This window comes from Vigna unguiculata, chromosome 5 (assembly GCF_004118075.2).
Source record: "Vigna unguiculata cultivar IT97K-499-35 chromosome 5, ASM411807v1, whole genome shotgun sequence".
NCBI classification, from domain to species: domain Eukaryota; kingdom Viridiplantae; phylum Streptophyta; class Magnoliopsida; order Fabales; family Fabaceae; genus Vigna; species Vigna unguiculata.
Window position 1 is genome coordinate 7814029 of NC_040283.1, and position 132912 is coordinate 7946940.

General features: G+C 33.0%; 9 protein-coding genes and 1 pseudogene across 15 annotated transcripts; 2 read left to right on the forward strand and 8 right to left on the reverse strand.

Moving 5' to 3' along the window:
• The first annotated feature begins 8918 nt into the window (after window positions 1-8918).
• LOC114185405 (KH domain-containing protein At2g38610-like) lies at window positions 8919-14110 on the forward strand. The gene is made up of 7 exons (XM_028073110.1): window positions 8919-9205; window positions 9383-9471; window positions 10286-10437; window positions 12496-12612; window positions 12748-12864; window positions 12983-13126; window positions 13324-14110. The coding sequence occupies exons 1-7, from the start codon at window positions 9126-9128 to the stop codon at window positions 13468-13470; spliced, it is 846 nt and encodes a 281-aa protein (XP_027928911.1). The 5' UTR covers window positions 8919-9125; the 3' UTR covers window positions 13471-14110.
• Window positions 14111-19494: 5384 nt separating this feature from the next.
• On the forward strand, window positions 19495-21363 carry LOC114185548 (protein RETICULATA-RELATED 3, chloroplastic-like). Its single transcript, XM_028073345.1, has 2 exons — window positions 19495-19682; window positions 19866-21363. Exon 2 carries the CDS (start codon window positions 19871-19873, stop codon window positions 20894-20896), a length of 1026 nt encoding a protein of 341 aa, XP_027929146.1. The 5' UTR covers window positions 19495-19682; window positions 19866-19870; the 3' UTR covers window positions 20897-21363.
• A 3422-nt stretch (window positions 21364-24785) lies between these two features.
• On the reverse strand, window positions 24786-29674 carry LOC114185059 (putative zinc transporter At3g08650). Its single transcript, XM_028072555.1, has 6 exons — window positions 29416-29674; window positions 28600-29294; window positions 27841-28125; window positions 26976-27104; window positions 26164-26261; window positions 24786-25966 (listed from the first exon to the last, which is right to left on the reverse strand). Exons 2-6 carry the CDS (start codon window positions 29068-29070, stop codon window positions 25153-25155), a joined length of 1797 nt encoding a protein of 598 aa, XP_027928356.1. The 5' UTR covers window positions 29071-29294; window positions 29416-29674; the 3' UTR covers window positions 24786-25152.
• Window positions 29675-32298: 2624 nt separating this feature from the next.
• LOC114183777 (pentatricopeptide repeat-containing protein At1g56690, mitochondrial-like) lies at window positions 32299-35491 on the reverse strand. The gene is made up of 3 exons (XM_028070907.1): window positions 33027-35491; window positions 32902-32955; window positions 32299-32625 (listed from the first exon to the last, which is right to left on the reverse strand). Exon 1 carries the CDS (start codon window positions 35462-35464, stop codon window positions 33335-33337), a length of 2130 nt encoding a protein of 709 aa, XP_027926708.1. The 5' UTR covers window positions 35465-35491; the 3' UTR covers window positions 32299-32625; window positions 32902-32955; window positions 33027-33334.
• A 16276-nt stretch (window positions 35492-51767) lies between these two features.
• Window positions 51768-54705, reverse strand: LOC114184009 (annotated as a pseudogene).
• A 12400-nt stretch (window positions 54706-67105) lies between these two features.
• LOC114184315 (receptor-like protein EIX2) lies at window positions 67106-70702 on the reverse strand. The gene has a single exon (XM_028071616.1). It carries the CDS (start codon window positions 70508-70510, stop codon window positions 67883-67885), a length of 2628 nt encoding a protein of 875 aa, XP_027927417.1. The 5' UTR covers window positions 70511-70702; the 3' UTR covers window positions 67106-67882.
• Window positions 70703-76976: 6274 nt separating this feature from the next.
• LOC114183998 (receptor-like protein EIX1) lies at window positions 76977-81918 on the reverse strand. The gene is made up of 2 exons (XM_028071226.1): window positions 79985-81918; window positions 76977-77894 (listed from the first exon to the last, which is right to left on the reverse strand). The coding sequence occupies exons 1-2, from the start codon at window positions 81879-81881 to the stop codon at window positions 77167-77169; spliced, it is 2625 nt and encodes an 874-aa protein (XP_027927027.1). The 5' UTR covers window positions 81882-81918; the 3' UTR covers window positions 76977-77166.
• A 1040-nt stretch (window positions 81919-82958) lies between these two features.
• On the reverse strand, window positions 82959-90692 carry LOC114185434 (probable LRR receptor-like serine/threonine-protein kinase At1g06840). 5 transcript variants are annotated; one of them, XM_028073150.1, is made up of 22 exons: window positions 90491-90678; window positions 90278-90395; window positions 89922-90026; window positions 89473-89623; window positions 89246-89317; window positions 89073-89144; window positions 88699-88842; window positions 88535-88606; window positions 88332-88403; window positions 87804-87878; window positions 87617-87685; window positions 87446-87514; window positions 87239-87307; window positions 87005-87091; window positions 86817-86885; window positions 86085-86593; window positions 85450-85602; window positions 85069-85355; window positions 84880-84931; window positions 84103-84362; window positions 83707-83841; window positions 82959-83538 (listed from the first exon to the last, which is right to left on the reverse strand). In XM_028073150.1, exons 3-22 carry the CDS (start codon window positions 90013-90015, stop codon window positions 83170-83172), a joined length of 2880 nt encoding a protein of 959 aa, XP_027928951.1. In that variant the 5' UTR covers window positions 90016-90026; window positions 90278-90395; window positions 90491-90678; the 3' UTR covers window positions 82959-83169. The 5 variants fall into 5 exon arrangements, with proteins under 5 accessions (XP_027928951.1, XP_027928952.1, XP_027928948.1 ...); XM_028073151.1 differs by having other exon boundaries at window positions 89922-90037; XM_028073147.1 differs by lacking the exon at window positions 90278-90395 and having other exon boundaries at window positions 90491-90692.
• Window positions 90693-99141: 8449 nt separating this feature from the next.
• Window positions 99142-102513, reverse strand: LOC114183845 (acetyltransferase NSI). Its single transcript, XM_028070999.1, has 8 exons — window positions 102357-102513; window positions 102166-102260; window positions 102016-102076; window positions 101568-101751; window positions 101139-101238; window positions 100901-101001; window positions 100104-100197; window positions 99142-99454 (listed from the first exon to the last, which is right to left on the reverse strand). The coding sequence occupies exons 1-8, from the start codon at window positions 102389-102391 to the stop codon at window positions 99375-99377; spliced, it is 750 nt and encodes a 249-aa protein (XP_027926800.1). The 5' UTR covers window positions 102392-102513; the 3' UTR covers window positions 99142-99374.
• Window positions 102514-106115: 3602 nt separating this feature from the next.
• Window positions 106116-119852, reverse strand: LOC114185852 (probable LRR receptor-like serine/threonine-protein kinase At1g06840). Of its 3 annotated transcripts, none has more exons than XM_028073792.1 (21): window positions 119737-119852; window positions 115930-116031; window positions 115544-115694; window positions 115330-115401; window positions 115150-115221; window positions 114642-114785; window positions 114477-114548; window positions 114306-114377; window positions 111847-111921; window positions 111593-111661; window positions 111409-111477; window positions 111201-111269; window positions 110913-110999; window positions 110686-110754; window positions 109764-110278; window positions 109173-109325; window positions 108810-109093; window positions 108425-108476; window positions 107599-107846; window positions 107105-107239; window positions 106116-106698 (listed from the first exon to the last, which is right to left on the reverse strand). In XM_028073792.1, the coding sequence occupies exons 2-21, from the start codon at window positions 116018-116020 to the stop codon at window positions 106345-106347; spliced, it is 2853 nt and encodes a 950-aa protein (XP_027929593.1). In that variant the 5' UTR covers window positions 116021-116031; window positions 119737-119852; the 3' UTR covers window positions 106116-106344. The 3 variants fall into 3 exon arrangements, with proteins under 3 accessions (XP_027929593.1, XP_027929591.1, XP_027929594.1); XM_028073790.1 differs by having other exon boundaries at window positions 119720-119852; XM_028073793.1 differs by lacking the exon at window positions 111409-111477 and having other exon boundaries at window positions 119720-119852.
• Between the last annotated feature and the right edge of the window lie 13060 nt (window positions 119853-132912).

The following is a 132912-nucleotide window of genomic DNA, read 5'->3' on the forward strand; positions in this document are numbered from 1 at the left end:
TCATAGTATCCGTACCCGTGGATACCCGTACCCGCTAAACTTTACCTTATATATATATATATATATATATATATATATATATATATATTAGTAAACAACATTATGAGTCTTCATTCAATAATGGTGGTCAGATTCTTACCCCACAAATGAGTAAATTACTTCCATATACTGTGAAGGTATTGATGTGTCTCTAAGACTGGTTATGGACCAACATGGAAGGTAATGAAATTAACACTTTTACTTAGATATTTTAATTAAGTGATTGTTAGAAATTTTTACTGAACTTCTTATGTTTTAAGGCTCTTCTAGATTAAAATTGGACAACATGAAACTTTATACAATGTTGCAAGAGGTGGACATTGATGAAGTTAGTAATTTCTTTAATATTTTATTCAAAAATAAATTACAATATAAATTGGTAGTGATTTTTTATTTGTTTGTTTTTCAAGAATCAATCAGAGAAAGGAGACTTGTTGATCTAAGCACTAATTATGGTTAAATATTTATTTTTTAAAATATTTTTGTAAATACCCGCGGATACCCGTCAATATGAAAAAAATAGACGGTTACCCGCATAACGGATACCCGACGGATATGGGTACAGGTATGGGGCAAATATTTATCCAGCGGGTAGGGTACGGGGGAGCTACTACCCGTACCCTACCCGCCCCGTTGACATCCCTAATCAAAACTTTATAATAATTTTTTATTTTAATTTAAATTCAATTTACATTTTCTAAAATTTATTGTTTACATTAAATTATTTTATAAACTATTTTTAAAGATATTAATATACAACCAAATTTATTTTATCATGTCAACTAAATTTATTCTAAATTTTTCTATCACTTTTCATTCATTATTTTTTCAGTCTAAAAACTTTATTTTCAGTCACTTTTTTTTTTAATTTAAAGAATTCCATAATTATTTTTAATTTACTTTGTATATGAAGATGTATTAGTCAGTTTATCCTTATATTATTTTTTATTCATTTGAGTTTTAATATTTTCTTAAATAGTACTAATTCAATCTTTTCATTGGACAGTTAGAGTTGTCAAGATGGGTTGGAACCCACGAGTCAACCCGGCTCACCACGGGTTCGGACCGACTTGGGTTGAAATTTTTTTACAAATTTCAATATGGTTTGATTTTTGACCCGACTCATTTAGAACCCGACTCATCCGGGTTGAACCCGTGCTGAACCGGGTTGGCTTACCAACCCGTAAATAAAAGGGTCACACAAGTGTTTATATATTTTTTTATTAAGTTGAACTTTACAGTTGGGTCATGTTACGATGTTTTTTTATCCAACACATAAATAATTTGTATTTCTTTTATTTTGGTTTGTATTTGAATTATATTAAAGTTTATTTAGACTTTAATTAGAATTACAATTTAGTTTTGACTGGAAAAAAATAAAAAAATAATTTTTTTTTAATTAAGTGAACCTGTGAGCCAATTCGTTTAACCCGCCAACCCGTGGTGGGTCGGACCGGGTTTGAATTTTTTGGCTCGCTAAAAAGTAAGCCGGGTTGGGTTGGCTCACTAAATCATCAATCCGTGGTGGGTCGAACCGAGTCGAGCCGAGTTACCCGTTTTGAAAGTTCTATGGACATTGATACACCACTTGGAGACGTCAGAGCATGAACTTTAACACAAAAACTAAATTGATTATATTTATTTATCATATAATGAAAATTAATCGAATTAAAAATATAGAAATAAAAATAACCCATAACCTTAGATATACAAATTAAATTATGAATCAATTGTTTTTTCATTAATCTAAACAAAACCTAAAGCAACATGTCTTCTAAGAATTAATTGTGATTATCAAAAATAGTTTTTTACTAATAGAAGAAAACCCAATTTTTGAAATTACAAATAAACAAAAAACAAAACAAATACAATAATGAAAAAATGCTAGATTTTATTGAGCTGTTGTTTTCACTTTGTATTGTGGTTGTTGTGTTGTCTTTAGTTGGTCTGTGAAGAAGGACATGCGCATACTTTATGATGGTGTGTAAAGTTGTGCAAAACTGTGAAAAAATATGAGATTTGGGTGAATGTGTGTGACATATTGTTTTCACTCTGTATTGTGGTGTTGTGTTGTCATTAGTTGGCTTGTGAAGAAGGTCGGTGCGCAGACTCTTTGGTGGAGTGTAAAGTTATGCGAAGGTGTGCCCAGATCTGAGACTGGGTGAAGGTGTGTGACGTGACATGTTATCTTCACTTTGTATTATGGTTGTTGTGTTGTTTGTAGTTGGTTTGTGAAGAAGGTCGGTACGCATGCTCTACAATGGTGTGTAAAATTGTGCGAATGTGTGCAAAGATGTGAGATCTGGGTGAAGATATGTGACGTGTTGTTTTTACTCTGTATTGTGGTTGTTGTGTTGTCTCTAGTTGATTCGTGAAGAAGGTCAGTGCACAGGCTCTGTGATGGTGGGTAAAATTGAGTGAAGGTGTGCAAAGATCTGAGACTGAGTGAAAGTGCATGACTTTGCTGCAGTTGTTGGCAAGATTTCCTAAAGTAATCCTAAGGGATAATCGACTCATAATGGTCATATATGAACGATAAATGATTTTCCTCACTCTCTTCTCACATACAATTGGTTTTTTGTATTGCATGTGAGTGGAGAATTGATTTTTCTCATCCTTGTTTTATAAAGAATGGTTTATTCTCATTGTGGTGGTAGAACTCTTATGATGATTTTTTCTTACGATTTCTATACTTTAAAAAGAAGAAGAGACCGAAAAAGAAGAAGAAATCCCTAAAATAATAATGATAATGATCTTATTTTATTTTAATATAATTTTATCAATTAAAACATTTTATTTCAAACTATTTTTTAGACATGTAAAACTTGTCTTTAAATTTTATTAATTATTTTTTTAACCTATCAAACTAATTACATCACTCACAAATTTCTTATGCCTTCACTTCTCACATATTTTTTCATAATATAGACAATTTTACTTTCATTTATTTTATTTATTTTTTAAATTGGTGTTTATAATCTCTCAAATTCACCTTAAAATCCAAATCCAAATTTAGTAATCACCGATTGTCACATTTTTTCCATAGTTTTTCTTATTTTATTTGGTTTGGTATTAAAACATTTTTTTTTAATTTTGAAAATAAATAACAAAATAAAAGGCAGAGTAATATTTTGCTATTTATTGCAAATTTACGCCGGATAAAGTTTTAAAAGTTGTAATAACCGCAGTCAGTCTTGTTTTATCATTTTCTTATCTGAAGAAATTAATAAAGTTAACTTACAATCAATCCCTTGTGTAAAGAGCAAATGTTAAAAGTAGAGTAAGTTATAAAGATTAAAAATATATGTTTTATTTATTTTATAATTTTCTTGGCGTATGTATTATTTAAAATAATTAAACTACATTAATTGATCATGTAAAAGTTTGGTACATCATCATTCCATTATAAATTGTTACTTAGGGCAAATTTGTTAACTTTTTAATCATGCATGGTATTAAAACTAAAATTAATTGGGTCAATTTTGGTCGAATCACTAAATGGAGTAAAGTTAATTAGATTGAACATTATAGATTTAAGTTTGAGTTGGCTCAGAATAATGTTAGTTCTTCATAATATGGTATGCACTTACAGTTACCAAGAAAAGAAAAGAAAAGAAGAAATATGTTATTTTATTTTATTTTTAGTGACACTAACCAAAAATTTCATTAAAATGAGTTGGAAAGTAAAAAGATGAAGAGTTGTTTTATTTTTTCTCGTTTTTGTTAAGGAAAATCATTGAATTAAATTTTACTGATTCAGGTTACTTATCTAATTGTATTTGAGACTAGCAAGAATTTTTGGTAGGCTGTAAATTAATGTTATGTATTACTTGTTTCCAAGAAACATGATCAGGGAGAAATAGTGAAGATATCAAAGCCTAATAAGAAAATAAGATAATATTTTTAACTTTTATTTTATATATAATCAGAAAAAAATAAAAAAATTACCCTTATCATTAAATCAGAAATCCATTGTAGAAAGAACCTTTTGAAAATCAGCTAAATTGATACTTAATATATGTTTTATGTTAAAAAAATAGTAAACAAAATGAAATTAATTTATTTAAATTTTAACAATTTAGCTAAATATATTTTTATTATAACATATGTTTTTTTTGTTCATCAAAGATTTATAATAATTTTTTATTTTAATTTAAATTCAATTTTAACTTCGATTTACATTTTTTAAAATTTATTGTTTACATTAAATTATTTATAAATTATTTTTAAAGATAATAATATACAACCAAATTTTTTCTATGATGTCAATTAAATTTATTCTAAATTTTTCTATCACTTTTCAGACATTCTTTTTTCAGTCTAAAAACTTTATTTTCCACTCACTTTACTTAATTTAAAGAATTCCATGACTCTTTCTTTATTTGGTTTGTATATGTAGATTTATTAGACAGTTTCTTCTCTATATTATTTTTTATTTATTTGAGTTTTAATATTTTCTTAAATGATACTAATTTGACTCTTCTTTTACAATGACAGTAATACCATTTGGAGATGTCAGACATTTTTTACTTTAACACAAAAGACTAAATTGATTATATTTATCATATAAATAAAATTAATCGAATAAAAAAATAACAAATAAACAATAGCCTTAGATATAAAAGTTCAATTATGAATCAATTCTTTATTCATTAATCTAAACAAAACTTAAAGTAACATGCCTTATGATAATGATCAAAAGTAGTTTTTTATTAATAGAAGAAAAAACTAAAATTTGAAATTATAAATAAAAAAAAATACAAGAATGAAAAAATGTTAGGTTTTACTGAGTTGTTGTTTTCACTCTGTATTGTAGTTGTTGTGTTGTCTTGAGTTGATTTGTGCAGAAGGTCGGTGCGCAGACTTTATGATGGTGTATAAAGTTTTGTAAAAGCTGTGCAAAAATCTAAGATTTGGGTGAATGTGTGTGACTTGTTGTTTTCACTCTGTATTGTGGTGTTGCGTTGTCTCTAGTTGGCTTGTGAAGAAGGTCGGTGCGCAGACTCTGTGATGGTATGTAAAGTTATGCAAAGGTGTGTGAAATGACTTGTTATTTTCACTCTGTGTTGTGATTGTTGTGTTGTCTCTAGTTGGTTTGTGAAGAAGGTCGGTGCATAGTATCTCTGATGGTGTGTAAAATTGTATGAATGTGTGTAAAGATCTGAGATCTAGATGAAGGTGTGTGTGACTTGTTGTTTTCACTCTGTATTGTAGTGTTGCATTGTCTCTAGTTGGCTTGTGAAGAAGGTCGGTGCGCAGACTCTGTGATGGTGTGTAAAGTTATGCGAAGGTGTGCCCAGATTTAAGACTGGGTGAAGGCGTGTAAAATGACGTGTTGTTTTCATTCTGTATTGTGGTTGTTGTGTTGTCTCTAGTTGATTTGTAAAGAAGGTCGGTGCACAGACTCTATGATGGTGTGTAGTGTAAAGGTGTGCAAAGATCTGAGACTGAGTAAAGACGTGTGAGTTTGCTGTAGTTGTTGGTGAGATTTCTTAAAGTAATTTTGTGGGAGATCCACTCTTAATGTTCATATCTGGACAAATAATGATTTTCCTCGCTCTCCTTTCACAGACAATCAATTTTTTGTGGTGCATGTGAATGAAAAATTGATTCTTCTCATTCCTTTTTTTATACAAAATAGTTTCTCCTCATTGTGGTGATGGAACTTTTATGGTGATCTTTCATTGGAAGTTCTATGCTGTAAAAGAAGTAGAAACCGAGAAAGAAGAAGAATCCCTAAAATAATAATAATAATTTAAAATAACCATTTTATTTTAAAATTTTTTTTAGACAGAATGATAAAACTTATTTTACAAATTTTTAATTATATTCTTTTTAACCTATCAAACTAATCACATCACTCACAAGACTCTTATTCCTTCACTTCTCACATATTTTTCCATAATATAAATAAATAATTTTACTTTTATTTATCTTTTCTTTAAAATCAGTGTTTCTACTCCCTCAAATTCATTTTCAAATCCAAATCCAAATTTAATAATCACAAAGTTGTTGTCACATTTTTTTGCATAATTTTTCTTAATTTATCTGTTTGGTCACAAAAGCATTAAAATATTGTTTTTATTAAAACATTATTTTAAATCTTAAAAATAAATAATAAAACAAAAGGCAGAATAATATTTTGCTAATTATTGCAATTATTTTGCCGGATAAAGTTTTAAAAATAGTAATAAACGCAGTCTTATTTTATCATTTTCTTATATTTAACACAAAAGACTAAATTAATTATATTTATCATATAATAAAAATTAATTAAGTAAAAAATATAAAAATGAAAATAAACCATAACCTTAAATATAAAAATCAAATTGTTAATCAATTTTTACTTTTTTATTAATGTAAACAAAACATAAAGCAACATGCCATCCGAGAATAGTTTTATACTAATAGAAGAAAAACCAAAATTTGAAATTATAAATAAACTGAAAAACAAAGACAAGAATGAAAAATGTTAGTTTTTACTAAGCTGTTAATATTTTTTAGTACTGATGTTACTCCTGACCACAACCTATTCAATTGGGAAGACATGACCTGTCCGAATCTTGTCAGACTATTCTGAACCCAAACTTTGTTTAGCCACTTTTTCTTCACTCATCCTATTATTTCTCAAACAAAAAGTCTATTGTTAGTTGGGATCATTGTTTCTCACTCTCACTCTCTTCTATTATCTCCTATCTTTCTAATTCACTTCCAAAATATATTACTTTTCACTTCAATTTCTCAAACCAAAAAACTAATAAATAAATAAATAAATAAATAGACAGTATAAATGCATAAAAAGAAAAAGGAAAATTTATTTAAGTGTGTCAATTTGCCTGATGAAGTTGGGACCAATGGACCATCCCCTCCCTACTACTATTTATTACCAAAAATAACAAAGAAATATTCTTTTCCCCTTTAACTAAAAAGTCCATGAATTTTTTCTTGCCACCCTTACTAAGAAAATACAATATTGTGAATTATTTTTTTTACTTTGGTTTTTTTGAGAAAGACTGAAACACACACATGCCCTGTGGGAGAAAGGAATCAAAGGGCAAAAGAAAATGGTGTATTTTTCTATTTTATTGCATAAAACATCTTAGGATTCTTCTCCTACGGCCAATTGAGTCAGAGGCAGTGAAGCATTCAGTTAAAACAATGGCCCACCTTGTACATTGTCTTCTTCTGCTTGTGGACACTTCTATAGTTTACAACACCAACCTCTTTTCCCTACTCTGCCCCTACCATCTTTTGTTTTATCTTTAATATTAAAATCTTAATACACTTCCCTTCGGTATTTTTATTAATTCATCTGTAAGAAAAAGGAAAATTGAAAAAGATTTCTTTTTTTTTTTGAAGGATTTGATTTGAACTTTTGAAGTCCTTGGATTAGGTACATTGATATCTTTTAAACTTTTTATTGTATGTAGTTAGATAGATCGATTTATCCTTATCATATACGACATCTAGAAAAATAAATGCAAAATTATCAAAAGAAGGAAAAAGGTAGGTAAAAATAGTATATACTCAAGCAAAAAGCATTCATACAGCCTAATAATTTATTGTGAATTATGACATGAAACTCGTCGTAGAAGGGAGTCAAAGGTTTTTTTTTTGACACCTTTTCCAGACCCAGAAAATGTAATAAAAAAAAGGGTAAAACAGAAATTAAGTTTAGAGTGTTTTCCAAAACTCGTACACTAGAAAAAGTTCACCAAATTATTAGAAGGAAGAAGACATAATGCAAAGATTGGAAACTGATACTATGCAATAAAAAAATACAAGAAAATGGAATGGCTTATAGTGAATAGAGACAATGTATTCCACAGCATCTTCATTCCCCAAGGGTCAAATAATGGTATGAATGAGAGCAACAAAAATGGCTCTAACAGCACCAGGTAGGGTTATTTATTACAGGTAGGTGCAGATGCATAACATACTATAAATGCAAAGTCAAATTTAATGAAACCATTGCTATCTTATGAGGATCTTAAAAACAAAAATGATGAGAAAATTAGAAGGGTGTGTGTTTGTTCAATCAAAATAGAGAGGGAACAGAATAGAAGCGTAATTCAATGATAACATTATTCAAGTGAAGAACAAGAATTTTGTAACATTATGTAATGCTAATATTATAATAATAATGTGGAAAAACAAGGATTGACGTTGTTGAGATGGATGGAGCTTCAAAACGACGTAGTTGAGTGTGTATGGTGAGGTAGATTTGTAAGAGAGTGTGCAGTGTTACGGTCCAGCTAAGACCGCGTTGGCAAACATCATTATCGTTGGCCATTGATTCATTCACATTTTGCGTTTTCTCTTCTCCCAAAACACTGTTAAGTCTACAGTTTCTTTGTAGTATTTGCATACAAAACACTAACATTAGATTGATTAGATTACACCTATGATTCTCTGCATGCCTAACACGCGTCTCAACTTGTTGTTTTTGTTGTACCCTATATACCCTTTACCTTTTTCCACTCCTATCAAACCTACGTTACCTTAACCACTTCACTTTCATACCATGAAAACTGTTCCACTTTAAGATTTTTGTATATACAGTTGTATGGTATGTCGTTGAGTGAAAAAAATACACTTCACTGCCTTGGTCGCTGTGAATTTTCTTTTACTGTCACAGACAAAATCTAGTAACCTTTTACTGCATAGACTTTAGCTGGATACTGTTGTTTCCTTATAAAGATCCCTCCTTCCATTTCAGGACTGTCATCAACTTTTTTGTTTTTGTATTTGTTTTTTACAAGGCAGCCTGTGGACAAGGAAAATATATTAGTTTAGAAAAAAAGGCAGAAAAAGAGAAATATTAAGACTAAGACAGAGAGAGAATAGAAAGAAAAAGGAAATAAATAAATAATTATTTGTTGCTTCCTTTTGTGTAAAATTCAGAGAGAACTGTCCACCCTTTTTCGTTTTTCTCCTTATTACAGACCCCCCTTAATTGATGGTGCTCTGTATCCCCTTTTTCTTCTGCAAGAACTACACCAACTAAACCTTCTTTTTCAACTTTTTTTTGGGGGCTGGTGGTTTTTTTCTTCCAATCCTTGAGGAAAACTAAGAAAAAGTGAGCCATGTCAGGCTTGTACAATCCCAACTTCTCTCCTGCTAGAGCTGCTTCTCCTCAGATTAGGAGCAATCCAGACGTGGACAGGTGGGTTGGTTTTTTTTTTTTTTCTTGTGATGTTTTTGAGATCAAAACTGGAAAAAGACACAATCTTGGACTCTCGGTGGAACACCCTTTGGATTTGGCCCTGTCTGTTTGATTTGCCTTGGATGAATTTGTGTGTTCTTGATTCACAAAAGCAAAGGGTGGTTCTTGTTTTTGCAGTCAGTACCTATCAGAGTTGCTGGCAGAACATCAGAAGCTTGGACCCTTCATGCAAGCGCTTCCCATATGCAGCCGCCTCCTAAATCAAGGTCTTTTGTTGTTTGTGGATCTATCCCTTATTGTTTTTGCTCTCTTCTTGTTTATTGAAGCATGCTTGATGTGTGTGTGTCAGATCGTGTCACAAACCTTTTATCTGTGTCAATAGTCTTGGACAATGGAAACCAACGATAGAGTTGATCGTGCATTGATTCCTCTTCCTGTCATCCATCATCATTGTGGTTGCACCATCCCTTCGCACTTCACTTGATACTGATTTTTTTTATCAAAAGACTCATTCAAATTGAATTAAAATTTGGTTATATGTATCCCCTGTTGGATGGTGTCTGAATGTTGGATGAAATGTACCTTCACAGTGTTAAGCTTATGCAGCCGGTGATTAATTTAATGGCGAGATATAATATTTCTCTGATTTTCATAGTCCTGAATATCTTTTCGTGGGATAATTTGAATTTGAACAGATTATGCATTCTTTTTACTTGCGGACTTGGGTAAAAATCCCATCTTTGCAAAGCATGTACTCTTGAAGGTGTTCTCAGTGTAAGGAATTGAAAATGTCTGAATTGAAGTGTTTGGCATGGCTTTTCACTCTTGGAGAAGAGCTTGGTTTGTAAATAGCGTGTAGAATGCTGGTGCCATTAACATTGGGACTGTTGACTTCGCTAGACTTCCTTCCAAATGTTTAAGGCTTGTCGATTTGCTTCCTTTGGTCTTTCTGTGATACGGTTTACTGCAAATGATGTCCACATTTGAATGAAATATTTTCTGAGATAATTCATCACTGACTGTGTCTTGATTTTTGACACTATGCATTGGTTTCTCATTTAAATTATTTTTCATGTGCAGAAATATTAAGAGTCTCTGGAATGTTATCCAACCAAGGTTTTGGTGACTTCGATAGACTTCGGCATAGAAGCCCTAGTCCTATGGCTTCTTCAAACCTTATGTCCAATGTCAGTGGGACTGGTTTGGGTGGATGGAATAGCCTTCAGCAGGAGGTGACTGCATTTAAATTATCAATTGTAGCATCTGAACTTTACATCCTAAACTTTTTTCCTTATATTATTTGAGTATATCATACATATGTGTCGATAAGCATTTGGATACTATGTAGTAACTAGCTAATATAAATGCCTACAATGTTTGTTTAGTCTAATTCCTAACTTTAGGAATTTTTGAAAATATTCATCATCCATTCCTTGAATTCAGCATCAAAAGCAATCAAGTGTGTGTACATGTGTGAGTACCAGAGTGGATGTTACCATGTCCTCCAAAAAGAGATTGGAGAAGATCAAGGAATCATTTCATTTAAGCTCTATTGAAATATCCACCCAAGGTGCACTCCTCTAAATTATCCATCTGCTAAAAAAATTTAAGAAAACCTATTTATCCCATAAAATACGACAATGCAAGTAACTACCAATGAAAATTTTGACATTCATCCTCTTCCATATAGGCACCAAATAGCAGTAAACATTGCATGTTGCCAAAGACCCTTGCCTCCTTAAATCTCTCAAGGATCTACAGTTAGAAAATAGAGAATGTTTCAGACAAGTGTACAAACCTAAATTGACCATAAATACCAAAAAGCTTCCACTTCGGTTGACCCCACAGAAATTGAAGTCTGTTTTTCTCATAGTCAGAGTATATAGAGTTTGGGATATATAGAGTTTTGTGAGGGTTGCAGTTCTGTAACAAATAATTCATATTAATCCTATCCTGTTATGTACCACCATCCAAATAAAAGATTCACCTTCAAAAAATGCCATAGCTTTCAAAGGTGATGCGAAGAAAAAAGCTTTATGTGCTTTAGCTTGTGGAGAAGTTAAATGAAAGAGCTTCTACAAAAGTTAAGTGCATAAATTGCCTTTGGCTTATGCGAAAAACTCAATTCATTTTACCTCCTTGATTTTGTTCTCCTATGACTGATTTTGGAGAATTTTACCCATATAGGACTTAAGTGCTTATACACCACATCTAGGATGGATTTAGGTAAACAATTCTAGTAATCACTTGCATAGAAGTTACTTCTTTATTTGAAGAGGAAATTGGCTTAAAAAAATTCATTTAAGTTGTAAGTAATTTCTACAAGCTATCCTGAAGAGCATATTGAGATAATCGAATGGACATATCATAAACTATTTTATAAATTCTCCTAAACTCTTACCCACTCGCTTATGCCATATCATATGATACCCTAATTCTAAGTACACCCTTACTCTATGATTGAGGTCCTGAAGAAAAGAGGTAATTCCCACCCATGTAGGAACTAAGGCATTCAATTGATGATGTAATCCGATTCAAAGATCTGTGTTAAATATTGGCATTAGCTTATTGTTCAATATTTCATGTGTCAATATTTGACGTTAGTCACATAACTCACTGAATCGCATCAATGCCTGCTTTGTCCCATGATGATGGTGTTTTGTCATTTAATGATGATGATCTTCTTGTATTGTGTGTTGGTACATGTCTATCATACATATAAGCTGTTCTTATATGTTTTTATGTGTTTTGGAATTAGATGTTCATGTTAACACTCTAGACAAGGCATAAACTTGCATAAAAATGGGATGCAAGTTTTTACATGATGTAAGATTGGTATATACCAGTGAATCAATGCTTGATATGTAACCTTAGACTCTGTTTGAATATGATTCAAGCAAACTAAGGGATTGAGTCTTCTCTTCAACCAATAATTTGTAATGCTAACAGTTTGATGATGGTGTCTTCCTTGCTTTATGAAATCCAACAAAAAATCTGAGTGATCCTGTATTTGTGTTATTATTCATGATAGCAAAGTATTATACTATGTGACTAGCAGAAAATTTTGACAGCTGCTTCTTTAGTGCCTTTTCTGCATTTTCATCTCTTTGATTCCCTCATTCATTCAAACTTGTAGAATTTCCTGATTCGTTGGTTCATCATGAGATTGAAAATGCTAGCTGCTTATTGATTTATGTTTTTATAACGAAAAAAATTATCTTTTGATTTTGTTGTTTAACATGGTCATTTGTAACTTCTATAATCAACATTGCTTTCTCTGTAAAAAACAGAGGTTGTGTGGACCCCCTGGAATGACAATGGACTGGCAAAGTGCACCTGCAAGTCCTAGTTCATTCACTGTTAAGAGGATATTGCGCTTGGAAATTCCGGTAGATACATATCCCAATGTAAGCTTTTATACAAAGGCCTATTATACAAACTCATACCTGATAACATAATCAGACAGCTGTTTTTATCTTTTCTGGAACTGAAATATCTACCATGTTTAACTAATACAAGTATATTGGTCATTATTGCATCAGTTCAATTTTGTTGGAAGGCTTCTGGGGCCTAGAGGCAATTCTTTGAAACGTGTGGAAGCTACTACTGGTTGTCGCGTGTATATTAGGGGGAAAGGATCAATAAAGGACCCAGACAAGGTAATGAAGATAACATAGTTTTCTAGATTTTATTTGCAATGCACTCTTGAATGATCTATATACTCAATCATACATGTATTGTATCAACTGATATTGCTTTTTATTTTTCATTTTTAAGGAGGAGAAATTAAGAGGAAGACCAGGCTATGAGCATCTCAATGAACCACTGCACATTTTGATTGAGGCTGACTTACCTGCCAATGTTGTTGAAATAAGGCTGAGACAGGCTCAGGAAATTATCGAAGAACTGCTCAAGCCTGTGGTATGCTCAGTCACTATATCTTTATCTGTTATGCAGAGTGTACCAACTGTTTGTTCAACTTCACTTTTCCAAACAGAGAGCATAAAGATACCTTTTTTCTTCTGTTCTTAACTTGTAATTTGGACTACTAGTTTGGTGTTTCATCTCAGTGGTTAAATTTTGATTTTATGATGGATGTGAACGTTTGAAAAATGCAGGAGGAGTCACAGGACTACATCAAGAGGCAGCAGTTGCGTGAACTTGCTATGCTGAATTCAAATTTCAGAGAAGAGAGTCCAGGGCCAAGTGGCAGTGTGTCTCCATTCAACTCCAGTGGAATGAAACGCGCAAAGACTGGTCGCTGAAAGTTGTCGTCGTCGGCGGTTGATGGTGTAGATGATGAGTATTGTGGTCCTCCAGCTATTGATTGCTGGGAATATGTTCCAGTACATGTCTCATTCCATGCAAGCTATGAAAGAATAGGCTAACAATTCTTGCTGGTTAGCACTGTGGTGGTTTTTCCTCCTCACCCTTTGTCCCTACCTTTTTCTTCCTGAACAGAGACAGGGGACAAGGCTGGAATGAGGAACTTTTAAAAGAGAAAAATTATATAGTTGGGGGTATTGAGAATAGGTTTGTTCAGACCAACCCTTTTTTTTTTTCTTCCTTGCAAACTTAATACATTCATTGAATTTATTCTTGCGTCAGTTACTTTTGAGAAGTGTGGAATATATACATGTGATGGTTGGTGGTGGTGCTGGAGTTTTAGGTCCAATGTGACATTGTCAAAGTCTCATGGTGTTTTAATATTTATCTCTTAAGTTAGCATAGGATGGATTCTTTTTAGTTGTTTGTCACAGGCATCTGTTTTCTCTTCGGAGGGCTATGCACTGTAGTTGGAATTATGCATGTCAGATAAACCTCTTACCTTGTACCATTGAAAGAACAAATGTGGTATTTGTTTATATAGAATGGTACATATAAATCTTCTGCAACGTTTTCTTATTTTAGCATATAAATTTCTTCTGCTGTCAAAACTGTTGCACGATGGATTCTGCATTGGCCTGCTAAGAAATGTGGGTTTTGCAAGTGATGGATATTTTGAAGGGTGTGAAACTTCAGTTGGAGCATTGGTATCTGCCAAGTTGAGATGTTAGAAAAAACCTCTGGCGCTAATCATTTGTTCAGTGAAGTGTATTTGAAGTTGGTCACAGAGCTTAATGCGAGGTAGGTAATGCCTGTGACATCCTTTTCTCTTGTCTTTATTTTCTTGGTCTCTTGCATCGTTTTCATCATATCATAAATAAATAGAATCATTAAATATGTTTTAGTCTCTAAATCCTGATGTAAGATTGAAATTTATTTTTATTTCAAACTTTGATATAATTTGGTCTTAAGTTTTAAAAGTTAATAGATATAGTCTTTATAATCCAACTGCGATAACATGTCAAATGAGGTTTCAAGCTGACGTTTGAATTGTTTATACCATCTGACATGTTCTAGTTTAAATGTCAGTCTGGAACGCCGTTTATATATATGAAAACTTTAACGTCGTTGAGTTAAAATAATTATATCTATCCAATTTTGAAATTTTGAGATTAAAATATATCAAAATTTGAAACAATTATGAATTCCAATTTCATGTCTAATTAGGAACTAAAAACATATTTTAATTATCTATTCAAAAAAAAAAATCTATAACTTTTAACAAAAGTGAATATCATGTTTTGGTTTACAGAATGTTGTCCTTATTCTTCTCTCGAATAAACCAAAAATCACTCGAAACACGTTTGTTTAGAGTTTTAGTTGTGACCTAGATATCTCCAATGAATCAAAGTTTGACTAAACTTCTCCACAAGTTTTTTAAAATGCTGAATTTTGTAGAATTTTTCGATATAATTGTTGATATAACAATAAATTTAAGATTTTGAGTCATAAGAATTAAAAAGAAATATATTTTTGTATGAAAAACAATATTTGTTTCTTAGACATATTTCATAATAACTAATTTTAGGTTAAAGTGCAAATCGTCTATCGTAATGAAGTCTTGTAAGAAACTTACATAAGAAAATATAAATTACGTAATATGATAAGATTCATAAAATATAAATTAAAAACTCTACTTTATGAGTTTTGCAACGAAAATAAAATAGAAATGAAAAATAAAAGGAGAATTAGAGTAAAACGTAATAAAGGAAAAAAAAATAGAACATAGTTTTTGAAAATAATTATGATTGATTTAAAAGAATAAAATATAGATTATAATCATATAATTCTAGTAATTATCAAAGTTTCCTTTAAAAAAATAAATATAAAAAAATACATCATATATTAAACATTATGATTTTAAAAATGACACAATCGACCAGGTAGAAACAATAATGAATCATGTCCTTGAAAAAAAAAATGTTAAGAATTTTGACTTAATCAATTATGAAATGTATAATGGATTATATAGACATGTGCTATAGTAATTTAGTAAATAAAAATATCCACAATCGATTATTATATATATATATATATATATATATATATATATATATATATATATATATAACTATGTAACTATAAAAAATAATAAATATGGTTAGTGTAAATTTTGAGGAAGTACAATAATTTGATATTTAGTGAAGTCCTGAAAAATAATTTACAATAAGATTTTCATTACCAGATCAACCAAATAGAAGAGAAAATTTCACTTTACCATAATCCAATTCACATCCTAAAGAATCCAAAACTTCTTTTTCCATCCTCAAAAGCTCCAAATACTGAATTGCCACCATAAATCACTAAAAGTACTAATTAAAAAAATAATGTCCAAATAGTTCTTTTGATTTATTTTTTTTAAAACAGCACCATTTGAGAACATTTTTCTATTCTACCAACTCCACAAGCAATTTTTTCCCTTTCCTCTCTAAAACAGCAAATTTTTATCTTATAAAAATATGTCCAAACATATATCATTTTAGTCTGTATTTTGAGATTGTTGTAATGTCATGAATTTGTTTTCAGTTAGCAATAGCTATTATCATTATTTGATTCGTTTCATGATTTTTTAATGGAAATAACTCAATTCACTTCATAATTCATTTTAATGGAAACACCTCAAACCTCTTTCTAATTCTTTTATTGGGAATACAATAACATATGAGTTAATAGGAGTTTTTATTTTTTATTTTTTATCTTTATGAATTAATTTGGTGATTGATTGTTGCATCCTTGTATTCTCCCTCTTCATGATTTTACTACCATTACCATTAGAGATGGCAAATAAACCCGTCCCCGTGGGTATTGTCCGAACCCGTCCCCGTTTTGACGGGGAATCCCCGCATTGACTGGGTATGGGTATGGGTATGGGTATGGGGAATCCCCGACTTTTTCAGTTGGATATGGGGATGGGTATGGGGATGTACATATACCCGCCATAATACCCGTTCCCGCCATATCTCCATTCTCGTTTAAATTATTAAAATATTCACAATTAATCAAGTCACTCCTATATATATATATATTTTTTTTCTATTTTTTTTTCTTTTAATTATTTCATTTGTCATGAAAGTCATTCTCATCTCCAATATATTTTTTATCTTATCATAACCTTTATGTAATTATGTTAAAATGATGTATGTTAATAAAAAAAAAAATATTATGCCTCACATTTGAATATTTATATTATTTTTTAATATTTTTATTTATTATAAATTTTCCTTTCACATGAGAATGTTTATACTCTCAATTTAAGGTAATATAAAAAAAATTCTTTACTTATTATTATTATTATTAATTTTTATTTAATTTGAAGAACTCTTTTGTTTCATTAAAATAATTTTTGTTATTTTTCAACCATTAAGTATACATGTTGATATTTGAAAAGTTTTCTTAGTTCTCTAAGATATTTTTCGTCTTATCATACCTTAGTTATACATTTGATTTTCTTTGTGTGATTTTTTTCGATAGTCTCTCAAATTATTTCTAAAACACACATTTGTTAGTTTTTTAATATTTTTATTTATTGTTTTTATTTTTATCATGTAGAATAATATTTCGATATATTCTATCTAATTATTTTTTATTTTATAACTCATTATTAATCATAATGTAATTTTTTCACTTTAAATTCTGTTTGAAGTGGTTAAAATTTTATATATATATATATATATATATATAATGATATTTAGGAATAGTATATGATAATTCACTACAAAAAAAACATGAAATGGTGACTGATTTAGTTAGTAACCCATATCAGTCATTATTTTTCGTCATTGGTGGTAGTAGTTGATTTATTGTCTGAATCAATGACTAAATTAGTGACTGATTCAATGATCGAATCGATACTTGATTTAGTGACCAATTTAATTACTAATTTATTTGTAATTTAATGACAAATTTTTTGGTCACTAATGATATTTCTATTTAATTTTAACCACTTCAAACGTAATTTAATAATTAGTTCTCTAAGGTATTTTTCATTTTATCATACCTTAATTATACATTTGATTTCCTTTGTGCGATTTCTTTCGATAGTCTCTCAAATTATTTCTAAAACACACATTTGTTAGTTTTTTAATATTTTTATTTATTGTTTATTTTCATCATGTAGAATAATATTTCGATATATTCTATCTAATTATTTGTTATTTTATAACTCACTATTAATCATACTGTAATTTTTTTCACTTTAATTGTATAAATAAATTTTATTTACTACAATATAAAAATTTAATGTAATTGCTATGAATATTTTTTCGTCACTATCCAACATATATTGAAGTTCAAAAGATACAAAATCTATGTCAAAATTTTATTATTATGTTTATTATTTGTTCTTTGTGTCATTTTGATCAAGTGATGTATTATAACTTTTATTAATGTATAAAAAAGAGATTTATTATAATTTAAAAAAATTGAAGTAAACAAACATTTAAAATATATTTTAATTTGAATATTTGTTTTTCTTTTATTATTATGTTTATTATTTGTTCTTTGTGTCATTTTGATCAAGTAATATATTATAACTTTTATTAGTGTATAAAAAAGAGATTCATTAGAATTTAAAAAAATTGAAGTAAACAAACATTTAAAATATATTTTAATTTGAATATTTTTTTTTCCTTTTATATTTTTTTTGAAATATTTTTTAATTTTATCAACTAAGTTCATCAATGTTGTAGTTTGCAAATTTAATAAATGTTTTGGTTCACATGAAATTTTATATGGTATTCTAATATAAAATGTAAACAATTATAATTTATTTTAAGGTATTTGGCATCGAAGAAAATCCTCCTAATATTGAATATTTCATAATATTATGTTTTCTTTACCGTAATTTTTTTTCTTTTATAAAAATTAATATTGAAGTAGTTAGAACACGGGTATGCGTATGGGTACGAGATTATACCCATTACCCGGTGGGGATGGGGATGGGAAAAAAGTTTGATACCCATTGGGTTTGGGTATGGAGATGGGGATGAATTTTTTATGCGGGGATGGGTATGGGATAGCGAAACCCGTCCCCGCCCCGCCCCCGTTGTCATCCCTAATTACCATATTCAAATGCAATATAATGGAAATACTTGAAAATTTAACAGTTTTAATAGATACCGTTCTGATAATTAGGTCTTGGATATTCTTTTTGTTTTGCAAATTGAAGAACAAAAAAACAATATTTAGATACTATTTTAGATATTTATAATGAACTGATGGAAATTCTTTCAAAAGAAAATAATTTCTCTCACAGTATCTCCTGTCTATTCGAAATAATTCTAAAAATTTTAAAATCATAAGTTTGATAAAAAAATAAAGTTTAAATAATTCAGTAGAACATAAAATAATATATTAAACGTTTAAGTTTATAGTTACTGAAAAATAAAATATAATTAATTATATTGTTATCACCTCAAATCCCAATATATTTTGTTTAAACAAATTTTACTTTATTCATATTCCTATATTTTAATCCTAATTTAAGTATATTTTTTTAGCCATAGTATTAGTATACATGTATACAAATAATTTAAATACACTATTGTTCAAATATAAAGTATTATGAAGGTTAAAAAATCATTCTTTTATAATTTTATTGCACTTTACTCACGAGTATACTTTTTTCTATTAATAATTACCCAAAAGTAGTCATTAATACAATTTTTAAAACATCTATCATAAAATTAAATAAATTTAAAAGAACAAGTTTACAGCAGAATAAATAACAATGTAAATACTATCCAGTATTTATTTACCCTTTATTTCACTCTTCCAAGTTATATATATATATATATATATATATATATATATATATATTCTATTTCCTTAAAAGATGCACTGTATTACTAATTTTTGTTTCTCCCCAAACCACAGTATAAAAGTGATTTTCCCACTTCACAAACCCTGTTTCACTCCAAATTCCATTAAAAAAAAAATTACCCTAATGTGGTGTGCTGTCTTTTGCTTATAGTTTCTTCGACAATCACGTAATTAAAAAGGGTTTTTTTCTGCTGAAGGTTTAAGCTTTGTTCTTCTCAGTCTCGCCAGCAGCCATCATTTATTCTCTCACCAAACCACCTTCCAGATCCAGGTAAGAGCTACTTGCATGATCCCAACCCGCTCTGAAAAATCCGATCTTTCTTTTAGAACTTCGTTTTCTTTTTTATGTATATTCCCCTGTTGATGCTTATGAATGATCATGAATAAATGACGCCAAATTCGTTCATTTGATCTCCCAAACTTTTTTCTTTCTTTGATTTTTCATCTTTCACAGATCAAATGGCTGCCATGGGTATGTTGTGTTTGTCTCCACTCTCAGGTCAACAACAAGCACTTTCCTTTCCATCATTGCCATCTACATCGCCTAAGCTACAGAATCGTCCTCTGTATCTCACCAATTTACCTCATTTTCCACAAAGGCTGAGACCTTCTTTCGCCGGAGGGGACGGCGGGGATGGGGTCGGGCGTGGTGGAGGTGGTGGTGGTGGAGGTAAAGGTGACGACGGAGATTCCAAAGATTCTTCTTTTGGGATTTTGGGTCTCTTTCTGAACGGGTGGAGATCAAGGGTTGCTGCTGATCCACAGTTTCCCTTCAAGGTTTTGATGGAGGAGCTGGTGGGTGTGAGTGCTTGTGTTTTAGGTGACATGGCTTCAAGGCCAAATTTTGGGTTGAATGAACTTGACTTTGTCTTTTCAACTCTGGTTGTTGGGGCTATTCTGAATTTCACTCTGATGTATCTGTTGGCACCTACCCTGACATCATCAGCATCCAGTGTACCTGCGCTCTTTGCCTCATGCCCCAAGAGTCACATGTTTGAGCCCGGTGCTTTTTCCCTTCTCGAGAGGTTTGGAACCTTGGTGTACAAAGGTACCATTTTTGCTGTTGTTGGTTTCGGTGCTGGACTAGTTGGAACCACACTTTCCAATGGGTTGATCAAGATGAGGAAGAAGATGGATCCAACATTTGAGACTCCTAACAAGCCCCCACCAACAATTTTGAATGCTCTCACTTGGGCAGGCCACATGGGGGTTAGCAGCAACCTGAGGTATCAGACTCTGAATGGTGTTGAGTTCATGCTGGAGAGAGTGCTTAACCCTTTAGCATTCAAGTCCTCAGTGTTGGTTCTGAGGTGTGTGAACAATGTTCTTGGGGGCATGTCCTTTGTGGTGTTGGCAAGGTTAACTGGGGCACAGAGTGTTGGGGAGAAGAAGGAGAGTGAGGTTGGTTTGATTTCTGAGAAAGAGAAGGTGGAGTCGGAGAGGGAAGAGAGGTTGCAGAATCAGTCGACAGAACCATCAAAGTGATGACAGAACTCACTTTGTCTTTTAGCTTAACTCGAGAGATGTTGGAGTTGGAGAAGGTAAGGTTTTTCGTTTGATGAAATTGCATGTAGGGGTGGTAAGGTATGTGATGAGAGTTGTGGCAAGCACCAAATAAGAGTTGCGATTAAGATTTTGAGACCAGTTTATGGGCATTTGCTGCTCTCGCATGTTGTTGAAAGTGTTACCTGAAACAACAAGAATAACATGCCAAAGTAGTCTTGGCCATGTATTGGGAATTTGGGACCCCCCTCTCTTTGAAAAACATAAAACTGTTTAGGCCATGTAGATTTTTATTTCTTTTTCTTAATTTCTCTGATCAATTAGTAGGCTTTTTTCTTGTCGTTTTCTTGAGCATCCATCCTTGTAAAAGCACCATAGATCTAGTTTGGGGCATTTGCTAATAAAACTAAGAGTATTGTGATAACGATGTTGCATTGTTTGGATGATTATTTTGTTAGGATTATTGTCTTATTAAAGCTTCTGGCATTAAGGGTTCATGTTTTTCTAGACAGTTCTTTTCAGAGAATTTGTTTTTAACTTGGTCATCAATTTATTTAACATGAAATTGCCAAATTATGTTGTTTTGGTTTATCTTTTAATAAATAAACAACATTTCCAGAAAACAATATTTTTGGCAAATGGTTTTTGAACATTTTTTCCTGAAAAGAAAAATCGAAGAATGGAAAATCCGACTTTCTTTAATTGAAATATAGTTTTAAAAAGTTAATAACATAAGAAAATTAGTATATTTCTATCTTCTTGGATTCTTACAAATTAAATATTAAGCACTACTAGTACTGGCCATGTGGTTAGAAGAAAATATACACAAGCATATAAAAATAGCGTAGTTATTGTCTTTTCACATCTCAAGGTTTTTCAAAATACTAAACCTTTCAAAATACACATCAAGACCAATTAACTACACCATTTTATATGTTTATGTAGATCACTTCCAAAAGAACTCCACACCTAGACTCTTTACATTAGCGATCATCGAAAAAAAAAAACACAATAAGTTAATGATAACTTAGATATACATATATAAATATTATATAAAGATTATATGACAACCAAACTAACAAATATTTAATTCATTTATCACAAAACAATTCTCATCCATTGATATAAAAATATAATCTTAGACTCGATTATTCAAATTCATACATTAACTTAAATTTTACAACATTTGTTTTGTCATGTAAAATGAGATTCTCAGTTATAATTTTAGTAATAATACTTGATCTTCCTTTCTCATGATAAAGTGAGTTCACTTATAGTCTAAAAGAAACGAAGTCTATGACTCCAAGACCAACTATAGGAATCTCTTTTTCTTTTTGCTACCTAGACTCTTTCCTTTGCATGAGTCTAAAAGTCTAATAAAATATAAGGATAGCTTCTAATGAGTGTTCCTAACAAATGTATAACACTAGACTTGTATGTCATATATTTTCTCCTTAGAAATGATATGAACATACAATTCAATTATCACATTCAATCATTAAATAAAATCTTATTGGTCTTGTAATACCTCTTAATTTCCCTTCTATCATATAATAGACCTCCTTACAATTTCTTCCTCAATTAACACCACCGAGTTATACAGACTTGCTCAACAAAATCATACCCTTGTCGCTTAGTGATCAACCCCCTTGGAGGCTCTCTTGTTCAACACCTGAATGCCTGGCCCAATGAGTGTAACACTTGAACAAATTCAGAATAATTTGCCTAAATCCCTTTCCTTAACTCTACCAAACTTGGGTTTGGCGTTCAGAGTCTGCTCGCTCAACAAGCATACTTCCGCTGACTCTCTGCCAAACTTGATTTTGGTAGTCGTCTAATAAGAATAGGGCTCACCCAACGAGTTTGTATAACACATACAACAAAATTAAGAAATTTGAGTGTGTAATTGATACCAAAAATGCATCTCATGTTTCATACAAGTGACATACGTTCTGATAATGACAATTGACAACCATTCATTCCAATTAACATCATCAATTTCACAGTTCCATCACTCATTCAAATCCAACAATACATATCATGGAACCTTAACTTGTCTAAATTTCACATATAACCTGCATTGGAGTTCATACATCTCATTTCGCACATATTAACCATCAACATGTAAAATTTCTCATACAACTTTGAATTAGTGTAACAAAGATTCACTAAGAGCAAATTTGAATCACATGCATAGCTCTAAGACCCATATGCGACTCAAGTGCTAAAATGCTTAAAAGGGATTAAAACTAAAACTTACTATGGTTCAATTATTTGATCGATTAATTATGTAGAGGTCATCGCGAAGATCAATCCTTTAATCTTTAATGAGACAAAGATTGAAGTCAGAAACAAAAAGAAAATGTATAAAGAACTTAAAGAACATGGCTTCAAGAAATAATGTGTTTTTTTCTTTTTACAAAAATGAACTTCTTTTATTAAAAACCTTTATATAGTTTATCATTTTATTATATACTTTTCTGTTTTATAAAAATCATATCGCTCTTGAATATTTTTTTTTCTCACGTTGAAAAAAAAAATTCTATCACCTAAGTTTAGTATTTGTTGCATTAAATTCTCTAAAGGAGGATTTTATTTTTTCTTCTCAAATTATTTTTTTTTAAAGAAAAATTCTTTAAACAGTTCTATTGGAGCATTATTTTCCTAAATAGATCTATTTAACTTTTTTTTTCTAAAATTGGGAAGAATTTTTTTTTTTTAAATTAAAAGTAAAATTACGGAAAGTTAACTGAAAATAACTAATTAAAAATATTATGTATATATTTTAATTACTTCAAGATAATGAATAAAATAAAAAGTAATTTAAGATTTTTTAATATAATTTGAAATTAAAATTTTTATTTATTTTGAAAAATAAAATTATTATAATTAAAAATATTTATGATCGATAATATGATAATAATAATGTAAATTTTAAAATTATCTTTTGTTTTTCATTCATTTTTTTACTACAATTTATTATATTAATAACAATTTTCATTCCTAATATATTATAAAGTTAATATCATGAAAACATTTTTATAAATAATTATGTTAAAAATATTATTGTAATTATTTTTATTATTGATTATAATTAGTTTTTATTTTATACTTGATCTTAAAATAATTAAAATTTAAACTCAAAATTTTTAGTTAATTATTTTAAATTATTTTTCCATAATTTTAATTTTTTCCTCTCTCATTTTAGAGAAACAAAAAAAAAATCAAATAGATTGATTTGGAGAAATAATTTTCTAATAGATCTATTTAGAGAAATAATGTTTCAATAGGTCTATTTAAGGATTTTTCTATAAAAAAAGGATTATTTTGAAAAATCTATAATGTCGTCTACCAATTTTATATATGCGTTTATCTTTTGTTTTTACATTTAAGTTAATTAAATTATTTATTGATGATATTAGGTGCAAGTTTAAATTGGACTAAAATAAAAGAAATAAAATGCATTAAATTTATAAGTAAAAAAAAAATCATATTTTCTTGTTTTCAGAGGTAAGCAAATTTGAATTATTTTTACTTTATTTAAGATGAAATATCCTGATTTTAATTTATGTTTGACCTTTTTATTACATTATCATAATACGTATTTTCTTAGGAGATTAATAAATGTTGATATAATTAACTATTAAACAAATTAAGAATCAAAGCAATTGAGTTGGTTTGAACCTCAAAATACCTCAAACATTATCACATACCGTTTTCAAAACTCAACAACTAGTTAAGGAAATTTAGATCGAGAAAAATTTTTATGTTATTGTAAGTCTCTTATTTGTGTCCTAAATACATAAAAAAAAAAAGAGTACAGCAGTGGTAAATGTTCCTAATTGTTAAAGAACTAAAAAAGTCAATACCATGGTAAAGTATAGTTTATATTTTGTACATAACCAGTCGAAATTTAAAATAAATAACATCTGTTTCAGTTCTCAATAGTTTTACATTGTTTGGCAAATATGGAAAAACATGTATAAAAATTGCCTATACAAGTAAACACTATAACATGACACGGATATGTTCTATGTGAAAACATTGGTCACTGGTAAATCTGCCTTGCCTTTCCCTCATAGGGAATTTCCAAATTTGAAATCACTCTTTCTAGTTTCTTTATCAAGGGTCTCTTCAAATTAGAGCAACCATGTTTTGGGATATGAATTTCAGAAATGTATATAGCTGTTAGAAGAACAGTACCAATAGATGATGCAGGAAAGGCAGCACAAGACTCTTTATCTGACAGCCTCTGGTGCAGAATTGCAGTAAGGTGTATGTAAGCAAACCAACCTAGTGAATGTTAGACATAAAGTTGCAAATCCAATACCCATAATGAGGCCACAGGTGCTCTTCCTCTTATCCAAACTTAGAGCTCTCTTTACTACTTTTCCAAAGCTAGGGATTAATCCACCACAGGCAATGACCATTATGTGATCAAGGCCACTGTAGTCAATGCCAGTAAGAATAGCTGCTATTGCTGATATTGGACCCATGAATCCAATTATGGCAGCTGTTGCAAGGGAACCATGCCAGCTATCAGTGACTCCAAATATGCAGCTGGCCACAGCTGCACCTCGAGGAAGGCCGTGTAGAGAGACCGGAAGGACCATGTGACGGCCGAGTCCATATGCTTTTGGTGCAGCCACTCCCAATGCAAGTCCTTCAGCTAAGGCATGAAAGGCTACTGCACCGCATGATATGAATGATTGAAGGGTGTGAACACTGAGTGGGAAACCAGTGAGTGTAGGCAAGTCATTGACTGAGGCCTTTTTGGAAGTTGCCATCTTCAATACACCAGATGTAGAAACCTGGATGAAAGCAGCACCCATTGCCAGGAGTAACAAAATGGGAATAAATCCCAATTTTGAAGACAAAATAAGTTGTATTGGCCGCCAAGCACCAAGAACAAAAGCAATACCACATGCTGTGCCCATGAGGAGAGCATGCTGAAGACGCAATGCAAGAGCAAATACAACAAGAATGATTCCTCCAAGTAAAGGGCCAAGTCCAAAAAGTAATGAAACAAAAAAGCCAGAAGCATCCTCAGCGCTGTAACAAAGAAATCAAAATTTAGGGAAAAGAAAACTGTAACAGAATGATAAACAAGGGTAACATTCTGCATATTTCTACATTTTGCAATTTAGCAACAGATCATGGATGTTTATACTATTTCATTTTCACCCTTGCAACAAACCCAACTAATGAAATATACATGATAACTAAAAGGAAATCTAATATAAACTCACTTGTAGTCATGACTGAAATTCTGAAAGAAGGTGCTGAGAGCTTCCATAAATGCTACAGAAAGGGTTGCAGCTGATGCAACCTGTGAAGCTGAGGCTTCCTATAATCGAAAAGGAGGAGAAAAAAATGTTATATATATAAACACAATTTTTCTCATAAGAAAAAACATAATTAAAAAAAATTAAAGACTCTTATTTTAGTATTTATATATGGTGTTCTCTTCCTTTATTTGGACCGAAGCCTTTTGCCCGACCAATTTCTAGTGCTAGCTTTTATAGACTCGAACAAAGTGTTTAATGGTCATTTATTTTGTCTAATCCTTCCCCATGTTGCCTCAACAACTACGTTTAGTGGAGACATTATATCTCTGGTTCTTTTTTTCCTTTTGAAGGGTTTATTGTAACAAGCTTATAGCCTAAAGGTTAATGAAATTCAGCATGTGGAGAATGTAAGAATAATTATTGCATGCAGTTTGGGTATTAAACATGCTTTAAATAATCATAGGAATTAGTGTTTTGGAGCAATCATATATCCTTGGCTAATAAATTATATCATTAAGATTGTGTGTTATGCTGAACAACTTTTCACTCAAGTCCTTCCTCCCCCACAAGCTAAGGTGGCTTGAACATTAGGGATTGTTAGAGATTAAAAACCATTCATCAGCCTTCGCCTAATAGCTTAAGTTTTGGGAGTTGCCATAATAAAAAAAGCCAAAAAATTGAAATAAGTAGCCATTGAAAGCAAAACAATTAGTCTTCAGAATGCTGCAGGAGAAGAAAATGTCATAGTATCTTTGGCATAATTGGGAAATAACCTTGAAAGCATCAGGAAGCACTTCCGCAATAACCATCCAAATCATACATCCAGCAGCAAATCCCGTACAAAAAGGAAGAAACTTACTGAATGCATCAGCGCAAATAAATGAAGGAACCGCTACAATGGGCTGCATTAACATAAAGAATAAGGTGTTACGATGATAAGGTTAAAGACAGCAATTGCAACCTTAAATCTATAGTGGTCTAAAGAATCGTTATTGTTCAATATGCTAACTTTTCTGTAGCTGAGTTCATCAATTAGAACATACTAGGATGCCACAAGTAGAAGTGCCTAGCTAGTATGCAACACAGACTTAATTAGTCTACACTAGCCTAAGGCCCAAAAGAAAACAGTATTTCATCCACTAATAAAGAAATCTATCTATATCAGGTATATTAAACCATTTAATGTTCACAAGGACTAAAAGTAATACGAAGCCTCATTAGATGCCCACCATGGCAAAAGCAATGTCACAAGGGATGTGATTTAATTACGTATAACAATAATTTATTGTTTATGTGATAGTACAAAGATGGTGTAGTCCTCTTAATTTGAATGACATAACCAATCAGTGGTGGAAAGCACCACTAACTGTTCTGGCCTAATCATGCAATGCAACATATTACACATCACTTGAATCAGACTAAATGCGTATCAAAACGGAGTTGAGCGACCAAGACCCATCCAATCACAACTTCAATGAATAATGTGAGCATGGGGTTTACAACAATGAGCAGAAGGGATTGCAAAATTATATAATGTAACAAATATAAAAGTTTTCAAAGTGATATGCTAACTAAAGTCATAATAATTTATTTCTTCTCGGACAATTTAAGATAATTAAAAATCAAATTAAGAACTACCTGGGGTAAAGATGTAATTATGCTCCATAACATAGCATTCTGTGGAGAGACACCCCTTGATGCAAGCACCATGCTCACAGCTAATCCTTCTGGAATGTTGTGTACTGCAATAGCCAAAGTTACCAACAGGCCTTGAGTAAAACCCTTTGAGCCAGCAAATGAGACTCCAACCCCAGATCCCTCCCCAAAAGAATGGAGAGTCATTATTCCAATAACAAGAACAACTTTGGCAGCGTCAGCACCTTTTAAATCCAACATACTTACTTCCCCATATTGCTCAAGAAACTGAAACCAAAACCCAAGAGATTAAGTAAGACACAAGTGAGGAAGTTAAAAACTAAGAAACATTTGTAGACTAAATTTAAGAATCATACAACAAAAATGCATCCCGGGTGGACAGAATAAAGAAGAGAAGCACTACACATAACACTTTTATTAAATGATCAATTCATCATCTCTGCTAACATTTTTGAAGTAAAGGATTAGGAAGAATGTTCACTGAAAAATCAATAAAGCTGACTTGTACAAGTGATGTGAATAAGATAAGAAGTCCCAAAGTCAACTCTTATTTTTATCTTAATTAGTTGTGGATCTGAAGCTTACCCAGTCAACAATGTACGACTCAAGCAAAGCAACATAAAGGAATAAGACATTATAATGCATAGAAACAAGGCTGGAGAAAAACTGTATCATCACGCAACTTCTTTTAAAACATACAGAAAAAAGCAGTGTAACGGATACAGGGAGAACTATCATCACCTTCTTACATAGCCAAATAAAGATTCCACCAGCTAGAATCCCAGTGACAACCCAATTTCCAGCACCATACTCTTGCCCTTCCTGTATTAGATCAAAGCTCGCAGCCAACATGACACCTGCTGCCATTCCATTGCATAATCCAGCCCACTGCGGATCAAGCTCCACAAAGAAGAAGGGCACAGCACCTAAACCAGTGGCAGCAGCCATCGCCAGGGTAAACAACGCAACAGTTGATACTGAAACCTTATTACCTGCACCTTTCCTACTACCCACCGCACTATTGTCATTCTCAAAATTAAAAGCATTCTCCACACCAGTGCCATCAATTACATTAGTTCCTACATCTTTACGAGGAGCAGCTATGACCTTATGTGAAACTTGATGATCCAATTCGCCATTTGAATTCAAGAGAAAACTCAGCAACAAAAACAACAAGGGAAAGCATAATCTTAGCCTCAGATTTGGAGCCATGTGCAAAAATATCCAGTATCTAAAAGAGTACTTTCTTTAAGCCAGAAGCCCCAAATCAAAATCCTTAGAGGCTACAACTACAACCCCATGACCTTCTAGTGTATCAGCTCAATTCAGAAAATACAATTGATATCAAATTCCAAAAAGAATGTAATTTGAAAAGACACCCAAATACAAGAAGTCAGAATTCGGTATGCGTTTAACACCCCTCGTGAACAATCTACCTGTTGATATCAAAACAACAAAACCCAATTAAAACCCAAAATTCACGAGACATAAAAAGGCATTGCTATCTTTGAAGAAAAAAAGAATGAAATTGGAATTGAATAGTTAAAGGGAACATACCTGCTAGGGTGATTGCTCCTAAGGGGAATCAAAGAGGCACATACAAAGAAAAAAGGGAAGACTTTTTGAAAACCCTAATTCGATTATTGATTGAAAATTGACAGAGTATGAAAAGGGGATTTGGGGCACAAAACCAGCGACTTTGGGCACGCAGATATCAATGCTGATGTCACTCAAACTATGAAGTTTGAACTGATTTGGCATCCACAGTATGTTGCTATGGTAAAAGGGGAAATCAGTGGTTTCAAAACTCAAAACAAATCATAATTTGGGGAAATAATATGGTTTATTTCATTGATGATTAACGTGACGGACGGTGATATTTTTTTCTTTTAAATATTTGAATAAAGATTTAACAAGAAATGGTTTTCTGAATCGTTTAACAACATTTTAAATTAATAAAAAGATTTATTTATGTTTCTTATTTTATAATACTTTAATTGAGTATATGAAATTCATAAAATGGTTAAAACACTTTTTAATTTTAAAATGTAATAAATTGATTTTAAAAATAATTATAAAAATGGTAAGAAAATAAAACTGAATTAAACTTTTTGGTTTAAATTTTTTTATCATTATTATTTAATTCTTTTTCTATATAAATTTAAAAATGTTACGTGTGTTATTGATAATAATGTATGTTATTAATAACGAAGTTTAACAACAGATTTTAATTTCTAATACATAATAAATGGTCTTTTAACATTTAAATAATACATTTGTAATAAAAATAATTAAATAATATATATCTATATTTATTTTTTTTCACATTTCATTATTTCAATTTTATCTTTAATTTTTTTATAAATAATTTATTTTTCACTATTATCCTAACAACTTCTTTTATTTTAAATTATTATTTAAATTATTTTTTACATATCTTACTTTTTTAATTTTATATTTAATAATTATTTTAAAATTAATTATACATTTATTATTAATCTTAACTTAAATTTATTAAAAATTAAAAAAACGAACACAGATGCCTAATAAAATAATAAATCAAATTATTTAATTTATTAACTTTTATAAGTACTAAATTAACATGTGTTTTAAGATAATGAGCATTTTTAAATTAATTAGAAATAAAAAGTAAATTTTTAATTTAAAGAGTTAATTAAATAATTTTTAAAAGTTTGAGTAAATTACAAGTAAACGTTCCATTAATTGTAGATAACTGTAAATGACCAAATCTTCTGTTTCGTTAATAACTTCAATGACCGAAATGAAGATATTTGTTGTTTAGTACATAAAGCATGGAAGAGCAGAGAGATCAAACATCAGATCTGGAAAAATAATAACCAAAATATAATTTTTTTTTATTAAAATTTATATTAATTTTTTATTTTCATTTAAAATTTATTTTGTCATGAATTTATATTTTTAGAAATTATATTTATATTGAATTATTTTTAAAACTTTATTTTATAAATTATCTTTTAATACAAGAAATAAATTATTCTATTATATCAATTAAATTAACTACCATATTTTCATTTATTTCTTTTCACTTTTCATTACTTTTTTTTCTTCGATTCCAACAACCATTTCTTTTTTCACTTTTCTTTTTTTTCCCCTTCATTTGATTACACAAATAGAAATATAATTTTGTAAAAAAATAAAGTAAGACTCTAACATGATTGATTCTACAAATAAAAAAAACTATATCTTTTATAGTTTAAATATAAATATGAAAATATTCGTAATTATGATAGAGAAAAGTGAAAAACATGATTTAATTTTAATTGAGTTTTAATCTCAGTAATTTATTGTTGTCAATCATAATCTAACTATTATATATATATATATATATATATATATATATATATATATATATATATATATATATATATATATATATATATATATAAATTTTTAAGAATTATTTTCATTTGAACATCCCCGTATATATCTATATTAAAACATGAAAAGAAAATCCTAAATCAAATAAAAAGGTACATGAATGTAACATAAAAAATTTAATAAAACCTATAAATTCAGAATTATATTTAAAGTGTATTTATTAATAGAATAAAATTTATCAAATTTACAAAAAAAAAAATCATAAGTAATTGGTAAATAAACTGGTTCAGCTTAAGTTGATTTTGTGTAAAATCTATAAATTTAGTAGAATACAGTCAGAGATCACATTTCATCTATTTAAGTTATATTTGTATGCAATCATTTTTAGTTGTAGGTCTAATTCAAAAAAAAAAAGAAAAAGAAAAAGAAAGAGCAAATTTTAAATTTAATCTTTTTTGTTCTAATTTTGAGTTTTGAAATAAACTTATTTTAAAAAAATAAATCTATTTCATTAACATTAGTTTAAGCAAGTGCATATGTGGTGAGCATAATAATAATAATAATAAATATTAATACTATCATTGAAAATGCTTGAAAATGCAAGATGATATAGTGGTGGTCAGTGACAATTTTTGTGGCTGTGCCAACATTGTAATATACAACAGTTTGAAAAAATACATGAAAACTAAAAGTTTGTTAGCACCGTACCTTAATAAATTAGATTCAATTAGTCAAATTTGTGCCACTAATTATAATTAAATAAAAGCTACCTATCTTAGAAGATAACACCTTGACAGAATAGAACAATTGCATTAAAAGAATGTGTTAGTGCGTAAAACTAAAACGTGGGAGTAGACATACACATACACTTGCATCTTTCACTTATATTTGGGCCAATTATTAGATTCCAGTAGCAAAACAAGACAATTTCTTTCTCTATCTTATTATTTCCTGCTACTCAGGAATATAAAAACTAGTTATTTTTATTATGTAATTTGATTTATTTTTGTAAATTAAACTTTTTTTAATTCATTATTATCACCTATTAATATTTCGTATGCAATTGAAGGTAATGTTTAGGATATTTATTTTTCATACGTAAATGAAGGAAATGTTTAGGATATTAATATTTCATACCCAATTAAAGATAATGTTAGCCTCTGTTTCCAAGCATATACTGTACATGAAGAAGGAAGAAGCAGTGATGATGAACGCGTTTGTTTCATTCGATTAGCGGTGATTCGTTAGTATGCAGGAGGAAGTGGATGGAGCTCCCTAGCATCAATGAAGAGAGATGTCAAGAAAGATACGTCAACGGTTACAAAATGATCCAGTTATCCTTCATAGGAGGAGAATTGATTTCCCTCCTTCCATTTGTGTAGTAGATAGAGTTTTCTAATCAGATCTCTGTCAAAAAATAAAATAAAACCAAATCAAATCTAATCTGATAAATCATCAGTTAACTCTTGAAGCACAACTTTGTACCTAAACAAACAGGACATGGTAGTTTTACATAGCTTCAAGAATTGCTTTTTAGAGGGAAGACAGGAGAAAATATTCTATTTCAGTAAGGAAATTAACATTTTTTATCTATAGCGACTAGAATTATTCTTTAAAATCTAATATGGGTAAAGAGGTATAAAATAGAGTATCAAGTGGTTTTCGGTACTACTAAATGATTACCTTGCACTTAATGTTCTTGCATTGTGATATAGGTTGCATCCCCATCAAAAGCTCCTGAAACAAAACTCTAGTTATGGCCTATGGAGTATGAGTCAGATCATATCCATAACAGTTTAAAAGCATACCATAACCTCCTTGGACTGCTTTAGTTGAGACACTAAAATTGACAGCAATTGGTATCGTTGAAGTGCCAATTCTTCTAAAGTGAATGTTTCATTCAATCTATCCTCACATAAGCTTGAGTCGGAAAACAGTATAAAGCTGTCAATAGAAGGTTCCAATAATACTCACTTATGTCACACTAGCAATTTGTACTGAGGAGCTTCCATTTGATTGTAAAATACTGATCACCAAAGCACATGGTATACAAGTCCATCAAACTCGGGCCAAGCCACCCTCTACTCCAATAACTTCAGATATGAGCTTCAAGGAATCACCAATAGTCCTTACAAGAACAGTAACCATCCTTGAAATGATGAAATCTATTAGCATCCCTCAAAATGATCTCCCTTCCAGAAACTTTTGCAATTAATTTAATTGCAGAATGGCAATCACCACAAACCCGCAAATTTTTCATAACTCTAATTGGCATTCCTTTAGGCACTTTTAGGAGTCCATATGCTACAGCTAGCTTTTCACTATGATAACCCAAGCTATGTGTCTTCTCTTCCTCATCCACATCGTGAAGGACAAAGCTACCATCAGGACAGTACCCAGCTTCCCTCAACAATCCACCTAACTTCTCCAACATTTTCATGATAATAGGTTGCTCAGGGTGGCCCTTGCTGTCTCCCCCAGTGAACATATGTACCTTTTTCTCGATCTCAATCCAACTACAACCAGGCAATTTGATAACACTCCTAGATTTTATTTTCTTCCTAAGTACTTCAACATCTTTCCATCTTCCTCTAGACGCATACATATGTGAAAGCAAGACGATAGGTCCAGCATTTTTAGGTTCTAGCTGTGCAAGTTTATCAACGGCAACTTCAGCCAAATCCAGATTCATATGAGTTCTGCATGCTCCCAACAATGCACCCCAAACAATTGCATCAGGTTCCATTGGCATCTTTTCTACTAGTTTCATTGCATCATTAACTTGGCCTGCTCGGCCTAGCAAATCAACCAGGCAAGCATAGTGTTCAACTCCCGGTTCCACTTGATATTTGCATTTCATTGATTCAAACAATTCAAGCCCTTCTTTCACCTTGCCACTGTAGCTACATGCTGAAAGAACCCCGATAAAGGTAACATCATCTGGTGGAACTCCAGAGGAGCCCATGTCATAAAAAACATTCAAAGCTTCTTCCCCCAATCCATGCTGGGAATAACCCGTGACCATAGAGTTCCACATAACAACATCCTTCAAAGGAAACCTGTCAAAAACACGTTTTGCTCTCACAAGATCGCCACACTTAATGTACATTGTAATTAAGACCGAGGCAACGAATAAATCCTGATCAAATTCAGATCTCACCAATTGGCCATGCACCTGCCTCCCATGGTCAAGACTGGCCAGGCTGGCACACACAGAAAGAACACTAATTAATGAAGGGAAATTCAGCGCAACCCCTTCTCTCTGCATCCTCCGAAACAAACCCAACGCTTCCAACTCGTACCCTTTCCTCTCATACACCTTAATCAAGGCACTCCAAGTTCCATCATCCCTATCCTTCATTTCCTCAAACACACGCCTCGCCTTATCCACCTCCCCAGCAAGCCCAAACCCCATGATCATCTCATTGCAAGCAACAACCGGTTTCACCGGCATCATGTCAAAAAGCTTAGAAGCCTCTCCCATCCTCCCACTATGAGTATAACCCATAAGCATAGCCGTCCAAGACACCTCATTCCTCTCCGGCATTACTTCAAAAAGCTTCCTCGCAACATCCACTCTCCCATTCCTTGCATACCCAGAAACCATAGTTGTCCAAGTAACCACATTCCTCTTCGGCATTTGATCAAACAGCGCGCGAGCCTCGTCCAAACGACCCTCCTCACAGTACCCTCCAATCATGTTGGTAACCGCTACCACATCCTTTTCAGGCATCATATCAAACAGCCTGCGCGCATCCTCAATGCGAGCATCTTGCAGCAACCCGCCAAGCATAACGGTCCACGACACCACGTTCTTGTCGGGCATCTGCCAAAAGAGCCGTTCCGCTTCAGCAACATCGCCGTTTCGCACGTAGCCACGGACCATAGAAGTCCACGAAACAACATTGCGATCGGGCATTGCATCAAATACCCCGCGCGCCTCAAGCAACATTCCGTTCTTGATGTGGCCTGAGATGAGACCGTTCCAAGATACGGTATTTCTGTGGGGCATTCTCTCAAACAAGAAGAGAGCCTCGCGCGGTTGGCGGGCTTCGAAGTACGCAGCGACCATTGCGTTCCACGAAGAGATGGTTCTGAGAGCGAGAGGCGTTTCGTCAAACACCCTGCGAGCATGGTCTAGTTGACCGCTACGCGCGTAACGTGCGATGGCATTAGCAGTGGTGCACTGTAATCTCACTTGCATCAACATGCTCCATAGCACAGTGGCGCGACCATGGTAACCCATCTACATACGAATGCAAAAACTATTAGCGTTTGTAGACATGCAAGTCTCAATGTTCTATTTATCTATTTATATATATACTGTAATCTTGTAGTTTTAAAGTGAAAAAATCATTATTTTCTTCTGTACTATATAGATCACGTTTGCAAATATATTAACGATTTATTAGCAAGATACCAACCTTATCATTACACCAAAACATATTCTCAAATGATACTATTATTTTTCTATTAATACTCAAATAAACAACCTTTTAGTAATCTATTACACATTAAGAAAAGAAGATATCACCAAAATTACTACATTATCCATCTTCTTTTATCGACAAGTGTCATAAAGTTTAGTTTTTTCGTCATTTTAAAATTGTATAACAAAAGGACCCCGGTTCAAATCCTACAAAAACCAATTTGTTTTTATCTTTTCATTTATTTATGACTTCAACTATAATATTGATTATAAGTAATATTATTATTTGTAATATTTTTATAAGTATTATTATTTGTAACTATTAACAATAATATTATTTGTAATATTTTATAAGTATTATTATTATTTATAACTATTAATAATATTATTATTATAAATATTATTTGTAGTGATAGTAATAAAATTATAACCAATATTAATATTATAATAATAATTATTATTATTATTATCATTATTATTATTATATGTTATTATTATATATGATTATTATTGGTATAATTAACATTATTATTATTATGAGTAAAGAAGTAATTAGAAAAATGATTAACTTTAATATACAAAAATTAATATTTAAATTAATAGTGAAATTATTAGTATTACTATTAGTATTATTACCATTATTATTATGAAAATTATTAACATTATTAGTGATAGCAAAATTATTATTGTTATTATTAGTATCTGTAATATTAACAATATTAATATATAATATATTAATATTATGATTATATATAATTGTTGTTATTATTAAATTTATTGATAATATTAGTAGTTGTAAAAAATATTACTACAGTATTACTTATAATATCAATATATAATATATTAATCTTTTATATATTATAAAGAAGAAAAAAACTAGAAAATTTTATTATTATTAACAACATTATTATTATTAGTTTTAATGATATTATTAATAAGATTATTATTATTATTATTTACTGTTATTAGTACTATATTTATCATAAATAATATTAGTATTATTACTATTATTTCAATTTTGACATAAGATTATATTTTAATTATCTATATTTATATTATTTGCATTGTGATATTTAGTTTTATTATTTGGATTGTAATATTTAGATACACATTTTACTTTTATATATTACGAGATTATATTTTAATTACTTGCCTTTTTATTTGCTTTGTTGTTAGTTTATCTTTACATTTGAGTAATTAGTTGAATCCAAAAAAGTAGTTACTAAAATTAGTAAAATAATAAAACTAAAATGTAGTTTTTTATTATAAATAATCATTTAAATTTAAAAAATAATAATTAGTATTAGTATTAATATTAATATTAATATAATAATAATAATTATTATTATTATTATTATATTAATATCAATCTTAGTATTATTATTTGAGTTGTAGTATTTAGATACACATTTTACTTTTATTTACTACGGATTATATATTAATTACTTGCATTTTTATTTGTTTTGTTGTTGATTTATCTTTACATCCGAGTAATTAACTGAATTAAAAAAAGTAATTACTAAATTAGTAAAATAATCGAACTAAGAGAAATTTTTTTATTATCAATAATCTTTTAAATTTAAAAAATATTAATTAAGAGAATATAATTGTAAAAACAAGATAGGACACCATGTATCTCTATATATGTAGTTGTGTATTATTATTATTATTATTATTACTAGCATAATACAGGCTCTATCGCGTCTGTGTGTATGCATTTTTTAAATATGCATGATATTATATTAGTATATGATAATATTATAATATTATTAAGTTAATATATATATATATATATATATATATATATTTAAATTATATTTATTAAAAATAAAGTGAAATATATCAGAACAGATAAAAGAATAACCATTGATAAATAAAGAAGAAGAGAAGAAGCAGAGACATCTGATTTTATAAAAAGTTTATGTAGTTGTGTATTATTATTATTATTACTAGCATAACACATGCTCTATCGCGCCTGTGTGTATGCATTTTTTAAATATGCATGATATTATATTAGTAGGTGATAATATTATAATGTTATTAAGTTAATATATATATATATATATATATATATTTAAATTATATTTATTAGAAATAAAGTAAAATATATCAGAACAGATAAAAGAATAACCATTGATAAATGAAGAAGAGGAGAAGAAGCAGAGACATCTGATTTTATAAAAAGTTTATGTAGTTGTGTATTATTATTATTATTACTAGCATAACACAGACTCTATCGCGCCTGTATGTGTGCATTTTGTAAATATGCATGATATTATATTAGTAGGTGATAATATTATAATGTTATTAAGTTAATATATATACTTAAATTATATTCATTAAAAATAAAGTGAAATATATCATAACAGATAAAAAAATAACCAATAATAAATAAAGAATAAGAGAAGAAGCAGAGACATCTGATTTTATAAAAAGTTTGTAAAACTAACGGTCAATTTTTAAAAATTTAATGAATTATTATATTTAAAGGGTAAAATTGGTATTTTGAAAAGTGGACACAAAAAGGGGAATCCCTTTTATATATTGTTATAGATTATATTTATTAAAAATAAAGTGAAATATATCAGAATAGATAAAAGAATAACCATTGATAAATAAAGAAGAAGAGAAGAAGTAGAGACATCTGATTTTATAAAAAGTTTGTAAAAGTAACGGTCAATTTTAAAAATTTAATATATTATTATATTTAAAGGGTAAAATCAGTATTTTGAAAAGTGGACACAAAAAGGGGAATCCACTTTATATATTGTTATAGATTATTATTATTATTATTTTATCAATACGAGATACTATTATTATAGTTAGACACCCATTTTATTTTTATTTACTACATGGTCATGTTCCAAATACTTACACTTTTTTGTTCTATTTGTTGTTGATTTATCATTATATCAGAGTAATTAATTCAAAAAAAATAGTTACTATTATTATTATTATTATATATTATTAACAATATTAATATATAATATATTAATATTATAATTATATATGATTGTTGTTATTATTAAATTTATTGATAATATTAGTAGTAGTAAAAATAGTAGTATAGTATTATTTATAATATCAATACATAATATATTAATTTTTTATATATTATGAAAAAAACTAGAAAAATGTATTATTATTGATAACATTATTATTATTAGTTTTAATGATATTATTATTAATAAAATTATTATTATTATTATTTACTGTTATTAGTACTATACTTATCATAAATAATATTAGTATTATTAATATTGTTTCTATTTTGACACAAGATTATATTTTAATTATTTACATTTTTATTATTTGGATTATAGTATTTAGATACACATTTTATTTTTATATACTACGAGATTATATTTTAATTATTTATATTTTTATTTGCTTTGTTGTTAGTTTATCTTTGCATTTGAGTAATTAGTCGAATTCAAAGAAGTAGTTACTAAAATTAGTAAAATAACAAAAGTAAAATGTAGTATTTTTATTATAAATAATCATTTAAATTTTAAAAATGATAATTGGTATTAGTATTAATATTAATATAATAATAATTATTATTATTATTTTTTGTATTTTTATTTTAAATAATATTAGAGTTATTATTATTATATTAATATAATTCTTAGTGTTATTATTCGAATTGTAGTATTTAGATAAATTACTTGCATTTTTATTTGTTTTGTTGTTAATTTATCTTTACATCTGCATAATTAGTTGAAATAAATAAAGTAGTTGTGTATTATTATTATTATTTTTATCGTTACAGGATATTATTATTATAGTTAGACACCAATTTTATTTTTATTTACTACATGATCATGTTCCAATTACTTGCACATATTTGTTCGTTTTGTTGTTGATTTATCATTATTTCAGAGTAATTAATTCAAAAATATAGTTATTATTATTATTATTATTATGAGTAAAGAAGTAATTAGAAAAATTATTAACTATAATATACGAAAATTAATACTTAAATTTGTAGTAAAAATATTAGTATTACTATTAGTATTATTACTATTATATTTTGTTATTTTGAAAATTATTAACATTATTAATAATAGTAAAATTATTACTGTTATTATTTTTATCATTAGTATTATTAACGATATTAATATATAATATATTAATATTATGATTACATATGATTGTTGATATTATTAAATTTATTGATAATATTAGTAGTAGTATAAATATTAATATAGCATTACTTATAATATCAATATAATATATTAATCTTTTTATAGATTATGAAAAAAAAACTAAAAAAATTTATTATTATTAATAACATTATTATTATTAGTTTTAATAATATTATTATTAATAAAATTATTATTATTATTATTATTATTATTATTTACTGTTATTAGTACTATACTTATCATAAATAATATTAGTATTATTAATATTATTTGAATTTTGACACAAAATTAAATTTTAATTATTTGCATTGTAGAATTTAGATATACATTTTACTTTTATATACTACGAGATAATATTTTCATTACTTGCATTTTTATTTGTTTTGTTGTTGATTTATCTTTACATTTGAATAATTAATTGAATCCAAAAAAGTAGTTATTAAAATTAGTAAAATAGTAAAACTAAAATGTATTTTTTTTATTACAAATAATCATTTAAGTATTAGTATTAATATTAATATAATAATAATTATTATTATTTTTGTATTTTTATTTAAAATAGTATTAATGTTATTATTATTATATTAATATCAATCTTAGTGTTATTATTTGAATTGTAGTATTTATATGCACATTTTACTTTTATTTATTACGAATTATATATTAATTAGTTGCATTTTTATTTGTTTTGTTATTGATTTATCTTTACATCAGAATAATGAGCTGAATTAAAAAAGTAGTTTTAAAATTAGTAAAATAATAGAACTAAAGAGTAATTTTTTTATTATCAATAATCTCTTCAATTTAAAACATAATAATTAAGAGAATATAATTGTAAAAACAAAATAATATACATGTATCTCTATATATGTAGTTGTGTATTATTATTATTATTATTATTATTATTATCAATACGAGATATTATTATAGGTAGACACCCATTTTATTTTTATTTACTATACGATCATGTTCCAATTGCTTGCACTTTTTTGTTCGTTTTGTTGTTGATTTATCATCATATTGGAGTAATTAATTCAAAAAAATAGTTACTAAAATTAGTAAAATAATCGAACTGAAAAAAATTATTTTATTATGAATAATTAGTTAAATTTAAAAAATAATAATTAAAAGGATAAAATTGTAAAAATAAAAGAAGACACCAAAGATGTGTATCTTTTCATATATGTAGTTATTCTATTATTATTATTATTTGTATCATTACGGGGTAATAATCTAGAGTGTTATTATTATTATTATTATTATTATTATTATTATTATAGTTAGACACACAACCTACTTTTATTTATTTTAGGATCATATTTCAATTATTTGAATTTTTATTTCTTTTGTTATTGATTTATTTCTTTATATAGTTATAGATTATTGTTGTTAACATTAACATTAGTATTAATATTCACATTAATATTTTTTTAACATAAATTCATTATTATTATTGAAAACAATAACAAATGACAAACTACAGTAAAAAATGTAATTTAGTTATTATCATATTTTTTCTTGCTGATTTAAACTTCTAGAAAATTTCACATAAAAATTTTATATTTGTTGCAAATGTTTTTACAAATTTAAATTAGTAAAAACATATTATATATATCTTAAAATTCGACAAGAAACTACTAAATTTTCTGCTGATTTTCATTTTATTTTTTTCACATGATTTTCATGCAAAAATTATTAGAAAATTATTTATTATTTTATTTTATTTTATTTAAAGTTTTAATTCACAACAAATTTATATTCTTTTGTTTTTCTATAAATTATATTTGTTAAAAAGTTACCATAATTATAATATCAACAATATTTTAATACATGGCAAAATAAATATTTTTCAATCATAAATAGTTTAAACTGTTAAAAACAGATCAGTCTAATTATCTTAACCACAAAGGTATCTGAATTGATTAATAGGCTTTTATCTTGTTTAAGATGAATCTTGAATGAATCTTTAGGTTTTAAAGCTCAATTAATCAATTTCACAGTTATGGGTTAATGGACTGTTTAAATCAATCAAGAAAGATTATGAGAGAGTAGAAAGAAGCAAGACACACAATTTATACTGGTTCGATTCAGGGCGAATCTACATTCAGTCTTCTCCTAAGCAACACACTTAGGAGGATTTCACTAAACAGAAAGGATCCAAGAATTACAAGCACACCTATGTAATTCTAACCCCCCAAAACCCAAGAACTTGATTCAACAATCAAGAACTCCCTCTAGGAGCAATGCATCCACACAATTGCACCTAGGCCTACACTTCAAGCACTGAAGCAACTATAATCAGAAATACAGAAAACAAAACAAGAAACGAATACACCTAAGCTGTGCAAATTTGACTTGATGCTCCTTGAATCAAGCAAGATCCATCATGGTAGAATCAACCATCAATTCTTCTTGGATTTGTACTTGAGTTATCTTGCAGAATCTTCTGAAGCTTTGTGTCTCTCAGATGGCTCTATCTCAGATGAAAACTGCGTGATCTTTCTGATTTTTTTAGACCCAAAACAGATTCCAAAAACAGCTTTTATACAAAGGTTTTTGCTGTCACTAATTCGATTAGCAATTTACCTAATCGATTATCGTGAGTATATTTTCACTTATTTTGTACCATACTCACAGCTAATCCATTAGTTAAAAAACTAAACATATGCAGAATTACACAGCAAGCCTGAAATACATTTGATAAAGAGAAACTAATTTCCTAATGCATATCCTAACTGGACCAAGCTATGTTTTATCCTAGATCAGTAGACATCATCAAAACTGTTCTTCATTTATGGATGAAAGGCTCCCCTTCCAACATAAATGTCGCAACCGGAATCGCGACGGGACGACAAACCAAAAAAAGAAAAACGGGTTTAAAAAGAGATTTGGAGTCGCCACCATAGTTATTCTGGAAAACTATGGAAAACCATAAAAATAAGACAAGTCTGCGAAAAACCAGATTTTGGATTCGGGAGTCGATTACGCGTAGGGAAGGTGTTAGCATCCTACAGCGCCCGCCCAAGGGCGGTACCTTTAATTAAAAATGCAAAGTTGATGTGGTTTTCAAAATGTTAATTTCCCCCAAAAATAATGAAGCAATAATATTAAAAAGAAACAAAAATATTTTTACGTTTTTGGGCCCGACAAGGATTGACCTTGGTCCTACGTATTCTCATTCAAATGAGAAATCAGGGTTACGTAGTTCTTTAAAAGATAATTTTTTTAAAAAAGAGCTATTTGGAAAATGATTGAGAAAACGATTAGATTTTTTGAAGGTGAACCTGACAAGGACTGACCTTGCTCCTACGTATCTCACATGGGAGAATCAAGGATCACGTAGTTCTAAAAAAAGTTGGAAAATGTTGATATTTTGTATTTTTAAAATTTTATATATTTTTTGGTGTTTTTGAATTATTTGAAAACAAGTGTCATACGATGCGAGCGATCGGACAGACACTAAAAGGGAAAGAAAACTATTTTTGGTATTTTTGAAAATGAGCATCACACGGTGCGAGCGACCGGACAAACACAATAAAGCAAAAAGAACATTTTTCATTTTTTTGGATTTTTTTATTTTTTGTAATTTTTAATAATTTTCAAATATTTGATTTTCTAAAAAAAAATAATAATGATAAATAAATAACGAAAATAAATAAATAGTAATAATAAAAGTAAATAAACAAATAAACAAATAAATAAATAAAAGGAAATAATTTATTTAAGAAGGGTGAAAGTGGAAAACAAAGTATGAGGGTGTATGAGTGATTAGTGGGAGGTACATGAAGTAAATGAGGTTTATTTATTAAAGATGTTGGTGCGGCTAGTAAAAGCTGAAAATAGAGTAAAAAAAAAAAAAAGAAATGCGTAAATTGTGAAAATTGGGGTGCAGACAGCGAATATAATCAGACCCAAAATCAGACCAATAAAAACATGGGGTGCGAGATCAGCAATTATGGAGGTGCACAAAGAAGTTTCCAAAACAAAGGAGGGTGAGAAAGAAAAGTTACAGGCGCGGGAAGTAAAGAAAACAAAACAAGCCCAAAAAAGACAATGAAACATGAGGAGTAAGATCAGTAAAACAGGAGGTTGCACAAAGAAGAAAACACAGCAGGCCACATAGAAAATGGAGGTGCGGAGATTGAAAATAGGGGTACGCGTGGCGGAAATGTTCAACCTAACTCCCACTCAAGCTAAACCCTTCTTGAAAATTAAAGCTTCTCCTTCTCTTACGATGGCAGCAGTCTCTTCTTCCCATCACCGCACACCACAACGTCCAGGCCGCCGCTGCACGTCCCACCGCCGTCGACGCCAGTCACCATCGGCAGTGTCGCCGACGAGAACCCAGCTGCCTGAGTTGCTTCCTCGTTTCTTTCTCCTGCGCGCGAGGCTCCTTCGTCGCACCTCCGTAGCCAACCAAGACTTGCCGCCACCGTACCGGCCACCACGATCGGAACACGCGAGCACCATGGAAGCTCAACCTCCGGCCTTCGCGACCCAGATCGTCACCGCTGCGCCCCAAGTCTTTCATTCTTCTTCTTGCGCGAGACAGATGCTCAAGCTTTGCTCCCTCTCTTCTCAGGCGTGGCTCGAACGGCCTCCGCTTCGTTCTCTCAGACCACCGCGACCGAGGCCGCCGTCGTAGCATCATCGCCGTGATCTGGAACACTAACTGGAGATACGATTTCAGCTCTCTCTTTCCTCACATCAAAGCGACCTAACCCAAGGACTAGTTTGCACACGACTCGCAGCGACGCGGTGAAGCTCCGACTCGCCGGCGGCGCTGCCGCCGGCGATGATTTTATCTCCTTCTCACTTCTCTGTTTTGGTTGAAAGTCTGTGATCAGGGAAGATTAAAACGGGGGTCTTTGGTGCTATTACGGATTTTGGTATGGTGTGATGTTGAGTCGCAGAGATGGGGTTGTAACAAAGGTAATGGGTGGTGTATATTGATGGTGAAGAATGAGTGTTAAAGAGCCCCTGGTGACATGAGAGAGAGTGCGAGAAGCATGAAAGAGAAAGCGTGAGGGAAAAGCTTTTCTTCTCCCTTGAACGAAGCAACCCTAGCAGCAGAATTTGGGGAAAATGGTTGAAAGATAAAGATGGATCAGCGTGGAAGAAAGGAAGAGAGCATAGACTGAAGGTGAGAGAAAACACTCTTTTATTCCAGTAAATCTATTTTTCATATGTATGGAATACAAACGGGATTCTATCTTATATAGATCCCGATACATAAAGCGTATAACAGAAAGGGAAAAGAAAACAACTTAACGTAATAGAATAACGGAAACCCTCAGTTGTAGGGTTTTAATATCCTCCCCTCAAGCCGGATGGTGTATATTCATCATACCGAGCTTGGGAAGAAGAGTTTTGAACGTGCGGTGAAGCGCTTTGGTGAAAATGTCAGCTGGTTGCTCGGAGGAACGAATCGGAAGCAAGTGGAACAGTTTGCTCTGAAGTTTTTCACGAACAATATGACAGTCTAGATCGATGTGTTTCGTGCGCTCGTGGAAGGTTGGATTATGGGCAATCTGTCGTGCTGATTGGCTATCGCAGTAGAGGGTGGATTGATCAGTGGTTTGAACTTGTAAATCACGAAGGAGGTAACTTAGCCATTGTAGTTCACAGGTGGTAGTGGCGAGGGCCCTATATTCGGCTTCTGAGGAAGATCTAGAGACTGTGTTTTGCTTCTTTGGTTTCCAGGAAATCAAAGATGTGCCTAGGAACACACAGCAGCCCAGTCAGAGTCACTAAAAGCCTTGATCTGGAGTTTGTTGGATGCAGCAAAGAAAAGTCCATTAGCAGGACTTGTTTTAATATATCTTAGAATATGTTGAGCTGCTTGATGATGATGGATAGTAGGGGCCTGCAAAAATTGACTAAGTGTACAGAACAACAAATGTCAGGTCTAGAATTGGTTAGGTATAGCAACTTCCCAATTAGTCTTCGGTACGAATTTGGATCCTTGATGGGATCAGCTTTCTCAAAGAGAACTTTTGTGTTGGTCATGAGAGGACTTTGGCTGGGCTTACAGTCCAGCATCCCCGTTTTGGATAAAATGTCTAGAGCATATTTTCGTTGACATAAATGTATTCCTTTGCTAGATCTAGCCACCTCGAATCCCAAGAAGTATTTCAAGGATCCTAAATCTTTAATTCTGAAAGCTTTGTGTAAGGAATTCTTCACTTTCTCAATCTCTGTTATAGAATTTCCTGCTAAAATCACATCATCCACATAGACAAGAAGAATTGTAAAGGAACTTAAGTTATTTTTAGTAAACAGAGAGTGGTCAGATTGGGACTGTATGAAACCAATAGAAGTAAGAAAAGAAGACAGTTTAGCAAACCATTGTCGACTGGCCTGTTTCAGCCCATAGAGAGATTTGGTTAACTTGCATACTTGACCTGATTTAGGGATTTGTAGCCCTGGAGGGGGATCCATGTATACCTCTTCATCAAGGCTTCCATGTAGGAAAGCATTATCGACATCAAGCTGGTGCAAATACCAATTCTTTGTGGCTGCAATGGCCAACAAAAGTCTAACAGTTGTGAGTTTAGCAACAGGGGAAAAAGTATCAATAAAGTCGATCCCTTCTAATTGAGTGTAGCCTTTGGCTACAAGTCTAGCTTTGTGTCTCTCAATGGTGCCATCAGAATTGTATTTTATCTTAAAAATCCATTTACATCCTATAGGCTTCTTTCCTTTAGGGAGATCAGTAAACTGCCAAGTCTCATTACTTTCAAGAGCTTTTATTTCTTTGTTAATAGCATCAATCCATTTGCTGTCTTTGCAAGCTTCAGTATAAGATTGTGGTTCGTGATAAGTAGAAACAGCAAGAGTGTACTTTAACTGCTCTTTAGACAGAGAATTATATGAAAGAACAGAACTAATGGGATAATTGGACTTATAAGCAGATTTGTTATTCATAAAACGTTTAGGGTTTCATGGAATTGTTCACCTGGTGTATATAATCCTTTAGATATAAAGGAGCCTTTCTCTGCCTTTCAGATCTTCGTAGATTAGTATCTCTAGATCCTTGACTATTATCACTAGGCTGGTCATTGTCTTCATTGGTGCTAGAAATATCACTAACAGAATCAGGAATAGATTCTGTTTCAATATTATCCTCAATATTTTTTCTGAGAAAAGTCTGCTGCAGATCCTTACTATTATTAGGGGAATGATCCCCTTCCTTTAATAAGAAGTCTGAGTCATGATGATCACCATTGGTCTGAATGCACTGCTCCACAGCCTTGAAAGGAAAGATATTTTCATAGAATATAACATTCCTAGTGATAAAAATTTCTCTACTTAAGGTATCAAGGAGGACATAACCTTTAATCCCAGTTTTAAAACCTAAAAACACACATTTTCTAGCTCTTGGGTCCAGTTTGGTTCGATTATTATCAAGAGTACTGGCAAAACATAAAGTTCCAAAGACTTTAAGATTGAGAAAAGTAGGAGGCTTCTTATATAAAATCTCATAAGGACATTTGTTATTTAGGACAGCAGTAGGTAATCTATTAATGATGTGAATGGCATGGGTAGCAGCATAACACCAATAAGCTTTAGGCATGTTAGATTGAAAAAGCAAGCTGCGAGTGACATTTAGAATGTGTTGATGTTTCCTCTCCACAACAGAGTTCTGTTGTGGAGTTTCTACACAACTTTTTTGATAAGTTATCCCATAGGTATCATATATATCAACACAATTGAACTCAGGTCCATTATCAGATCTAAAACACTTAATGGTTTTGTCAAACTGATTTTTAATATGGATTATGAAGTTTTGAATAAGTTTTCTGGTTTCGGACTTGGCTTGCATAAGAAAAATCCAAGTGTGCCTAGAATGATCATCTACCACAGTAAGGAAGTATTTATGGCCATGAATGGAAGGGATGCTAATGGGTCCCCATATATCAAGATGAACAAGATCAAAACAAGAATCAGAAACTGTATCACTTTTGCAGAAAGGCAATTTATGTTGTTTAGACAGATGGCAAACATCACAAACATCAGAACATTTAGATTGAACATAAGGAAAGGCTTTACAAATATGTTCTGTAATTCTACGGGCAGGGTGCCCAAGCCTATAATGCCAAGTATCAATGTCACTTTTAGCACAATTCAGCATATTACATGGAGAGAAATCAGAATTCTTAGTAATAGGGAAGCCATTAAGGTAGTATAAACCCTGGTTGAAGTCAACTTGCCCAATCATCTGAGATGTAGTATTGTCCTATATCTGACAGCACTTAGAAGAAAAAATTAGATTACAGTTCAAATCCTTGATCAAGGTTTGAACTGAAATTAGATTAAAGGAAAATTCTGGAACATATAATACGTTGAAAAGAATGAGTTGTTTAGAAAATTGTACAGTCCCTGCAAAGTTAGCAGTGACACTGCTGTTATTAGGCAATTTAATATATACAGGTTTTATTCTGTAATAGGTGGTGAAATTTTCTTTATTTTGGGCAACATGATCAGTTGCACCAGTGTCCAAAATCCAGAGATTTTTACCTTGAGGAATCTTGTCAGTGGGGTTTGTGTGTTTGTGTATTTGGTTGACGCTGTGTCCGGACTCGTCAGAGTCATTTATGAGTTTTAACAATTTCTGCATCTGCTCTGATGTCAGCCCTTTCAGAACATCATCCTTCATGTTCTGTTTGTCAACATGCTCCTCCCTCGTATTTAGATTGCAAACTTCTTGCTCTCTTTTATCTTGATTCTTGTTTTCTTGGAGAGTGTTGCTGTATTCATTTTTCTGCTTGAACCAAGGGGGATAACCATGTTTAGAATAACATTCTTCTACCGTGTGATTCATTTTATGGCAATAAGAGCACTGTTTGCCATAGTTTGGATTTCGACCTCTCCCTCTTCCATGAGACCGAGGACCAGAACTCGAACCTCTACCTTGACCTTTCCAGCCATTCTGTTCTTGAGACTTGAAATGCCTTTCAGAGGTATTAAGGAGGATCTTGCTCTCAGAACTTGTGCCAGCTGCACCATTGTTTTGCCTTTCTTGTTGCATGTTGAGAGAGTAAACTTTATTCATGTTAGGCAGGGGTTCTAACAACAGAATTTGAGTCTTGAGAGTGGTATAACTATCGTTCAAACCTTTTAGGAAACATATCACATATTCCACTTCCCTCTTCCCTTTGTTTGATGAAAATTCTTGAAAGATTGCATTCGCAAGGCCTACCACAAGTACAATTGGGAACAGGCCTTAAAAACTCTAATTCTTCCCAAATGATCTTTAGATCAGTAAAGAACTGAGTAATACTTCTTTCTCCTTGTCTAGCAGAGTGCATTTCTTGAAGAAGGTCTGAAATGCGAAAATAATCCCCTTTTGTGAATCTCTCCTTCAGGTCATCCCAAAGGTCTTTGGCAGAATCAATGTAGATAACACTTTCTGCAATTTGAGGGGAAAGAGTCCTAATGATCCAAGACAAAATCATGACATTGGCCCTTTCCCAAGCTTCATAAATGGGTTCATCTCTGGCAGGAACTCTGATACTGCCATCCACAAACTTTAATTTGTTTTTGGACATGAGAGCTCTTCTCATATTTCTGCTCCATGAACTGTAGTTAGTTTCATTGAGAGAAGGTGATACCAGAACCTGTCCTGGGTTCTCTCCAGGGTGTATGTAGTATGGGCTGGTAGGGATGAGAGATTGATCAAGATCCATTCTTTGGAGATGCTGACTTGCACTGCTAACCTCTGTTTTAATTTCTTTGCTGTTGATGGTGTCTTCCATGGTGCAAGAACCTTTCTTGCAAGTTGTTGACTATTGGGCAGGGGATCAGAGTGGGCAAACGGAAAAAGAGCAGGCTATGAACCTGCTCTGATACCATAAAGAGCCCCTGGTGACATGAGAGAGAGTGCGAGAAGCATGAAAGAGAAAGCGTGAGGGAAAAGCTTTTCTTCTCCCTTGAACGAAGCAACCCTAGCAGCAGAATTTGGGGAAAATGGTTGAAAGATAAAGATGGATCAGCGTGGAAGAAAGGAAGAGAGCATAGACTGAAGGTGAGAGAAAACACTCTTTTATTCCAGTAAATCTATTTTTCATATGTATGGAATACAAACGGGATTCTATCTTATATAGATCCCGATACATAAAGCGTATAACAGAAAGGGAAAAGAAAACAACTTAACGTAATAGAATAACGGAAACCCTCAGTTGTAGGGTTTTAATAAGTGTGGTTCTGATTTTTGCGCAGGTGGGAGACAAAGATGATGGCGAGTGAGTAAGCGGGTGAAGACGCGTTCTACAAAACCGTTTGTGAAGTGTGTTTGGGGTTCTGGTTTGGACCTCCTGCAGGTGGATGAATGAAGCACGAGCTTCTTGGTGTGTTGATGATGGGCGAGGGAGATAGAGTTTGGGTTGCCGTTTTGGTTCGATTGGTTGCGAGAAGAGAAGGATGAATTAGGGGTTAGATGATGGGTTGAGGAGCTTGTTCGTTGGCTATGGCTGGCTATGAGCTGATGAGTGGTGAGGTGGTTCTATCTTTTCAGTTATTTCGTGCAGGTTGGATGAATAGTGATGAGCAAATAGTAACGAAACGAGGACGACAACATCTCAAACCAGTAAAACATAACAAATCCAGCAGAATACAAGATTATATTCATTCAAGCAACCAACATAACACAAGATCATATTCATCCAAAGGTTCACGTTCAATTGGTGCTTACCTCTTGTAGTCTCCTTGTGTTTGTAGGGGTGTGATCAATGGAGGCTTCCCTGTTCTCGTTCTTCCTTTCAGATGATCCAAGGGTGCTCTCTTTTTTTTGTTATCTGTTATGAAATGCGAAACTGTGTATGTATTCCTCCCCGCTGCTCTTTGTGATATTGTGAAATTATATTCTTTCTCCAGGGAGTCTTTTTATTTTCAAATGGCTTTCCTCTCTTGTTATTACCATGCCAGTTTCCCCTTTCATCATACCCTGCACAACATTCTGAGATGACCAAAAGCATAAGCCAGGATGCCTCCCAGCCACCCTATCAGTGTAGCTACGTCTGCTGACCGCTGCCATGACTGTCATTGATGCAGCCGTGACACACATGCCCACAATTTCCTTTTGAGTGTCGAAACCTCAAGAGCAGAGTATCGTGTGAAGATATTTTCTTTGCATGAGAGTGGAAAGGTCAGCAGAGATGAAGCGGAGGTGGAACAACCAAAGTTGACTTCAAATTTTCACCCTTTTTTTTTTAATTTAATGAATTTTTTAATACAATATTTACAAAAACACAAAAACGAAAATGATAAAAAGAAATAAAATAAGAAAAGATAAAATTAAAAAAATAAAATTAAAAATAAAAGAAAAGAAAGAAAAAGAATATAAAGTAAAATAAAAATCAATAAAATAAAAGAAAGTAAAAGGAGATAAAAGAAACGAAAACATGTGTAATAAAAATAAAAAATAAAGAGTAGAAGGAAAATGTGAATGATGTAGAAATTTAAAAAAAAAAAAAAGAAAAAAGAAGTATGACTAAAACAAAATGTAAAAGAGAAACGTTTTACAACCTTATTATTTATTATTATTATTATTTTAAATTTTGCAAATCAATTTTATGTATCCGGACAAAATTAGGTGTTGACAATAAACATGCAAAGGATTTTAAAAATATTAATTTTAAATATTTATTTAATCAAAATTGATAAAATTTATTTTTATTTTATTAAAATAATTTTATTACAATGGCCATAAACTATAAATATTATTATTAAATTTATAAAAATATAATATTATATTTTTATGAGATAATTTTACATCATATTTAAATAAAAAAGAGGTACGTATAGGTTACTAAAAGTGTATATTTTTTATTCTTTTTCTCTTAAAAATTTTTATTTAAAAATTAATTACACATTTTTTATAAATAATAAATATAATATCAGTTATATTATTTAAAAAAAAAAAACAAAAATAAAAAGACCCGTGTGTATGCACGGATTAGAGACTAGTTTTATTAAATAAAATCACTTACACGTATAATTCCAATTGCAACCAAATGTCAAACTACACTTATCATTCTAAAAGAGCATTTAACTAGATGTACATCCAAACACAAAAAATGAGTTACTTAAAAGTTGTTTTAGACATTACACCACTTTTCCAAAGGGTCTTCACTCCTCCACCCTCTGAACTCGCTCTTTAACTCATGGAACTTATTTAACTTGAGAGCTACGAACATAAAGAAAGTCTAGAATATCATCCAGGAACTGAAAATATTTGCGTCTCCATGGTCTATTGAGGAGCAAAGAATACCAAACTCCGCAAAAGCCAGCAACATATCCAACTCCAATCCCAATATAGAGCGAGTCCTTTAGAGAATCGTTTGATCCACCTTGCTGTGCCTCGTCACGATTTACTTCCTCTGAGCAGTTCTTTGGAAGAGGAGGTCCACAAAGTTTGGGATTCCCAACATAGCTCCATGAATAGAACGATTGAAGCTGCTCCCCTGATGGGATTTCTCCAGTGAAATCATTGTATGATAGGTTGAGCAGACCTAAGAAACTCACGTTAGAGATGGCTACTGGAATTTCCCCTGAAAGATGATTGTTCGAGAGATCAAGCGACTCCAAATATCCCATGCCACCAATATTGCTTGATATCTTTCCCACCAAATGATTTCTGGACAAGTTCAAAGCAATCAGGTGAGTGAGGTCAAAAAGTGCAGCTGGGATTTCTCCAGATAGGTTGTTTGCTGAAAGGTCAAGAGATCTCAACAGCCACCAAGAGATCTCAAAACTGATCTGACGATGATGTGATATTGTTCTTGGAACATCCAAGGGAGTATATTTGCATATACAAGAAGGAATAAATCCAGAAAGTGTATTTTGTGAAAGATCTAGTAGTTTTAGGGAAGGGAGAGTACATAGTTCTGCTGGAATATTGCCACTAAATTGATTGCCTCTCAATATCATCATTTGAATGCTCTTTGGAATCTTTGTTGGTATAACCCCAGAAAAATTGTTTTCTTCAAGGTCCAAGAGTTTCAATGACTCAATGTTTGCAATGTCCGGTGAATTACCAGACAAGTTGTTCTTATGTAAATCAATTACAATAAGTTCATTTAACAAACCAATTGATGGAGGAATTTCACCACCTAATTTATTGTTGCTCATCATAAGAAAAGCCAAACCTCTCCAATTCTCCCAACAATCAGGAATTGCTCCACTCAAAAGATTATTTGATACATCCAAGTAATACAATGTATTCATTTCCCTTCCCAATTTAGAGCACAGAAAATGGGAAATGGGTCCAGACAGGAAATTGTAAGATAGATCTAAACAGGAGACATTTGTAGATATAAGTGGTAGCCCTCCTGTGAAATTATTGTTGTTCATGATTATATATTCAGAATTTAGAGTGACATTTGATAAATCAGCACTAATTTTGTTGTTGGACAATGTTATTGATCTGACATTGGCTAAATGGCTCCAAAACCTGTCTGGGTTTATGGTTGAAATTCCCGAGGAAGAAACATCCAGAGTTTCTAGTGTCCTTTGTGTGTATATCCATTCTGGAAAAAATGGACCTAGAATTGTCTTTGCCAAGTCAATTTCTTTGAGCTGAAAAGGAGGAATCCAGTTGGGATCCAAATCAAACGCAAAATGTGAATTCAAGACAAGTAATTCTAAATTGGAGAGATTGCGAAAATGATTTTCAGATAGAACCCCTGAAAAGGATCCTCCGATGTATAAACTCCTCAAGTTGAATAGCTGGCCGATGCTCTTTGGAAGACTACCACTCAATGAATCAGAGCTAACACTGAATTCAGTTAAGGACGAGAGATTTCCCAGACTTGAAGGAAAGGATCCATAAAAATTGTTTCTAGAAAGATCTAGATGTTGCAGATGTTGATGCTTCCCTAACCAATCTGGAATAGGTCCCGTAAGTGCATTGTCATCCAATCTTAAAGATTTAAGCTTTCTAAGATTTAACAAAGTCTTGGGTATTTGGCCCCTCAAACCATTGGAGCTAAGGTCAATATGAGAGATGTCACTACTAACATTAAACAACCAATAAGGCAAATTGGAGTAGAAATTGTTCTGAGACAGGTCAAGAGTGAGCAGTGAAGTAAAATTCACGAACTTGACAGAAGGGTTGATATTGTTGAGATAACACATTGACAATCTCAACTCCAAAAGAGAAGGAAGCATGACCATTGTTTGAAGCCAATTTGTTTGACTTTCAAGATTAATTGCACTGAGATCGAGGCATTGCAATGAAGAAAGATGAGAAAGCCATTGAAGATTATCCAACTGGAAATCTTCATTAAAGGACAAGTCTAGGTACTTAAGACTAGAGATGTTAGCACGTGATTGGTTGAAGTTCTCTGAAAGACTAAAACCTGTAAAGCTATTGGCACTCAAGTTCAAGTAAGTCAAAAATTGAATTTGAAACAGAGATAGGTTGATTCCACCTTGCAAGTGTTGGTTGTTGAGATCAAGTCCTGTAACTCTGCCTGTCACATTATCACACTGGACTCCTTTCCATGCACAGCAATCTTCGTTGAACCAAGAGGAGAGGTAGCCGAAAGGGTCTATCACATGCTGTTTGAAGATTAACAAGGCAGATTCATCGTTTTCATTGCAACTATGCGTGCTGCAATTGCCTTTGGGCAATGCCATTGCAGATAGCATGAGTAGCAGAAGAACTGATATTTTTGATGTGAAGAGAACCATTCTTGATTGACTCTTACGTGGGTTTTTTCTAGCTATGGTGATGACCCTCACACTAGATGTGATAGTGAAGATATGTTTATCTTCATAAATAGACAATACTATACAACGACGTGTGTTGTCTTAACTGTTAATTATTCTACAATTTTTTTTTTATTGTATTTATTCAATTTTTTTTATACCAGGTAGGTAGTGCGGAGGGAAATGTAAAATGAAAGATGGAGGTTTCAAATAAATGATAAAGAAAAATGTAACCTTTTACAGATTTTACATTTTTTATTTTTTATTTAATTATAAAAAAAATGAAAACTGTAAAATATGTAAAGAAGTGTCGTTTATAAAAACTATTTCTCTTATTTCTATCCATAATAAATATACAAGTAATTTGTAATAGCGTAATAACTTAATTTTAATTTATTTCTTTATTTATTATTTAAAGATAACAATTTTTTTTTCTATTTTCATTAAATATGAATAAACACTTTCCATTCTATTTTAATTTATTTTTCTTTCGTCGCCGTTCCATTAATAACTTAACATAGGGGTTAAAGACCTGTCATATTCTTGGTCCGAGTTCTGTCCTTGTTAGCAATTTTCCAAGCGTAATTTACAATTCGATGTACGCGTTTTTCCAAGTCGTGACGTGAACTTTGTAATATCCCGTGAGGAATGCATAAATGGAAACAATTTCCCTCAATCATAAGCTATAAATTATTAAATACATTTTTTTTTTCTTTTTAAGAACAACGACAATCTCATTATTCAATACAATGAAATTATGTGTACGTGTTTTATTTTTTTATTTTAGTGAAAATTTATTAAATTATAAAAATAAATAATTTGTATTCATAAAATACTAAAATTTAGATTGTCGGCCATTTAAAAAGTAAAAATAGAAATGTAAAATGAAAATAAAATTATATAAAAAGAAGAATCATAATATAATATAATATATAAATATATATATATATATATATATATATATATATATATATATATATTTTGGGTGTAAGGACAAAGGGTTTATCTAAATATTTTGACTTGTCTTTCTTTTTTTTCTTTGTCGCGTTCATTTTTTTTTCTTTTTCCCGTTTGGTCGTCCGAATGATCGAGTACCTGTCAATTAGGTTCCGATGCTGAAGTCAATTTGAGTTCGTTCGGAATTAACAATCAATGTTGTAATAAATGCAAAGTAAAAGTTCTTACCAACTTACCTTGAGGTCCTATTTATATTTTTTTATATGGGTCTAAGATGAATGATTAACGTCCAATTGTTTTTTAAACTTCATTATTGACCTGTATTACCTTAATTACAAATATCACTAATTCTTCTATTGCGAGCGCCCGATCGACATGGCCGTGCATGTGCAACTTGACCGGCCGTGACGTTGTGCTCTTAACAGCTGAATGAGAATGGCAAGTCATGGCCAGTGTTGCCATTAGCCACAGTGTGCAATCACGCTTGCAAGCATCCAAGAAGGGTCTCAATGTGATTTTCAGTTAGTTGTTGCCAAAGCAAATGTGACATGAGCTCACCTGGTCAACACTCGCGGCCTACGACCGCTCGGTTCTTGAGCTCTTATTATCACTCCGAAGAAATCGCCACATCAACTAATCACGACTTCATACCTTAATCATTGGATTGCTAGACAACCAACGATGTGGCTGGGGTACATAGTTTGGTGCCTATTAGCACTGTGTGAACTTCTTTGAACGCCGATAAACTATTGTAGAGAATCGAACCTATGATACAATATTTTATATATATATATATATATATATATATACACACGTAAATAAATGATGAATTAAAAAAATAGTTTAATTAAGTTCTAAATCTTTTTATAACTTCATGTTTGTTGACTTGAATTCATAATCAATTTTTATGGTTTTTATTATTCAAAAGTTATAAATTTTTAATTTTTTATTAGAAAATTTTTGAATCTTCTCTCCATATGCCTAAGTTTCTTCTATCTCTCTTTTACAATGTTTTTTTTTTAACATTCTGGTGAACTTCTCAACAAAATCTCAACTTTAGGTTATAAAACTTTCATGCAACAAGTTCAATACAGAAATACAAGGTTCCATCAAAAGATTACAAAATCCAAAGTATTTCTAGTCCAAATTTGATTGGTCCTGCTAAAATTTTATCTAATCAATTTTAATAGAAATTCAATCAAATTTCATTAAGTTGGTCATAATCAAATTTTAGTCAAATCACTTCTAATCAAAATTTGATTGAGTCAAAATTCAGTCAAATCAGTTTAAATCGAATCAATCCCGATTAAATTTTAACTAATTTGATTCTGGTCGAATTTGGTTAAATTAATCTGACCGAAAGTTGAATGACCAATTTAATTGAAAGTCGAGACAAACCGATTCAATACGAAACGAGCGAACCTAAAGTGAAAATTTAATAATATACTTGTTTCTGGTGTAGGGACCAAGAGCCTACTAAAGAACCTCTTCACGCTTACTCCATTCTTCTCTGCTATTGTAACTTCTCCAGGAAAATCCACTCCTTAGCTCGATCGGTTGGGACGACGATCGGGGTACCTGTCTAAAGGGCTCCGATGCTTAAGTCAGTAAAGGACCGATCGGAATATCAGTGTGACTGCCATAATAAATGCGAATTTAAGATCCTCACCAACCTACCTTTGGGCCCTATTTATAGTTTTCGGTGTGGGCCTGTGATTAGGGTTCCTTAATTATGGCCCAATGATCCTTTAATCAAGATTACTGACTCGTTTAACGTTAATTAACCCGATTGACTGATTGTTCGACCGTGCGACCGATGGCCACTTGACTGGATTAGTTGTGCCTTGTTTTTAACGTGAACGATTCGTGTATGGCTGATCGACCGACGGACTCATGTAAAGGACTACTCGAGTCTAAAGAGATTGGTCAACCGATGGTTGATTTACTGATTGTCCTTTGTTATGTTTAGGTGCTGCTCGTGCTTGTCCGATCGACCGATGTGCCCTTAGGGATCAGAGTAACTCGTTTAGGTGTTACCGATGGACCGATGGGCCTGAACGTGGTTGGCTTTTGACTTATTTATTTAACCGTTTAACCGATGGTCCTACAGTTTGTTCACCAGGCCGTTCGACCGATATTCTTTTAACGATGCTATATGGTTTGTTTGTAGAACCGATTGACCGATGGTCCTACGCAATTTATTTACCAGGCCGTTCGATCGATAGTCTTTTATGTACGAGTTTTTCCAACCTTGGCCGATGGGCCTGAGGATTGGCTTTGGCCGATTGACCGATGGGACATACAGTACACAAGCCCCCCCAGCCTCGAGCGATGGAAGTGAAGCGAGAAGGTTTACCAGGACCGTAGTGCCGATTGACCGCCGGCATCTCTCAACGGTTATCTTGCATCGTAGATCGTGCCTGACAGTTATGATTTGAAGCATCGCGAAGTATGGGCCGTTGATCTACGCGTGATCGTATGGTTCTGAGGCTGCCACGTGTCACTGGGTCCTCTTATAAATAGGTCTGTGTGGCTGTCGTTATTTTCACGTTTTCCTCTCTCTTTCTAGCCGAGCCTCTGATCGATTTCTTCTACTCGCAGGTAAAAAATGTCCTCCAGTGCATCGAGTTCAGATGGTTTGTCGGGTGGGACGGTCGGGGTGTCCGGGGGCGACGGGTCGATCTCCGCCTTGTTCAGCTCTTCTGATTCGGGGACTTCTTTCGGGGGAGTATCGAGCTCAACGGATTCTCCCATCCTTCTCAGCGGCAGCTCGGAAGCCGAGCAACCGGTCGCCGAGGCGGCGGATCAGGTCGTTGCTTCGGATGAGAGTGGGGACGTCATAAGCATCGACGTTCGCGATGAGGGGGAACACGCTAATCTGCCAGAGATACAGGGATATGATTGGGCCCCTTATGAGCCGCGTACGCATGCGACGAGGTTCCGATGGGGCAACGACCTTGGGGATCTGGTTGAGCGGACCAAAGTTTTTGGCGACGAGGTGGAGGATGGATTCCTTCGGGTCAAGGTGTGTGCCAGCAACGAGAGAGTCTGCCACGGAAAGGGAGCGGCGAAGCTAGAGTTCTTCTACGTCTACGCCTGTCTCTTCCATGACTTGGGTCTGACAGTGCCGTTTGCCGACTGACAGATGGCGGTCCTCCGTCAGATCCAATGTGCGCCGACCCAGATACACCCGAACGCCTGGGCGTCGATGCAGGCGTTCGACGTTCTATGCCGAGCGTCCGGTCTGACAACGACCATGCCCTTGTTTCTGCACTTCTACAAGACCTAGCCAACTGCTTCGAAAGGCTGGGTCTCTTTTCTTGGGGCGAACAAGAGCTTGTTTACCCTTTACCTCGCTTCCTACAAAGGTTTCAAGACCGGCTTTTTTAAGGTCACGATTCCCGGTCGAGGAAGGAAGTATATTTTCGATGAGGAAGGTCGGCTGAAGTTCCCCTTATACTGGACGGCTTTTCCCCCTCCTATCGATCCTTGGGCCGAAGACCGCTTGACTCCTGCCGAGCGGGCCGACCTGGCCGTCCTCAAGACCCTGCCCGACAAGATCCCCCGCGGTCGCTGATCCAATGCCTCCGCTCCCCGGATTTGCCGAGGGCGGTTTATGGTTAGTTGTTCTGATCTTCTCGGTCGTCTCAATGCTTGCAATTGATTTACTTGTTTTCTCTTGTTTCGCAAATATTATGGCTCGGACAACTGTCTCCAATGCTGAGTTTTTGGCTCGCGCCAAGACTCGTCGAAGAGAAGAGGATGCCGCTGAGGAGGTCGCCCCCCTCTAGAGCGTTCCCGCTGCCCCTTCGACAGCTCCTACTCCTGCTACCACTGCTCCGACCGGCACCTCAAACGTCGCCACCAGGCCCCGCTTCGTCGTGAAGGCCCCCGGTTCCGCCGCTGCTGGCGTTGCGGTGGACAAAGGCAAAAAGTCTAAACGTGATGACTCTCCCACCGGCCGGTCGTCCAAGAAGAGCAAGAAGGCCGAGGCTTCTGGATCACTGGCTACTGCCCTCCTCGACAATGAAGTTCGGCTCGACGAGGAGGTCTCCTTTCACTTGGGGCCTCGCGTCAAGGACATGCTAAAGGACGTGTTTGAGGAGGAGGCTCTCCGAACGGCTGGGAAACTGACCCTTAGGCTTGCTGCGATTTAGACCAAGTTTCCCCTTCCCGACCGGAGCAGGATGGAGAGCCTGGAGAAGGAGCTCGCAGCAGCGAAGGTGGAGCTCCGGGAGATGAAGGCCTCGGCGTCGGACTTAAAGGTTCAGTTCGACCGGCTGAACGACATCAAGGCTGAGCATGCCAAGTGCGCTGGTCTGCTCAAGGTCGCAAGCTTCAACGGCGCTTTGACGACTTGACGTTGGAGCATCTGGCTGCTGCCGGATCGACCACCAATTGGCAAAAGAAGGTCAAGGAGTATCAAGCGGAGCTGCGAGTCGTCGATGAGCAAGTTTTTGCTCAATATGAAGCGGGGTTTCAGAGTGTTGTTGATCAGGCTGCCTTCTACTACAACTGTTCCCCCGACCGGTTCGATGTGCACTTGTGGGTGGTAGATGGGAAGCTCGAGAAAGTCTTCGACCGGCTAGACGAGGTGAATGATACTCCCGCGGATAGTTAAATTTTAATCTTGATTGTATATTTTGACATAACCGATCGCGTTCGATTGGCCGCGTGGTCGATCGCGTTCGATCGGTTATTAGGCCATTTTTTGACAAACAATTATGTGTAAATATTAGGCGCCTTCTCCTTATTTTGTTTGTTCGCTTTTCTTTCGATCAACTGTTTTCTTTTGTTTATCGTTTCGCGCTGGCGATCGGCCATTTTTCTTTTATCGTTCCTCGCTGGCGGTCGACCATCTTTCTTTTATTGTTCCTCGTTGGCGATCGGCTGTTTTATGGTTTAACTTGTAAGTTATTTTCGTCAATTAGCTGCGCCTGATATCGGACCAGTCGGACCTTAGTTCAACTTGTTTCTGACAGTTCTCTTGATTATTTGATCCGAACGGTTGACCTTTGTTTGCGCGTTCAATTTTAATTGTTTAGATCGTAGGTGTCGTACCTCGATCGGTTTGGACAGCTCGTGTCACTTATGTACCCGTGGGGTTAATTAGATCGCTTGGATCGGTGCTAACCGAGCGGGACTTCCTCTTGAAAGTCTGCACCTTGACCGGTCAGGCTTTGTTCGGGTCCCGTAGGGAGCCCCGTCGGTCAGTCTGTTAGACGAAGTTACATGAAGCGCTCATTTTATTCACAATGTCAACTATAGTACATTTTTAGGTGTGACGCGTTCCATGTGTTCGGTATTTCTCTGCCACTCAAGTATTGTAGCCGATAGGCTCCGTTCTACAGGCTTTCGGTCACGCGGAACAGACCCTGCCAATTTGGCGCTAGCTTTCCTTGTGCTGACTTTTTGCGCGCTTCGTTAGTCTTCCTCCACACCAAGTCTCCTCGGATGAAACTTCTTGGCTTAACTTTCGCGTTATACCTCCTTGCCACCATCCTCTTGCACGCTTCAGCTCGCACGACCGCTCTCTCTCTACGCTCGGTCGTCTAGTCCAACTCCTCGCGCAGGCGTCCACAGTTTACCTCGAGATTTTGCATGTCCCGCCGAAGAGTCGGCTCCCCTACTTCAACTGGCAGCATAACATCCGTCCCGTAGGTCAGGTTGAAAGGTGACTCTCCTGTCGTCCTGTGCGGGGTGCACCGATAGGCCCAAAGGACCTGCGGAAGCTCGTCCACCCACACTCCTTTGGCTTCTACCAACCTTTTCTTCAACTCCGCCACTATGACCTTGTTCATGGCCTCAGCCTGGCTATTGGTCTGGGGATGCTCGACCGAGCTGGTCACGGGGCGTATCCCCACTTGCTTATAAAAGTCCTTCAACTTCTTGTCGATAAACTGACGGCCGTTGTCGGTAATGATTGTGTGGGGAAGGCCAAAGCGACAGATGATGTTTCGCCAGACGAAGGAATGGACCTATCGAGCGGTGATGTTGGTTAGGGCCTCTGCTTCGACCCATTTGGTGAAATAGTCCACTGCGACGAGTATGAACTTCTTCTGCGCTCGGCCGACAGGGAAAGGCCCGACAATGTCCATACCCCACTGTGCGAACGGCCAAGGGGCTGTCAGGCTATGTAGCTCGGTCGGAGCCCTCTTGACGTCGTTTCCATGGGCTTGGCAACCCTCACACTTGCGTATCATGACTTCGCAGTCTTGCTCCATGGTCGGCCAATAATAACCCGCCCGGAGTATCCTCGCTTTCATCGTCCTCTGACCTGTGTGCATACCACAAATTCCATTGTGGACTTCATTCATGACATACTCGACTTCTTCTCCCGATAGGCACTTGAGGAGCAGCAGTGCAAAGCCCCTCTTATAGAGGTCTTCTCCGATGACCACAAACCAGAGTGCTCGTCGTCTCTCCATCGGTTTCATTTCTTCTCCCGCGTCGCACCTCCTTAGGAGTTCTCGGACCTCCCCCATCCAATCTGCTGACCGATCTGCCGCCGCACATTCTCCTGCTGAGGGTCTCATCAGGGTTTGCCTGATGATTGTTTTCAGCTGACCCTTCTCTTTTCCTTCCGCCAGCTTAGATAGCCTATTGGCTCTGGTATTTTCCGCTCAGGGAATGTGGTGGATGGTAATTTCTTCGAACTCCTTCATGGCTTCGACCACTTTGTGATAATACTAAAGCAGCAGGTCGTCCTTAACCTGGTATTCCCCTTGTACATGCCCGACAACCAGCTTCGAATCGGTGTTGCACTTTAATCTTGTTGCTCCCAAGTCTTTTGCCAGCCTTAGCCCGACAATCAGCGCTTCGTATTCTTCTTGGTTGTTCGAGGCTTTAAACTTGAACTGTAAGGAATGCTCAACCGTGAAACCGCTCGGTCCTTCAATGACGATTCCTGCTTCAGCATTGCGTTTGTTCGATGATCCGTCGACGAAGAGAACCCACGTTTGCTCCGACAGGGGGATTGGTCCGTGGAGTTCGACCGCAAAGTCTGCTAAATGCTGTCCTTTGACAGATCCTTTAGGTTCGTATTTCAATCTGAACTCGGATAACTCGACTGACCAGGCGATCATCCGTCCGGCCAAGTCGGGTTTCCGGAGTATCTTGGCTATGGGGTGATTGGTTCGGACGATCACCTGATGACTCTGGAAGTATTGGCGCAATCGGCGCGCGACTGTCAATAGCGCCAAGGCTATCTTCTCAATTAACTGATACCTCAATTTTGCGCTCTGCAACACTCGACTGATGAAATATACGGGTCGTTGCTCTGGACTCTCCTATATCAAGGCCGCGCTGATCGTGTCGTCCGATACCGATAAGTACAACTGCAGAGGCAAACCCTCTATCGGTCGGCTCATGATGGGGGGACGGCTGATCATCTCCTTTATCTGCTGAAATACTGCTTCGCACCGATCATCCCACTTATCCGCGGTCTGCTTCTTCATGATCTTCAAAATCGGTTGGACCTTCTCCGTGAGTTTGGGCAAGAACCGCGCGAGAGAGGTCAATCGTCCGACCAATCGCTGGATTTCCTTTAGATTCCTGGGACTCCTCATTTCGGTGATGGCGGCGCACTTGTCAGGGTTGGCCTCGATGCCTCGGGCGGTCAGCATAAATCCCAGAAATTTTCCGGTCGGCACCCCGAAAACACACTTCTCCGGGTTGAGACGCATGTCGTACTTGCGCACTTGGTGAAAGACTTCCTTGAGGTCGCACGCGTGGTCCACGACCGTTTGTGACTTCACAACCATGTCGTCGACGTACACCTCCATGGGCCGACCGATCGGCCTCCTAAAGACCCGGTCCATCAGCCTCTGATAGGTGGCCCCTGCGTTCTTCAGCCCGAACGACATGACCTCGTAGCAGAAATTTGCCCGATCTGTGATGAACGCCGTTTTGGATCTGTCTGGACCATACATAGGGATTTGATTGTACCCTGAGTATGCATCCAGAAAGCTCAGGAAGTTGTGCCCCAAAGCTCCATCCACCAGTCGATCGATGCTGGGTAGGGGGTATGCGTCCTTCGGGAAAGCTTTGTTGAGATCGGTGAAGTTTGTACACATCCACCACTTTTCGCTCGTCTTCTTCACCATGACTACGTTAGCCAGCCACGTAGTATACTTGATTTCTCTGATGAAACCAGCTCCCTCCAGGTTCCTCACCTCCTCCTTGACCGCTCTCCTGAGCTCCTCTCCCATTTTCCTTTTCTTCTGAGCAACCGGGCGGGCTTCCCGGAAGATGGCCAACTTATGAGACATGACGTCTGGATGGACGCTTGGCATGTCGGCGATCGACCATGCGAACAGATCTTTGTTTTCTAAGATCACCGCCCCTAGGAGTTCTTCTTCTTCCGATTTCAAGGCTCCCCCAATCTTGGTGACTTGTTCTGGGTGCTTCCCGATCGGGATCTCCTTCGTTTCTCCTTCTGGCTGAATCCGATCCTCCGTGTTCGTTCGGGGGTCTAAGTCTGTCATGGCTACCTCCGAACGGTGCTGCTTTCGTGGACGGCTATAAGGAGCGATCTTCAAACCTGCAGCGTAGCATTGTCTGGCGATTTGCTGATCTGCATGCACGGTGCATATTGTCCCCTTATCCGACGGGAATTTCATGGCTAAGTGTAGAGTGGAGACGATCGCTCCGAAGGCGTTCAGACAAGGTCTTCCTAACAACACATTGTAGGAGGTGTTAGCTTCAACTAAAAGGAATCTAACCCTTACCTCTTGGCCGTCCTTCCGCGAGCCGATCATGGTACGAAGATCCAGGTAGTCCCTCGTGTCAACTCGCTCGCCCGAGAATCCGACGATCTGCTCGTTATAGGGGACGATCAGGTCCTCGGAGAGGTTCATCTTCTGGAAAGTCTTCTAGTACAAGATGTTGATGGAGCTTCCCTGGTCTACTAGCACCTTCCCGATCCCGTACTCGACCACCTCGATTGAGATGACCATCGGGTCATCATGATCAGGGTCGGGTGCCTTGAAGTCCTCGTCCGTAAACGTGATGGGGGGCATCGACCGGACCTTCTTCTCCACCAGATGAACCGATTTTAGTGCCCGAACATGCCTCTTCCGAGCAGCTGAGCTCGATCCTCCTTCGGCGAAGCCTCCGGAGATAGTATTGATATAACCCCTCAAGGGTTTATCCCGGCTCCGACTGCGGCTCCTCCTTGGGCTTCGATGAGTTCGTGACGGTCCTCTCCTTCGCCTCTCGGGCTTCGGCTCTCTCCGCTTCTCCCACCGGGCCGGGGGGCTCTTCGTGCGGGACTTTTGTTCCGCTCCGGGTTTCGCGGAGGGCGATCCTGCCGAACATACTTCTTCAAATGCCCCTGTCGGATGAGCTCCTTGATCTTGTCACGGAGCGTGTGGCACTCTTCGGTGGTGTGGCCGATCGTCCGATGGTACTGGTAGTGCTTGCTCCCATCGGCATCGAGGGGTGGGGGCTTCTTCCTGGCCGCGGGAAGTGAGTCGGCACTAAAGGCTTCTTGCAGGATCCTAGCCCGAGGGACGGCCAAGGGAGTATACGTCGTGAACCTAGGTGCTTTTCTCTCGCTGGGCCGGGTCGAGGGTTTATTCGGCCGAGGGGCGATCTTCGGGACTACGACATCCTCCTTCTCCCTCTTCTTCACCCGGAATTCCTGCATATCTTCCATCTGTATGAACTTGGCCGCTCGTTCCCTCATCTCCTCCATCGTTTTCGGCTTCTTGCGGCTTATCTTGTCCGCAAAAACACCCGGTTGGAGCCCATACGAGAAATGATGTCGGGCGATCTCGTCGCTAAGATCCTTTATCTTGACCGACATCCGGTTGTACCGATCAAGATAACTCCTCAGCGATTCCCCATCTTCCTGCCTGATGTTCACCAGGTTGTCGACCGTCAAGATGGCTGGCTTTAGGGGTGCGAACTGCGTGCTAAACCTTGCCTTCAGGGTGGCAAAAGAATCAATACTACCGGCCGGCAGTTCGGAAAACCACTCCAACGCCTCCCCAGTGAGAGAAGTCGAGAAAACACGACACCAGATAGGGTCGCTGACTGCGTGGAACATCATCTGGTGCATGAATACCCGCATGTGATTGTCAGGATTCGTCGTGCCGTCGTACTTGTCGAATATCGGCATTTTCCACTTCTCCGACAATGGCGTCTCCAGAATGTTCGGGGTGAAGGGGGAGAGCCCCGACACAGGGATCGGTTGGCGTGAAGGGCGACCTCCCTCGTTTGCTCCCGAACTCTCGGCCATCGTGTGTGACAGATTTCCCCTCGACGCTTGCGTCTTCTCAACCCGAGCAGGCTGTGATTGCTCCTGTCCCGTTGGTGGGGGCCGACTCTCCACCCGTTCGGCATCTCGATGCTGTTGCACCCGACTCAGTCTGAGCGGGTCTAGTACGGTAGGCGTCGACGGGATTCCCTCTTCCTTCCGTCGGAGGGCGGCGTTCTCCTCCCGCAAGATCTGCATCTGCACTTCATAGTTTCTCTGCATCTCATCCATCCTCTGCTGCATTGCCCTTATCATCTCCCTAGTGTTTGCCTGATCATCTGCCATCCTTCCTCCGTCCATGTTGCTATTTCGATTTCTTGTGGTCACCATAAGGGTATACTGTCTTAAAGAAGACTGCTCGGCCCCACGGTGGGCGCCAAAATGTTCGGGTGTAGGGACCAAGAGCCTACTAAAGAACCTCTTCACGCTTACTCCACTCTTCTTTGCTACTGTAACTTCTCCAGGAAAATCCACTCCTTAACTCGATCGGTTGGGACGACGATCGGGGTACCTGTCTAAAGGGCTCCGATGCTTAAGTCAGTAAAGGACCGATCGGAATATCAGTGTGACTGCCATAATAAATGCGAATTTAAGATCCTCACCAACCTACCTTTGGGCCCTATTTATAGTTTTCGGTGTGGGCCTGTGATTAGGGTTCCTTAATTACGGCTCAATGATCCTTTAATCAAGATTACTGACTCCTTTAACGTTAATTAACCCGATTGACTGGTTGTTCGACCGTGCGACCGATGGCCGCTTGACTGGATTAGTTGTGCCTTGTTTTTAACGTGAACGATTCGTGTATGGCTGATCGACCGACGAACGCATGTAAAGGACTACTTGAGTCTAAAGAGATTGGTCAACCGATGGTTGATTTACTGATTGTCCTTTGTTATGTTTAGGTACTGCTCGTGCTTGTCCGATCGACCGATGTGCCCTTAGGGATCAGAGTAACTTGTTTAGGTGTTACCGATGGACCGATGGGCCTGAATGTGGTTGGCTTTTGACTTATTTATTTAACCTTTTGACCGATGGTCCTACAGTTTGTTCACCAGACCGTTCGACCGATATTCTTTAACGATGCTATGTGGTTTGTTTGTAGAACCGATTGACCGATAGTCTTTTATGTACGAATTTTTCCAACCTTGGCCGATGAACCTAAGAATTGGCTTTGACCGATTGACCAATAGAACATACAGTACAATACTCAAATAAATAACTTTTTTATATATGTAAAGAAAACCTGTGTGTATGAAGAAAGCCATGAACCGCCTCTGATCCATAGGGTTTTCTCTGACATTTTGGATCCTGTGAATTTTTTAATGGAAGGTTTTTTGACCCGTGGATTTTTTGAGCCAAACCATCGGCGCAAGCCGTGGACCAAATTCCCAGCAAAGCAGTAAAAGGTTTTTATTTCTCTGCCAAAAAGTATAGCCATGCCATTTTTTATTGGCTAAAATCATCATAATCAAATACCTTTTATTGCTATTTGGGGATGGCTTAATTGGTTCACAACGGCATGAACGAGCAGCAGAATTTGTGATGCTCTTTAATAACTCTTCACTACAAATGAGTCTCAATGTCGGTTACCCACAGAACAATCTTTCCACAACTTCGAGGGGACATAAATAAAGGTAAGCCTTTCACCATTTTCTTTGTTGCAGAATTTTTAAGCCTTTCAAGCTTAAATGCCTAAACCTGCAATGTGGAAAGTCTAAGAGAAGAAGAAATTGCAGGAAATGAGTTCCAGTAATCAATTCATTTGTCCCTTGTTATCATCAATAAGCTCAGTATTTTGCATGTCAACTCAATATCACATAAATGTTTACCTTATGCTATAGTATGTTTAATCATTAAGCAGGTTCATTTAGAACATATCATTTTATCATGGTTCTGGACACTCATAATCTCAAATAAAACTTGTTCCAAGATCATATAGAAAAGATAACTATGTCACAATCTTCGATCAGTGAGACAAGATTTTGATGGTTTAACCTTGGTAAAAGTTCAATCTGAGTCAAAAACCAATTTTTGTTCTTACAAGGGACAACACTCATCATTTTAAAAAAGCACTTAACTAGATGTACATCCAAAAACCAAAATGAGTAATTTAGAAGTAGTTTTTTGACATTACCACTTTTCCAAAAGGTCTTCACTTCACCTTGAACTTGCTCGTAACTCACAGAACTTATTCAACTTAAGAGCTACAAACACATAAAGCCAGTCTATAATATTATCCAGGAACTGAAAATAAATGCGTCTCCATGCTCTACTGAGGAGCAAAGAATGCCAAAATCCGCAAAAGCCAGCAACATATCCAACTCCAATCCCAATATAGAACGACTCGTTTAGGGAATCGTTTGATCCATCTTGCTGTGCCTCTTCATGATTTACTTCCTCAGAGCAATTCTTTGTTAGAAGAGGAGGTCCACAAAGTTCAGGATTTCCAACATAGCTCCATGAATCGAACGATTGAAGCTGTCCCCCTAATGGGATTTCTCCAGTGAAATGGTTGTATGATAGATTGAACGAACTTAAGAAACTCAAGTTGGAGATGGATGAAGGAATTTCCCCTGAAAGATGATTGTTGGAGAGATCAAGCCACTCCAAATTTGTCATGCCACCGATATTGCTTGATATCTTTCCCACCAAATGATTTCTGGACAAGTTCAAAGCGGACAACTGAGTGAGGTTAAAAAGTTGTGGTGGGATTTCTCCAGACAAGTTGTTTGTTGAAAGGTCAAGCATTCCAAGTACCCAACCACCTTGAAACACCACCTCTCTACCTCTCAAAAATAATTCAAAACTAAATTCAAGATGATATTCTATTGTTCCAGCACCATCCAAGAGACTGTTATTGAGTATACAAGAAGGAATAGACCCAGAAAGTTTATTTTGTGAAAGATCTAGTAGTCTTAGGGAAGGTAAACTGCATAATTCTGCTGGAATATTGCCGCTAAATTCATTGCCTCTCAATATCAACCCTTGAATGCTCTTTGGAATCTTTGATGGTACAACCCCAGAAAATTTGTTTTCTGCAAGGTTCAAGTATTCCAAGGACTTAAAGTTTGAAATTTCCAGTGAATTACCAGACAAGTTGTTATTGTTTAAATCCATTCCAATACCTTCATTTAACAAATCCATTGATGAAGGAGTTTCATCACCTAATTTATTGTTGTTAATCTTTAGTAAAGCCAAAGCTCTACAATTTTCCCCACAGTCAGGAATTCCTCCAGTCAAAAGATTATGTGATACATCCAGGTAATATAATGCATTCATTTCCCTTCCCAATTTGGAGCACAATAAATGGGAAATGGGTCCAGACAGGAAATTGTAAGATAGATCTAAGTAGAAGACATTTGTAGATACGAGTGGTAGCCCTCCTGTGAAATTATTGTTGTTCATGATTATGTATTCAGAATTTAGAGTGACATTTGATAAATCAGCACTAATTTTGTTCTTGGACAATCTGATTGATCTGACATTGGCTAAAAGGACCCAAAACCTGTCTGCGTTTATGGATGATATTCCTGAGGATGAAACATCCAGAGTTTCTAGTGTTCTCTGTGTGTATAGCCATTCTGGAAAAGTTGGACCTAGAATTGTGTTTCTCAGGTCAATTTCACGGAGCTGAAAAGGAGGAATCCAGTTGGGATCCAAATCAAATGAAAAAGCTGAAAGCAAGACAAGTGATTCTAAATTGAAGAGTTTGGAAAAATGCTTTTCGGATAGAACTCCTGACAGAGATCCTCCGATGTATAAACTCCTTAAGTTAAAGAGCTGGCCGATGCTGTTTGGAAGATTACCACTCAATGAATCAGAGCTAACTCCAAATTGTGTCAAGGATGAGAGATTTCCAAGACTTGAAGGAAAGGAACCATTAAACAGATTCTCAGTTAGATTAAGATTCTGCAGATGTTGATGCTTCCCTAACCAATCTGGAATAGGTCCCGTTAGTGCATTGTCATCTAATCTTAAAGATTTAAGCTTTCTAAGATTTAACAAAGCCTTGGGTATTTGGCCCCTCAAACCATTGGAGCTAAGGTCAATATGAGAGATATCACTACTAACATTAAACAACCAATAAGGCAAATCGGAGTAGAAATTGTTCTGAGACAGGTCAAGAGTGGCTAGTGAAGTAAAATTCACGAACATGACAGAAGGGTTGATATTTTTTAGACGACACATTGACAATCTCAACTCCAAAAGAAAAGGAAGCATGGCCATGGTTTGAAGCCAGTTTGTTTGACTTTGAAGATTAATTGCACTAAGATTGAGGCATTTCAATGAAGAAAGATGAGAAAGCCATTGAAGATTATCCAACTGAAGATCTTCATTAAAGGACAAGTCCAGGTACTTGAGACTAGAGAAGTTAGCATAAGCATTAGAAGGTATGGCTAGTGATTGGTATTCTGAGTTTCTAAGACTTATAGCTGAAAACCTATTGCAACTCAAGTTCAAGTAAGTCAAGAATTCAATTTGAAGCAGAGATAGGTTGATTTCACCTTCCAAATATTGGTTGCTGAGATCAAGTGTTGTAACTCTGCCAGTCACATTACTACACCAGACTCCTTTCCATGCACAACAATGTTTTTCATCAGACCAAGAGGAGAAGTAGTTGAAAGGGTCTATCACATGATGTTTGAAGATTAACAGGGCAGATTGATCTTTTCCATTGCAACTGTGCGTGCTACACTTGCCTTTGTGCAGTACCATTGCAGATAGCAAGAGTAGCAGAAGAACTGAAATTTTCGAGGTGTAGCAATCCATTGTTGATTCATTCATTTGGGAAATGAGAACTCTAATGTGGGTTTTTTCTTTCTATGGTGATAATGACTTAACTACATACACCTATATATATATTTCAGCCCTCACAGTAAATGTTTTAGTAAGGATATGTTCAGCTTCACTATTCAATGACGTCTGTTTGTGTATTTATTCAAGCTTTTTACGTCTGGTAGTTTGAAGGGAAAATGTAAAAAGAAAGATGAAAGATGTCACGTTTTATAAAGTTTACATGTTTTATTTTCTTTTTAATTATAAAAAAATGAAAAGTGTGTGATTATGGTTCCAATTTTCTTGTACCACTACTTTGATTATGGAAATAATGAGAGTCTTTCAAGAATACAATCAACTATATGTAGTTGAGGAGTTGTAAAGCTCAGTACAGAGACAAAAACCACTATGAAGTCTAAACTCTTTCTTTTTATGATCATGTTTTTCAATTACATATAAGTCGATAAAAGAAGATCACTGGTTTATTGTATAAAAGTCAGAATTCGGTAATGAAAATTTAATTTTGATGTAGTTTTTCTTATAACAAAACCTGTTTAATAGTTATAAGTCAAGAGGACGTCATGATTTCATTTTTTGGGAATTGAAATTTACCATTTGCATAATAAAGTATGTTATTAGTTGAGAAAAAAAAAATCTTATTTTTAGGTCTCAGTTCATAGGTGACTATATATGAAACCTGGAAAGTAGTGTGAACAGAGAACATTGAGTTGTGACCAATTTCGTTAACTTCCCTTTTTGATAATAATAGACTATGTTTATGAATATGTTATTATTATTTTGTTTATTTATGACAATGTTTATAATAATTATATTATGGATTGAATATATTTTTGGTCCTTTGTCTATTTCGAAATTTTGGACTGATTTAGTCCTTCATTTTTCGAAATACGTGAATTTAATCATTTTAATCAAATTTTGTTAGGTTTATTTAATGTTTCGAACGCATTTCAGGATTGTATTTAAGTTGTTTATATTGTTTGACACGTTTTTGCTCTAATGTTAAGTCAAATACTGATATGAAACACGCTTCAAATGTCAAATAAACTTAACAAAATTTGATTAAAAGGATTAAATAGCATATTTCGAAAGATGAAGAACTAAATTGATTCAAAGTTTCGAGATGAGCTAATTCCAAAATTCAGGGACAAAAACATATTTAATCCTTATATTATTAATGTTTTATTAATATATTAATATATTATATATTAAATTAAAAAGCAATAGCTTTTCCTAACATAAAAAAATAAAAAATAAAATAAAATGATTTTTTATAAAATTATTTTTTATGATACATTATTATTTTGAAATATTTATTTATTAGAATTTGACAATAATTTTTCAATTCAAAATTTATTTTAACTCTTATTTATATTTAATATATATATATATATATATATATATATATCAAACTAATTTTTAAACATATATAAAAATGTATTTTATTATAGTAATTACATGTATTACAAATTTAACCTTATAGTCATTATCTTTCCTTTCCTTTTTTTTTTTCTTTTTTTTTTCTGTCTCTCTTTTGATTCAAACAAATGTTAACAGGATATAATTGGATAATTATTTTTCAAATATTTATAAAAAAATTCCTAATTAATAACATGAGGTATCATTTCTTAAGTGATTTTGAAATATTGAAAAAGAAAAAGTAGAAAAATGGAAATCAATTAAAAAATAACACTAAAATTATAAGATAAAGTTGTCAAAATTTAGTAGTAAAAAAATCACTTTCCTTAATAAAAAAATAACTTACACATGAATTTTGTCTCTAGATATAAAATTTGAGATCGTGGGAACAAGTTTACATGTGTAGATTCTGAAAGAAACATGTGAAAGTTAATAAGATTATATGTTTGATTTATTGAAACAATCTTGAAAATGATCACTAACATGAAATTTTGAAAATATGACAAGTAAACATTGAGGGGACAGTTATAAGACACGTTGTTGGAATCTGTAGGAAATAATCTGAGACGTGTAGTTAATTTCAGTCTTGAGGTCACAAAAGTTGACATTGCACTTGAAATTATGTGATTGTGATGTAATCCTGAGAGAATTACGTACTAATGAAAAATAAAAAAGGTTTTATTTCTCTTGTCACCGATTTTGGATCAACTTGTTCAAATTCTTTGTATATCCTTGATAATTTACATTCTATTATTACTTGTTCTTCCATTATTGGAATCATCAAATCTTCTTAATTCAGTAGGGTTTGATTATTATTATTTTTTAACTGTTTACATATGTTGAAGTACTTAAATAGAGTATTTTGTTCTCTTTATTTTTCGAAGTTCATTGTAATTCATTTAATTTCCAATAAACTCCATTTTAGCTTTCAATTACATTATATACTTCCCTTCCCTCTAACATTAAATCAATATAATTATTCTCATAATATATATATATATATATATATATATATATATATATATATATATAATTCTTATAATAAATTCAAATTGATATGCATATAATATGTGTAAGGTCCATTAAAAATTGTGTTGTTCCCTCTACCCTAAATTAAAGGGGTTGCTCTTGTAAGTGGGTCTAAGGCTGACCCAACAGATAAAACCCCTAAGTCTGCCCTAAACCTAATACTCATTCTCATTTTCAGAAAAGTTGTTCCTGGTCCTAAGAGTTGCAGTCGTCCTTCTATCTCTGCTAGGGTTTGGCACCACCGTGAGCACACAAGTTCGAACCAGCTCTCTTCGTCTACGTAAGTATCCTTTCATTCGTGCTCATAGTTCTGCTACTGCTACGCTGGGTAATTCACTTCCCGTTGTCTCTCATTTCATTCAGCACCTTAAGTCGCTACTTGAGTTGCCGCTTTCCGCTGTTTAGGGTCGAGGTCTCGTGCTAGCAATTTCCAGGTAGGGAAGCTATGACTTAGTCATATATTCCGTTTTCCATGTTGTTTGACTGTATTTAGAGATTATGTGGTTGGTGTGATGTTATGTTAGCTGTGAACGCATGAATCTGTTGTTTTGGACTGGTGTGGGTGGTTGTTGCAGGAAAACAGTGGCGAGACCTGATAATCTCGCCCAAGTGAGCCAGTCTCGCCTAGGCGAGATGGACAGGGACTCGCCCAGACCCTTTTTACGCGACAGGTCGCCCAGGCGACTCGCTCAATTTTCTGAGCGAGCGAACGTCTCGCCCAAGCGAGAGGGGTCTCGCCTAAGTGAGATCCCGTGTGAGCTCCTGCGTCCTTTTTTGAGCCCTCACCTAGGCGAAGGGGGCTCGCCTGAGCGAGACCCTTCAGCCTGAGCGAGGAGATGGGCGAGACAATGTGTTTGTGTGGTTGTTTCTGAAATTCTGAAATGGTTTATGCTTGCTTGGATGTTGATTATTGTGTTAAATGCATGAGACAAATAAATATGCATGAGTGATGTGATTCATGAATTGTAAATGATGGTTTTGGGCGTGAACCTTCGCATGTGAAATGAATGAGGTGGTTGGTATTAAATTGACACGACATCGACATGAGATGGAATTTCACTATGTTGGTTGAGAATGATGAACTGGTATGGATTTACTGGAAAAATGAAAGGGATGGATTATGAAGAACTAGTATGCGATATATATGTATAATTTGCATGATGAATCTTTCTTGATTGGTTGGGCATGTTTAGTCCGTGTCAGTGCATAATTTCTTGGAGTTTCTAGGTGAGACTTTCAGGGTCGCGCTTTAGTGGTCGGGACGTAATTCCATGACCCCTGTTAGTGGGTGTCTATGGTGGTGCCCCATCTGTATAACTAGGTAAGGATTCAAGGTAAGGTTGCATCTTGACACTCTAAGGAGTTAGTTAGTCTCACCTAGAGTGGACTGACTCATGTGGTGAGAGTAGCAGGAGGCCTGAAATTCATTAAGGACTAACCTTGTGGTGAGGGAAATTGATTCATTGTAACACTTGTGACACATAGCTCGGGGGTGAGCAGCTCGGGGATGAGTAGAGGTATCCACCACAAGTGCAAGCATCCGCTGAATCCGACCAAATTATATGTATCCGGATGAGTCGAGTCGTGTCTTAGTGTATTATTTGGAAATTCATAACATGCTTAGTTGATATGTGTATATGGAATTGTGAATATATATATTTGGTTGTATGGATGAAATCTTTTGTGCTCTAGCTTACCCTACTTTCGTTGTTGTGTGTTCTGCTGTGTGGTACTCTCTTTTGCGATGATCATCAACTTGTTGGTGTGAGCAGATGCGAGGAACACCCGTGGGCAACATGAAGGTGATAGTTCTGCTGCATAGCATAAACTGGACCTTATTTCTTGATAGGCTTTTCTTTAGGACTATGACCCATGTATTATTTTCTGCTTATTACTCTACTTCATCTGTTAGACTTTTCAACTGTTTTCTGTTGGCATTGTGGTGTGCCTAGTTTTATAGGGGTGACGTTAAGGACCCCAAGACTGCGTTGTTATACTATTTATGTGTAGCATTTCTTTAATTACGCTTATTAATTAAATGGGACGTTACAATATGTCAAATAATAATATTATTATCAATTAATTATATTAACTATTTACACATGCCTATAAATAAGAGGCACCCAATATACTTTGAATTTCTTATATACTCTTCGACACTTATTTTCTTATGTTCTTATTGATTAAAGTACCGGATAATATTCTACAGCGGATCTTCCTTCAATTTTATTCACAAACCAGCAATCTAATCTCTTCATGTCATCTTGGAAGACCTATTCTCTTTTTCGATAAGAATATTAGACGCTATCATGGGACCATAACTCACTTTATAACTTCTATAAATTATATTCCAAACTTTAATAATTTTAATTTGACCCATCCTCAAAAATCAAAATATTATTTATGGTATATATATATATATATATATATATATATATATATATATATATATATATATATATATATGATCCAAAATACTAATAATTTAACCTATGATACTTCAAAATTGTTAAGCTTTTTATAACCACAATTCATTTACCTTTTTCAATAAAATCAATGATAAATAAAATCATTTGACAAAAACAATTATAACATCTAGAAACAAGTTGAGACTTTGAATAGCGTGTGAGAGCGTGTGGATGCTCTGATGATGGTAATATTGGTAGTATGGTGGTCGCCTGATGCGGACGATCCGATTGGTTGGGTCTCTCAATTAACCGGTGGCTCCAACAGTGAAAAAAAAAATATATGAATTATATGGAAACTTTAGCTTTGATATCATATTAAGATGTGAACTTTAAGCATAATTCAACTGTATAAAATCAGTTTGTAAGTTGAGGTTTACACTTTTTATATATTATGAATTAGATTATCTTTAGTTCATGCGAGACTTCCAACACTCCTCCTTAAGTTAATGTATATCCAACTTGGGTATAAAACTAAATATTATTGGGTGGTCCAATAGTGACCCGATAACGGGTGGAACAATAAATCCAACAAAAAACAAATTTCGCTAAAATAGACTATAGTTCATGACTCTTATACCTTTTGAATGTAATAAAAATTAGATATAGAAGTAATTTTCCTTGTGTTGAAAATACATATATTACAATACAATATACTTATAATGAAAAATATTAAAAAAATATAGACTAAGCCAAAATATTTTAACTAAGAGCAATATCTTAATAATATCAAACAATATTAACATAATTAATAAAGTTGTAGCAATCAATTCATTTGTCTCTTAATATTAATAATAAGTTCATTAATTAATTTACATCAATTCAATACTTATACGCCAAAGTTAATCAACAGACAAAACTAACATATAAGATAATGTTAAAACAAGATAGAGGACAATCATGTTTACCTATGTTGTATGTTTAATCGAACATTAGTTTTTTATTGGTGCATATTTTTAACGTCAAATAAAACTTGTTGCAAGATGATATAGAAAACCTAGGTTTCAGGTTCTCTTTATAATAATTTTCAATTAGTGAAACTAAGATTTTGTTAGTTTAACCTTGCTGTAATCTCAGTCAACAATAATTATATTCAAAGTATTATTTCCTTTAGAATTTGGAATATAGTTACAATTTTGTTTTTAAAAGACACTTTGAAAGATAAAAAAAATAAAAAGTATTCATACTGCATTTGATCATAACTCTTAAGCAATATAAAATAAAATTATTGAATGTAACTCAACTCCTACGTCAATGTTCCGAACTCAAATTCATCAACATTGATAGAGTCGATTATCATATTGCTTACTCCTACAACTTTTTGATATGTCTTCTAAAAATAAAATTATGATGAAATTTCAGTTTACATAGCAAACAATATCTTAAAAACGATAATTAATCATAGCAATATCTTGACGGAATTAGAATCGAAACAAACCTTGATAAAACTTTGATTTGAGTCAAAAACTATTTTTATTCTAGTAAGGGATCTTCTGTTAATGACCACGGATTTAATAAGATAAAATGAAACTATAGACGTTCGCGTAACCTCCTTGACCATCTTAGTTGAGATATTGTTAATATTCAAATAAAAAGCCTTACACGTATACTTTCAATTGCAAACAAATGTCGAGCAACACTTACCATTTTAAAAAATCACCTAACATTCAAAGACAAAAATGAGTAATTTAAATGTATTCTTTGACATTACCACTTTTCCAAAAGCTCTTCACTTCATCTTGAACTTGCTCTTAACTCACGAAACTTATTTAACTTGAGAGCCACAAACACATAAAGCCAGTCGAGGATATTATCCAGGAACTGAAAATATTTGTGTCTCCATGCTCTATGGAAGAGCAAAGAATACCAAACTCCGCATAAGCCAGCAAAATACCCAACTCCAATCCCAATGTAGAGTGACTCATTTAGAGAATCGTTTGATCCTTCTTCATGGTTTACCTTCTCTTCATTTACTTTCTCAGAACAGTTCTTTAGAAGAGGAGCTCCACAAAGTTTGGGATTCCCAATATAGCTCCATAAAGTTAACGTATCAAGTTGCCCCCCTGATGGGATTTCTCCACTTAAATCATTGTATGATAGATTCAGCAAACCTAGGAACATCAACTTAGATATGGCTGCCGGAATTTCCCCTGAAAGATGATTGTTGGAGAGATCAAGCCACTCCAAATTTGTCATGCCACCAATATTGCTTGGTATCTTTCCCACCAAATGATTTCTGGACAAGTTCAAACCAGCCAACCGAGTGAGGTTAAAAAGTTGTGGTGGGATTTCTCCAGACAAGTTGTTTGTTGAAAGGTCTAGAGTTCCGAGTACCCAACCACCTTCATACTCCACCCCTCTACCTCCCAAATAATACAAAAAACTGAACTTAAGATGAGATTCTATTGTTCCAGCACCATCCGAGAGACTATAATTGAGTATACTGTAAGGCCCATTAAAATCTGTTTACGTAACTCTGTCCTTAATTCTAAGGGCTGCCATGCAACAATGGACCTAAAGGCTGGCCCATGATATAAGAATCCTTAGTGTTGCCCTAATTCCACATTTCATTCACTTTCAGAAAAGAACCAGCCGTCATCCCCTTGCTCTCACGTAACGCTCTGCTAGGGTTAGGGTTCTGCCGTCTTCGAGCTAGTTCGAGGTTGTTTCCTACTCCATGTAAGTGTTGTGGCAAACCCATACTGTTTCTTTTGCTCATTCCGTTTTTTTTTCCAGCTAGGGTTCCTAGTGACCATATCGTGCTTCTGTTCAGCCATCTTTTCAGCCCTTACGTTCGCTCTTTTAGTCGCTGTGATCGTGTGTTCGGTAAAGGGTGCGTCGGGTCATTTTGCTAGCTATTCCCAGGTAAGGGAAGCTAGAACCCTCTTGTTCAGTATAAAAATGCTTGCTTGAATGTTGTTTCGTGGTTGTTTCGTGCTTATATGTGACTGTGAATGTATGGTGTGAGTTGATTTGTTGTCTGGAAATGGAACTGTGTTTATGGCAGAGTCTGATAGACTCGCCCAGGCGAACCTGTCTCGCCCAGGCGAACCTGTCTCGCCCAGGCGAGAGTTACAGGGACTCGCCTAAGTGTTTCTTCGCGAAGGGTCGCCCAGGCGACCCACTGTACGTTTTGGGCGAGCGAACGTCTCGCTTAAGCGAAGAGAGTCTCGCCTAAGCGAGAACGCGCGCAGGGTTCCCAGGCTGGAAGTCGAGCTCTCGCCTAGGCGAAGGGAGCTCGCCTGAGCAAGGGTCCTCCTCGCTTGGGCGAGACCTCTCTGCCTGAGCAAGATGCTGGGCGAGAAATGGTTTGGTCTCAATGATTCTTGGTTTTTAAAAAGTGAACAACATGCTTGTATGGGTTTTATCTTCAAATTTATGAACTGGATTGCCTATATAAGTGGTGTGGCGGGCGAGTGGTGAGTTGTGAGTTTTGATGTGACGGGCACATGATAATGGTATGAGATGTTTCATGAAATTGGAGTGACAAGTTTGGTATGAGTAACAATAAATCTTGATGGTTGGTAAATCAGGGGCATGGTTATGTTATGAGGAGAAACACTTTACTCATGATTGGGAATAACGAGTTGGTAGCGATTCAACATATGAGAATGGAATCTTGTTATGGGTGTTGGGTTGAAATCTTGTGTGCAACATATGTATAAATTATTGGTTGTTTATGTATGTTGGTCCGCGTCAGTGCATAATTCCTTGGGGTCTCTAGGTGGGACTTTCAGGATTGCGCTTCAGTGGTCGGGACGTAATTCCATGGCCCCTATTAGTGGGTGTCCATGGTGGTGCCCCATCTGTATAACTAGATAAGGATCCAAGGTAAGGTTGCATCCTGACACTCTGAGGAGCCAGTTAGTCTCACCTAGAGCGGACTGACTCCTGTGGTGAGAGTAGCAAGAGGCCTGAAATCCAGTAAGGGCTAACCTTGTGGTGAGGAAAATTTGATTCATCATAATACTTGTAACACATAGCTCGGAGATGAGCAGCTCAGGGTCGAGCAGAGGTATCCACCACAAGTGCAAGCATCCGCTGAATCCGACCAAGTTATATGTATCCGGATGAGTCGAGTCGAGTCGTAGTGTATTGATTGGGAGTCATAACATGTTTGGTTGATTATATGGATGTGAAATGATGGAAATACTTTTGACTATATGATGAATATGTTGTTGGCTCTAGCTTACCCGTTTCGTTGCATGGTTGTGTTGTATGTGGCTGTTCTTTCTTGCGATGATCATCGACTTGGTTGATGGGAGCAGATGGGCGAAGTTCTCGTGGTCAACAGGGGAATGGTGATTCCACCGCTTAGCCGTCTGGGCTGGATCTTACACTTCTCTTCGTGATGTCTTCTTTAGGGCTATGGCCCCTGTATTCGTTGTCTTTAGATTGTAAACTCTTAGTTAAACTGTTATCCTGCTTTTGTTGGCATCGTGGTGTGCCTGGTTTTGTAAGGGTGATGTTGGGAACCCCAGGACTGCGTGATTTTACTATCTTATGTGCGACGTTTCCTTTAATTGTGTTTATAAATTAAATGGGACGTTACATATACAAGAAGGAATAGATCCGGAAAGTTTATTTTGTGAAAGATCAAGTATTCTTAGGGAAGGGAGACTACATAGTTCTGCTGGAATATTGCCGCTAAATTCATTGCCTCTCAATATCAGCCCTTGAATGCTCTTTGGAATCTTTGTTGGTACAACCCCAGAAAAATTGTTTTCTGCAAGGTTCAAGTATGCCAATGACTTAAAGCTTGAAATGTCCAGTGGATTTCCAGAAAAGTTGTTCTTGTGCAAATCCATTGGTGGAGGAATTTCACCACCTAGTTTATTGTTGTTAATCTTAAGTAAAGTCAAACCTCTACAATTCTCCCCACAATCGGGAATTCCTCCCGTCAAAAGATTATGAGATATATCCAGGTAATATAATGTATTCATTTTCCTTCCCAATCTAGAGCACAACATATTGGAAATGGTTCCAGACAGGAAATTGTAAGATAGATCTAAATACAAGACATTTGATGATATAAGTGGTAGCCCTCCTGTGAAATTATTCTGATCCATAATTATATATGCAGAATTTAGAGTGACATTTGATAAATCAGCACTAATGTTGTTATTGGACAATCTAATTGATCTGACATTGGCTAAAAAGCTCCAAAACCTGTCTGCGTTTGTGGGTGATATTCCTGAGGAAGAAACATCTAGAGTTTCTAGCGTCCTCTGTGTGTATAGCCATTCTGGAAAAGTTGGACCAAGAATTGTGTTTCTCAGGTCAACTTCATGGAGCTGAAAAGGAGGAATCCAGTTGGGATCCAAATCAAATGAAAAAGCTGAAAGCAAGACAAGTGATTCTAAATTGAAGAGTTTGTAAAAATGCTTTTCAGATAGAACTCCTGACAGGGATCCTCCGATGTATAAACTCCTCAAGTTAAAGAGCTGGCCGATGCTGTTTGGAAGACTACCACTCAATGAATCAGAGCTAACTCCAAATTGTGTCAAGGATGAGAGATTTCCTAGACTTGAAGGAAAGGAACCATTAAACAGATTCTCAGTTAGATTAAGATGCTGCAGATGTTGATGTTCCCCTAACCAATCTGGAATAGGTCCTGTAAGTCCATTGTCATCCAATCTTAATGATTTAAGCTTTCTAAGATTTAACAAAGTCTTGGGTATTTGGCCCCTCAAACCATTGGAGCTAAGGTCAATATGAGAGATGTCACTACTAATATTAAACAGCCAATAAGGCAAATCGGAGTAGAAACTGTTCTGAGACAGGTCAAGAGTGAGTAGTGAAGTAAAATTCACGAACTTGACAGAAGGGCTGATGCTTTTTAGACGACACATTGACAATCTCAACTCCAAAAGAGAAGGAAGCATGGCCATGGTTTGAAGCCAATTTGTTTGACTTTCAAGATAAATCGCACTGAGATTGAGGCATTGCAATGAAGAAAGATGAGAAAGCCATTGAAGATTATCCAACTGAAGATCTTCATTAAAGGACAAGTCCAGGTACTTGAGGCTAGAGAAGTTAGCATAAGCATTAGAAGGTTTGACTAGTGATTGGTAGTTTGAGTTTGTAAGACTTAGAGCTGTAAAACTATTGCAACTCAAGTTCAAGTAAGTCAAAAATTGAATTTGAAGAAGAGATAGGTTGATTTCACCTTGCAAGTATTGGTTGTTGAGATCAAGTGTTGTAACTCTTCCTGTCACATTATCACACTGCACTCCTTTCCATGCACAACAATGTTTTTCATCAGACCAAGAGGAGAGGTAGTCTAAAGGGTCTACAACATGATGTTTGAAGATTAACAAGGCCGATTGATCGTTTTCATTGCAACTATGCGTTCTACAGTTGCCTTTGGGCAATACCACTGCAGATAGCAAGAGTAGGAGAAGAACTGAAACTTTTGAGGTGAAGCAATCCATTGTTGATTCATTCATTTGGGAAATGGGAACTCTAATGTGGGTTTTTTTTTTTTCTTTCTTTCTATAGTGATGACTTATTTACATATATTACTGTACTATATTTTATATATATATATATATATATATATATATATATATATATATATATATATATATATATATATATAGTTCAGCCCTCATGTTTAGTTTCATAAGTAGATAAGACTTAACTATGCAAATATTTATTTTATTAAGCTTATTAATTTAATATATGAGCTGATTTTGTTGAATTGATTTACTCTTTAATAGAGATATTATAAATATTTATTGTTATTTCTGTGTAGTAGTTAAGGATGTTATATGAAAACAATAAGAAAATAAAAGAAGATGCTAAATACTTTAGTTAAGATGTAATTTATGTTATATTAATCATGAAATCCCTTATCCCATAACTTCACCCCGAAAAAGTTATATAATAAATATAATTGAAAAAAAATAAAATCTTATAAAAATAATATAATTCCTTGGATGTGTTGTTTATTATGATTTAATTTTTTTCCAGCCGTTAATTGGAGAGTGGAATGATCAGAGCCTTTGATGGATAAAGTAAACCATATTTGTAAATCACTTCAATGTTGGTGGCTGTGAAGTCTTAAAGTCTTGATGTTACGATTTTTTCTTTTTCAAGGTGCCTAGTTTGACTTTTTATGATTTTGGAGAAATATAAAGTCTTTCTCTACTTTTATAAGTGGTTCACCTTTTGACATTCTTTTTTAAGTTTTCTCAACCTTTGTTTTTCTTTCTTTAATCATCCATTAATATTATCTCATATTCTTGTTTTTATTTTAGTTTTTATGTTGTTCTAATTGTGATATTAATTTGTTATTAGAATCTTTGACTCCAAAATACCATGAAGGTATTTTATGATTTAATCACTTTTTGAATAGATTGTAATGTTCACCAATAAGATGTGTAGAAGCATCTTGATCTGCAGTTAAGGATTATTGATAAAAAGTGTTCTCAATAAAACAAATCTGTAACAGGCCTAGGAAGAACAATATGATAAACTGGATATGTACTTGGATTTTGATTGGGTGAAATGAAACATATACATTTTTAAAAAAATAAAAAAACTGTAGTAGTTGTATCATTCTCTTCTTCTTTTCACCACCAATTGTATAGTATTCGGTTACAGTTACAAGTATGAAATTTACAAGATCCCAAATGGGAACTTCCTAGCTTTACCATCTATCAAAATCTTGGTACAAAAAATATTATAATTACATTTTTCAGAATATGAGAAAGAGGATGGCAAAGGACAGCATCAGCGAGGAACAATGGTGGGAATGACATCACTGACAAGATCACTTCCTGACACATAGGAGGACATGTGTTGCTCCTCCCTTGTTACATGCGATGCTGATGTTGATGCTGATGCTGATGATGAGGGTGGTGCTATGTTGCCAGAACTGTCTAAGCTAACATCTGAGAAAACTGTTTCAGCTTCAGGCAACATTGCAATGATATCTTCCAGTGTCCTCACCACATCTATCATTGATGGTCTCTCCTCTGGATGGTCTTGGCAGCAACTGAGGGCCAGAGTTAAGAATTTTTCCAAGCATTCAGATGTATACAACCCAATTCTGCTGTCTATGATGGAGTATACTGTGCCAGATTGACGAGCCATGTTAACCTGACATCAAATTGTGCACCATTATTCATAACTTTCTGTATGGTTTCTGAATAAATCAGATATAAGAGAATTCAAATGTGCAGGCCGTAGAATAAAATTCTTATGATTAGTTTACTATTCAATGTTTTTGATGATTTGATGATCAGATAGAGACAGAAAGAAAGGTACCTCGCGAACAATGTTTTTCCCATGAGATATTGGTTGCATGCCTGTTAAAAGCTCTAGATACACAATTCCCAGGCTATAGACATCACATTTGTCTGTCAGCTTATGAGTCAATAAATATTCTGGGTCCAGGTAACCCTGCAGCCAAATTACCAAGTAATCATTATATTCTGACTGTATTGCTTTTCAGTATGGAAAATAATTTTTTAACAACTAAATTTTGACAACTTTATCATATAACTTGAGGTGACATCTTTTAAATGGCTTTTCATTTTCTCATTTCTTTATATTCCAAAACCATTCAGAAGATGTCACGTCAGGTTATGAGAGAAAGTTGTCAAAAATTAGTTCTCAAAATATCATTGTCCAATTATTCCCTAATTCTTTTAAGAAACTTACCGGAGTTCCTCTCACAACTGTTGACACATATTTAGGAGCAGTTCCTTCTTCATCTAAGTCTGGTACAAGCCGTGAGAGTCCAAAATCGGCCACTTTAGCAGTGAACTTGGAGTCCAGAAGAATGTTACTGGCTTTAATATCTCTGTGGAATATAGGAGGGTTAGCCTCTGTATGAAGATACAGTATGCCTTTGGCTGCTCCCATTGCAATTCTCAACCTCGTACTAAAATTTAGGCTCCCCTTTGTTTTTCTACTTCTACCTGCCTCACCACAGTATCCATTAACTTATAACATGTCTTTATTACATCATTGAGAACATCAACAGTCTCATATTAAATTACTGCATTAACATTGCTTTTCCTTTTTTTCATGAAATTTTCTTCCTTTTTAATTTCTAATTTGTTCTCTACTAAAAAGGATGAAATGACAAAACAGTGAAGATGAATTATATTAGTTGCTTCCATGGTGATCATGATTTCTTTTGTTTAAGACCACAGCCTCGACAATTAGAAGTAAAAGATGAAACTTTTGCAGTGTATTTATGGAGAATGAATTTATAACTTATTGAAAGGAGATTTTCCTCAATAATTCTGCAGAAGCGTATCAACTATAAAAAAATCTGACCAAAAGCTATTAAACTTGCTATACAGATCCAAGAAGTTTACCAAGTGATATTCTAAATTGCATGAGCATATAAAATACTTTTATAACTGAAGCCCAAAACTGGAAAGCAGAAAACATGTCAGAGGAAAAAAGTTATTATGCACAATTTCATACCAGAAATCCAGTCCCTTAAGGTGCCATTGGGCATGAATTCATAAACCAGCATCTGAATCAACAAAAAGAATATATATGTGAGAATACTATTGAAATCAGTGTCGAGTGCAAAGCTAATATGGCAAAAATTATCGTATTCAGATTCATGCAGAACAAATTATTTTCTCATTTACTCTATAAGCTAGATACCTGCTCCCCTTCTTCATTACAGTATCCAATCAGCGAGACAAGATTTCGATGGTGTAACCTTGATAAAAGCTCAATCTCAGTCAAGAACTCCCTTTGTCCTTGTAAGGAACCTGCTTCTGCTCGCTTAACCGCCACAAAACTTTCATCAGATAAAATGCCTTTATAGACATTCCCATAACCTCCTTGACCAACTTTAGTTGAGATATTAAATTTGTTAGTAGCAAGAGCCAGTTCTTTGTAGGTAAATGATTTCATGCCATCTATTTTGATGGATAAATTAGTAGTAGCTGCAAAAGAAATAAGTATTTTAGACCTCTTTCTTAAAAAAAAACAATCCAAAATGAGATAGTCAGCAGAAAGCTTTAGAAAACTTGCACATACATTTCCTGGAAATCTTCTTGTGGTATTTCATCCTTCTTCTAGTAATCAGGAGAATGATTATTGCAGATATTGCTAAAGCACAAGCAGCAGCTGCTATTGCAACAGCAACTTTTATGCCAACGCTAACTTTTCCCTTCTCCGAATGAATAATTACTATAACAATAAAATTAAAGTTAAATTAGAGAAACTCAGCAGAGGGAGTAAATTTATTAACCAAATTTGAGTTGCCAAAAATTGCCATAAATGCTAATGCTAGACAGAAGCAAAGGAAACCTATTTCTCTGTTACTCCTATTTTTCTAGGATCAAGATACTTACCTTTTTTTTTTCTTTTACCAATGAAAGGATTAATATCTCAGTTAAAGAATGGTACATAAAAGAATAGAAAATTTAAACTAATATGAATATGAGAATAATATAAATAGTAATACTGTATAATCTGTTTGCAGTCTGCATATTATATTGCCAATCACTACTACCAGCAGAAAATAGTATTTCTTGTAGAATTGTTGTGCTAAACAGTACACACATTTGGTGGGAAGATGCAACGATAATAATATGGTTAAGTGATCAAGAATTTATTATGCATTCGCTTACATGATAAAAAGTTATAACATGTTGAGTTAAGAAACTTACTATTTTCATAAGGTCCGAGAAGAGTGAAGTTCAGGAGTTCATATGGTCCAAAAAAATCAGTGCGAGGAAATCGCCATGATGTGAATAGGCTGCTAATCCGACGAACCTCACTTTCGTTGAACACATTAGAACGGGAATCATTATAGGAAGGGAAGAGTTTCAAATACATTCTAAGACGAGGTCCCTCTTCCCAAGCTACTGAATCTACTGATAGTTGGTAGAGGTGTAGTTTTAAGGAGTCTGTTATGTAGTGTTCAAAACTAGATCTATAGGGAGCAAAGTAAGAAAAACTTGGACTTTTCAGCCTGTATCCAATTCTCAGAGGTGCAGCACAATAGCAAGGAACTGGGGAGTTGGGGGCGTATTCATAAAAGTCATTAAATGGACAAGATTGAACGGGACAAACAGTAGAGTTTGTCGAGTCTTGAGCTGCCTTATCTTCTTCAGGTCCACAGTATTGACCAACACTTTGTGTGTTGGAGTTCTTGCATATAGGATTACCAGAAAGCCTTCAAGGAAAAGAGAAAGAACTAATATGAAATGTATGCCACAACAAAGGCAAATCATAGCTTCGACACTGTCTTTCATAGTAAAAACGAATCATAGAATAAAAATTAAGCAGAAATATATGTATATAATATCTAGAACATGGTATGAGCCAGAGCCATAGAGAGAGAGAAAATCAGATAATGTGTTACATTCCATGTAACGAAACAAAAGTAATAAGAATACCTTAAGGTAACATTTGCCGGGGGGTTAAGATTTCCCAAAACATCCTCAAATGAGTTGTTATGGAGATCTCTGCAAGGATAAGACAAACATATAAGCTTACATTGAAAAGAACGCAGTCAATATACTAGTTTAATGCAAAATGTCCACATTCCTTGAGACTGAAGTAGTAATCTAGATAAAGAAGTTACATTATAAGTTTATCTTTCACACCGAAGGACATATTCTGCCATATGCTAGCAGGGATGGACCCTGACATTAAATTGTTCGCAAGTGACCTGTGTTTGGCAATGAAAACAAAAATTCAACCCAATGTGCAAAGAATTGAACTTGTATGAAAGTCTATCTAGATTGTAGAAGAGTTCAATATGTTGTTATGTAACAATTGTATAAATATTATGTGAAATAAAGGTTGATATTCTCACAGTTTTTGAAGATGAGGATACGAGTAGTTTCGAGGAATAGATCCGTTGAAAAGATTATTGGAAAGATCACTGCAATTGAGTGAAAATAAGCTCATCTCTCAATTTGATTATGCCTTGCATTAAGTTAAATAAATATTGTGAAATAGAAAAGGAAACCAAGAGCATTATAAATAGAAAATACATAGAAAAGTTGGGCTATTTACATACATAGTTGTCATATTGTCTGCTAGCTTATTTGATGATAAGGGTCCAGTGAACTGATTCCAGCTAAGATCTCTAGAAAACATAAACCAGTCACAAATGAATTGGTAGAAAAAATAGGAATATGATTTCACACCATTCGGCACAACATAAAGCAATAGGTATCATCAAACATACAAATAGGTAAGTTTGGGTATTGAACTGAAATCAGGAATAGCTCCTTGCAGACTGCAGTTTCTTAGACTTCTGTTAAATCAAAGAGGAAATATTAGCTAAAATAATCAGTCATTTAATATGTGTAACATCCTACATTAAGTGAAAAAAATAAAATAAAAGGACAAGTAGTAATGTTAAAAATACTTACAATTTCACGAGCCTGGTTAAGTTTGCATAGGTAGAAGGAATTCCATTCCCGCTGAAGTTGTTGTTATCAAGCTGGCTGCAAGGGAAACAAGTAAATATGAAAATCAGAAACTGTATCTTAAACTCTTTTTCTGGCCAAGGTGAGGGCATATATATGCAAGGGTCATGAACTTGTTGCAACAATAAGGAAAATCCTTTCTCCTAAACTCTTAAATCAGCCTAAGTTTTCCAGAACAAAGGACACACAATGTTATACATTTTTTCTTTTTTCATTTAATCCTCCATGGATCATCCAGAACTCTACAGTCATATTCTTATTATAACCTCCCTAGTATGTATACCTATATGTTCATGAGCCATTTGTTTAAATATCATGCGAAATCTGGCTTATCATAGCAGAGCATGATTTTATCATTTCACTAATCCTCCTCCACAATTTAAGCACAGCGTCCAAATTGCAGTAATATACAAATGTATAAAATGAAGCTGATAAATGAAACAAATCTAAAAGTTGGGAAGGAGAACATACAGTATTGCCAATCCCTTTAACATGGAGTATTCTGGTGGAAGATTTCCAGATAAGTTATTGTTGTCCACAAGCCTATAAAGTCATTTCAACAAAAATAATCAGTACAAACTTGTAAAAAGGGTCAATCCGGAGATGCACCCCAAGATGCAATGGAGGATTTGAAACACTGTAAATGTAAGAAAATAAATGAGTTCAATACTCACAAATGCATCAGATTTGATAGCTTTGAAAGTGTAGATGGAAGTTGACCACTAAATGAGTTGTTGTTCAGGTGACTGAAAATATACAATATGAGAATGATAAATTACATGTAAGAAATCAACCTCCAAGCTGAATTGATAGTTTTTTGGCTAAGAGATCCACTCACAGGTGTTTAACACTAGTCATGTTGGCTAGTGAATCTGGTAGAGAACCAGACAATTGGTTTTCGTCTACTTGGAATCTATTTAAATTTGGAAGGTTGCCAAGCTCGTCTGGTAAACTCCCAGATAACATATTGCCATTCAAGAGCCTGCATAGAAAATGCATCAGAATAACTCTTCCTGTTATAGCAGAGAAGAAAAATCATACATATGTTGGAAACAGTATTTGCTCTGTTTGTATGGTTGCATCATAAACTTTCATTAATTACACCCCTTGAAAGAAATACACCATATCAAGCAGCACAGACAAGACCACCTTAAAATAAAAACTTGATGAGGATCAACACTAATAATTCATCTTCTATGTTAAAGTTCTTACAAGAGTTTCAATGTTTTAATGTTTCCAATCTCCTTGGGTATCGTGCCTGTCAGATTGTTCCACATGAAATCCCTTCAAGCATAAAACAATCAAAATATCAGCATGCCATAAATATTGTCACTGTTTCTTCTGATACATAATTTGTTTCTGAAGAACAAAATGACGCAACTCACATTATCTCAAGATGAGATAGCTGACCAAGCTGAGGTGATAGATTTCCCGAGAGATTCATTGTCATTAAGTAGCTTCAGTAAAATTAGATCACACAAAACAATCAAAATTTAGCAACCCCTGTAATATAAACTCTGTGCTATGTGTAAATAAATAACCCTTTACTGCATCTAAGTTAAAACATTGAAATTAAGAACAAAAAGAAAACAGAAAGAGAAAAAATCCATACATCTCACGAACATGGAGATACCCATCATCTCCCGTCTTATCAAAACACCAAACCCCAGTCCAGTTTCTTGTACACGGGTCTCCTTTATTCCAGTTCTTAAGATTGTGCTTACGATCAATCAAACTTTTCTTGATGTCAATCAGCGCATTAACTACAAATAGGAAAAAATACAGGTTAATCACTAAGGTTCAAATTTTTTAATACCAAAGCAAATTACAAGTATCAGATAAAGGAAAGTGAAATGGTATACACTCAGAACACTTTCTCCCTAACCTAATCATTACAAAAAAAAAACAAATTCATTTCTATCAGAAGGGAAAAAAGGGGTAACATATTCCTCCCTATTTGGACTGAAATTTCTACTTGAGCTCTCTTGTCTAGTGTCTAAAATCACAGGCCAGAAAGAACAAAGTGAAAAAATTTGAAGGTGTAAAGTAAAGCATATTGACCTTCTGAAGGGTCTGTTCGTTGTGATGCTGCTATGAAGGTGATAAGACAAAACGAAAGAGCCAAGGCATATCCATGAATTCTCAGAGCCGGCATCACAGTATATCCTGAAAAGCAACTAAATGGAAGGGATGATGAATAAAGGGGGTATTGAAATTGGAACATTGCAAGGAATAAGATTCATTCACAACACACATTCAGAAAATAAAATGAATACTTTATTGATCTAAAATCTCATAAAACAGGATAAAGTTAGAACTTCAAAAATACTGAAAGTAGAAACCCGGTCATGTGTATGTCATTTTCCCAAGAAACATCAATGAAACGTAAAAGTAGAAAACTAAAAAAAGCATCATACAATAGCTTTGGCTGATTTCTCTGGTTTGAAAGTGGGAGGAAGATCAAAGTTGCCAAACTTGTCAGACTTAACTTTCCCAGATAATTAAAACACAAAGTTACAACATTGAAGTTTTTGGCTGTAAGAGAATCATACACCACAACAGCCAATTATTGCAATGAAATCCTTATCCAAAAATTCAGAAATGACAGAGAGAGAAAGAAAGAATCTCACTTTCGAAGGTGGGGTGGGGTGATTGAAATGTCAAAACTTGCAAAAGTGAATAACCTTGAAATCTGAAAAGTGAAGTGAAAGGCCTTCAACAATGAACGAAAATCCGAAGTCAAAAAGAGAGAGCCCGTGGGGAACTTATTAGCTAGATCATTCTGTCACCATAATGAGATAATATTAATGATAATACTTAATCATTCATTGAAAACTTATTTTTGTGCTTTCCGGTTTCATTAATCTTCTGATTAAATTAAGATGAAAAAACATCTGCATCAGTTTCTGAGATGGCACTGTCGTTGTGGTTGGTGCATCCACTCTCCAATAGTCAAACACACCAAACCGGAACACGTTAATATCATATCATATTCATATATTCATATAATAATCAAACACTTTGCATCTTTTTTTTATACCAAAATATTACGCCCGCCAACTCCTCCACCTTCTTTTCAAAAATATCACAGTAATTGTTTATATCAACAATTACTCTTCTTACTATAACATGTTGCATATGTAATATCTTTCACTTCTTTTTTAGCAGGATTTGTTCCAAATAAATTCAGTCAATAAAGGGTTAACACTGGAACAATAATACATGGTCAAAGTAAGAGATTTTATATGTTAACTAATTAAAACTTATAAATTAAATGCTTTATATAAAGTATTTATTACTAAGATTAATGATAGTACATAACAATTTATAGTTGAATGTCATTATAAAAAAACACTTATATATTCAACATATATATTTTTTTCTATCAATAATCATAGGATTGTTTTATTGAATATAAAGTCAATATTATAAAATTTAATAACTAAATATATATATATATATATATATATATATATATATATATATATATATATATATATATCATTGGAATAAATAGAATATTTAACGGTATTATGGTAGCATATATTTATATAATACATATTCTACTTTTTCCATTCTATTGACTTTTATATCTATTATGTATAATGTATTTATTGAATTCAAACTAATTATTCATGATTTAAACTATATTTATATCACGAGTGTTATTATAGAATTTAAGGATACAAAATAAATATTCAAATAAAAATTGTATTTATTAAATATTTTGTTTATATATTTATCTATTGACGTATCAATACACAATTATAACAAAATAAATATTAGAAGAAATAATCATTCAATTAAATATACAATAATTAACATCAATTCACACATTAAGCTTATTAATGATTATACATCTCATTAAAAAGATGTAAAGTATTAATTATTTTTCAAAAATGACAATTAAGTTTAGACTTTAAGTCTACTATTTATTATGGTTTGTTACACTATATAGCTAACAACTTCTTATGACATTAGTAATTTCTTACATAAATAGATAAGTACCATTGATTTTAACCATTAATTTAATATTAAAAACCTTCATCATCTGTAATATGATATATTTGTTTATCTAATTCAAATTTACTTAAAATTCAAATATCTCTTTAAATTCCTTGGTTTAATACTTACACACACATTAACAATTCCCCAGTACCTTTCTCATTAATATCTACACTGTATGTTCATCACACTAATATCTTTCTAATTATTACTTACAACATCATCATTTGTTGAATAATAAATTAATTCACCACATTATGTGATTTCATAGTATCATTCTCGATAAACATACATCATATCAAACAAAACAATCAATATTCAATTAGAAATAACTAAATATGGATAAATAATTGCTAAGTTACTAAATAATACACAAATAGAAAAATGTCACCCTAATTATCATATTGTTATTTAAATGAAAACTTATGTAACTTTAGCTCAACATAAGGATTGAGTTGGACCAAAATAGACTAATGGATTAAAACTCGATCCGTCCGTCATTTTAATATATATATATATATATATATATATATATATATATATATATATATATATATATATATATATATATATATATATATATATATAAATAAAAGTTATATTTGAATTATATATATTTTGGTATTAAAATATACCTACCCAAAACTATTACATTCAATATTAGTTGCGATTTACTTTTTTTTTATGAAGCGGCTTCCTTAATTAAAAGGACAAATTTAATTCTCAATCAATTTTTTTGGTATTTAACATTTCTGGCATTATTTTAAGATTTAATTATCCTTTCACATTGCTATTCAAGAATTTGGAGTTATATTGACCTTTCTCTAAAGCCAAATGTTTGAAATAAGGACAATATTAATTAAGTGTAATTAAATCCAATTTAAAACAAGGCAAACATAAAAATATTTAAAAAGTACGAAATATTTTCTTTTACATGAAAGTGGAAACCTTTTTCTCTTAAAGTAACATTTTCTACCCCACTCGTTTCTGTGTGTACATTTCTACCACCGACTAATTAATCACTCACTATACACCCTCTAATAATACAAAATTGTTCCTATAATTGAAATTGAAAATAAATTATCATTAAAGTCCACCTTTTCTATCAAATCATGTGAACTTTAATCAGAGATTAAGAATGGTGTGTAAGATGCGAAACACCTCACCAAGTTGCAATATATTCGTTGTCAAAAAATAGTATCGATTTTTTTTTTATTTTACTTTTTTATTTTTTTAAAGTTTAAATAACGCTAATTTTCTGTACAATTATACTTTCATTTTCAACTTAATTTTAATTAATTTACATATATGTATTTATGACACAAAAATGTAAAATGAAAAGATCCTTTAATTATTTTATTAAATCTTTCAGATTTTTTTATAAAAACGAGGGTTACTTTTTTACTATTTAAGACGCGGAGACAGGTCCTGATCAAACACCAAACCCCACAAGTTCAACGTGATGTAAATATTAATCTAATTTTTCAAATTATCTTTGAAACTTTTATGGGTGTAACACACTTTCTCAAATGTTCCAACTTTGGATAGAAATTTTGACCATAGTTTTTTTCTTTACGTAAAAGATTACAGGTCAAGAAGAACAAAGTGTGACCAATCATATGGAAGAATGAATAGAAGAAGTTTATATTGAACACATTAAAGCTAATCAAGTTCCATTCATATGATAACATCGTCATTAGTATAATTAGTGTGAAAATCGAAAAAAAAAAACAAATGGGAGAAAGAGAGTACTTTTCACTTTAGAATCTTGGTTGGTTCAAATGTGGAAACTTTATAGATAGATGAAAATTTTATTAATTTTAAATAGATTACAAACAATTACACAAAAAATCACTTATCATTTTTTTTTATTTTATGTGGGCTTGCAAGTCGGCTCGCGCGGGCCTGCGGGCTCACTACCTGATCCGCCCCGCATTTTTTTCGTGGGCCTGCAGGCCGGTCCGACAGGCCAAGCCCTAATTGCCAACCCTAATATTGACGTCCATCATGGGACCAACAACTCCCCTTGTTCTCGATCGGGGGGGCTTGTTCCGGTACATCTAATAATTTCTACATCGCTAGGAGTTGAGGTCAAACACAGATTAAATACTCTTACCTCCTTCTATCATCTAAAACATCTTTTAAGGACAAAATTATGATGGAGTTTCACGTTACTCTAAAGCGGACAATATCTCAGAAACACGGTGATTGTTTTTAACGATGACTGCTGAACGGGATTGGGTCGGATCGAAACATTGGTGCGCACCGTAAAAATAAGTTAAAAGTTAAAGAATAACTCTCATACAATAAATACTTATTTACATAAATATGATTTAACATAGTGAAAAATATTGCAATGTTTCTCTATCCTATTTATACAAAGATTTTAAGACTCAAGACATAGTGAATGTTAGCGCGTAATTTTCTTATTAAGTATAAAATTGTAAGTATGATTTTTTTTTTCTGCATTTATCTTTGTTTTTTATTTATAGTTACTAAGAGAATATGACTATTACGGAGTAATCTTCATGATGATATTTTATAAGTAATTTTGATGTTGTTTTCCTTTAATTTTGATGTGCAAAAGATGTGCCACTTTGCTTGTATCTACTTATAAAAGTTTTTTTTCTTTCTTGTTTTCATTTTTTTTTTTAGTTTCATTTTTTTATTTTAAATAATTAAATTTATTCTTAAAGTTGAATTTATGTATTTAATTAAATAAATAATTTAAAAAATAAATCACTATTCAAATTCAAATAGTTGACAAATGGTCACATAAAAAATATGAATCCAATGCTGATATTTTTTGGAACAAAAGTATGGCATGTGTTGAAAATCCAGATATACTTAGACGAGGTTTATTATTACTTGCACTAGTCAACTTTCTTTTATTTTATTTCAATATTATTATTATTGCTATTGTAAAACCTTTAGTCAACCTATGTTAATGTTTGTATTATAAAAATTCTACATGAAGGGCGTGATTCGATATTTTGGTTTAAAATTCATTTAAACTAAACATAAAAGAGTTATATATGATTTTGTTCGATTCAGTTTAAATATACAAAAAATATTTAACAAAATCAAACAAACTTTTTTTACTATTTGGTTTCAAAAACTTTTGTGGCTTATTTATATAATTTTAATTACTATATATATATATATATATTGTTTTATTATAATAAATAATTTTATTATATATTTACTGTAATTAATAACTTTTTTTATTGGCAAATAAACTATAATAAATAAATTGGTTTTGATATATTTCATCGTTAAATTGATTTTGATGTAATTAGTTGCTAAATTAATTTTTATATAACTCGTCATTTAATTAGTTTTTTATATATTATTTTTTACTAAATTAATTTTTAGAACAATTAAGTTAATATTTAAATTATAATTTGTATCTAATATTAGTTATCATTATTTAGTTATTTATTATTATTAAATTTTAAATTAGTTTCTAATAATTTTATCATTTTAAAATCAATAAATTAATTTTTAAAATCAAGAAAATATGTTATTAGTAACCAATTTTAGTAACAAAAAATAATTAGTTGTAGTGACCAATTTAAATACCAATATATTAACTAAAAAATAGTGATAACTAAAATAATTTCTAAATTGGTTAGTACAGAGAATTGGTATCCAGATTAGATATTAATATTAGCTTAAAAAAAAGGTGGTCTACGAAGTTTATTTTTAAAGGAGACCTTTTAACATTTCTTTAACATTTGAGTATCACTTAACAAATTTTGAGTAATTTTAAAAACATATAAGACATAAATAAATTATTTTTAGATACCTAAATGAGTTTTAATTGAAATTATTCTTATACGTTTAACAACAAGTTGTTCTTTATTTTCAAACATGACTTTGCTCTCTCTTGTTTTTTTTTCTTGTACGTTTTGATTTGAGGCATGGTGGAATTTTTAGGCAAGAATATTCCTCCACAATTTCCCTTGAATCTAGACCTCTAGATAAGTTTGCATTTTTACCGCCCATAGATCATAATTTTCACTATCAAAGAGTGGAATAACGACTTCTTATGAGATATTTCCTTCCATCGTACAAGTAGCAAGAACAATTACTATGATACCACTGTTGAAAATTTTAGGACTTCTAGAAATATGAGAGGTATGAAATATAGTAGAGATATAAAAGATATATTGTATAGAAGAACTTATTTATTATATATATATATATATATATATATATATATATATATATAAAAGAAAATATCAAATACAATAACTAATTTTAAAATTTTAAAGATATTTCTAAAACTGGAATATTTCTTAAATGTTAATTTAAATAAAAAAATATTAACTAAATATATTCTGTTATTTCTCTTTATCATAATGTATGATAAAATTATACATATTAAATTTTCTTATCACATGCATATTCTCTAAGTTGATATAATATATTAAATAATAATAATAATAAATAAATAAATAAATAATTTCGGTTGAATTAATTAGATTTTAAAGTATTAAATGGTAAATCAAATTCAACCACTAAATTTTGAAAACGTATATCCAAATCAATCAAAATATTTTTTTTTTCGTTTAATTCGTTGTTGAACTTTTCTATCCAATTTTTTATTATGCTTTTAATTTTATTTTATTCTAAATAATCATATATAGCGTCATACTTATGAATACACTAATAGAATTATGTGATTTTTTGTAAGCAAATAAATCAGCTAAATCTTACAAAAGGTATTGAAATATATATAGTCTAAAACAATAAAATTCTCAATCACACAAATTTAATTAAATTGTCAGAAAATAGTGACACTTACAAATATGAATACATATAGTCATTGACAAAATTAACAATGGACAGGGATGTTTATTCACTTAATTATTCAAACATAGCAAACATGGGAAACTAATTTATAGTGAAAGTTTACGTGATAATTTGTTTTATTTTATATTTCTTTTCAGTGTATTGAAGGTCCACGAGTTTCACATCAGAATCCTATTTAATCTTTATAATCAGATTAGGACCTACAATGAAGAGAGTTGACAAAATAATAATAATAATAATAATAATAATAATAATAATAATAATAATAATAATAATAAATTCTTTTATTTCAAATTGAAAGTATATGTATATCTTATAGAAGATGTCTACTACTTTTTATAATATGCATATCATAAATTATGAACACTATTATCAACTTCATTTCCTTTAATAGTTAAAAGCCAAATATGGTATATTTGTTATATTAGTGGAGTGTTTTATTGCCGACAATGATAAAGGGTGTCATAATTAACAAGAACAAATAACAAATATAACTGAATTTTGCATGTGATCGTTATAAGTGTACGATAACTAATTTGTACTTTTTTCCCACTTGCAAAGTATAATATTATTAGTGGGAGAAAGCATCTTCTTGTGTTCAAACTCATAATAGTTTCCGTGTCACATTACCACATTCTTAAAAGCACAATTGTCTTAATTATAATAAGTATAGTTGTCACATAAAATAATATGATTATAAAATATTATTGTTGTTGATATATGGTTAGGAAAACCATGAAATTAATGATGTTATGAAATGATTAAAATGTTTAACTATAATTATCACAAGGAAATAAAATAATCACATTTAGATAGATGATTGACCTAATTAGTTAGACGTACTGAAAATTGAAATTTTGTGATGTTGAAATGTGGGTACTCTTTAGGTAATTTATGGTTCAAAAGCTTTCATGTTTACATGAAAAGATAATGAAGAAAGATACGGATAGATTATTTATAGAATATTTGTATTCTAGAGTACTATATTGGTAAATATCACCAATTTCAACTGTAGTTTATAAATTACAAGTTATACATCAAAACTTTAGGAACATTATTTTACTTTCATTTTGTTCTGATTTTGATTCAAGTGCATCTGACAATCCTGTTAGAAATAATTATTGTGTTTTTAAGATATTGTTCGTTTTGAAGTGTTGAACTCCACTATAATTTTATCTTTAAAAAATATTTTAAAAAATAGAAGAAGATAAAAATATTTAAATTTCACTTTACCTCAACAAAATACGTAAAAGATAGGTCCTTTTATGTTGCCACCACATATTCTTTCTCTCCTTCCGCCGCCGCCCCTCTCATCATGTCTTTTTCCGGTGGTTCCTAAGTTTTATATTTTTTATGCTTTCTCTATTATTTAGAAAAGGTCAACATATCACATTACACTATGAAAGCTTTTCTCATTCTCAACAATGACTTTTAAGTTGTAGATTTTCGAAGTGAATTTTGAATTCCACAATTTATAATTTTTCTTTTATGTAAAAATTACTTGTGGATGCGCAATCCAAAAAGGAAATTCCGAATTACATACACCTCTCAAAGATTTTTTTACAAAAATAAAATTATTTATGAACCGCATTTTGATGTAAAAAAATTAAATAAAAACCCAAAAGATAAAAATAATTTTCAAATTGTGCAACTCAAAATATTTTTTTTCATACAAAAAATAACTTTCAAATTATAAATCTGAAAGTCGTTATTTGATGAACCCAAAGGACAAAAATGAGAATTTTCATATTTATGGAAGAGCAGAAAGAAATTATGAGGGTGAAAAAAGAAATTCCTACCCATCTATCATATCCAACTAATTTTGCCACCTTAGTAAGAGGTGAGCTTTAAAGGTCACACCATTAAAGAAAGATGTGAGTTACAAAAATGACAATATTCATATCTATTTTGTCATACATAACAAAATCATAATACACAACAGAAACTTGTTATAAAATTGAAAAAAAAAATGAAGAAAAATTAGTTTAAATTGTTTTACCAGAAAGGAGAAAAACATTGAAAGAAATAGTCAGAGGAGGTTAGATGTTCGTTTTTAACTATTTTAATAAACAGAGAAGACTTTGGAGAAAATCTTCATAATATTTCTAAAGCTTCGGTGTAACTCCACTGTTTCGTAATCCATTTAACTAACCTCTCTTAATGAGACAAGACAATCATGTTATCTGATTATTTCAAACCTTAATACGTGATAAATCTGTTACCTTTTATAAAAACTACTTTAAGATATGTCATAGTACTTATGATTTTTAGCTAATTAACAGATAATTAAAAAACTAGTTAACTGAGAGAAAAATGCCATTAACAGTACCCGTGTTTATAAACTCAACATCCAAACACCATAAGAAAACTATCTTTATATGATACAATTCATCCAGAATGAACAAATATTAAAAAAAGAAAACAAAATCACAATTACTAAGTAGTGAAGGTTTTCAGCTTTTGCAAATATAAAGCAGGATATTATAATCAAAAGTAGTGAAACTTAAAAAAAAAGAAAAAGAATAACTTGTTAACACTATCGCAATAATCAATCACAGGGTTGCCATCCAATCTTTGTACCTTAATCTTACAAGTAATAGGTAAATTTGACACTGCTTCTCTGTTATATATACTTTGTTGTTGCAAATTGCAACGTTGACATCAGAAAAAGCAAGCTTTGTGGAATTTCAATTAGTGATTGGGGTACCAAAACATGCCTTTTATGCCCTCTGGGTCAGCTTCAAAGCCTAAATTGCGATAAAATTCCACAACTGCATTCAATGGACAAAAAAGCAAATATTGAGACTCCAAGCTGCCAAACAATACCAAACTACATCCCCAATTAGAAGGAAATTAGGTACTGAGTATAAGAATAGCATTGGTCAAGACTGGAGGCAATGACACAGTAAAAGAAGAATATTGTCAAGTTAAATGGGTAAGTATGTTCCTAAATGAAGGCTCCATAGTGTAGCCCTTAAAATTTATGACATTGCTTTGTAGGCAGCTTCTTCTTGCACCTCCCTAAACTTCTTACTGCACTTCCATAAATTTCTGTATTCCGGATTGTGCAATCTAGAGTGTAAGTTTTACATTTCAGAAAGTACAATCTAGAATATAAAAATTGCATTCCGAATTGTAAAATCCAGAATATATCTGTATTCTGAATTATACAATGTGGATTACATTTTTTATTTTGTATTTCGGAATACAAAAATATATGGGAGTATAGGTTGATATTATGGAGGTGCAGGAAGAAATGGCTTGCTTTGTATTCACTTGAAAGAAACCATGGAAAGCATGACACAAGTTCACAAAATAACAAAGCACTTTTGATAGACAGAACAGCTTTGAGACTTTGCACAATCCTGTGATTAACACGAGTGATGATACTATGCATAAAGGATAACAATATTGTTGTACCTTTACTATCTGCAAACAGAGTTATATTGCCAATGTCCCTTTGCAGAAGAGCTCTAATCAGTTTCTCTATAAGAGCTTTACCAAGACCTTGGCCCTATACAATAAAAACAGCATCAATAAGCAGTATAACTAGTTTGGACTTATAACATGAGTACTTGTGTTGTTTATAGCTTTAAAATAGCTTCTGATAAGTTCATAAGCTGATTTCAGCTGATTTCAACAAGCTCTCTAGGATAGCTTATGAAAACAGTTTACATAAAATAGATTAACCAGAATTGTCCTTTGATTATGAAAACAACTTACATAATATGCAGATGTTCAAAAGACCTTAACTAAGTTGTTTATTCAAATGGAACCTATAGCCATGGTTTAAGCTTAAATTGGATCAGACAAAATTCGTTTTGGCAGAAATGCAGAATGCTCGAATGCAGTACCATGTGATTTTACAATTCTTCCAATAAAATTAGAGATTCAAGCATTAACTATCTTCATTCTATGGCTGAATATTTTGGAAATTTAGCAGGAGATAAAGTAGAGAGTGGTTTTTACTGGAGTAGTTTGAAATAGAATGGAGGGGGAAAGTACAGAATACCACTAACTTTTTTGGGAATTTTGCATCGTTAAATAAAAATGGACACAGAGTGATGCCAATTCAATATTTACCATGATTTATGCATTAGACTAAAGTATATTATACATGAATTTGAGATTTTGCATATTCCACTTTTGGTAGCAAACTTTTCAAGCAACTACACCAGAGTTTTCATTCAAAATCCAAGTTCAGTGACAGAAAATACCTGGTAACTAGGATCAACTAGAACATCCCAAATTGTGGCATTGAAGGCATGGTCAGACGTAGCACGGGCCATGCCAATTAATCTCTTCTGTTCATCCCCCTCTGTTAAATAACTTCGCCAAGTACACTAAGATGTTCATCAAATAGGTTTAGATAGGTATAAGAATAAAGAAAAAGCTTAACCATTCAACTAATTGATTTAGACAGAAGACAAAAACAAGATGCCATAGTAATTTTACCTGACCCAGGCGACTTTCTTATAGAATGAAGTGAGGCCACTATATAGCTATTTTTCAAAGCCGCAGCTAATTTTGACAGTGGTCTACGTGGCCACCCTACCTGTCAAAGTCATAACCATTCATTTTGCCAGAGGGTGAGCATGATTAAATAACAAAGTCTAAGCACTCAACTTTATTGATAAAAGTTATACACTGAATTAGTAAATTATGATGTTAAAAAAAATACTCAGTAGATGTGTATTAAGGAACATATACTAAAGGAAACTACTGTGCTGATTAGCAAGAAAGTCCTAGTGTTGACAAACTTAGTAACTTCAAAACTAACATGATTTCAGTGTATTGAAGACTGTAGAGAAGTGACTTCAAAACTGCCTTACAATAGTAATTAGAAAAATCAACACACAACTTAAAGACACATTAGAATCACACCTTGTCACAGAGGGCTTCAAGATCATATACATCAATATCTCCACCTGAAGAGAATATTATTTGTTCAATTGTTCCATCAGGTTCTGTCTTTTCCACAAGGACAAACTCTTGAGGCATAGGTTCTTCATCTTCTTCATCTATAGAGGGTGGATCAATGACTTGCATTGAGTTATCTTTCATCAACCTTGACGAGGAAACAAGTCATTAGGTGAAGGGTATTTTCAAGATAAGAGATACACTAACCATCATATAACTCCCAAAAGCAACAGGGTACACATGTTTGATAATACTTTTATACTTAGATAATCAATAGCTTGCTTTCAAAATTAAGGCACAAAGTGCCAATTTCCTTGAATGTGTATAAGATTTTGCACAATACAAGTATAGGGGCTGGTGCCCTTTTGGTTTTCCTTTTATTACCAAAATGAAGAATGAAAATTGAAGGTACCCAGATTTAATTGATTCCCAAAATCCAGCCTTGAGCTGAAAAGACTTGAACTTTCTGGTTGCTGCAGCCAAAAGGGAAACCTTTACAGTGAATAAATTATGATAAGAAATTGAGAAAAGGGAAGAACAAAGACAGTGAGAGTGTGTCCACCTGTAGTAGCAATGGAGTAATTAAAATTGGAAGGAAATAACAATTGTGTTTGAGTAGACAGAGGATAATTGGCATGAAATGGAACAATTGAGAACCTGAAACAAAAGATATACAGAAATATATAATCATAACGACAAAAGTGAATAAAAAAAACAGGTGTACGAGGTGGGAGATAAAGAAAGAGAACCGACGAAGAAGAAATAGCATTGAGATTGAGGGTTAGCATTGTGAGCTGCTGCGTTCCTTGTCGTGTCAGTCTTGTCCACCCAATTCAACACAACACAACACAACACAACACAACACTCAGATGATGCATGTATGTAGATGATGATATGATGGTGATGATGGTGTGTGTATCTTCCTTGCCAACCACATTTTCGTGCACTTCTTCTTCCCCTCTCAAATTTGGGCCTTAACATTGGGTTTCAATTACTACCATTGGGTTGTAACTACTATTTACACTCTCCAATTAATAAACACACATACTCCCTTTTTGTAAATTAGCCTAGCCAGACTACGTTTTTGTATAACAGTAGAATAAACAGTTTCTTCATTCTTCCTCAATATATTTCTTCCTGCACTCCCATATAAAAAAAAAGAAAAACCTTTCACTTTTTCTTTTTTTATTATACAATTCGAAAGTAATAAATGATTTCCAAAATCTAAAAGTCAATAATGAATTTTGAATTGTATTGTACATCGACAAAAAATGGTTAGAAAAAAAATTCAATTTCTAAATTTCAATTAGAAAGTCATTTGACTTCTGAATTGTACAGCTCAAAAAATATTTTTAAGAAAAATATAGTTTTCAAATCCAAATTCTACGGTCCAAAATGTTATTTTTTTTTTCTGGATCCCACAATCTAGAAAGATTTTAATATACGGAGGTGTAGGAAGACAAGGCCTAAGTGATTAGTATCTATTGAAACTTAATTGACCTTCATTGTAAAAGTTCAATTCTTAATCGTTTCTTTTGCCCTTTATCATATAATTTTTTTTACCCTTCATAGTATAATTCTCTTTTAATGACCGAGAGTTATTTTTATATATTTTCTATAAAACTGTTTTAACAAATTTATTTTTTATTCATTAATAGTTTTTTTTTCTCTATTTATTTCATTTTTTTTCTTAATAAATATAAATTTATTTCATATCTTAACTTTTTTCCTTATTTATTAAATTTTTTTAATATTATATATATTCAGAAAAATCATATACACATATGCTTGTGTTTACACTAGTCTATACAAAAGAGGATACACATTTTTGTATTTTTTTTTCAATTTTATCCTTTTAATTAATATTTTTTAAATTTAAATCTATATAAAGAGGATACACATTTATGTGTCTTGTTTTTGTTTTTCAATTTTATCCTTTTAATTAATATTTTTAAAATTTAAATAATTATTCATAATAATTTCTTTTTTTAGTTTTATCATTTTATTAACTATTTTTTAATTCAAATAACTATCCATTATAAAATAATTATTTGTTTTTTATCATTCAGTAACTAGTTTTTCAAATTTAAATAATTACTAATAATAAAAATTATTTACACAATATTTTTTATTTCAATAATTAAATTTATTTTATTTATAGTTATATCTATAAATATATACAATTTTTATTTTTTCAATTTTACTCTTTTAATTATTATTTTTAAAATTTAAATAATTTAAAAATATTTAAAAAATGATACACGTGCACGAAGTGCTATCATACATGCATTTATCCTAGTGTAAAAAATGAAAATATGTAAGATAAAATAACACGATTTACACAAATTTCTTACATAACATTGGAGTAAAATTTTTAAATGATAAGTTGTACATCTGGACCTATAAAATATATGTTAAGAAAATATAAGCAAAATTGTTTATGCTCTTTCCTTGACAAACTACTTGAGTGACAAACATGTGAACATAAATTTTATAAACATTAGCGCTTTAAATTTGAAAAAAAGTCACCAGCACAATTAACTTTCTTCAATCTTAAACATCTAATGTTTGTTGACCCAAATTATATATATATATATATATAAAGTAACTCTTAGATAAAAATCCTCTTTCACTAAAAATCTAAGACACAAGCCACAATTACACATATTAGTTACTAGAAATATCAATTTGGCATGGACAAGCTCTGACCCACTTTTCATGGGCCCAAAATGAGGGAGTAAAAAAATAGTCTCCGTCCCGAAGTGGGTTAGAATTAGAGTTAACATGGGTTCGACAGGCGAGACAAGTCCGGTTGATGGGCGAGCCGTGCCAACTCAGGCCGATGGGCGAGATGGGTCGAGTTGATGTTGACGGTCGAGACATGTCAGATTGAGTCGGGTCTGGTCGACAGTCGATACGAGCCAATTTGTGCCGATGTTAGAGACGAGTTGTGCCTGATATGGGCTTGGCTCGCTTGACGACAAAGACTTCTCTTCTTCGTCGGCTCGAGTTGACCCATCTCGCCTTTCGGCCAAGCCCGACCTGTCTCTACTATCTCTCAAGGTCGGCTTGACCTGACCAGGAATGTCAAAAAAATCTGTACCCACAGGTATATGCGGATAAAACCCTCAACAAGTAGGAAATAGATATTGAAAATAGATATCCTCGGGTAATGGGTATTGGTATACCTTCATGTTAACGGGGTGGGTACGGGTATCATAGTATCTGTACCTGTGGATACCCGTACCTGCTATACTCTAATTTAAATTTTAAAAAATTATTAAAACATTAACACATTTATTTTGAATGGGTTATTTTTTATCAATTGGTTTTAAAAAATCTTCATTTATTTGTAAATGCAGGTACCTATGGATATTCGTGAATATCAAAAAAATATGTTGGTATCCGCATAACAAATGCATAACGGATACCTACAAGGATATGGGTACAGGTACGAAACATATATTTATCCAGCGAGTAGGATATAAAGGAGCTACTACCCGTACCCTACCTGCCTTGTTGACATCCCTAGACCCGACCCGTCTTGGTTGTTAGCCTGGCTCGACTCGACCCGACCCGTCTATATCGTTAGCCTGACTCGGTCATTGACCAAATCCGGCCTATCTCGATCATTGGTCCGACCTTGTTTGTCTCGACTGTCGAACCAGCCCAACCCCTTCTTAACTATTGGATCGGTTCAACTTGTCTTTGGTCTGGCACGTCTTCACTATGGAGATGGGTGAGCCAAGCTTGATTGTCTAGATAGAAAAACTTAAGTCAAAAGTTTAATAAAATAATATATTTTTCTTGTTTAAGAAGAAAATATGTTTAATCCTACTCCACTTTGATTTTGTTGGGTTTTTGATCTTGTGGGTTTTTTTAATAGAGTTTTTTTTGTCCCGTGTACATTTTTGGCCTCGGTCCACGTGGATCTTGGTCAAATATTCTGGGTTGCACCAAATTAACACGTCTACCCGTTACACATACATACGCAAGCATTTATTACAACTTTCCATCACTTTTGTATGGCGTTAAAATTATAGGGAGAAATGATCACGTGTCCCAATTTTGGTGGCATAATTAAGACTGTAATACACACCAAATTATTCAACTCTGCTGATGCTTTCTAAGATTCAGAACAATTTTTCTCTGATTTTGCAAGTTTACAAAAACGTAATGGAGACCAATTACAACATAAGCTCTAGTAGTGTGCATCCAAAATCGGAAAGCTTGGAACCTCCAACCTGGTTTTTACGGCGAAAGCTTCTTGATTTTACAGAGGAACTACATTGCTTTTAGCCACTACTTGTAGACAACAAATTTACTGTGTAAATAAACTGATTCACTTATTTTGTGTTATTCATTCAATCAACGAATACAGTTTATACACTCACATATTTTTTATTGTTTTACTCAAAACATACAAAAACGACTAACACATTAATTACTAATAAGACTCTAATGGTTAATGCATTGACTACTCATAAGATTTCAACTGCTAAGGCTCCAACGTTTAATACATTTAAGTTTATTTCAAACCCAACATTATCGGACAAAGTGTTCATGCCATGTCCAGAACAATTTTGTCATGGAAACTTATAATTATGAAAACAAGAAAAAGTGCTTTCACTGTTTGACAAAACACACAAAAATTTAATAGCTTACACCCAAACTTGCCAGCACTAAACAGTATATTTACATATTTGAAGTGTGTGAAAGGCACTGATGGCATAGCACATTATCAGCGAGGAACAATGGTGGGAATGACACCACTGACAAGATTACTTCCTGACACATACGCGTACTTGTGTTGATCCTCTCTTGCTGCATTAGATCCTAAAGATGATGAGGTTGCCATTTCACCTGAGTTATCTATGGCAACATCTGGGAAACTGGCTTCATCACTTTGTGATAGCATTGCAGCAATATCTTCTAGTTCCCTCACCACGTCTAGAATTGATGGCCTCTCCTCTGGTTTATCTTCGCAACATCTGAGGGCCAGAGTTAAAAACTTGTCCAAGCAATCAGAGGGATATAACCCCATTCTTCTCTCTATGACGGAATATATCATGCCAGATCGACAAGCCGCATTAACCTGACACCAAATTATGTACCATTAATGATATTGGTAAGTTTATCTAGTACTTCTTTTTACATGGATTGGAAATAAATCAGATATATCAGAATTCATGTGACATTTTTCTACACAATGTACTACCACAAAAGTCAATTTTGAGTTTAATTCGTATGCATTATCAATATACAAATATTTATACTGTCAATCAATCCAGAATCATTGTTGGTATGACTTCTGTGAAATTTATTGCAAAAAGAAAAATCTCATCATACGTATCCATGTGTAATTAGATATCAGTATATAAATCTGTTCTTCTGCCAATGCATACATGGTTTACTTCAACTTTTCATGATAAGTTTTATGCAATAGTTTTAGTGATTAGGTGATCACATATGACAGACAGAAAAAGTAATAGAAAGAGTACCTCGGTAACAATGTGTTTCCCACGTGAGATTGGCTGCATCCCTGTCAAAAGCTCCAGAAACACAACTCCTAGGCTATAGATATCACTTTTGTCAGTAAACATATGAGTCGATACATATTCTGGGTCAAGGTAACCCTGCAGGCAAATTACAACGTAATAGTCATATTTCAGATAGTATTGATATTCAGTGTCAGGTAAGAAAGGACAGAAATTGCAGCAGCCCAAAAGTATACGATTTAATGATAAGACAAGTTTTAACTACGCTACATCTAAAATTAAATGGTAAGTGGAATTTGACTAGTATGGAGTGGCTTGTACATGAGACTATTAAATAGAAGAGAAGGATATGCCAAGCCATGGAACTCTTATAATTAAATACTCAAAATTGAATTGTATCAATTGAAATATTTATTTAAATCAGAAATTTCTCAATGTAACTTCAGGTCTTCAATATTGAAACTGAAATCATTCCAAATTTTCTTTGACAAACTTACTGGTGTTCCTTTCACAACAGTTGAAATGTATTTAGTGCCAGATCCTTCTGATGCAAGCCGTGAAAGTCCAAAATCAGCTACTTTAGCTGTAAATTTGGAGTCTAGAAGTATGTTGCTGGCTTTAATATCTCGGTGGAATATAGGAGGGTTAGCCTCTGTATGAAGATATAGTACGCCTTTGGCTGCATCCAATGCAGTTTTCAACCTCATACCAAAATCTTGTCTTTCATTGGCTTTTTCACTTTTACCTGCCACAGTTTAGTATATTAACTTTGAATTATATCTTATTAGCATTACTGAAAACAGCACCAATTCAAAATCATGGAGCTGCATTATTATACTATCCTTTGTCCTTCCTTTATGACATGTTCACTTCTATCCTTTTGTTTTCTACTTATAAAGATAGAATGACAATAAAATTATGAACTTCAGCATTGACTTATCATGATTTCCTTTGTTCAACATGGCTTCGCCAAATATTAGGAGCAAAAGATAAGTATTTTAAAAAGCATATACATTTTATTTCTAGCTGTATTGAAATATTTATTTTTCCTCAATCAACTGTAGACACGTAACAGCCCTATAAAAGATCTCATCAGTTGTGTCAATACAACAGAGGTCAGATTAGAAAAGCTTTTAAACTTATTATACAAACCCTAACATTTACTAAGAAGATATTAAAATTGCTTTAGCATATATAGTTTCCATGCAGATTAAAACTGGTGAGCAGAAAACATAAAGAAAAAGAGATAATATGCACTAACAAAACAAGGTGGTACATATTTATTTTTACTTCCAAATACAGAAAATTCCAACAATTTCATACCAGAAATCCAGTCCCTTAGGGTGCCATTGGGCATGAATTCATAAACCAGCATCTGAACCACCAGAAAGAATATATGAGAACAATAATATTATTACTAATTCTAAACAGTTAGTGATGACTTCATCTCACCTGTGAGCTTAACAGAACAGACACACCAAACCAAACCAGATAAACATAAAGAACAAGCATGCGAAATGGTCTAAACAGACTAAAGGAGACAAACGGGACGCTAATAAAATAACTGCCTCAGTAGTTAGAGGAATGCATATTATGCTATGGCATTTGTGCACGGCGATTTCTTTCTCACATTTGAATTCTTCAACAACACTTAAATCAAAGATGATGCAGACAACAAAGGTGCAGTTACTAGCTATATGATATATACCTGCTCCTCTTCTTCATTACAGTATCCAATCAGTGAGACAAGATTTCGGTGGTGTAACCTTGATAAAAGTTCAATCTCAGTCAAAAACTCCTTTTGGCCTTGTAAGGAATCTTCTGCTGCTCGTTTAATGGCCACAAGTGTTTCCCCTGACAAAATGCCTTTATGGACATCCCCATAACCTCCTTTGCCAATTATACTTGAGCTGCTAAAATTGTTCGTAGCAATAGCCAGTTCTATGAAAGTAAATTCTTTCACACTGTCTATTTTAATGTGTACACTAGGGGCTGCAAAAAGAAATAGGCATGGAATCCCATTCTTCAAGGAAATCAAAATGACGCTAGCAGAAAGACTTACAATACTTACACTTAAGTTTCCTTGAACTCCTATTCAGATATTTTGCACGTCTTCTAAAAAGCAGGAAAATGATTAGAGCAGATGTTGCTATACTAGCAACAGCTGATATTATAGCAGCAACCAATATGAGTGAATTAGATCTACCCCTCTTTGAATCAGTAGCTATAAAAGGAAAGTTAAATTAGAGAAACTCGGCAAAGGCAAATCAATTCTAATAACAGATTAACTAAAAGGAGAGATCTGTAACCAAAGTACAAAGAGGGACGCATATGGTTTGGTAGCTTGTCTTTGTGTGTGCTCCAAACGTCACAAACATAAGGTATATACCATTAGAACCAATTGGCAGTGATACTTAAAATATATAAAATTTATAGCAACATCTTTGTTACAATGCTTTATAGAGAATTTATAGCGAAATCTTCCAGTATTATGCATGTTAAAATGCCAATAACTTCTACAAGTAGCAAAAGAAATTTGTTCCATAAAAATCATAAAAAAAATATTTGATGGATTGCAATGGTAATAGTGTAATCAACACATGGCATAAATTTGCTACGCATATAAGATTCAATAATAAAATGTTGAGATTACGAAACTTACTAGCTGTATAAGGTCCAACAAGAGTGAAGCTCAGGAGTTCATATGGTCCAAAGAAATGATTGGGAGGAAATCGCCATGATGTAAATGTGGTTTTAATACGATCGACCTCACTTTCGTTGAACATATTTAAGTGGGAATCATATGAAGGGAATAGTTTTAAATACATGGTTATACGGTTTCCATCTTCCCAAGCAGATATTGATAACTGATAGTGTTCTAAGCTTAAGGAATCAGTTACATATATTACAAACATTGCAAAATAGGGAGCAAAGTAAGAAAAACTTGGACTTTTCAGCCTGTATCCAATTATCAGAGGAGCTGCACAATAGCAAGGAATTGGGAAAGAGGGTACATATAATTCATATGAATTATCTGCTTGGCAATCTTGAATTAGACACACACTTGATGCATTATTTGGGTCTTTGACTACTTCATGTTCTTCATCTCCTCCAGGTCCACAATATTGACCAATATTTTCTATGTTAGAATTGTCGCAGACTGTATTGCCATAAAGCCTTCAAGGAAAAAAGAAAGAACTGACACGAGATATTTGGAAAACACATATCCGAGTAACACGGGGACACTAGGAAATGGCAACTTCAAAAGGACAGAAACAGATATAATATAACATCTAAACTGAATTATAACTAACGCGAGACTAAAACTATTCAAAGTGTCCATGTAGCATCTGGCATTGCTACAACAAGACAAGGCATATCATATAGAAGTACTTGTGCTTCTTATTATAATTTATGAACACCAAACAAAACATCATTTCAATTTCTTTCTTATTAAATGTATAGTGGCTATAAATAATTTTGACAATTATTTTCATACTTAAAGTGAAACACTTGAACTAAAAATTAAGCATAAATGTATGAGATATTTTGAACACGATATGAACAACAAAGACTGAGCAAACCTCAAGGTAACATTTGCTGGGGGGTTCAGATTTCCCAAAACGTTGACTAGTGAGTTATTTTCGAGATTGCTGCACACATATAAGAAGAAGAAAATGAATTTACTTTGAAAATGACATAATATAACATACACTCCATCAATAGTAAATTCTTTAGCAAAGTTATTTAACTTGATGAAAAAAATTAATATTCCTTTAGATTATAGCAGTAATCTGGATTCAGAAGTTACATTTTAAGTTTGTCTTCAGTATTGAAGGCCCTGTCCTGCCATATGCTAGCAGGGATTGATCCATTTAGCAAATTGTTCTCAAGTGACCTGTGTTTAACAATGAAACAAAAACATCAACCCAATGTGCAAAGACTTTCACTTGGACGGAAGTCTCACTAAATCCAAGAAGTGATGCCAACGATGGCTTCTTCAATAGAAAGTTTTATTTAAGATATTTCAAGATATTGATATGAAATAATTGAATGAATATAACGAGAAAAACAGATTGACAGGTATATATCTTCTCACAGTTTTTGAAGATTGGGGTATATGAAGCTTAGAGGAATTGGTCCTTCGAGAAGATTATTGGATAGATCACTGCAATAGTAAGAAAATTACTGCATCAAACTCAAATATGTCATCGCTAACTGACTAGGATTCAGCAAAATTAACATTGTGATGAAAGGAAACCAACATAGATACAAAATATACAAACAAAACTTGAGTATTTATATACATAGTTGTCATATTGTCTGCAAGTTTGTTTGATGGTATAGTTCCAGTAAACTGATTCCTGCTAAGGTCTCTAAAACATGAACCAATCACATTAGTTGGTAACTAAAACATGAGTAGTAGTAGATGATTTCTTTCTCATTAAATACTATAGAGAGAACAAATCCACAAGTGATATTTTAACTTACAAATAGCTAAGGTTGGTTATTGAACTGAAATCAGGAATAGTTCCTTGCAGATTGCAGTTTCTCAGACTTCTGTTCAGTCAGACAGAAAAAAAAAAAAAACTTAAATAACAAAAATAATCACAAGTATGTTGAATTAACAGTTGAAAATAAAAACTTAAGTACTTTGTTGATAACTAAAAAAGGGTCAGTAAGTATCTGTAACATGCTATATTAAATTTAAAACAAAAAGAAGTGTCTATCCTAAAAGTACTTACAATTTCACTAGACCGGAGAAGTTTCCATAGGTAAAAGGAATTTCATTCCCATTGAAATTATTGTTATCAAGTTGGCTGCATCGAAAAAAAAGTCAATACCAAAATCATAATTGTTGGTAAAATCCCTTTTCTAGCCAATTTTTAGTACACGTGAAAGCATTCAAAGTGCTGTCCTACAGTCACATCAATGTTTAATATATAGATAATTACATTATTGTAGATTTTGATATCCTTCTCTACTTCTGGACGCTTTATTTTTGGTAAGACACTTGTTTTAAGGAAATTTATGTTTCATTGAGATTGATTATATATTTAGTAAGGATGTATCTAGGATTGTTTTTTTATCTCCGTTATACAAAACTATTGATGTGAGATCTCCACAAAATAAATAAATAAATAAATATATATATATATATATATATATATATATATATATATATATATATAGTTGGAGGATGTATCTACGAATTTTGATACCAATAAATCATAAACAAATTTATAAAAGAGATTAAGACATTATCTTTAGATAATAGGTGTGTGAGTCTTCTCCCTATATATTACTCAATTCGATTCCTAACAAGATTATAGTTAAACATCAAATACTCACTAGTCCATAAAATTACCAACTGACGTCCAAGATGTGCTATTATACACTTAAAGTCCTTCGTAGAATACGTAAAAGACTACAAACTTTTGAATTTGCAGCTGAATACTAGAAGTAAGAACCACCTTTGCAAACTAAAAGTATTTCAACTGTTCATAGGTAGAGATATCAAAAAAATCCGTACTCGCGGATATTTGTAGATAAAACCCGTAACGAGTAAATAATGAATATTGTAAATGGATACCCGCTGGTAATGGCGGGTACGGGTATAATATCCGCATGTTAACGGGGTGGATACGGATATTATAGTATCCATACCCATAAATATTCGTACCCGTTATACTCTAGTTTAAATTAAAAAAAAAAAAAACATGATTAAAATATCAGCATATTGAGTTTGAATGAGTTATTTTTTTATCAATTAGTTTTAAAAAAAAAATCATTTTTTTGTAAACTGTCATTCAACACTATTTAAATGGGTTATTTGGACTTTATTTAAAATTTATGAATGTGATGTATTGTATTTTATTTGAATTTACGATTAAAATATGTAGTTAAATATTTATTTTTATTTTGTAAATACCCGTGGGTAACCGTAGATATCTGTGGATATTAAAAATTTATACGAGTACCCGCATAACGAATACCTGACGGATATGGGTACGGGATACGGGATACGGGACAGATATTTATCTGGCGGATAGGGTACGGAAGAGCTACTACCCGTACCCTACCCACCCCGTTGATATCTTATTCACACGAGTCCTGCAGTTGACTGTTGCATAAGTTACATTACATGATAAAACATCACTAAAAATGGAAAGGAAGAATCTACAGGCTACACCTGTGAGTATTAACTCACAATCATAAAAACCTGAAACTAAAATAAAGGCATCAATGGATGATCAAGTACAACATATGTAGAGGATTGATTTATGGGAAGCATGGATTGTAAAAGACTATTCATGCTGGGCATTTTAAAAAGAAAAGAAAAACTAAATACTTCTCAATATACATACCTTTTTTATCAGTTTGCTTCTTTTATACCTATTGATGGAACCTAAGGCTCTGCTAGTGATATGTATGCTATCATATTTCCCCATCTAAAATCTTTTTGTTATTATTTTATACCCAAGACTTCTACTGCCCTTTTTATCCCCACCTTTTGGCATGGACTGCACAAAATGAATCATAAATAGCTTAAAAAAGGGAAACTCTTATTAGTCATTGGATTGAGTTTACACACAACCAAATTACCTTGGGGATTGAAAAGAGTAAGAACATGAATTGATGATACATTACAAATCGCTTTAGTTTCAAACGTGTGACAGGGCTCCATAATTCCATAAAGTTGTTGTATAAAGTCGATTATACTAATAATTCAAATCATTTTATATAGAGTTGCTTGCCTTTTGAAGTAAGAAGCAAATGAAAAGAAGGATTTCATGCTGAACATTAAGGACATATGTACCTGCATGCGTCAGCAAGTCCATGCATGCAAGACATGACTATCATTTCTCCTAAATGCTAAAAATCAGTTTACAGAGTAGGGAGTCCTTGAGAAGAAAGAATGGAATTCTATTCAGAAATTTTATGTTGCCATTTAGTTCTGTCCTGTGATGTATACACCATCGCTCTTCTATCAGGCATATCTTCAATTGTCAGAACAACCTAGACAAGGTGTATGTACTTATATGGTCATTAATGTTCTTGTTTCATCATCCTGAGAACTTTGTGTATCAGAGAATGATTTTAAACATGTCTACTTATGCTACACTAGATATTAAGCAATGCATGTCAACAGTAATACAAGTAATAAATACTACAATCTAAACAAGGTGGAAGTAGAACATACAGTATTCTTAACCGTTGCAAGACAGAGAAACCTGGTGGAAGGTTACCAGATAGGTTATTGTTGTCCACAAGCCTGAAAAGTCATTTAAAAAGGAGACAACAAAAACTTGTAAAGGTCATGCCGACATGCTTCTGAAGATGCAATGGAAAAAATTGGCTTCAAAATACTCACAAATGCACGAGATTAGACAGATTTGAAAGTGTGGAAGGAAGTTGACAACAAAACGAGTTGTTATTCATGTGGCTGCGAAGATTCAAATGAAGCAGATAATGGAACACGTAAGAAATCTAGCTCCTATATGAGATGATGGTGCATTTGGTTTATAGACCCGCTTACAGATGTTTAACTTTGGCCATGTTGCCAAATGACTCCGGAATAGGACCTGACAATTGGTTTTCATCAACTTGGAGTCTATCCAAATTCCAAAGGTTGCCAAGCTCATCTGGTAAATTACCAGATAACTTATTCCCACTTAGGAGCCTGCGTAGAAAATATACCAAAAATAACTAAGGAGCACTAGCATGATCACTACTGTTCAGTCACTAACACTGGCATTCAGAAAGCAGAACATCAGAAATTTCCCCCACATAGAAGCTTTTATTTTACCAAAAGTTTTCCAATTATACTCAGTAAATTAATTTGACTCTGATGATCTGAACAACAATCTTGTCTCAGAGAAATACAATATGCGTATTCATAGCACATCAATATCAACAGAAGTATGAATTTTATTCTGCATACACACTAAAGCAAATAAGATCCTTCTTTTAAACAACTATGTTAGCAAATAAAAACTTGATGAGGAACTGTACTAATACTTTTACTGCTTTAGCAGTGTTCTTACAAGAGTTCCAATGGCAAGACATTTCCAATTTCCTTCGGTATTGTGCCTGTCAAATTGTTCCACATGAAAGACCTTCAAGCATAAAACAATGAGGATATTAGTATGTCATATGATAATACCTTTTCTCTGATACCGTTATTCGCCTTTCCATGCAACAATTTATAGCATTACACAACTCACAGTATCTGAAGATGAGATAGCTGACCAAGCTGTGGGGCTAAACTTCCCGACAGATTCATAGTCATTAAGTAGCTTCATAAAAGTGAAATAACAGAAAATAATTAGAATGTATTAATTCCATGCACATTAACTCTTCCTTATATAATATCTAAATAAAATAAATTGAAATTGGGAAGAGTTAAAGAAAGGAGAAGGATAAATAATGTATACATACAGCTTTTGGACATGGAAGTAACCATCAGCCTCCGCCCTATCAAAACAATGAACCCCAGTCCAGTTTGCCATACATGGGTCACCCGAATTCCAGTTCCTCAGATTGTTCTTAGGATCAATCAAACTTTTCTTGATGTCAATCAGTGCATTTACTACAAATACATATCAACCACTAAGGTTAAAAGTTCTATATGCCATATGTTTGTGGCAATGCAGAATATTACACTAAAACATATCATTATCATGATTACAAATTCCTCCCGCATTTTGCAGCTTGGACAGAAATTTTAATCCAAGTTCACTAGTACAGAATCTAAAGTGACAAGCCAGAAAGGAAAAAGTGAAACGGAAAGTTTCAAAGTTTTGTAGGGCTTAACAAATTCACACCTTCTGAAGGGGCTGTTTGAGAAGCTTCTGTAAGGATGATAAAACAACACAAAATAGCAAAGGCATGTCCATGAATTCTTAGAGCCGGCATCAGAGAATATCCTGCAAAGAAAAAAAATGTAAAGGGTGAATGAAAGAAGTACTGAAGCATTGTAAGGAACGAGTTTCATTCTGGTTCTTCATTCAAAACAAAACCCTGACATTGGCATAAAATTTCTTGAAACAAAGCAGACTTAACCCCTACCAGAAAAAAAATGCATGGAAACCGTGACATCTTGTCATTTGGCCTTGTATAAAAGTATAATTTCTATAAATTATTTATGCATGGAAACTGAAATTTGAGAATAGAAAAACCAGCTGAAAGCAAGCTTCCTACAGCAACAGGTTGAAGTTTGAAACTTTAAAGTTGGCTAATTTGTATAACTTTTTGGACGTCCCACGTGGCAAAATTATAACATATAATAGTGAAATATAATAGTGAAGTAGTATGATTCTTATTTTATTTTTATTTTATAAGTTGATTTTGTAAAATGAGGTTAAATATAAATTTATTTAATAAAATTCAAGGTAAGTTAATCATAATTTTAAGAGTATTTTTCAATATTTTTCATCATAAATGTTTAAGATTTTGGCTTCCTTTAATATTATAATGTTTTTGAATAATTTGAATATTTAACTTATTTGTTTATATATATATATATATATATATATATATATATATATATATATATATATATATTTTTAATTTTTTTTTTCATTTTTACAATATCATTTATCATTTTATATTTATTTAGTGTAATGTTGGGTAAAATAATTATTTTATGTAACGTTGGGTGAAATAAATGAATACTTATTTCCAAAAATAGGTAGGTTAAATCAATTCATTCAATTATTTATAACATACTAAAAAGTGAGTGAAATTGACTTAAGTTTTTTTTATTTTGAGTCGTTTGTATAATTGATTTTAACACTTGTAATAAATATTAATTCTTAAAATAATTCAATAATAATGAATAATATTTAGATTTAAAATTTAGAAATAATGTTAACCTCTCTCTCTTCTCTCTATACATATATATTTATTGTTCTTATAATTTATTCCGGAGTAAAATAGAAATGAAATAATTAATACTAAAACTCGTTGCATCGTTTACTATGAAATCGTTTTAAAGATTTGAAATTATAATATTATGGAAAGGAAGAAATAAGTATGATCATACACTCTAAGTGAAAAAGATTCTGTTGATAGAACTCACAAGAAAATGGATTACAACATAAAAAAATTAAAAAAAAAAAGAAGCTTAAAACAAGATATTTGTACACAAATTTCAAATCATATTCTCCAATAATATTTGTTAGTAAATATGTTGTTTAACTTAAAACAACATTCATAGACAACCTAATATATTGCATATCTATTATAAAGTTATATGCATAGGTGGTATGGAAAGTTACCAAGTGAGAACTTTCAAATTTAGAAAAATCTTAGAATTCACAATAGGCTTAGATCTGATTAATGTAATTGTATGGCATAAACATTCAATATACATCATATTTTAATATATTTGAATTCCTATGAACTTTAGCACATGAAGCACACAAGTGTCAACACTCACCAAGAGTAGTCCTAAACCATTTATATTGTAATATTGATGTTTTTTTTTGTTTTTTGTTTGTTTTGAGTTTGCATGTAATTAATACTGATATTTTTTTAGATACATGTACATATACGAGCATCTTTATAAAATAAAAAATAAAAAATAATTTGAATATATATATATATATATATATATATATATATATATATATATATAAAGATAATATATTAAAACAGATATACAATTAATAATATTTAATATATAAATTAACACATATGATAAATAAAAAAAGGCTATATTCATTTTATTTTAATACTTTGTTTGAATTAGAAATTTCAAGGTGATTATCATTTTAGAGAATATAGAACCCATTGTAAAGAATAGGTTTACAAATAGAAAAAAAAAACTGAAAATAAATCTAGAAATATAAGAAAATATTTTCAAAAATTCATACAATAACTCTTTGCTCTTTTTTTTCTTTTTTTTATCTTGTCTTACCTTCGTTTCACTTTTTCTCTATCTTATCTATGTTAAGATTAATATATAAAAAGTGTCAACATTTGTATTTTTTACGACTCAATTGTTGTTTTATATATTTCAAAGTTAAATATATTTTTAATTTTTAAATTTTGATGCGAAATTGAAATTCGTCCATTTCTAAAATTTTGATATATTTTAGTTTACAAATTTTAGAAATGAATGAATATAGTTCTTTTAGTAAAAAAATATTAAATTTTTTTATTTATCAAATGCATTTGAGGTTAGCATTTGAGTTATTTACCTTTTTTAATATATTCTATTTGTAATGTAAGTTAGGAAACGCATTTGACATATTAAAAACATTGAATGAAATTGAGTTTAAAAAATTATATCCATTCATTTTTAAAATTTGATAACCAAAATGTATCAAAATTTGAAACGGTAATAAATTATAATTTTATGTGCAAGTTGAAAAACTAAAAATATATTAACAATTAAATATTTAAAATGATTTAATAAATATATTTTAAATCTAAACATTAAAATTTTAATTTCAAACAGGCTTTAATGTTCTGCATAGAGTAACTACGAGTCGTATCATCTATTCCCATAAGACTTCTAAATTTACTCATTCACTTTTAATATTTTAAAATTTGGATAATATTTCATATTTAACATTTGGTAACCTCAACTTTAATATAATATATTTTATTAAAAATTTTATATTTATTAGAGATAAGACCAGTTTAAAATATACATGTAAATGAAATCTAACCTTATAAGTTGATTATATGGAGTTGAACTAGAAAAAAAAAATCACTTCTAAATATTATATTGGAGTCATAAGTTAACTCTTATCCTAGCAAAATTTTGTGTTTATTGAGTTTATTCCATTTGTTATTGGGTCGTTATCAAATCATCTATTAATATATAGTCTTACACTTAAAATATATATGTCACAATGTAAAAATAGTGTGTTCAAAATTTCACATTGACTAAAACTAAGATTGGTTTACGTTATATATATATTATTTAAAATTGATGATGTAAAATTGAGTTAGACCTAAAATTATTTTTTATCGTATTTACGTATTGTTTTAATATATATATATATATATATATATATATATATATATATATATATATATATATATATATATATATATATATATATATATATATATCTAATTGCGAAGTTCGTTCTCGATTAGTCATGTGCGGAGGGAGAGAACGGTGCAATTGCCCCAGACCAAGTCTCATCCCCCTACCCCTACTCCAAGGGGCTTCACACTCTGGGAGTTCCTTCTACTTGACTAGCTTATTCGGATTTCAATTACCAGCCCCCTATAGGTATTGTCTTCCAATCAGTGGGTTCATGCCGCACAGAAAGCGAGACCTACTTCTTTCTATCTCAGATAACTATGAAATTTGGCCTAGTAATAAGCTTAGAGTGGAAGAGTCGGTGAGGAGGAGGGCATCTGCTCTTAGATGACATTTCGTTAACTGCCAAGAGCCTGAAAAAAGCTTATATATATATATATATATATATATATATATATATATATATATATATATATATATATATATATATATTGTTTAACCTTTTTATTCATACACAATATTAACTTTTAACTTATATTATAATTTTTAATATTAAAATATGTTTAAAATAAGAGAAAAGAGATCATTAGAACTAAAGTGAAGAAAGATACCTTAGCAGAGGATTTACCTTCACTTTTGTTGTTTTGGTTTTGCTGTCTCTGTCTCTCAATCGCTTCTGTTTATCTTCTTCCAATTTCACTCACTCCATTGCCATGCCCTCACTACTCTTCTGTTTATTTTCATTTTGCAACCCCTTCTCTTTTTATATTGCATTATGCATCCTTTCAACACTTGCATTTCTCTTTCACATTCTTTCAATCCCTTATCTTGTGGAATCATCAACAACCAATAATTAAGCATCTTTCTTTCCACATGTCTTTTCATAATAAATATAATAATAATAATATTATTATTATTATTATTATGGTAATATTATAGTTTTGTGTTTTTATCTTCAGTACATGTAATGCATTTTTTTCTTTATATTGTCTGTTTAATAAATTGAAAATTTTGATGTGAGTCTTTAAAATTGGAGCATCAATCCCTATATTGTGATTAAAGGATGAAGAAACAAGGAAAATTTGTGGACCTTTGTTTGAATATGCTATTAACTTGAGTATAAAATCTTAATTCTTTTGAGTTAGTCTAGGAAAATGATCTCATACGAAAACGAGGTTGTTTTTATTTCCACACATAAAATGTTTACACGAAAAGTTAAATATCAATCATCAATCTAACAGAAAATAATGATAGGGCATCAGATAAAAACTTCTAATCTATTTATTACTCATGATAAAAAAGAAGTATTAGATCTCAAATAAGAAAATATCAATATATTAAAGACCAAAATTTTTATTACAAAATATTTCGAATCAAATAATGATTCTATAATCCATTTATAAATATAATTACGAACATAGCTACTCATAAACAAAAGCTATTCATAGTTGATTTCATTTGTCACATCACTGACTTTTGATATTTATTTATTATCGTGAACTTATATCAATTTTTGGCAGTTACATTGTTTTTTCTTTGACACAGTCGTGTGAGAAAATTTCCTAAGACCTTTTTTCCACATTGATTACTTCTCGTACACGTTTTGTGAACTTATTAATTAATTAAAGAAAAGTTTTCAACATCGAAATAGAATTTTCTTTTGTAAAGCCACTTTTATTTTTAAAGGTTGTCCCAAATTATTGGATCTAAGGACTGGCCCAAAGGGGCAATAGACCCTAAGTTTGTCTTAATGTTCCATCCCTTTTCATTTTGCAGGAACAGTCCCTCCATTCCTTCGTAGAGCAGTCGCAAAACCTCTACTAGGGTTCTGAAGTTCAGTCAGATCTGAGTTGGTTTGGCCTCGTTTTACCACGTAAGTCGTCCATGAACCCTTAACCTTCATCCCTGGTTTAGTTCTTCGTGTTTCCTATTAGGGCTCTGTGTAATTAATCTCGTGCCTCATATATGTTAGGGTTCCTCAGATCTTAAATCTGCTTTGGGAGTACTCGTACTCTTTCGCTTCAGTGTCGGAGTTGTTTGGCTAACCCTTTTGTTAGTTTATTAAAGATAACAGAGGGTAATGAGCATGGAAAGGACGTATAGCTTTCATTGATCAACTCACTCTTACAAAAGCAGAAACTTAGTTAATATAGAACTAAGTTCTGAAGAAAACGAAACAGAAAAGAAACGGTTTTAACAACCCATAACAAAAAGTCATAGACTGTACTCTAATACCCCCTCTCAAGTTGGGTGGTGAACATTGAACAACCCTAACTTGGAAATAAAGGAAGAAAAAGGTGCAGGATACAAAGATTTTGTAAAAACATCAGCAAATTGATGTTTGGAGGAGACGTGAGAAAGAACAATCAGCCCATCAACAATTTTAGCACGAATGAAATGGCAATCCACTTCAATGTGTTTGGTCCGCTCATGAAAGGATGGATTCTTTGCAAGCTGTATAGTGGATTGATTATCACAGTAGGTGGAAAAAGGCAGAGGTATGTCTAGAAATAAGGCATCAGAGACGTATTTTAACCATTGAAGTTCACAAGCAATAGTAGCAAGAGCCCTATATTCAGCTTCTGTGGAACTACGGGAAATTGTGGATTGCTTTTTGGACTTCCAGGATATTAAGCAGCTGCCATAGAATATGCAGTATCCTGTAACAGATTTTCGTGTAGTGTTGCAGGAGGCCCAATCAGAATCAGAGAAAGCTTGGAGTCTGTGAGAGTTGTGAACAGGATAAAAAAGACCCAGGCCAGGAGCATTCTTGAGTTACTTGAGAATATGAATGGCAGCTTGAAGATGAGAGGTTCTGGGTGCTGTCATGAATTGGCTGACTTGCTGCACAGCGTAGCTAATGTCAAGTTGTGTGTGAGTGAGATACAAGAATTTGCCAATGAGCCTGCGAAAGTTTGTAGGATCAGAAATAAGATCTCCATCAATATTATTCAACTTGATAGAGGGGTTGGCAGGAGAAGAAACAGGTTTACAGCCTGTTAAGCCAAATTCAGAAAGAATGTCAAGACAATACTTTCGTTGATTGAGAATTAAGCCTCTATGAGAGCGGGCAACCTCAAGCCCTAAGAAGTATTTTAAATGACCAAGTTCTTTGATGTGGAATTGATCATTGAGATAAGACTTAATGTGATGAATAGTTTGAAGATTATTCCCAGCTATGACTATGTCATCCACATAAATCAAAATAATAATAAAGGCAGTGCGGGTTTTCTGAACAAATAAGGAGTAATCAGTTGTGCTTTGAGTGAAGCCAAATTGGATTAAGGCAGAAGTGAGTTTGGCATTCCACTGACGACTGGCCTGTTTTAAACCATACAAATATTTATTAAGCTTGCAGACTAGTTGTGGAGAAGGCAGAAGCATGCCAGGAGGGGGTTTCATATATACTTCTTCATCAAGGTCACCATTGAGAAATGCATTATCAACATCTAGTTGATGCAAAAACCAGCCAAAGGAAATGGCAATGGAGAGAAGGAACCGAACTGTGGTGAGTTTGACAACAGGAGAAAAGGTTTCAAAGAAATCTACCCCCTCTGTTTGTGTGAAACCTTTAGCGACCAAACGTGCTTTATACCGTTCGATGGAACCATCAACCCTGAATTTGGTGCGGTAAACCCATCGACACCCCACAGCTTTCTTTCCTGGAGGAAGAACAACGAGAGACAAGTTTTGTTTCGATCAAGGGCTTCCAATTCAGCTTTCATAGCTCTTTTCCCACAATCAACTTGATTTGCCTCCTTGAAAGAGGTGCGCTCATATGTACCAGAAATGGACAAACAAAAAGCAGTGTGAGATGGTGAACAATTAGAATAGGAAAGATAAGATTGCAAAGGATAAGGAGTGTTATGTGTGAGATGAGATGAGGCAAGAGTGGGACAATGATAGTCAGCTAAGTAGTTTGGTGGCTTCTTTGGACGAGTAGAAACTCGTGATATACATTTAGTGGTTTGTTGTGACTCATGTGATGCAGATTCTAGACTGACAATATCATTAACAGTGGCAGATTGCTGTAATGAGAAATTAGAATTGTTATGCAGAGATGGAAAAAGATTTTCTAAGGAACTAAAGCAATCAGACTGTTCATTAGTTATGCTACTGGTATGTTGTGGTTTGTGATATGGAAAATGTGATTCATAAAAAATGACATTGCATGATATAAAGATAGATTTGTGTGTGATATCATAAAGAATATAACCTTTGGTGCCAGGTTTAAAGCCAAGAAAAATGCTTTTGATAGCACGTTTGTCAAACTTTGTCCTGCCACTAAGTATAGTAGAAGCAAAAGCTAAACAACCAAAAATACGTAAGTTTGTGAAATCTGGAGGATTGCCATGAAGTAATTCATATGGAGATTTGAGTTTTAAAAAGGGAGTGGGGAGCCTATTGATTATGTGTGTAGCATGTTTGACAGTAAAGGACCAAAAACAGGTTGGTAGATGGGCTTGAAATAACAATGCTCGACTAACATTTAACAGGTGTTGATGTTTTCTTTCAACAATGCTATTTTATTGGGGAGTTTCAACACATGTTGTTTCATGGAAAATACCTTTATTTGAAAAAAAATCATGTAAAAGGAATTCCTTTCCATTGTCAGAACGAAGACGTTGTAATTGGGTATTAAATTGATTTTCTATTTGGAGAATGAATGAGGGCAAAATGGTTTTTACATCAGATTTCAATTTTAAAAGGTGTATCCACGTAAAATGGGTGAAATCATCTACCACTGTCAAAAAATATTTGAAACCATCAATAGAAGAGATGGCAACAATGCCCCATATGTCCACATGAATTAATTCAAAGAATCTAACACTTTTGCTTGTACTATGAAAAAAAGGTAATTTCTTTTGTTTTGCAAAGTGACAGGTATCACAAGGTTGAGGACAATCAAAAAGAATTTCATTATGTATGCTCGATAAATGTTTCAGGATTTTGTTGGATGTATGCCCTAGTCTAAGATGCCATAACATGGGCTTATTTTGAGAGATAGCAGTAGCAGACTTAGGTACAATACAATCAGTATTAGAATGTGAATCACATGAATCTAAAGCACTTGGATGTTGAAGGTAAAATAAGCCACAACGTTGCTTAGCTGCACCAATCATCTGAAAAGTTGATTTCTGTATAATGGCACAAGTTTTATCACAAAAAACAACAATGTAGTCAGTATAGGAAAGAAGTTTAGGAATGGAAATAAGAGAAGCAACAAAGTCTGGTACATACAAGACATTTTTAAGGGTTAAATTGCCAATAGAAATGGTGCCAGAAAAGGAAGCAATAACAGTAGTATTATTAGGCAATTTAATATGTATTGGTGTAATAGGTGTTAAAGAATGGAAAAGATTCTTGGATGGACAGATGTGGTCAGTGGCACCACTATCCAAAATCCAGGGGGAAGAATTGGAAATGCTATCTGAGGAAGAAGTAACAGAGGTTTGGGCAGTGTTGACAGAAGCGGAACCAATGTTTGATTGTTGAAGAAGAGCTAAAAGAGCATGATATTGATCCTTGGAGAAAGTAAACTGATCAGGCGATTGTGCTTCAACCACTTGAGATTGCTGTGGGACATGATCAGGGTCAACTTTTGCCAAACTAACAGAGGAATTAGATCCGAAAGAGGTAGCACGTCCAGTCTTTTTATAACTAGTAGGAAATCCAATCCGCCAAAAACAAGTTTCGATGGTGTGATTGGTTTTCTTGCATTTTTCATAGAATTTAGCGTTTCTGGGTTTATTCGAATTCTGGGGTTTGGAATTTGCAATGGATGATTTGTTGGAAGAATTAGGTTTAGAAGTGTCATTGGATTGAAAAGAAAACGCAACCAGATCTTGAGATGATGTAGTGGCAGGGGTGTGGAGAAAATCTCGTTCATGTTGGAGAATCATGGAAAAAACCCGAACAATAGAGGGCATGGGGTCCATGATCATAACCTGAGAACGTACTTGGGAATAATCATCATTCAATCCTCTGAGAAACCGAATTACACAATCATCCTCCCTTTCTTTATTCAATTTGGAAATCAAACCACACGAACAAGGAACGGAGCAAGTGCAGAAAAGAACACACCGATGCAATTCAAGTTCTTTCCATAAAATTTTTAAACGTGTGTAATATTCAGAAACGCTAGAATCACCTTGTTTGCAGTTCAAGATTTGATCTTGAAGATCAGCCACCCAGAATTTGTCAGAATGAGAAAAGCGCTCCTTAAGATCGGTCCATATATCGAGAGCAATATCCATCCACATGACGGACTGTTTGATTGAAGCACTCATAGAGCATGTGAGCCAAGCCATGACCATGCGATTGCAGCGACGCCAGGCATCGTGGAGAGGATCACTGATAAGAGGGCATGAAAGACTGCCATTGACAAATCGTTCTTTGTTCTTGGTTTCGAGAGCCACCATCATTTCTCTTTGCCATTGATGGAAGGTATTTTCTGTGAGGGGAGATGAAACAAGAACAAGGGCTGGGTTTTCACCCAGGTGGAGATATAAAGGGTTTGCCGGATTTAGAAGATGATCCGAAGGATTTTGGCTGGGTTGAGCCATGGTCGATCAAGAAGCAGAAAGAAAGAAAGCGGAAACGAAGAAGGATATTACCAAACTGATACCATGTTTGTTTATTAAAGATAACAGAGGGTAATGAGCATGGAAAGGACGTATAGCTTTCATTGATCAACTCACTCTTACAAAAGTAGAAACTTAGTTAATATAGAACTAAGTTCTGAAGAAAACGAAACAGAAAAGAAACGATTTTAACAACCCATAACAGAAAGTCAGAGATTGTACTCTAATACCTTTCTAGGTGACCTTATTGTATTTTTGGTTGAATATGCTTATTTGATGAGTATATGATGATTGAATGGCCTGTGTGAGAATATAATCGATTGAAAATGCCTATTTGAACTATTTGGATGTGTGTGGGTGGCTGTTACTCGAGAGAACAGTGGTGAGCACTAGTCTTCTCGCCTAAGCGAGCCTGCCTCGCCTAGGCGAGATTAACAGGGGCTCGCCCAGGTTTTTCCACGCGAATGGTCGCTCAGGCGACTAGCTCTGTTTTTTTAGCGAGCGAATGTCTCGCTCAGGCGAGTAGGGTCTCGCCTAAGCGAGAATGCGCAGAAGTCATTATACCTGTATGTCAAGCCCTCGCCTAGGCAAAGGGGGCTCGCCTGAGCGAGACCCTTCAGCCTAAGCGAGGAGTCAGGCGAGGGCAGTGTGATGTTTGATTGTTTCCTTGAATCTTAAATGGTTAGTACTTACTTGGATTTAAGTATTGTGTTAAAAGCATGAGACAAATGATTATGCATGAGTGATGTGATTCATGATTTGTGAATGATGGGTTTGGTATAAACTTAGCATGTGATTTTGATGAGATGGTTGGTATTAAAGTGGCATGGTAACGAGATGAGTTGGAATTCTATATTCATGGATGGAGTATGATGAATTAGTATGGGTTGGTCTAGAACATGAAAGGGATTGATTATACAGATTGATATAATGTATATATATATATATATATATATATATATATATATATATATATATATATATATATATGTATGTATGCCTGATAGGTCTTTCTTGATTGAATGAACATGATTGGTCGATGGTCAGTGCGTAAATCCTTGAGATCTCTAGGTGGGATTTTAGGGTCGTGCTTCAGTGGTCGGGACGTAATCCCATGGTCCCTATTAGCGAGTGTCCATGGTGGTGTCCCATCTATATGGTCTGGTAAGGATTCAAGATAAGGTTGCATCCTTACACTTTAAGGAGTCAGTTAGTCTCACTTAGAGCGGACTGACTCTTGTAGTAAGAGTAGCAGGAGGAGAGGCCTGAAACTCATTAAGGACTAACCTTGTGTGTGGGGGAGTGATTCATTATAACACTTGTAACACATAGCTCAGGGGTGAGCAGCTCGAGGGTGAGCAGAGGTATCCACCACAAGTGCAAGCATCTGCTGAATCCGACCAGATTATATGTATCCAAATGAGTCGAGTCGAGTCTTAGTGTATTGGTTGGAAGTCATAACATGCTTGGGTGTTGTATGTATAGTTGACTGCGAAAGTATATCTGATTGCATGATAAAATCGTTTGGCTCTAGCTTACCCTTTGCTTGTTTGTTTGCTCTGTATGTTGTCTTCTACCCTTGTGATGATCTTCAATTTGTTAATGGGAGCAGATGTGAGAGGTACTCGTGGTCAACAGGGGAGAGATGATTCCGCCGCATAGTCTTCTTAGGCTGGACTTCATGTCCTTCTTGGGCTTTCTTTAGAGTTATGGTCAATGTATTAGTTGTCCTTTAAATTCTCAATTTTATTACTGTTGAATATTTGTATCTGGTTCAGTTTGATACAGTTACGCTTTTTGGGTATTTGTATAGAATTACTTTTAAACTCTGAGACTGCGCTACGAATTTACTTACGTTATTAATTAGATGGGGTGTTACATCTTCAACTCAAAAGAATTTTTTTTTAATATTTATACATATGAGATGAAAATAATGGGAAATAAAAATTAAACAATATATATTCAAATAATACATTATATTGACTTGAAGAAAAACTACTTCCTATAATTATACATTTCTTGAGATAAATCTAAAAGTTTGAAATAATATTGACTTTTTTTCATTCATGTGTTTTACTTAAAATATGAAAAAATATTAAACATAAATTCATCGGTTGTTTCAATTCCTTTTTATTATGGACATGTTTAGAGGAAAAATTTCCAAAAACATTGAGAAAAAAAATAGTTTTTTTTTATAATTTAAGTTACTTTATATATGAGTTAAAAAATCAAATTTTGTGAAAGTTGATAAGAAATAACTTCAAAAAAATAATTCCTAGTTCATAGTTTTAGTTAGTTTACAGGAAAAAAAATCATTTATTTTTTGTAAGAGTATTTATGAAAAAAATTCTATGAATTTGTAAATTAAAATATTTTTAAAGTGTTTCGTCTATAATTATATGAAATATGATTGTTGTGCTAAATAGTATTTAATAATTTTAAATTTAATATAAATTTAGTTTCCTAATAATAATTTTAGAGATGTAATAGTACTTATATGATATTTATAAATAAAATAAGTTATGTAAGTCCTCTTTCCTTGTCTTTCTTTTCTTATTTCTTTTACTTTTCCCCTTTATATCTCATAATACTCTTTATTTCGTATCTCAATATTATTTTTTTCAAACTTTGTCTTTTCTATTTTTTTCTTAAATATTAATTTAATATTAATATTGATTTGATCCTAATTTTTATTTTGATTTTTCAATTTGATCATAATATTTTTTTAATTTAATTTTAATATTTGTTCACTTTATTTAATTTGATATTTTTGTTAATATCATTTAAATTATTAATGCAGGAAGATGAACTGTGCCTCTCAAATTTCATTTTGTTATCTTCATAAAATATGCATAAACAAACTTGTTTAAACATATCTCATAATTAAATTATAAATACACAAATAAATAATGAAGGAAAACTCTAATATGGAAAAGAAAATATCAAGTTATACCCAAACAACAAAAAAGAAATATAAACACCATTGATGATCAATAATATGATAAATAAATTGAGAAAAAAATACAGAAATTTGTACTTTTTATGACTTATAAAGACTTGCTTTTTTTTATTATTAAATTATCACCTATTACTTACACATTGCTTTGATTGATGAGTCAATTTTTCATCTATAACAATACATAAAAAGAGGATTTCCTCTTTTGTATCCACATTTTAAAATATCAATTTTGTCATTAAAATATAATTATTTATTAAATTTTTGAAAATTTACCATTATTTTTACAATTTTTTTTCTTTATTTATCAATAATTATTCTCTTAGTTTTTTTATATGTTTCATTTTATTTTTAATAAATATAATTTTATTTTATATATTAACACCAATTTTGCCCTTTAAAATATAATTATTTATTAAATTTTTGAAAATTTACTGTTACATTTACAAATTTTTTTTCTTTATTTATCAATAATTATTCTCTTATCTTTTTTTATATATTTTATTTTATTTTTAATAAATATAATTTTATTTTATATATTAACTTAATAACATTATATTATCATCATCTATTAATATAATATCACGTATATTTAAAAAATGCGTACACACAAATGCTCTTGGTATCTTTAGCTTTAATGAAAACTAATTGTTATTTTCTTTTTACTATTATTTCCTTTTATTATTATTATTATTATTATTCAAAAAATACTACTTATTTTAATTGTTACACTATTTGTTTTAAATAAAACATTTATTGAAAAGTTGGTAGAAATTTTAAATCAACAAAAACAAAAAAAAAAATCTTCGTTTTTCCCCGACATTTTACATCTCCATCACTCTACAACCCAAAGAACAAGAAAGGTTTTTCCCAGTTTTTGGGTTAGTGTCTCAATCTTCACCTGTCAAAGGCTTGTTCACACAGTTTCGTCAAAAAGTGACTTGTTTCTAATTTTTGTAATGTCTCAATCTCTTTTATGTGATAATTTGTTAGGGTTTTGGCTTTTTGGTTCACGAACAGCCATGTCACTATTGTGAAAAAAAAAAATATGAAAAATTTTGTTTTCATGTACCATAAAAAATAAAAATCAATAGAAAAAAAAGTGGGTGCTCATTTTTCTTGTTTAGCCTTTGTAACTTTTATATTTGATGAACTTTTTTGTAGATGAATTGCAAATATCTATTAAAATATACTTCTTTCAAAGTTAAATACCAGAATTTTTTTTTTTAACTAAGTCTACTTTTAATATATCTCTCGTTTAATAATTTTCTTTTTAATGTCACCGTAACAAAATTGTGTATTACCCGTAGACACAATTTGTCAGTAATAGATGATAAATTTGTTATATTAAGACTTTATTGACGATAAAAAAATTATTGGTGAAGTGAACATCCATTGATTTAAAAAATAATCCTGAAATCCACGGATAATCATTGACAACCATAAATTTGTCAATATAAGTCGATAATTATCAATAAATTAAATTTATCGTTAGAAATTGTTATTGGGTCTTTTTCTTCTTTTTGTTCCTTTATTTTCTTTTGTTCTTTCTCACATGCTCGTCACATTGTCACCATCACCTTTATAACTAGTGATGAATCTTCAACAAATATTTTAGAGGTGTCAAAATTTTATATAGATATATAAAAAAAATTGAGTATAAAATATATTAAAATTATATTAAAATTAAAAAAATAGTTTAAGTTATATATTAATTTATATAAATGTAAAAATTGGAATCTTATTTAATAATATATATAAATATAAAAATATCAATTAGACAAATTAACCGCATAATTTTTGTAACTTTTAGGATATTTTTTATAACTTTCAATTAAAAGTCATCTTGTTTGTGTTTTGTGAAATCAATGTCAGACTCATCTCCATCAAAAAGTCGAATTATTTCACAAAAAGAAAAAACAATAAAGGTAGAATTAATGTACTTTTTGTTATGAATTAATGGTCGTCCATTGATTTATACAATCACTCATATGATTGATAATCATATTATTCATTACTCTTTATGATGTAATATTTTGTATTTACTATTTGATTTTATATCCTTTCTGGGTTACCATATTGTACCTATAAATAGGACTCGTCCTATCAGTAATGAGACACACATAAAAACAGAAGTTGCTCCCTACTCTCTCATTCTCTATTCTTCCTCTCCTTTGTCTCTCTTATTACCTTTATTTTATAACACTTTTTATCTAATCCAGGTTCACCACATTGAAGGAACAACAATAAAAAAAACTTTGCACTTGCCAAATTAATCCCAAATGAATGAAAGTAAAAATATTTAATAAAAAAAATATTAATTTGCATAAATATTAAAAAAAAAATTGGGGAGCCATGATCCCCTATATCATAAAGAAGATCCTCCAACTCATCTTCTCTTCCTCTTTCTCCTTTTCCTCTTCTAACTTTGACAACCTTCACATCGATTGCACCTCCACGTTGTTGTCGAGTCACAACAATCATCCCACCTCCATTGTCGCCATCGACTTCGGCCTCCTCTACCTCCTCATTCACCTCCTTCTCCTCTTCTTTTCTCAACCATCTCACTTTAATATATTAAAAATCCCATCAAACTTAGCAAAAATTTGTTGTTCAATTAATCGTACGAAAACTCTGTTGATAATTAGACTATAGGTTATCGACGAATTTAACAATCGAATACATTATTGACGCAAATATTCGCTAATAATACAAATTCTAATTTATTTACAAATTTTACCAAAAAATTATACCAATGAATTCATGACCGACAAAAATATTCATCGATATTTAAATTCTATCATCTGACAATAATTTTTTTTTTTGTAAATTTTGATTTACCAATGAATTTATTTATATTGATAAGAATTTATCGATAATTCAAAAGTGTGTAAAATAATTCAAATGTTAAGTATGTGTTCAATAGAATTAAAAAAAAAAAAAAACATGAACCTGACAATTTATTGTTTTCCTTATATTTAAGTACAAAATCAGTCATTTTAGTGTCTGTCTACATGAAAGTTTGTTTGTTTGATGACATTTAGCTTCTACGGCGTGGAAGCCATAATGAAAATTAATTACATTTTTAATAATTTAACTAAATTAATATCAATTCCAATAAATAAAATTTGAGGCATATATGCCACATTCATACAATAACTTAGGTAACAGTAACTTTTTTTGTGTTTAACTATCTTCGTATGACATAAATAGATAAAAAATTTGGTGTCAAATAATACTCGTATAAAATAATTATTCAGACAATTATTTTAAATTTCCGTTTGATTTATTCTATTTAATACTTTAGTGAAGGCAGGTTATGAATATCATACTTGTGATAGCCTAGGTGTTACATGCATGCACAATCGAAGATGATAGGTTATTGTTGGGGTATTTTTTCCTCACTCCACTTTTTTTCATCATGCACACTCATAAAATTTGGAATTCCCAAACTATCTGTCATTAAAATTATAATAAAAATTCATACACCTTCTCTTTTTTAAATAATTTTCAAATTAAATATTCCGAATAATATTTCCAAATCCAGGAATATATTCTGGAATACTATGTTATAAAATATATTTTAGAACAAATATTCTGAAAAGTATTTTAAGAAATGCCTTTTAGAATATACTTATTCAAGAAATTTTTATATATTGCAAAATGGTTGTTCTCGGAGGTATTTTTAAATTCTCAATATAAAAAAAAAATAGAACACTAGTGTTCTAGAAAATATCTTCAGATTTGGAAAATGCTTTATTATACCCTTATTTTGGTAATTTTATATTTCAGAATAGCTATTTTAGAAGGTATTTTTGAATCTGAAAAGACTTTTCGAAACAATCATTGTGGAATATAAAAAATAATCTGTAACAAGTTTCGAAAGATATTTTCCGGATCAAAAAATATTTTTCAAAATAATTATTTGGGATTTATTTTTTATATTTTTTCAAATTGGGTGTTTTAGAATGTACTTTTAGATTTGAAAATACCTTTTAAAATACTCAATCCGTAATATAAAAGTATTTTTTTGAAATAAGTGTTCCAAAATACATTTTTGAATGCAGAAATACCTTTCGGACCTTCCTTCCAGAAATACAAACAACTTCTTCCACCATGGTTCTTCTCCAAAATTTCCTTCTCCTTCAATCATTCACCACCCATCACACAGTTACCATCCATCTATTCTTCTTTACACCTTCATTAAAGAGAGTCAAAACAATGTTATATGATTCAGTGCAAAGAGGTTTCTCTCCAATGTATG

Coding starts and splice junctions, on each gene's coding strand:
- LOC114183998 (XM_028071226.1), bottom strand. CDS start 81,881: ATGAATGAATCAACAATGGATTGCTTCACCTCAAAAGTTTCAGTTCTT. Junction 77,895..79,984: donor ATCTATTCCTTCTTGTATAT/GTAACGTCCCAT, acceptor TTACGTAAACAG/ATTTTAATGGGCCTTACAGT.
- LOC114185548 (XM_028073345.1), top strand. CDS start 19,871: ATGGCTGCCATGGGTATGTTGTGTTTGTCTCCACTCTCAGGTCAACAA.
- LOC114185434 (XM_028073147.1), bottom strand. CDS start 90,015: ATGCCGGCTCTGAGAATTCATGGATATGCCTTGGCTCTTTCGTTTTGT. Junction 86,594..86,816: donor CCGGCAAATGTTACCTTAAG/GTATTCTTATTA, acceptor TTTTCCTTGAAG/GCTTTCTGGTAATCCTATAT. Junction 85,356..85,449: donor CAAGAAGATTTCCAGGAAAT/GTATGTGCAAGT, acceptor TTTCTTTTGCAG/CTACTACTAATTTATCCATC.
- LOC114185059 (XM_028072555.1), bottom strand. CDS start 29,070: ATGGCTCCAAATCTGAGGCTAAGATTATGCTTTCCCTTGTTGTTTTTG. Junction 26,262..26,975: donor TGCTTCCTGATGCTTTCAAG/GTTATTTCCCAA, acceptor TTTCGATTATAG/GAAGCCTCAGCTTCACAGGT. Junction 25,967..26,163: donor AATTTCAGTCATGACTACAA/GTGAGTTTATAT, acceptor TCTTTGTTACAG/CGCTGAGGATGCTTCTGGCT.
- LOC114184315 (XM_028071616.1), bottom strand. CDS start 70,510: ATGAATGAATCAACAATGGATTGCTACACCTCGAAAATTTCAGTTCTT.
- LOC114185405 (XM_028073110.1), top strand. CDS start 9,126: ATGTCAGGCTTGTACAATCCCAACTTCTCTCCTGCTAGAGCTGCTTCT. Junction 9,206..9,382: donor AGCAATCCAGACGTGGACAG/GTGGGTTGGTTT, acceptor TTGTTTTTGCAG/TCAGTACCTATCAGAGTTGC. Junction 12,613..12,747: donor CGGTAGATACATATCCCAAT/GTAAGCTTTTAT, acceptor TTATTGCATCAG/TTCAATTTTGTTGGAAGGCT.
- LOC114183845 (XM_028070999.1), bottom strand. CDS start 102,391: ATGCTAACCCTCAATCTCAATGCTATTTCTTCTTC. Junction 101,002..101,138: donor AAGAAAGTCGCCTGGGTCAG/GTAAAATTACTA, acceptor GTTATTTAACAG/AGGGGGATGAACAGAAGAGA. Junction 99,455..100,103: donor TCTGTTTGCAGATAGTAAAG/GTACAACAATAT, acceptor CATTGAATGCAG/TTGTGGAATTTTATCGCAAT.
- LOC114185852 (XM_028073792.1), bottom strand. CDS start 116,020: ATGCCGGCTCTAAGAATTCATGGACATGCCTTTGCTATTTTGTGTTGT. Junction 115,402..115,543: donor TACTTCCATGTCCAAAAGCT/GTATGTATACAT, acceptor ACTTTTATGAAG/CTACTTAATGACTATGAATC. Junction 106,699..107,104: donor GGAAACACATTGTTACCGAG/GTACTCTTTCTA, acceptor ATTTGGTGTCAG/GTTAATGCGGCTTGTCGATC.
- LOC114183777 (XM_028070907.1), bottom strand. CDS start 35,464: ATGGGTTACCATGGTCGCGCCACTGTGCTATGGAGCATGTTGATGCAA.